We start from the raw sequence: 144,179 nt of genomic DNA, 5'->3' as shown, positions 1-144,179 counted from the left end.
GCTATTACACAGAGCAATACCAATTGTACACATTTAAAGTAATGCCCAAAAGTAGTGCCTGGAAGTTTTCCTTTAAGGTTACATATACAGTACCGTCAAAAACCTTCACTCAAAAAATATGCTGCCTGAATATAGCTTGAGGCAAAACCCAGGTTACTAATGTGAGTAACCAACGTTTGTATAAACTCAGATCTCTCATTTGAGTCAGTGTGAAAATCCACCTGGAACTATCAAAGTGATGAAAGCAATCTGACAACCACCCAGGCTTTCACTGCATTCGACATTTTTTTCTGGCTGCTGTGGGTTTGCCAGACAAATGATTTATTATACATTTGAAATAAATCAAATGTCATCATTGCACTCTAATAATCAAGATATGGTCTTTCCAGTTTGCGTGCAGGCAATGCGACCTCACAACTGTATTTACATTTGTCATGCATTGATAGGTATAGCCTACTACATATTGTTAGTTTAATTGTTCTAATCATGGTTGGCTGTTGGCTCTCACTATTTTCCTCGGTGTCTCTGTGTCTCTGTGTCTCGATGTCTCTGTGTCTCGATGTCTCGTTGTCTCAGTGGCTCAGTGTCTCAGTTAGGGCTGTGCAATTAATCATATTTTAATCGCAATTACGATTTTGGCCTGCCACAATTACGAAAACAACATAATCGAAAAAAACGATTATTTTGCTTTGCTTGGTTGCGTGACAGTGCACTGCAACATATTTGATCTAATTTATTTGAGTCTAATTTATTTGTATTTATCATATTTACATATGTTTAGTAGCTTGTTGAAGTGCGCTCCAAAAATATTTGTTGATCTTGTTTATTGGTATTTATAATTTTGATATTATTTAATTAAATGTAAATATAAATGTATCATTTATTTTTGTATTGGTTTTTCAATTGAATGTTCAGGGTAATCAACAGTTAAAAAGATACTGTTGAAATTATTATTTTTATTTGTTTTAAAGTTCAATAAATGGATGTTTTCAAAGTCAATGAATAATCGTATTTAATAATCGTGATATCAATTATTGACCAAAAATAATCGTGATTATGATTTTTGCCATAATCGCACAGCCCTAGTCTCAGTGTCTCACGGCCCCTACACACGGCGTCGTGCGTTGCCGCTTGGCGGTGGGCGTGTCTTGAGCTTGGGGAGTCAACGCGAGCAACGCGACCAACAACCAACCACATGAATGTCCCGCCCCGGACATACAAAGCAAAGCATTCATGCTACATCCATGCTGGCTAAATATACTGTCTATGCTTGCTAGCTGTCCATTCAAACGAAGTACACTGGATATAAACTCCCCAAACAAGCGAAAACCTACCAGTTTCCCCCACTGTCTCTGCAACCTCCCCCCATGCCTGGCTCCTCCAGGTTTGTATCCCTGTAGGTAAACAGGGACTGGTCATAGAGTACCGGGTCATTCCCTACCGCCACGATCATTTTCTCCTCCCTTTTTTGACATATGGGAAATAACTGCGGTCTGGCTCTCCCAACATACACGCGGTTTGATTGGCTAGTGCTTGTACTGTCAGATTTACATACGCGGGATTTGATTGGCTGACGCCTCCGCTCCGTTGCAGCGAGCACAGCGAGAGAAGCTACGCTTTGCTCCCACAATGCAGTTCGGCGAATCGTGACGTCACCCCATTCAAAGTGAATGGGCAGAAGCGTTGAAGAGTCAACGCACGCCGCCGTGTGTAGGGGCCGTCGTGTCTCAGTGTCTCAGTGTCTCAGTGTCTCAGTGTCTCAGTGTCTCAGTGGCTCAGTGTCTCAGTGTCTCAGTGGCTCAGTGTCTCAGTGGCTCAGTGGCTCAGTGTCTCAGTGGCTCAGTGGCTCAGTGTCTCAGTGGCTCAGTGGCTCAGTGGCTCAGTGTCTCAGTGGCTCAGTGTCTCAGTGGCTCAGTGGCTCAGTGTCTCAGTGTCTCAGTGGCTCAGTGTCTCAGTGTCTCAGTGGCTCAGTGTCTCAGTGGGTCAGTGGCTCAGTGTCTCAGTGGCTCAGTGTCTCAGTGTCTCAGTGGCTCAGTGGCTCAGTGGCTCAGTGGCTCAGTGGCTCAGTGGCAGTTGAGTGAGTGGATGCTCCTTCTCCTGTTTGCACCCGATGGATTTGCCTATCAGTATCAGCACATGTTCTCCTGTTCAAAAACAACAAGCTATCTAAGACCACATGTGTCTGTCAGGGGGGGCGTACGACCGCACTGCTTTACTGAACACTCTGCATGAGTGTGTGTGTGTGTGTGTGTGTGTGTGTGTGTGTGTGTGTGTGTGTGTGTGTGTGTGTGTGTGTGTGTGTGTGTGTGTGTGTGTGTGTGTGTGTGTGTGTGTGTGTGTGTGTGTGTGTGTTTATATCTCTGCCTCTTTTTCACTTCTCCATTTTGTATTACCGAGAAGCCAATTTCACAACAATGATAGACAGACTTGATTAGCATGCACATATTGTCACACACACACACACACACACACACACACACACACACACACACACACACACACACACACACACACACACACACACACACACACACACACACACACACACACACACACACACACACACACACACACACACACACGTTTCAACTCAACATTTATATTTAATTTTCTATTTGGTGGTGTGGGATGAAACATGGGGGTCCTAAAGGCAGTTCATTTAATTGTTCTCAAAAATAGAATATTGATAATCTTCAAAATCTTCATGTCAACTTTGACTGCTCTCTGATAGATGTTATAGGCATGATGACACTTCCCCACAAATAAATAGATTGTTGTCTTAAAATTACAGCTTAAATGTTTCTCTTCTCAAACATTTGGACCCTGCATCTATGAATATTCTAAACATATCTGTCTGTGAATAAAATATGCAGTCATTGACAATAGTCTAGGTGGGAAAACTAGAATCTGTTTGATTACATTAGCAGAATATGCTTTGAAATTCAATCAGATGGAGGTTGGATAACATTATAAAAGAGCCACTGTTTTGGTCCACACGTGCATACGATTGCTGTGTTCAGATGTGCCCCAACAAGTCTAACGGTCCCATTATTAAACATTGTAGTTTAAAGAAATCCTTTAAAAAACGTCCTGATTTCCTTGGTTTGTGCCACTGCTGGACTAGGGTTCTAAAAGACAGGAAATTAAGATGAAAACATTTGCAAATATATAGCTTGTGGAGTGTGCCTTCAGTGCTGTCTGAGATGTGGGTCTAACAGCAGCACCAGCAGGTCTGCAGGGCCTGGGTTAGACCCCTCGGTGCTGTTGTCTTATTTCTGCCACTTCGATTTTAATCCAAAAACTAAATGTAATCATAGCTGCACTAAAAAGTGGTGCGGGAATGAGTCCTAAACCTGGAAATGAGTCTGCAACTGATTTATCAGCAGAAATAGAAAACTCAGTTTGAACTGCTTAAATCTAATGGCCTTGGATTTAATAGCAGTATTAGGAGTATAGCAGGATGGTGTTAGTGCAGAGAGTATTCCAGGAACAACAAGTCCTCCAACTCATACGACCAAATGGGTCGATTGTTTAAGCCCTTATTACGACCAAATATGTCGTTTGTTCAAGCGCTTAATACGACCTATAATTACGTTTTAAAGTGTCCGCCCTCTAGTGCTCCCGTTGAATGCTAACGTTACAGATGGTCGTTTATTCACAAATAACCCTCTCTGTAAAATCTTAAATCGTAGGATAGTTTGGCCATTAAAACGCTTTTTGATTAGATTTCTAGCGAGAAGTGTATATTGTACTTTTAGAATCCACGTCCAGGCGATATGAAGGATCTATAGTTTGATAGATATTACGAAGATGATTTGAGGTATGCGGCAGCCTCCATGTAAAGTTACGGGTTGAAAACAGTATTTCCGGTCTCGACGTTTTCATAAGAAGTCATCACATAGCGGCATTGTGATACACGGTTCGGCTGCATTAAATATTACATATCTGCCGTAGATATTTATTTATAGAGCCCTGATCAGAAGACCTTTGGAAAAACTGTAAGAAATGCCGCCAAAACTGACGAGGTTAACCTCTGAATTGTAGTGGAGTAGAACAAAGTAGTATGCTGCTGTAACAAAAATATTTCCCAACTTGGGATCAATAAAGTATATCTTATCTTATCTTATCTTAAGATGATCGATGGCTACTGACATATTTGCAAAATGTGCCTCTGAACCTTGACAAGTGCATGTTTCAGGCTTATCAATGAACAACAGGAGGGGTCACAGACATAAGACCAGCTGTTAAATAAAGCTCTTCTGACCTTAGCTGTCATGTGGGTATATTAATTCACACATTTATTAAGTATATGTTTTAAATGTGATAACACCACTGTGTTTCATATCCCCTAAACCAGGGCTTCTCAAACTCCGGACCAAACTGCAAATCAATCCGGACCGAACCCTGTGTCCCATTATAAAAAAATAAAATAAAGAAATAAATAAAAATTATATAAAAAAATAAATAAATTGAAGTGGACCTATTATGCTATATTGGAAAAATATATTGTATATATACCTATACAAAACATGTCTGTGAAATGTTTGCATAGTTCACCCATTGTAGCCATGCCTCATACTGCTCATACCATACGTCCATGGCTCATACCCCTCTTTTGCAGCCCTGCTAGAGAAATGCGGATTTTGGGTCCTTAGCTTTAAAAAATAAAAAGAGGAGGTGGAGCTAATGCCTGATCAGAATTCTACCGGAGATAAAGTTAAATTCTCCTGTGATAAAACGCTATCCTGTTCTAAACCACATCAAAGATTATTTCTGAAATAGTATGGAGCTCAAATGCTTTTTCTCTTGCGGGTTTATCATAAGGTGATTTATTTCCTGCTTTTTTAAACACATGTGCTCTACAGTACAGGTTAGCTCTGAGTGTTAGCGAGGCTTGCTAATGTAAACAAAGACGAGATTACGTCCAAAACACGTCAGGCATTGTTTCTGATAGCAATGTTCTGTGTGTCCGCTGCCGATTTGACATCAGATCGGCAGCAAATCTGTATCCGCTCGTTGTACCCCTGTTTATAAAAGATTTGGGTACAGAGGAAAAGAGAGTTATTTTACTTTACTGGCATTGATCCGGACCATTGACCTTGTATAAAATTCACAAGTGGACCTAAACCTCCAGGGTGTACACAGTTTAACGTCCCGTCTACACAGCGGCGTGTGTTGAAAGCTTCACCATTCACTTTGAATGGGGTGACGTCACTTTTCGCCGAACTGCATTGTGGGAAGCGACGCGGAGCTTTGCTGGCGTGGCTCGCTGCAAAAGTTGAGCAATGTTCAACTTTTGAAGCCTCGGCAGAAGCGTCAGCCAATCGAATCATATACCAGTACAAGCTCTAGCCAATCAAACCGCTGCTTGTGTGTCAGGGGCGGGAGATTCATGTGATTGGTTGTTGGTCGAGTTTCAGACACGCCCGCCGGCAAGCTTCAACGCACGCCGCTGTGGAGACGGGCCGTACTACTGGCAACCTCTAATTGTGGGAAATACGAAAACATGCTCCGCACCCCCTGCCTGCCGCTAGGGGGTGCTGCAGCGCCCTCAGCACCCCCCTTCCCGTGCCCATGCATACACGTTATCCTGGCGAGACCTCAAATTATCTTCGTAATATCTATCAAACTATAGATCCTAAACATCCACTGGACGTGGATTCTAAGAGTACAATATACACTTCTCGCCAGAAATCAAATCAAAAAGCATTTTAATGGCCAAACTATTCCACAATTTAGGATTTTCCAGAGAGGGTTATTTGTGAATAAACATCCCTCCGGAGCGTTTGCAATGAACGGGCCGGGAGCATGTTGTTTCTTACACGACCACTAGAGCACGTGTAAGAAACAACATGCACTTTAAAACGTGTCTCTGGGTCGTAATAAGGGCATGAACAATCGGCCTATATGGTCGTTTTTTGTAGGAGGACAGGCTGTCCAGGAATGAGTCCTAAACCCAGAAATGGGTTAGCCATTTAGCACTTCTGGGCTCCCTTGTCTCAAAGTTAAAAAAACATTTGAAAGTGTTTGTGGCTAGATTACTGAATTCAAGTCTGTGGTTAAAACCAACTGAAACGTTTTCAATCTTTTGTTTGACGATTTAAAACATGTCAGTAAATATCCCACTGGTGAATATCACAAGCCTCTATGTGTCTTAATAACGGTGACTGCTATTGATTGTCTAAATGAGACGGAACATCAGTCCGCCTTTAGCTTAGCTTTGTGGACATGAGTCATGCGACTGTGATGTAGTTCATTTCAATCATTTCCTGATTTAAAGACTCATTCCTGTCAGCCATCAGTCAGGGAAGCACTCCTTCCTCTGGGCGGAGGGCAGACTGAACGTTAGCTTGCAAATGCTAGTAGATATATCAATACATAGACGTATTTGACATAATGTCACCATTACTTCTTCACATTACCAAATGTAAATTCGAACCATACCTTATGCATTGCACCTGCCATTTGAGAGAGCATATTGTCTGTATAACCTCTAACCTCTAACCTCTGATAATATCTTTACCTGCAACTTCAACTTGAGCCTACAGACGGAGACCATTACCTTTGTTCGACTTCCTCTTCTTAGTGTTTGATAAATCTGCGTGGCAGGATGATCTTGACCTCTTCATTCAGAGAGAGTCCATAGCGGAGCAGACAGAAGGACAACTCTGCAAATGCTCCAGGTCTGCAGACTGCTGCACTCAGAGGACACGCTCGGTGCTTCTTTAAGACGGTGTTCATCACTTACACACATTTAGCCTGCGTGAGAAAAATGCACAGTCCTTGGAACCTTGGGACTTCCTATATATTTAGTAAAGTTTAATAAAGTTTCAAATGAACAATATAAAACAAAAAAAGACAAATCTAATTCCATTTGAGATATAATCCAGTAAATGGAAATGGGGAAAATGAACAAAGAGGGAAAGAGAGAGGCGTTGATAAAGTATCTGTGTACACATGTTAACATTCCTCCCACTTCCTATCCACTTGAAGGAGACAGGAGAGACAACTGACAGCCTCTGAGAGGTTAATGTCTGCTGAACAATGATCATGCATGTCTGTGTGTGTGTGAGTGTTATATGTGTGTGAGTGGGTCAGTGTAAGTGGTGAATCTGGCTGAGTAAACTAAACACTGAGAGAGACACTCAAAGAGCCATCAGAGCTTTTTGTCCTGCTGACAAGAGCTCTTCGTGGAGACAGACATCCATCCAGAACAACCTTTACAAAGCCAAGCAGTTACCCCTCCAACAGCAGACATCTGCAGCGCCGTTCAAAACAAACTGCGTTCACATGCGTTAAAGCTGCATTTCCACATTGAGATCACTTGTAATCTCCCAACTGAACATTGCTTCCCCTTCACTGGGTGCTCTTTAGGAAGCCATAAGCAGACGCCTTTTTTATAAGCACGTTTCTTACACAGGGATAAGCGTATACAGAGAGGTTTACATGTTAACAACACACTAAAAGGTGCAAATTAATATGAAGTTAAAACAATATTATTCAAATTCAAGCAAATAAAGGTTGAATGACAAAAAAGGGGTAGATCTAAATAGAACGAGCATCCTCTGTATTGAGTTTGTAACGCGCTGGAAAAAGGTCAGAATTGAGATTTATATATAAAATATATATTTCTGAAAGCTGAAGATCACATTTAAAAATATATATATAAGTATACTTTGCATATAATATTACATCTTCGATCGTAACGTTTTATAACAGCAGGAGTGGACCTGGTACCAGATGCCTGGGCGTCATATTGAACCATTAGAATCCTTCATGGAAGGGGCCTTCATCAGGACTCTGTGCGAATCTAAATGTGAAACAGGAAGAACATGAATATTGGATTGCTGATGGACATGCTCATTCTCTGCTTGTCCTATACTTTACATTTGGAACATGTCATGAACATAAATGTACCTCTCTAGACTCTGATTAAATGTTTAACACATGTTTAACTTTATGATTAAAAGATCAATATTGACTTGAATTTTTACTTGACAAGGCAAACTGTTTTGATCCTGATCAAGAGAGAAATAATGATGTTGATGAATAATAGTAGATAGTGATTTAAAGAAGTGTTGATTGTGAAGCAATGGTGAGGAGAGAAGCAGCATCTGGGTAGTTGATTACACGTATTTGATTCATGTATTCTGTCAAAAAGGAACACATGTACTTACATTTGTTTGGACATGGACATAACAATAACATATGGGAGATGACATTATGTCATACAATAAGTGTGAGAGCACTCATTAGACAAAAACAGAAGAACAAAACAAGACAACAAATAAATACATAAATAGAAATAGAAACAACAGTCAATAGGATCGCTTCAACATTGCATTGGTCGACAGCCCAATACAACCGCAAACCCCACACATAACATACATGTGTATTGTTCCTTATAATCCCACTCCTCGTTAGAGCGGATTGTTTTCCATACTATGGTGTGTTGAGCTACTCTTTGATTTTTTTGTGGCAATAATCTTTTCCAAAAGAAACTGTATTTTTAATCTACTTTTCAAACACCATACATTCTGATTTCTCCTTGATTCAGTTTAAAAATAAGTATGTTAACATGTACTTATTTGGTGCCCTCTGCAGGGCAGCAGGCGTCAGTGCTCGAGACACAATAATGAAAACTTGAAACTTGAATCAAGTTGTTGACTGGTCCCACTGATAGATTTGTAACATTTTCACACAACACACAGTATTTGATTGATGGAAAACATTCATATTAAAAATACTGAACTTCAACTTGACAACGTCATCCATAAAAACACTAAATGAATGTTACAAAGACTACAGTAAAACCATTTTGAACATTACGGAAAATCTGAGACAAACATAGCAAACCAACTGAAACACAACAAGGAAAGATATCTCATCTCATCTCTCACCACCTCTCTCAAACCTGTATACACTCACATCTCCTTCAGACCCTTACACTGGACTTCATATTCCAATAGAACATGGGGAAAAGGCTTCATAATCCAAAGCAGTAATCATTCCAGAACAAAGCGTGTAATTACATCCTCTGCATATCTAGGAATACTAACATAAGTATAAAGAGTACAAGCTCATTTACAGAAAACACATCTCAGCACAAAATGCACATAATGGGATTCATGGGATCAGACATGTAGTCAATTTAGGTAACATATCTGTATGTATGTGCTTATTTACAAACTGAATAGAATAATACAACTAAACCAAACCCATCCTGCAAAGCCACATGCGACCCCTGTGACTTGTCTGCAAATTCTTGAATAAGTGTAAAAAAAGAAAATAGAATAACACACCATGGAGCCAATATAGGGCAATCTCTAAGATAGGCGTATTATCCCTGCTGCCAGTCTTTGTTGCTAAGCGAATCACACCCTGGAGGCCATTTTCCATGAGATTTGCAGGCAAATTGTGTATTTCCCAAAATGTCAAACTGATACTTAACACATTGTAGTGGGAGCCTGGCCCTGCCTGAAACATCTGGACAACCTCTGTGGCTGTAGCAGGGGAGCGTCTCCATCCAGGATGTCCTTCAGGGGGATTTGTTAGCAGTGTAACTTACAATGGAGGTCAGCAGTTGTATAGCAGCCTGTGGCCCGGACACACAGGGGCGCTGGCAGGAAGCTGGCAGAGCATGCAGAGGAAGAGCTCTCGGAGAGAAGAATAGCAGAGGGACAGTCCAGAGCCCTCGCTGCAGTGACCCATCCTCTTTCAAAGGGGACACAATCATGATTATCATCAGACAATCATAAGGGTTAGCGTTTGGTGATATGAAACACTAACAGACCTGCAATAAACACGGCTAAGTGAAACAAATTGTCAACATCAGTCACATCTGTCAGAGGCGGAATAAGACCTTGTACTTTAGTAAAAGCCACTACACCAGAGTAGGAATAACCTGCTACAAGTAAAAGTCCTGCATTCAAAATGTCAAGTAAAAGTAAAAAAATGTAGCATCATAATATACTTAAAGTACCAAAAGTAAAAGTACTTATTATGCATAGTGTCTGAAAACACTAAATTGAGTGCAGAGTGCATGCATTGCAAGGGCTCCCTGGAGTAAAAGCAATGGGATTTTTCACGGTTGCCTGACTTCACGTCACCACTGTGAAGCTAAGCTAATGTTCGGGGTGATAACGTTTAGTAGTCTCATTTAGTCATGGATGTTTGACAATAACTTAAATTGTCTTACTGTAAAAAAAAAGGACTAAAACATACTGCCCAAAACACGGGTATGAGATTATTGTATAAATAGGCAATTGGTGAATATCCAAATAAGATATTAAACTTTTGTATCTCTTATTCATGCGAGTAAAATACACATCACAAACTGGAAGTAAAGAATGTATGCCACACCAGTCCTTACGGGTTTTAGTATTGTCCAAGACCCTGTATTGTATATATCGAAATGGGGTCCGTGGTGGGCTAGAGAAGGACAAGTATTTAAATGGTTACTGGTAAGAATACCTATGAAAATCTTGTGGATGTGCTTTTGGCTAACTCACAGGACGATAAATGAAATGCGTGGATGGATGGGCTGTTTCAAGGATAGGATTAGGCTAACAGCAGAATGTGATACCGATGCTCACACACATCTGCTCCTCTCTAATGTGTTTCTCTTCTTTAAATCCCTTACAGTGATGCAACAAGTTGACAGTTACTTATTTAGACAAGTGTTTTTACTTGACGATCTGGATTCACTCAACACATGTTCAATACAAATCACAATGATTTTACCTGTAGCCCTAACTATTACCAGGAAAACAATCTACATCTCACATTGGTTTGATCTAATAACGCAAACATTATCAATGGAAGGACTGCAGGATATCAGCACCCTAAACCCTCAAGTTTAGTAAAATATACAAAGGACATGACCTCAGTGTCCTCAATGTTAGCTTCATAGACCCTGACAGAAAGAACGAGAGAAAGCAATTCCTGAAGAAATTGCTAGTGGGAATGCTTTATGCTGAAAAGCTGACGCTGAACTGCTATGCTGAAATGTAATGTGTAAAAAGAAAGTGAAGAATTTAGATTGAAATGATACATGAACACTGGGGGCTTGAATGTTTGATGAGAGAAGAAAAGAAAGTAAAACGGCTTGGAAAAGCAGCAGAATATTTGAAGTGCAAACTTTTGAACTAATTTGATGGTGAATGATCTGTCGCCATGCCAACGGCATTTGATGACACCCCATAATACGCTTAGATGCGTTGATGGCTGCATCGTTACCAAACCTGTGAAGTTTTGGGCCGTTAGGAGCATTTTCACTGAAGTTATGAGAAAACCGTGTTTCATGGCGAGCATTGTGTTGCCATGGCAACGGCATTTGAAGGAATCTCAAAACAGTCCCGTAGATGTCTTCACGGCTGGACATGTGAATTTTGAGCACTTTTTGAACATTTTCATAGGAGTTCATGTAAAGCGACATCGTCTTTTATGGCGATATCCATGGAAACGGCATATGATGACACCCAATAATTGATGTAGGCAAGGCAAGGCAAGTTTATTTATATAGCACTTTTCAACACAAGGCAATTCAAAGTGCTTTACAAAAAATGAAAGACATTAAGAAAATGGCATTTAAAATCAGTCATTAAAAAGAAAAGCTAATAAAATAAACATTAAAAGAAAAAATACATGGATAAAAGTTACAGTGGAGTTTAAGATATGAATAGTGACGGAGAGCTGTTGAGGGCAGAACCATTAACCATTATTACGGCTTACTGATGTCCATGTAGAGACGCAGTCAGTGTGTTTTACAGAAGCCTCAGTTCGATAAGAGATTATTTTCTGAGTTCTTTAACTTAGGTACTCTCTCTCAAAATGGTAATGTGCATTATGTTTTAATTATACTTCTTATCATTCAGAAGCTTTTTGTGTGTGTTTATGTTTTACTGAGTGCTTATAGGCAATTTCTATCCCAGTATTCAGTTAACTATTTATTTTCTGTGCACATTACATAGACTAGCTAATATTCTACCTACTGCTTGGGGCTTTGAGTCTTCAAAATATCCAATGTCACAGACTGGGACTTACTTTAGAGTCAGTTGTATTTACATTCAGTATGACTTGTTATGATTCAATGTGAAAGAGTATACTGCTCAATAAATAATGATCACTGCAGGGGTAGACATTAAGGGTAAAAAGCCACTGGCCTCCGATGAACTGCGTAAAGTCTTTGATCACGCTACACCCGGAAGAGAGGTTGCTCGGGGACTGTTTAACCTGGCGCAAGGAGGGAGATCTGTGTCCGAACGTAACGCGTAACGCGTACCATTTGGTGAGAATCAAGGAGGGGGGCGAGTGGAAGACGGGATTTAACACTCCTAGTGGACATTATGAGTATCTAGTCATGCCTTTTGGACTCACCAATGCACCTGCAGTCTTCCAGGGGTTAGTGAATGATGTTCTGCGGGATCTTCTCAATATCTGTGTTTTTGTATACCTGGATGACATTTTGATTTTTTCCAAGTCAAAACAGGAGCATGTGGTCCATGTTCGCCTAGTCCTCCAGAGGCTCTTGGAGAACCACCTCTTTGTCAAAGCTGAGAAGTGTGTGTTCCACACCACAGAAGTCCCTTTCCTGGGATTTGTGGTCTCCACCGGAAACATCAATATGGATCCTGACAAGACCAAGGCGGTGACTGACTGGCCACGCCCTTCAACACGCAAGGAGCTCCAACGCTTTCTGGGTTTTGCCAACTTCTACCGGAGGTTCATTCGAAACTACAGTTTGGTGGCAGCCCCTCTCACAGCTCTCACCTCTCAGAACATTCCCTTCCGGTGGTCCTCTGTGGCAGAAGGGGCTTTTGGTGAGTTAAAGTCACGCTTCACTTCTGCTCCTATTTAGATTTTTCCAGACTCTACTCGGCAGTTTACTGTAGAGTTAGATGCGTCGGACACTGGAGTTGGGGCAGTTCTTTCTCAACGGTCGGCCGAGGATCAGAAGATGCACCCGTGTGCCTTCTTCTCTCGGAAGCTGTCCCCAGCAGAAAGAAATTATGACATTGGAAATCGAGAACTGTTGGCAGTGAAACTTGCCCTGGAAGAATGGAGACACTGGTTGGAGGGAGCAGAGCGGCCTTTTGTGGTCTGGACTGACCACAAAAATGTGGAGTACATCCGTTCAGCTAAGCGGCTGAACTCTCGTCAAGCCAGGTGGGCTCTGTTTTTCACGTGCTTTGATTTTTCTCTTTCATACAGACCTGGTTCTAAGAACATCAAACCTGACGCCCTGTCTCGCCAGTTCCAGCCAGAGAGCTCTCCATCTCATTCTGAGAATATCATCGCTTCTACATGTGTCATTGGTCTGGTGACCTGGGAGGTGGAGGATAAGGTCAAGCGCTCTCATGCTGAACACCCAGCCCCAAGTGCCTGTCCTGTTAACCGTCTGTTTGTTCCTGCCACTCTCCGTACCCAGGTTCTCCAGTGGGGTCATAACTCTCGCCTGGCTTGTCACTCAGGAGTGTCCTACGGTGTTAAAAAAAAATACAGATTCTAATGGTCAGATATATAGATATACAGATACTACAGATACTAGAGATAGGCAGGTACTTGCTTTCAAGCAGAACACGGGGGAAAACAAACTTAGCTGGAGTGTTTACGTGTTCGGCGTAATGACGTACAACGGCCTCGACAATTTCTGTAGTCCTATTCAGCCACTCGGTAACAACCATCGTTTTTCAGACACGTAAACTCTTCAAAAATCACCAGTGGGGTCACTGCTGATGTATTTAATGTCGTAGAACAAAACGTGATTTATCTCTTAAATTTGTGTCAACCACAGACCTTATTTCGAGCTATTGTCCAAAACCCTATGGAGAAAATGCATTGCGTTTTTGACGAAGGAACCGGAAGTGCTAAAAATGCTAACTTACTTCCGGGTTTTAGGACGCGTCACTGCGGTTCTCTATTAGCGCATGAAGATAAAATGGTCCAACTTTTGAGAGAGCGAAGCGTCACAGATTACCCGGCATGCCTGAGAAGTACCCCTATGTGCGCTCATAGCGCATGCGCAACTTTAACCAACTTTAACCAAAATGCTATTTCACATCAAGCACGTCAATTAGCACGTAACAGCACCGCACGTTCATGACAGCATGGTAATGGTTTGTTGTTATCATGGATTTGATATTAACGAGGGGGCAGTTAGCAGCTAGCGGCTAGCTAGTAATGATGCTAATGTACACATCAATCGTTATGTACTTATATTACGTTGTAACAGGATCTAGTGATATCCAAGCAACAGAGCTTCATTTAGCCTGAAATAATTATCGCACTGTATATATATATATATACACAGTGCAATAAGCTTCTTAGTGCAATAAGAAGCTACAGGGACGTTAATCTAACGTCGGTAATATTAACTTTATTTAATACAACATTTACGGTACAAGATTTAATCATACAGCCCATGTAGTATACTATTTTACAAATGATGAATTACAGCAAACATGTGCAATATATCCATTATTACAGCTCCGTGGGATGGCAGTAAGGCGATGTGGGTCCGTTGTTATTGTGCATCCATGGGTAAAGATAAACGCATAGTGCTGAACACGTAACATGAACGTGCAGGGCGGCGCGGTCCCGTGGGTTAGATGCGCGTTCATAATGCAGAGGGAAATAACTCTCAGAATAACGTTATTAGCACATTTTTACAACTTGAGGAACGAATGTTTTTAATAAGGGCTATACAAGTGTTCATACTGGGTAGTATATTTAGTTAAAAAAAAATTATCCATCGATTTACAGACCACTCTTTCCCCATGTAAGTCAATGGGAAAAAGTGTTTCCGGGCCTGGCAACTAAACGGATGTGGAGTACCGCCGTCTGGCCACCACGAATATTTTCATCTGAGTCCGGCGCACTTCCTGGGGGCTTGATTGGGATGAGGCTAACGGACCGTCCACACAGCGGCGTGCGTTGACGCTTGGCGGTGGGCGTGTCTGAAGCTTGGGGAGTCAACGTGACCAACAACCAATCACATGAATCTCCCGCCCCCGACATAGCAAAAAAGGAAAAGCCCGGTTCTTCTCCACTATTGCCAAAATGGATGCCGGTTTTGTAGCAAGGGTAGCACGGGCAAGTGTAGTAGCAAGGGTGACTTTAGTGTATGCAATGTCTCGCAGGAGGCCATGTAGTGTGCGTCGCTGTTGGGTACATCCGATACTCAGAAAACGTCTGCAATGGGGGGAATACCACGTTCTGGTCCAAGAGCTCCGCCTGAATGATGTACTGTTTCAGCAGTACTTCAGGATGAGCAAAGACGTGTTCGACGAGTTGCTCGGAAAAGTGGGTCCACTGATTTCAAAGGCAGACACCCATATGCGTTTGTCAATCGGACCCGCCGAGCGACTCGCCATCTGCCTACGGTACGTTTTGTGTATTTCTACTTCTTTAACCTGACTCTGTATATAAAGAGAGAGAATGCATGCCAAGGATGAATGATGAATGAAGTCTGTGATTTAGTTCAGATGGATGACATTAATTAAGATAGCAAGGTAAATACAGTATTGCTCCCCTGTGTACATGGTGTGTGTGTGTGTGTGTGTGTGTGTGTGTGTGTGTGTGTGTGTGTGTGTGTGTGTGTGTGTGTGTGTGTGTGTGTGTGTGTGTGTGTGTGTGTGTGTGTGTGTGTGTGTGTGTGTGTGTGTGTGTCATGAAGTCCAGGGCACCTGCTATGGTCAGCAGAAAAGGAGGGAGCAACAGGATAAAGAAACCTTGTGATTCTCTGGACTTTGAAACCAACAAAACTAACTTCTGCTCCCTGTTTGTACATTTGTCACATTTGTTTATTTGATACACCTTTAAATAGTCCATGAAGAAGCCTGAGCTGTTTGCCACTGCAGAATAAAACAAAGTCAGACCAGAGATAAGTAAGTAAATAAGTAAATGAGTAAATAAATGAATCATAAACAAGAGGAGCAAAATGGAATGGAAATGATATGTGATATTCTGGTAACAAAGAAAGTGAAAGCATCAATATCAAAGAGTGATTTTTAAAGGAACTTCTCTGGTGTTGCAGAAGTATAAACATTATTATTAATTTGTTTTTGTTTATAAAACCATGTGCATGGAACTGTTGCATTTTGTGAGACACATGTATTTAAGTAAGCAGGATGGAAGTATAAGTAAGAGCAAGAAGCCACAGAAAGGTTACCACATCTTCTGAAACAGTCTTTTGAGTAAGGCAGAAGGTCGTGAGCAACTTACTCAACAACTTTCTATTTCCTGCCTCTTCTCCAAATGCATTGGCCCATTAAGCGTGTGGAAGTAGTCGTTGGCAATAAGCTCTTTTCCACCAAAAACAAGAAGTGGTCACACACACACACACACACACACACACACACACACACACACACACACACACACACACACACACACACACACACACACACACACACACACACACACACACACACACACACACACACACACACACACACACACACACACACACACACACACACACACACACACACACACACACACACACACACACACACACACACACACACACACACACAGTAGTAGTTTTGCTTTAGTGCAGCTACAATAAAACATGCCAATTAACACCACACATTTGCTCTAGATGGTAAACTCTTTATTTGATTGTAATCTGACATTACTTCAAACATTTTAGCACAGCTAAAACACAAGTATTTGTTTGTATTAATTACATTCTTTGTCTCTTGAGTTACCATGTCCATTGGGGGAGGTTACTTCCTGGTTCAGCAAAGGGCGTGGCCGAGCGCTGAGGGCTCATAAATACTGCAAGGAGCCAATTGGGACAGATTGGGACAAACCACCTGCTTCCATGTCAAAGGGGGGATTTGGGTTTTGTCAGTGTCCTTTGTGTATTATGTGACTATTAATTATTCCTTGGGTTCAACTTGGTTTGGCCAAGCCACTATATAGGTTCCTTGGTTTTTCATTGAAGGAGGTCCGTTTGTTGAGTTAACACCTGTTATGTTTCTTTGAGGTATTTTCTGTTGACCTCTTTTATAGGCCTTGCTATTATATGATGTTTTGTGGATTTTTGGGTAAATAAAAACCCTAGTTTATTTAAACCACGCCTGTGTCCTGTTGTCTTACTGCTTGGTCCCTGACACAGGGGCAGACGCACAGATGATGCTTGACAATGGGAAAAAAAAGAGGCCAACTGTTTTCAAAGATATAAGAGGACAGATGAATGGAAAATGAATATATGATTATATACATATCTTTCCTTCTCCTTTACAAATACACCAAGAGCATTGATATTGTGTGCTCCTCCACAGAAGTCAACAGTGCCAACAATTCTCCCCTCTTTTTTTTAACTAGCACATGGCAACAACAGTTTGGAACAATTGTGGTTATTGGAAAAACATATGGTTTAGGGTTGGTCAAATAAAGGTTTGAATACAGAAAGTTTTGTTAAAACGTAAAACTTTAATCTATCCGCTTACTTTCCTGAAACTTGCTTCCTGTGTTGGCCTTTAATACAAATCCCCTACTATAGATATCATTCCAGACAGAGGGAGACTCCTATGCCTCTGATTCAGTGGGAGTGCTGACACAGCATTCCCACTGTCTGTTATGCTACGCACAACATTCTTTATTATTCCGCCGGGTTATTTTGCGCCTCTTCTTCTCCCGCATTGAACATCGTAGAAACTCCGTTCAAACATCAAAACGTTCAGCTCGGTCGGGAATCGATGGCTATTACCATTCATAACTTTCATAACTCCAGAGATACATCCCATAATTCATCCCATTTTTAACATGGAAGTCAATGGAGAAAATCTTCAGACTTCAACAATCTTCATGCAACTTCAACTGCTAACTGCTCCTTCTTCAACTGCTAACTGCTCCTTCATACTTTCACTCAGAAACATCATTCCAACTTTAAAATGTCACACATCTTTCTGACATTATTCGTGTAACACAGCTTTTAAATCTAATTCGTACTTTTAGAGATATTAAACATTGTTCAGACCATGGTAAAGAGGCCTTCTTCAGCTAGAGTGGAGGACAGATATAATTTATGCCATTCAAGCCAAAATTAAATAAATAAATACATAAATAATTAAATAAATACATATATATATATAAATATGCCTATGAAATACATTCTGAAATAAATAAATGAGGCAATAAATATGTATACATGTACATTTAAATACACATTTATTTATTTCATGGGACTTTTATTTCATAATGACACATTTATTTATTTCAAGAGACTTGTATTTCATAATGACACATTTATTTATTTCAGGGGACTTGTATTTCATAATGACACATTTCCATTCCTTATATGCAAATGAACGGGGCGTGGTTAGCTCACACATTCAGACCAGAGCCCTAGGGCCCTTCTCACTTCTCTTATTTTTAATTTCCTCGCTCCTCGGTCTCACCAGAAGTTGATTTGTCTCCGCCATCTTGAGTAGCGTCCCAATGGCCTTATTTTTGCCGGAGGAGCGAGGAGCGATAATGGAGGAGCTATAACCGAGGAACCACCAGACCATCCTTCGATGAAATCCTCAGCCACTCGCCCCGCCCCCTTACTGTGTATCGCTCACTGATTGGACGATGCAGTGCATGCACTGATCTGATGCTTCTTGACATGAGAGCAGTTTCCCAGCGGAGTGAAGAAAATACATGAACCTCACGGGACTCACTCCTCAGTGTTTTGTTTCAATTAATGTATCATTTAGTTACACATGTGATATATCTGAACAACAAAGTGGTCAAAAATCATTTTCTTCATTTATTGGAAACATTTTCATGATCGCTTTTTTCGTTTATACATTTTAAGAATGGCGTTTATCTTTTTTGAGAATGAGTTCTTATTTTATTTAATGTGTTTGGGTCTACAACAGATTATACACATGTTTGTGTCAGTAAATGTGTACTAACAGAGGCGGGGGTGTGTGTGGAAATAACAGGGACAGAGCTGGCAATGACAAATATTCTCATGAATATTAAACAACAACCTCTGGACATTACAAATATTCGCCTCAATTCAACCTGGAACCTCTCTCATACAATACAAATGGGGTGTGTGTGTGTGTGTGTGTGTGTGTGTGTGTGTGTGTGTGTGTGTGTGTGTGTGGTGTGTGTGTGTGTGTGTGTGGTGTGGGGTGTGTGGGTGTGTGTGTGTGTGTGTGTGTGTGTGTGTGTGTGTGTGTGTGTGTGTGGGTGTGTGGGTGTGTGTGTGTGTGTGTGTGTGTGTGTGTGTGTGTGTGTGTGTGTGTGTGTGTGTGTGTGGGTGTGTGGGTGTGTGTGTGTGTGTGTGTGTGTGTGTGTGTGTGTGTGTGTGTGTGTGTGTGTGTGTGTGTGTGTGTGTGTGTGTGTGTGTGTTGGATCGTTGGAGCTTTGTGCAACTCAAGGCATATGCTCGAACGGGAGCTGCCTGGACGCTGCAATCATGAGTGTGCTGACTTCTCCTCCAATGTCCCGCTGTCTGCTTCCTGCATAAAGTCAAGTGCTCGGCGCAGTTGTGGCGAAATGTCGCTCCTCTGTTTTCATTTAAACAGCTCCTTATATCCGTTAGCGCAGCTAGCTAGCACCAGATGCTAACAACAGCAACAATGCACGTAAGGTCTCTCTCTTGCTCGCTCGGGCCACATTACACACACCCTCCCGGTCCTCCCGATGGCCAGTCGGTGCCTGCCGGTGAGCGTTGAAGTGTGGTCTGCTGCAAGCGGGCGGCAGGAGCGAGGCTGTCAGCAGATGGTATTTTAAACTTGATGCACTCTGAAACTACGGGGCAGCCGAGGAAAAAAAATACACATGCGTTAATCGCGTTAAAATAATTAGTGGCGTTAATTTTTTTATTTTATTAACGCGTTAACTTGACAGCCCTAATATATATATATTGCTCGCATAAAACCCCCGGGGTTTTTTGCTTTGTATGTCGGGGGCGGGAGATTCATGTGATTGGTTGTTGGTCGTGTTGCTTGAATAAAATCCCCAAGCTCCAGACAGTAGTGTAGTAGTGTGGACGCTCCGTTACGGCCCGTCCACACAGCAGCGTGCGTTGAAGCTTCCAACGCTTCTGCCCATTCACTTTGAATAGGGTGATGTCACTTTTAGCCGAACTGTATTTTGGGAAGCGACGTGGAGCGTTGCTGGCGTCAAAAGTTGAGCAATGTTCAACTTTTGACGCCTCGACGGAGGCGTCAGCCAATGAAATCCCGTTTATGCAAATCTGCCAGTACAAGCGCTAGCCAATCAAACCGTGTGTATGCTGGGAGAGACTACGCAGGTCTTTTCCTCATATTCCAAAAAATGGAGGAGAAATTAATTATAGCGGTAGTGAATCACCCGGTGTTATATGATCAGTCTCTGTTCATTTACCGGGATACAAACCGGAGGAGCCAGGCATGGAGGGAGGTGGCAGAGACAGTGGGTGGAACTGGTAGGTTTTCGCCAGTTTATATTATATATGATATTCTGAACAAACTGTGCTGTTATTAGCTGTAACGTGTCTCTACTGTAGGCTAGTTTTATTATATGTACAGCACTTTGGCTCGACCAAAAATAGTTTATAAATGTTTATAAATGTGCTATATAAATAAAACTTGATTTGATATATCCAGTGTACTTAATTTTAACATTGAATGGACAGCTTGCAGGCATAGACAGTATATTTAGCCAGCATGGAATGTAGCATAAAATAGCACCATAGACATTAATGTCATAAATGTTCATCATATAAAGTGTGAATGTAAAACCTTTTATGCAAATGACAGTGATAAAGGGATTTGCTTTTCATTAATGTAGGAATAATTTAGTCAATTCTTCAAGTAGTTCAACAAATTAACTTTATTATTTCATTTCATTAGAGGAATTGTGCAGGACAAGGTGGAAGTCTCTGAGGGACAGGTTCCGGAAGGAGAAAGCTAGGGAGAAGGAGGCAAAAAGAAGCGGGCAGGGTCGTCAGGGGGATATAAGCCCTGACGTTTCACGGCAGTGATGGGTTTTTTAACCCCATTTCTCATTGACCGTGAGACGTCCAGCAATATCCCCCGGCAAACCCTGCCTCCACCCCCCTGTACTACTCCTGACCCCAGCCAGGTGCCAGAGGATGAGAGCCAAAGCCAGCTAGATGAAAGCCTTGGTGAGACTCACCAAGCCAGCAGCCAGCAAGCTGAGGCAGGGCAGACAGGAGAGGAGGAGGATAATGTTGAGGGCCGGGGAAAAAGGAGAAGGGAGATGTCCGCCTTTGAGAAAGGGTTGCTGTCAGCCATCGCTCCTGTTCTCTCCATGCCACTACCTCCTCAACCTCGTCCAGTGGTGGAGGAGGACGAGGACGAGTTGTTTCTCCGGGGCCTCTTGCCTTCATTGCGAAGGATGTCCATAGCAAAGAAGATAAGGCTGACATTTGCCATTCATAAGGCATTTTTTGAAGCAGAGCAGGAGGAAGACTGATTAATCACATTTTTTTGTTATTTACAGCCATACTGATCCACACTACATGTTTTACACTCATCACTGCACACACTTCACTCACAATATTACATATACATTATTATAAATAAAAGCTCTGTTATGGCAACACATCCTCACTCCCAGGTCGGCCTATGTTGACGTTATGTCAAGTCCCCTGCCGGCTTTTTCCAACGCAAGGGGGGGGGGGGGCCTGAGAGTCCATTTTCAACGCAAGGGGGGGGCCCTTAGCGTCCATTTTCAGCTTTCCGGGATGTCCATATGCTTCTATGGACGCTCATGGAAGCACGGCATTCGTTTGTGTCGACTGCCCTCAAAGGCAATGTGAGCGTCCATTCTCATTGGATAACGGAGAATTGTACACCCGGAAGTAAGTATTCCCCTTACTGACGATTGATTTTACAGTGATATCTGCACTACTCATCGACTAAAAAACACCAGATTATCCTTGTTAATTACACAACATTGATTGGTTTAAATTGTGTGCAATGCTTTTGTATTTTTCCCCTTCGATTCGGAGAAACAAATATTTTTTCGGAGTAAAGGGTGGCAGAAGACACTATACTACCCAGAATCCCCAGCTATCGTTTGGACTACACCATAAGCTCTGTTTGACGTCACGTGATCTTCAAATTTCTCCCTGCAGAAAAAAAACATGGCCGAACTTCATTTTATTCTCGGTGGAAAATGCCTATTTTAAAGTTAGTTTGGCCATTAAAATGCGTTTTGATGTCATTTGATGCGAGAAATATGAGTTGTTATTTCAGATGATGTGTGCAGTGGATGTACATGATCTTTAGTTTGCTAGTTATTACGAAGATTACTTCAGGAAATTGCATCCAACATTTTCATTGTTACCAAGGTGGTTGCTAGGGACGCTGCTATCGATATTATTTCTGTTATGTTGTGTAACTGTTTAATGGTGTTATCTTTATTGCTACCCCCTTCCCCGTCAATGTATCGTGTTGGTCCACAGCGCAAACATATTAGTTTAACAAAATCCGCATCTAAAGATACGTTATTTTCCCCTGTGCAATTCCAGTCTCACATCTCAGAGCACATCGTCATTAACAAATACCGGAAACAGACCGAAAACATTTTTAAAAAATAAAATAATACCTTATTCCGAGTGTGCTTGCTTTTCTCTTTGAAAGTCATCATATACCGGCATTGTAATACACGGTTCGGCTGCATTAAATATTACATATCTGCCGTAGTTCTGTATTTATAGAGCCCTGATGAGAAGACCTCTAGACAAACATGAGGAACTGAAAACGTGACGTGGATCATAAATATATCAGCCATTAAACAACATCTTACATTTCTTTTCACACAATACGTCTCCTTGCAGTATCAACACTAATTCGGCTGACTTTTATATTTGATTCAATTGGTAGATAGGCTGTATTTACACCATAAAGGTGCACAGCTGATATAAAGGGACACCTAGTGGTTAAAGCATGTTATTGAATTTCATTATTTTTATTATTAGATATTAATAGGATCCTTGTAAAGTATATTCATTACTCGTTATTCTCTACTAATAGTTAATTAAAGACTGTATATAATGACTATTTTGCACATCCTGTTCAAGATTTTCTAAGGTTTATTGACATATCATATAGGCCTACACAACTATGGTGTAGTTATGCATTGAATGAAAAACTTGGGTTGCAGGTTCCTCAACAGTGCATTACAAGACATCTATCAATATGTGTGCATACCTCCAGCAATGTTAACTATGTTGAAGCACTTATTTTAACTGATATTATACATAATGTATTATACTCTTATAAGATGTATGCAGATATTTCATCTCCGGCCTTGTCAGGTATTGAACAATCAATAAATAAAGAACACAGAATTGTTAAATATTTGTGTGATTATACTAAATGATTTACAAATAAACACCACTGCATATTTACAACTGTTACACATGCTGATGTAACGCAAATGTTCCAACTTGGGATCAATAAAGTATATCTTATCTTAAGCTGATCGATGGCTACTGCCATATTTGCAAAATGTGCCTCTGAACCTTGACAAGTGCATGTTTCAGGCTTATCAATTAATGTAATGTAATGTAATGTTATCAATGAACAAGAGGAGGGGTCACAAACATAAGACCAGCTGTTAAATAAAGCTCTTCTGACCTTAGCTGGCATGTGTATATATATATTAATTCTGCCCATTATGGGCACGAGAAATTTTCACCCATTTATTAATTATATGTTAAATGTAAGTGTTTCCTATCCCCTAAACCTCCAGGGATGTACACAGTTTAATACTGGCAACTTCTTATTATGGGAAATACGAAAACGTCTTTTAAAACTACAACTCCCACGTGCCATAGATAGAAAACATGTTGCGAAACAGAATAGCCAGCATGTGTAGTTCTGGGGACAGGGTGGGGGAGGGGGGGGACGCGGTGGACCCGTTCAAATCCAGTTTTGGACAGTCTGCCGTGGTTCCATCCCATTTCAAGTGCTGTTCGAGGCTCGGTAACCCTCGGAGCACACTCTCCAATCACAGAGCTTGAGGACTATCACGGGGTTTGTCAAACAGAGCACATGGTGTAGTCCAAACGATAGCTGGGGATTCTGGGTAGTGTCTTCTGCCATCCTTTACTCCGAAAAAAGATTTGTTTCTCCGAATCGAAGGGGAAAAATACAAAAGCATTGCACACAATTTAAACCAATCAATGTTGTGTAATTAACAAGGATAATCTGGTGTTTTTAGTCGATGAGTAGTGCATATATCACTGTAAAATCAATCGACAGTAAGGGGAATACTTACTTCCGGGTGTACAATTCTCCGTTATCCAATGAGAATGGACGCTCTCTCGACATAGAAGCATATGGACATCCCGGAAAGCTGAAAATGGATGCTAAGGCCCCCCCCCCTTGCATTAGAAAAAGCCGGCAGGGGACTTGACATAACGTCAACATAGGCCGACCTGGGAGTGAGGATGTGTTGGTTATGGCTATACTGTGTCTTCACTTGTTCATGTCGTTTGTCAGTTACAACATACGGAAGATACAGAAGCTTCATGTATGTCGATGTAAACAGGGCTGAAGGAAAAAGGTTGTTAGCAATGCATAATATCAATTTAAGAAACATGTTTATTAGGAATGTTTGTTTTTAAAATGGCTCATTTGGAATATTTGCTTTTTAAAGAAAATATGGGTAGCTCTTAAAAGAGCTTTTGGTTTGGAGGCTCTTAAAAGAGCCATGGTGACCCTACACCACGTTATGCTGCCATGGCACTGCACCCTCCTCATTGAAATAGCTACAGAAGGTGTCCCGCAGTTGGATGGATCTGCGTGTGGCGTTGTTGGAGCCCATCCTCGGTGCATCACGCAGGGTTGGAGTAGCTGGATCTTCATCCGTGGACTCTGCGATAGGTGTGCGTGATGGTCTTCCTATCGTCTTCCTGTGGAGGAAGTTGTGCAACACACAGGTGGCCTTCACACAAAACTCTGCTACCTCCGGGCTGGTGGTGATGACACGCCGGAACATTCTCCACTGGGATGAGAGGATGCCAAACGCACATTCAACCACCAACCTGGCCCGGCTGAGGTGGTAGTTGAACATCCTCTTTTCGCGTGTGAGGTGACGTCCAGGGAACGGACGCAGCAGGTTGTCCAGCAGCGGAAAAGCCTCATCTCCAACGAACACATGGGGAAGAAGGCCGAGCCGCTCTGCTCCTGGGATGACGGTGTCAGGTGGTAGCTGCAGACTGCCATCTCTGAGGCTCTCTCCAAATGCAGAATTCCGCAGGCTCCCACCGTCGCTGCTCCTTCCAAAACCTCCGACATCCACTACCCTGAAGAGGTACTGGGCATCCACGACAGCCAGTAGTACCAAGGAGTGGGTGGACTTATAGTTGAAGTACAGGGACCCAGAATGTGCCGGAGCCTGGATCACCACGTGCTTCCCATCAATGGCATGAACGCAATTCGGAAGGTTCCAGCGCTCCTGGAACCCAGCAGCGATGGCTCTCCAGTCCTCGGTCTGTGGTACCGGCATGGTCTCCTCAACCAGGGCGGTCCAGATGGCACCCGCAACCTCCCTGACAATGACAGCCACGGTTGCATGCCCGACCCGATAGCTGAATGCTATGGTCCTGTATGAGTCACAGGTACCTGAGAAAAAAATAATATACATGATTAAAAAAAAGTATATATCCCCACACACACAGACCAAAGACACACACACACAGACCCCCCCCCCCACACACACACACACACACACAGACACACACACACACACACACACACACACACACACACACACACACACACACACACACACGGACCCCACACACAGACCACAGACACACAGACCCCCCACACACACAGACCACAGAGACACACACCCGACACACACAGACCCCCCCCCAACACACACAGACCACAGACACACAGACCCCCCCCCACACACACCCCACACACACAGACCCCCCCAGACCACACCCCAACACACACAGACCACAGACACACAGACCACAGAGACACACACACACACACACACACACACACACACACACACACACACACACACACACACACACACACACACACACACACACACACACACACACACACACAGACCACAGACACACAGACCCCCCACACACACAGACCACAGAGACACACACCCCACACACACAGACCCCCCCAGACCACCCCCCAACACACACAGACCACACACACACACAGACCCCCCCCACACACACACGCCATGTACACAGGGGAGCAATACTGTATTTACCTAGCTATCTTAATTAATGTCATCCATCTGAACTAAATCACAGACTTCATTCATCATTCATCCATGGCATGCATTCTCTCTCTTTATATACAGAGTCAGGTTAAAGAAGTAGAAATACACAAAACGTACCGTAGGCAGATGGCGAGTCGCTCGGCGGGTCCGATTGACAAACGCATATGGGTGTCTGCCTTTGAAATCAGTGGACCCACTTTTCCGAGCAACTCGTCGAACACGTCTTTGCTCATCCTGAAGTACTGCTGAAACAGTACATCATTCAGGCGGAGCTCTTGGACCAGAACGTGGTATTCCCCCCATTGCAGACGTTTTCTGAGTATCGGATGTACCCAACAGCGACGCACACTACATGGCCTCCTGCGAGACATTGCATACACTAAAGTCACCCTTGCTACTACACTTGCCCGTGCTACCCTTGCTACAAAACCGGCATCCATTTTGGCAATAGTGGAGAAGAACCGGGCTTTTCCTTTTTTGCTATGTCGGGGGCGGGAGATTCATGTGATTGGTTGTTGGTCACGTTGACTCCCCAAGCTTCAGACACGCCCACCGACAAGCGTCAACGCACGCCGCTGTGTGGACGGTCCGTTAGCCTCATCCCAACCAAGCCCCCAGGAAGTGCGCCGGACTCAGATGAAAATATTCGTGGTGGCCAAACGGCGGTACTCCACATCCGTTTAGTTGCCAGGCCCGGAAACACTTTTTCCCATTGACTTACATGGGGAAAGAGTGGTCTGTAAATCGATGGATAATTTTTTTTTAACTAAATATACTACCCAGTATGAACACTTGTATAGCCCTTATTAAAAACATTCGTTCCTCAAGTTGTAAAAATGTGCTAATAACGTTATTCTGAGAGTTATTTCCCTCTGCATTATGAACGTGCATCTAACCCACGGGACCGCGCCCCCCTGCACGTTCATGTTACGTGTTCAGCACTACATGCGTTTATCTTTACCCATGGATGCACAATAACAACGGACCCATATCGCCTTACTGCCAGCCCATGGAGCTGTAATAATGGATATATTGCACATGTTTGCTGTAATTCATCATTTGTAAAATAGTATACTACATGGGCTGTATGATTAAATCTTGTACCGTAAATGTTGTATTAAATAAAGTTAATATTACCGACATTAGATTAACGTCCCTGTAGCTTCTTATTGCACTAAGAAGCTTATTGCACTGTGTATATATATATATACAGTGCGATAATTATTTCAGGCTAAATGAAGCTCTGTTGCTTGGATATCACTAGATCCTGTTACAACGTAATATAAGTACATAACGATTGATGTGTACATTAGCATCATTACTAGCTAGCCGCTAGCTGCTAACTGCCGCCTCGTTAATATCAAATCCATGATAACAACAATCCATTACCATGCTGTCATGAACGTGCGGTGCTGTTACGTGCTAATTGACGTGCTTGATGTGAAATAGCATTTTGGTTAAAGTTGGTTAAAGTTGCGCATGCGCTATGAGCGCACATAGGGGTACTTCTCAGGCATGCCGGGTAATCTGTGACGCTTCGCTCTCTCAAAAGTTGGACCATTTTATCTTCATGCGCTAATAGAGAACCGCAGTGACGCGTCCTAAAACCCGGAAGTAAGTTAGCATTTTTAGCACTTCCGGTTCCTTCGTCAAAAAAGCAATGCATTTTCTCCATAGGGTTTTGGAAAATAGCTCGAAATAAGGTCTGTGGTTGACACAAATTTAAGAGATAAATCACGTTTTGTTCTACGACATTAAATACACCAGCAGTGACCCCACTGGTGATTTTTGAAGAGTTTACGTGTCTGAAAAACGATGGTTGTTACCGAGTGGCTGAATAGGACTACAGAAATTGTCGAGGCCGTTGTACGTCATTACGCCGAACACGTAAACACTCCAGCTAAGTTTGTTTCCCCCCGTGTTCTGCTTGAAAGCAAGTACCTGCCTATCTCTAGTATCTGTAGTATCTGTATATCTATATATCTGACCATTAGAATCTGTATTTTTTTTGACACTCCTGAGTGACAAGCCAGGCGAGAGTTATGACCCCACTGGAGAACCTGGGTACGGAGAGTGGCAGGAACAAACAGACGGTTAACAGGACAGGCACTTGGGGCTGGGTGTTCAGCATGAGAGCGCTTGACCTTATCCTCCACCTCCCAGGTCACCAGACCAATGGCACATGTAGAAGCGATGATATTCTCAGTATGAGATGGAGAGCTCTCTGGCTGGAACTGGCGAGACAGGGCGTCAGGTTTGATGTTCTTAGAACCAGGTCTGTATGAAAGAGAAAAATCAAAGCACGTGAAAAACAGAGCCCACCTGGCTTGACGAGAGTTCAGCCGCTTAGTTGAACGGATGTACTCCACATTTTTGTGGAGTACATCCAGTGTCCGACGCATCTAACTCTACAGTAAACTGCCGAGTAGAATCTGGAAAAATCGAAATAGGAGCAGAAGTGAAGCGTGACTTTAACTCACCAAAAGCCCCTTCTGCCACAGAGGACCACCGGAAGGGAATGTTCTGAGAGGTGAGAGCTGTGAGAGGGGCTGCCATCAAACTGTAGTTTCGAATGAACCTCCGGTAGAAGTTGGCAAAACCCAGAAAGCGTTGGAGCTCCTTGCGTGTTGAAGGGCGTGGCCAGTCAGTCACCGACTTGGTCTTGTCAGGATCCATATTGATGTTTCCAGTGGAGACCACAAATCCCAGGAAAGGGACTTCTGTGGTGTGGAACACACACTTCTCAGCTTTGACAAAGAGGTGGTTCTCCAAGAGCCTCTGGAGGACTAGGCGAACATGGACCACATGCTCCTGTTTTGACTTGGAAAAAATCAAAATGTCATCCAGGTATACAAAAACACAGATATTGAGAAGATCCCTCAGAACATCATTCACCAACCCCTGGGAGACTGCAGGTGCATTGGTGAGTCCAAAAGGCATGACTAGATACTCATAATGTCCACTAGGAGTGTTAAATCCCGTCTTCCACTCGCCCCCCTCCTTGATTCTCACCAAATGGTACGCGTTACGTAGGTCCAGCTTGGTAAAAATAGTAGCACCTTGTAACAGTTCAAATGCAGAGGAAACAAGTAGAAGGGGGTAACTGTTCTTGACAGTGATGTTATTGAGTCCTCTGTAGTCAATGTATGGGCGCAGAGTCTTATCCTTCTTACCCACGAAGAAAAAACCTGCACCAGCAGGAGATGATGAAGGCCGGATAAACCCTGCATCCAAAGAGTCATTGATATACTTCTCCATTGACTTAGTTTCAGGAGCCGATAAAGAAAAAAGTCGACCTCTAGGAGGAGAAGTACCAGGTAACAGGTCAATAGGACAGTCATTAGCACGATGAGGCGGGAGTGAGGTGGCCCGAACCTTGTTAAAGGCCTCTTTAAGGTCCCAGTAATCCTTGGGAACACCGGAAATGTCTTGACACTCAGAGATAATCGGCTGACTGGAATCAATTGAGGAACTAGATCTTAAGCAGACAGCATGAGCACTCCACTCTCTAATAGTCCCTGAAGCCCGATCTATATGAGGATTATGCCTCCTTAACCAAGGAAACCCCAAAATGACAGGCTGATGTGGTGCATGGATAAGGTGAAAAGAGAGTGTTTCGCTGTGATTACCTGACATGCTCATTTGAACTGGAGTTGAACGGTATGTCACTCTGCAGAGAAGACGACCATCTAGAGCTGTAGCATTGATGGGCTTCTCCAAAATCTCCCTGCCAAGTCCCACCTGAAAGGCCAGTGTTATGTCCAAAAGACTGGCATCAGCCATGAGTCAATAAGAACTGCCACAGTGTGCATTTTCCCGAGCAGTTTAGCTGAGCATGGATTAGGGGTCGAGAGGCATTTCTAAATTCATAATTCGGCTCACCAGCGCCCTCTGGATGACTGGTGAGCCCTGCCTTTTACAGGACAAGAGAAGGCAAGATGACCCTCATGGCCGCAGTGAAGACAGCAGTTGTCCCGCAGGCGGCGCTGTCGTTCTGCCTCGGAGAGCCGGGTCCGCCCCAGCTGCATTGGTTCAGATTCAGAAGAGTTCGAAAATCCTCCTCTCACCTGTTCAGTAGCATGCGCTGACGGGAGAGGCGGAGCCTGAGGGGCGACGGAGAAAACCCTCTCTCTCCTCCGCTCCCGCAGACGGCAGTCAATGCGGATGGAGAGAGCCACCAGCTCATCTAAATCAGCAGGAAGGTCCCTAGCTGCCAGCTCGTCTTTAAGGCGATCCGACAGACCGTTGTAGAAGGCATCGAGAAGTGAAGAAGCATTCCAGTTACTCTCGGCGGCTATGGTACGAAACTCGATGGAGTAATCGGACACAGATCTCCCTCCTTGCGCCAGGTTAAACAGTCCCCGAGCAACCTCTCTTCCGGGTGTAGCGTGATCAAAGACTTTACGCAGTTCATCGGAGGCCAGTGGCTTTTTACCCTTAATGTCTACCCCTGCAGTGATCATTATTTATTGAGCAGTATACTCTTTCACATTGAATCATAACAAGTCATAATGAATGTAAATACAACTGACTCTAAAGTAAGTCCCAGTCTGTGACATTGGATATTTTGAAGACTCAAAGCCCCAAGCAGTAGGTAGAATATTAGCTAGTCTATGTAATGTGCACAGAAAATAAATAGTTAACTGAATACTGGGATAGAAATTGCCTATAAGCACTCAGTAAAACATAAACACACACAAAAAGCTTCTGAATGATAAGAAGTATAATTAAAACATAATGCACATTACCATTTTGAGAGAGAGTAAAGAACTCAGAAAATAGTCTCTCATCGAAATGAGGCTCCAGTATAAAACACACTGACTGCGTCTCTACATGGACATCAGTAAGCCGTTTATGAGTATTATCCCTGTTATGATCATATTGGGGATATGGTGTTTACATGAGCACAGAGAGATCGGGTTATTCATGTTCCCTGTTTACATGATAAATACTAGCAACCTGGCATTTTGATGCCTTTTCTCATCTAAACTATTCAGTATTTGTATCTCTCTATCATGACATAAAGACGAAACTCCTCTCCAGAAGTGAGACGCTTTTGCCGCCGCCATCACTGTTAACTTAACTTCTTTGAAAACAAATGTTCTTATGTCCATGTTGTCTGGGGGAGAAAACATATCAAACCAAGAGATCGTCAGCTTTGATTTTCACTGTATTAACCATTTCCTGAACATTTGGTGTGTGTGCCTTACCTCCGCTACCGGCATCGCTTCATACAACAGATCTGAGCTGTCCAACTATGGCAACACTCTTTGAACATGCGCGCTATGTGAGAATCTGCCTTAGTACAAAGTAGCAGTGGTACGGAGTTTCATTGATTTGGGCATTCTCTCAATAAGCAAGTGGAATGGATTCGATAATGAAGCACTGACACAGCGCTCTACAAAGTGCGGCAAGTGGATAGACCGATTCACGGACTTTCCACATGGTAAAAGTGGGGGGTCTAAACCAATCATTTGAAAAAGTGGGGGGGACTTGTCCCACCCTCATATGATGGCTGCGACGCCCATGCCTCTCACTGATCACCATGGAAACCTTTGATCTCTGCACACCTCGTTAGCTGAAATATAAACACTTGTGTCATGGAACACAATGATGTCATCACTCCAACTGACATGCTCAGAGCAGCAGACTTCAGATAATGGTGAATGGTTCTGCCCTCAACAGCTCTAGGTCACTATTCATATCTTAAACTCCACTGTAACTTTTATCCATGTATTTTTTCTTTTAATGTTTATTTTATTAGCTTTTCTTTTTAATGACTGATTTTAAATGCCATTTTCTTAATGTCTTTCATTTTTTGTAAAGCACTTTGAATGGCCTTGTGTTGAAAAGTGCTATATAAATAAACTTGCCTTACCTGTTGTCAATTATTGGGTGTCATCATATGCCGTTTCCATGGATATCGCCATAAAAGACGATGTCGCTTTACATGAACTCCTATGAAAATGTTCAAAAAGTGCTCAAACTTCACATGTCCAGCCGTGAAGACATCTACGGGACTGTTATGAGATTCCTTCAAATGCCGTTGCCATGGCAACACAATGCTCGCCATGAAACACGGTTTTCTTATAACTTCAGTGAAAATGCTCCTAACGGCCCAACACTTCACAGGTTTGGTAACGATGCAGCCATCAACGCATCTAAGCGTATTATGGGGTGTCATCAAATGCCGTTGGCATGGCGACAGATCATTCACCATCAAGTTAGTTCAAAAGTTTGCACTTCAAATATTCTGCTGCTTTTCCAAGCCGTTTTACTTTCTTTTCTTCGCTCATCAAACATTCAAGCCCCCAGTGTTCATGTATCATTTCAATCTAAATTCTTCACTTTCTTTTTACACATTACATTTCAGCATAGCAGTTCAGCGTCAGCTTTTCAGCATAAAGCATTCCCACTAGCAATTTCTTCAGGAATTGCTTTCTCTCGTTCTTTCTGTCAGGGTTTATGAAGCTAACATTGAGGACACTGAGGTCATGTCCTTTGTATATTTTACTAAACTTGAGGGTTTAGGGTGCTGATATCCTGCAGTCCTTCCATTGATAATTTTTGCATTATTACATCAAACCAATGTGAGATGTAGATTGTTTTCCTGGTAATAGTTAGGGCTACAGGTAAAATCATTGTGATTTGTATTGAACATGTGTTGAGTGAATCCAGATCGTCAAGTAAAAACACTTGTCTAAATAAGTAACTGTCAACTTGTTGCATCACTGTAAGGGATTTAAAGAAGAGAAACACATTAGAGAGGAGCAGATGTGTGTGAGCATCGGTATCACATTCTGCTGTTAGCCTAATCCTATCCTTGAAACAGCCCATCCATCCACGCATTTCATTTATCGTCCTGTGAGTTAGCCAAAAGCACATCCACAAGATTTTCATAGGTATTCTTACCAGTAACCATTTAAATACTTGTCCTTCTCTAGCCCACCACGGACCCCATTTCGATATATACAATACAGGGTCTTGGACAATACTAAAACCCGTAAGGACTGGTGTGGCATACATTCTTTACTTCCAGTTTGTGATGTGTATTTTACTCGCATGAATAAGAGATACAAAAGTTTAATATCTTATTTGGATATTCACCAATTGCCTATTTATACAATAATCTCATACCCGTGTTTTGGGCAGCATGTTTTAGTCCCTTTTTTTTTTACAGAAAGACAATTTAAGTTATTGTCAAACATCCATGACTAAATGAGACTACTAAACGTTATCACCCCGAACATTAGCTTAGCTTCACAGTGGCCATTCCATTTTGCTCTTGTTGTTTATGATTCATTTATTTACTCATTTACTTACTTATCTCTGGTCTGACTTTGTTTTATTATGCAGTGGCAAACAGCTCAGGCTTCTTCATGGACTTTTTAAAGGTTTATCAAATAAACAAATGTGACAAATGTACAAACAGGGAGCAGAAGTTAGTTTTGTTGGTTTCAAAGTCCAGAGAATCACAAGGTTTCTTTATCCTGTTGCTCCCTCTTTTTCTGCTGACCATAGCAGGTGCCCTGGACTTCATGACACACACACACACACACACACACACACACACACACACACACACACACACACACACACACACACACACACACACACACACACACACACACACACACGCACGCACGCACGCACGCACGCACGCACGCACGCACGCACGCACGCACACACACACACACACACACACACACACACACACACTTTTTAGCTTCCTTCTCTTTCACACATGCAGATTTGTATTCCTCATTCGAATAATCTGCAGAAGATAAATGGCCAGTAACAGGGTCCACGCTGCTTTGCCTGACCCTCCCGGTGCGAGTGAAGAGGAGAACAAAGAAGAAGAGAAGGTTTTTGGGAATATATTTGCTGAGTTAGAATCTGTGGACCTGCCCCTAGGAACCACCTTAAGGTAACATCATGCAATATTCAACGCACTCTTTCTACTTCCATTTGATACCGTTGATGGAAAACTCGATAACCTGAGTAACATATCAAATTATTTAAAATTCTAATTGGAATTAACATATCAAGAGATGCCATCAACCAAGAAAACCATACATACATTTTGATGTACTCAAAATGCTAAAAGTGCAATTGTACTTTTAGTGCAATGCGCTCTTAAACCACTTTAAATATAGAAAGAATTTAGCTTGAAAATGGAATGAGTGCTTATTTCCAGCCTTTCATTTTGCCCCAAGTATTGCTTGTCAGGTGGTTGAGATCGACCATCTGCAGCCTGGTACAAAAAACAACGTATTTAGGCATGAATGCATTTTTTTCAATCTGTATTTTCATTCACATGTGAAGTGTAAATATATAACATTTCTTAAAATGTAATATCAATCAAGGACAAAACAATAGAGCTCCCACTTTTGTATGTTAGATGCTTATACAATATTATCTATCATAGTATCAAATCTCTTTTAACTAAACTTAATGTGATGTTGAGCAATTTAAACAAACTTTCCTCATAACACTTTACAACCTGCCCTGTATGACCATAATGCACTTTCATTAGAATAGCACTTCCAAATTAACATGTACATTAAAGATAGCCATAATTATTCTTGTCTGAAAAATGTCATTATTTAATTATAATATGTATTTATATACAGCTCTGAAAAACCCCCAATTCACATTTCTTTTAAATCTCAATGTCTACACGTATGGCATCCATTACATTCCAGTGTCTGTTGAACTGAGAAATGTAGTATAGAATAAAATATTTGTTGTTTAATTTTACTCAAACACATACCTAATAGTAAAAGCAGAGAAACTGATCATGCTGCAGCTTTCCAGGTTGAATTAAATTAGAGTCAACAGTGTGCAGTAGTGCGCCCCCCACAGGCCAGAGCCCGCGCTGCGCGCTGTAGCTGCAGTGTTAGCTGAGTGTTGGCCTCACACACACATAACAGTCATGGCGGAGAATGAGACCCAGGAGTGTATAACGGAGCACGAGCGGATTTTGCAGGAAATTGAGAGCACCGACACGGCTTGTGTTGGTCCCACTCTTCGGTAAGAATATACGGCTTAATGAAAAGTCCCTCCCAATACAAATGTCCGTGTATGTTGAATGTCCTACGTTATCAGAGCTTTGTTCCTTAGCTAGGTTAGCTATCCTAGTCAGCAGGCTAACATTAGCTGACAGGCTATATGGTTTTGAAATGAAGCGTGAGCCTAGCTGGCTTGCTAGCTAACATTGACCACTATTTCAGTTATTTGAATGTACTGTAGGTATAGTAAAGACGCGTGTGTGTGTATTTCCAGACTCAGTCTATTGTTGGACATCTGGTGACCTGTCACAATGTAAACACAGTTGTGGGTGTGGCTGTGGGACTCCTCATTTTATCATTATGAAGCTGATTTTAGCTAATAGCTAACTACTTCGGCTAGTTGTTAAGCAGACATTTCACATGTACGCTACTGTCATCCTGATATAAGTAACCCTGAATGGGGTGAGTCATCTTGAAAGCCTGGTAGCGGTAACATTGGATGTGAAATTGCTTAAGCTAACGTTCTAACACACTGCATAGGTTATGTTAGGTAGCTACCAAGCTAGCCTCCAAGGCCATAATGATTGACATTAGTTTGAAAAGCCAATGTTTATAAACTGACTGCAGCCTCAGCTGAATGTTTCCGCCTCTCACACACACCTGTCCCGTAGACATGCCTGTAGGCTATGGTTGTCTCTCTCTCATACATGGGGAAACCAGTGAATATATGCCCTAAAGGTAACATTAAATACAGACCTCAGTTTCAGTGATTATTACTATATGTTTTTATAACACTGTCATTGTATTTACAGATGAGCTTGACAGTCTAGATTAGTTGTTACAAAATGACTGTCAATTGTTCTTTTAAATATTAGTATAGAATGATACATTTTTGTTTTAGTTTTTTCCAGCATTTGCCTACTTTGTCATATCTTTAAGTAAGATATGACATCATTTATGCTAGCTGCTTTACTTGTCTGTTGCCTGCTTTAACACCCATTTAGAATTACTAGATGATGTGTATTGGCACTAATCTCAATTGATGTTCTATAATTATGGCGCCTGTATGATCTACAAGTTTCAATAGCAGACTATTTGCAAATAGAAATAATGTCAAAATCACAGATTATATTGGCTAATTTGACTTGTAACATGTTTGTAACTTTACCTCTACAGTCAGGTACTTGTATGTATTTGTAAATGTATTTACATTATTTGTACCTGTTTTTTAACAACAGGAATTGACTTGATGGCAGTTTTAGGGACCGGACTTGGGTAAAGCATTATAGCTTGTTGAACCTCCGGCCACTCTGACTCCAGCCTTTTCTTAGGATGTTTTACATTTGCATACATTTCACTGTTTGAATGTGCTTTTCTTATTCACCTCGGTGCAAGTGTTTACTTACCAGCTGGAGTCTGGACTGTTTTAGTGAGTGTCGCCTGACAGTTGCGTGTACCACCTTCTGGGATTAATTAAACATTCATTTACAAAGTTTTGCCTTAAACATCTCTTTAGGGCTGAGTGGTTTTACTAACTATCTGACTGACTTTTCCTAACATGATAAGAGAAATGCTTGATAACACTTCATTGATGTTTAATCTTTTGATTCACTTCTATTAAGGCCCTCGTAAACACAAATGAAAAACAAAACATGTTCAACTTATTCTGGCTTTCTTTGAGATGTCTGGCAGGATAATGTCGGAAAATGGCTTGAAATCATAAAGTATATGGGGACATTTTCCTAACGTTGTTGTGTCTTCTGGTGTATAGCTCTGCTATGAGGAACTACAAAAGTACTGAAGCATATCGGCCCACTCAGTCAGCATACACACAATAAGCCAGACAGGCTGGACTCTTTAAGAAAGCACACATTGACATTGTAATAACTTTCATGGCGTGGACAAAGGTCCGCACAGACTGTTCATTTTTATAATAATTACTTTATCTAGAGCAGGGCTCGACATTAAGGACTACCCGATGGCCCGGGGCCATCTAGTATTTAGCTCGGGCAATGAAGCCTCACCTGCTGGTTGCCCGATCGGGCAATCTATTATACCAGTATCATGCAGCTCGCGGATCCAGTAATGAGTGACCCGACAGTCAAACTAAACATATCTATAACTAGTTACGGTAGGTTGAGAGGTAATTATAAATGTGTGATATTCTAACCTGAAGTGTGTGTTTTGTTCCGCTCACCGCTGCATGTGGTTATGCAGAGCTGCGTGTCGAGTCTCGACTCGTCAGCAGCAGCTGATCTCTCTCTCCCGTCAGATTAGACTTCACTCACGTTAATGTCCATATCGATCAGATCCAGCTAGTTCTAGCTAATGATAGGACTACCTGCTTATTAAAAGACACCTAAACAATAAGTGTCGCTATGCAACTGGGTGAGGCCACAAAGTATAGCGCAGCATTATGCATTTGTTTACATGCCCACCGGAACCCCGAGGCATTACCAACAGATCAACGCACAATCAACCCATACAGGACATCTTTCTCCACATTAAGTGTTAGACATTAGAGTTGACTATTCATGTCTGTCACATACTCTTCTTGTCTGTCACATAAGTGGCGTAACTGAAGCGGTATTGCTCTAAAGGGAAATGATTTTGACCGAAGATATTTAGATTTGCCGGATCACGGGAACTTTGACGTCGCCATTTTGTGTGCTTCGCGGATGCGCTCGGCTCCTCGGGTCTGCTCGGTCAGTTTACGGATAAGGAGGCATTCGTTCGACCAACTTACAGTAGATAACATTACAAACATTTTTAACAGGGGCCATAATAGTGTAAATAATGTTTGTTTTGGCAGTTATAACTGAATGTAATGTTTTCTACTTTTTTCCATCTGAGAAGGCATTTGCCTTCATCAGATGGAAAGTGTCTTGACCAACAACTTAAGTATTTATTAGGGTATGCAAGCGAGCAAACACAAACAAGAACAAACAAACAAACAAGTGAAATGAAGAATAAAATTGAAATTGTACAATACAATATTGTGGTGGTTCATCTTATAATTCAGTCTAGAGAATGCACCAGACAGCATCTAAGACCTGCACAAATCGAAATGTTCTAGGGGGAGGCCCCCCAAACCCTTCGTGCGTCATTTCGTCCGTGCGCATTTTGCAGGGCAATCTCTATTGGGCTCAGGGCCATCTGTAAATTAGCTTTGATGGCCCACAGGGCCATCTCCCAAAATCCTTAATGTTATGCACTGTAGAGATTGATTAAATCAAGCTTTCTCTGTACTTTTTTAGTTATTAACAGTAGGGATGCACGATATTGCGTTTTTGAAACAGATACCGATAACTTCCTGCTTCTCAATACCGATACCGATACCGATAACCGATAATAAAAAAAGATTTACGCCACTAACTATTTTAACGCGATTAGCGCATGTGTATTTTTTGTCCTCGGCCGCCCCGTAGTTTCAGAGCGCATCGAGTTTAAAATACCATCTACAAGCTGATGCTGACAGCCCCGCTCCTGCCGCCCGCTTGCGGCAGACCACACTTCCACGCTCACCGGCAGGCACCGACTGGCCATCGGGAGGACCGGGAGGGTGTGTGTAATGTGGCCCGAGCGAGCGAGAGAGAGACCTTACGTGCATTGTTGTTGTTAGCATCTGGTGCTAGCTAGCTGCGCTAACGGATATAAGGAGCTGTTTAAATGAAAACAGAGGAGCGACATTTCGCCACAACTGCGCCGAGCACTTGACTTTATGCAGGAAGCAGACAGTGGGACATTGTACGAAAAGTCAGCACACTCAGCTCGGATAGTGCAACATGATTGCAGCGTCCAGTCAGCTCCGGTTCGAGCATATGCCTTGAGTTGCACATAGCTCCAGCGCGCGCACGCACGCACGCACGCACGCACGCGCGCACACACACACACACACACACACACACACACACACACACACACACACACACACACACACACACACACACACACACACACACACACACACACACACACACACACACACACACACACACACACACACACACACACACACACACACACACACACACACACACACACACACACACACACACCACACACACACACACACCACACACACACACACACACACACACACACACACACACACACACACACACACACACACACACACAAGGTCTCATGAACTTCCCCACTCAATCTATCAAGACCCGAGCAGTTCTACCAGAAGTCCACGGTTAAAGGCACAGGCCGGCGCATGCCGCTCATGGAACCCCTTATCATATGCACTCTGACCCCCCAGTGTACCAGTGAAGAGACACATGTGTCAGCTCCTTTTTAGAATAGTATTTCTTCTCTTCTCTGAGAAACCAGGGTATGAAAAGACCAGCCAGAAACAGAGGAAGAGAGGCACAACGAAACTACGTAAATGCACTCCTAAATATTAAACGAGTAAGAGGTGAAGAAACACAATGCCAGACATTGAAAAGAAAAGGCACCATTGTGCTTCCCCTTGGAATAGGGTGGAAATTATGAAGAGGGGACATGGGATACTAGTGAAGAGGGATAACAGTGAAAAGGCCCAACCTACTCAACGTAGTGGCACTCTCCAAAGAGACAGAAAATCAAAGTATACGCCGAGAGGCACAACGAGACTACGTAAATGCACTCCCCCGTTTAAATTAGTACCAAGGAACAGGGGTGAAAAACTAAACCAATCACAAGAAGGCAGTGGGGAGGCCTAGATACCCTCTCCTAGATTAAGTTTAAAGGAAAGAACTGGGGAACAAAAGAGTACAGGAGGAAAGGCCCAACGAGTCAACGTCAACACACTCTCCTAGAATAGTTCAAGGTAAACGGGGTAGGAAGAATATAGTAGGAAACAGAGCTGAACAGGCGTCCAAGAACGCTTTCCCTCTAGTCCAGGGTGAAATTGTAGGATAAGAACCAGAGTATACCACAGTACTGGCAAAACGGGAGGAGCCGAGTGAAAAACAAGCGCCCCTCATCCCAATCCACCCACACCGCAGAATTTTTTTCTTTTTTTTAACCCAAAAAATATATTGTATATTATCGGGGCTATTAATACTGGTATCGGGTTTATCGGGATGACGTCATAATTCCTAATATCGTGCATCCCTAATTAACAGTCATTTTAAAAAGTGTTATTTAATACCCTGCAGTGCAGACCTGTGACTACCCTTCTGGCCTGTGAGAGTAAACCTTACCATGTTTTTGCCAACCAGACACTTTCACACAGCTAACAGTTGCTCATAACTCCAAAGAAGTTCACATACATGTATGCGTTATCTGCCCAAACTTGAAACATATTGGGAATCGAACAGGTTATTTTTATGCCAGAAAAAGTAATAACCCCTTTTTTAAGGCTAAGAAACATATTCTTGGAGCACAATAAAGCTTTTAACGCTAAGTAAAGTAATTGCACTTCTGCTCTTAAACGTTAATAAGAACACAAAAGTAGGTAATGTGGAAGCAAAGTAGCCGAAGTGAGTGTAGGGTGAATATGTTTTACCTGAAACACTTCCAGTTTAATATTGTGCTCCTTTGCTCTCTGTTTCCATCAACCATATCTATTTCTTTAACCAAATTATTACTAAAGCAATGGGTACAGAATATTTGGATCTTTCCCACTACGTGTCTTGATAAAGGAAATCCAGAAATAACATACCAGTTGAGTTAAAACTGTGAGAATGTCCCATCCCTGTTATCAGTCTGTTATCTGGCAACAGTAGCAGTTAGAGCTGGAAAACACACCCTGCATTGACACACACATTTAGTGAAAGTCTAAGATTACAAAGTGGTTGTTACATTCATTTTTGTTGTGTGTCTCTGTAATTATCTGAATAACAATTTGAAAGGTAGAATGACAAAGCATAGTGTTTGTAACACAGAGGCCACTTAGCGATAAGTTAGCTTCCTGCCATGGCAGGAAACAGGAAAACAGTGACAGTATTCTTTACAGCTCCCACCTGCTTTCAATTATTAATAACAGGAAAGAGGAACCTTGTATGGCAGCATGCAGACTGATGATTATTGGACTGCATTAGCATGCACGTTTCCAGTTTGCATGTGCTGTGCTGTTTTATACATCAGGCCGTGTTCCTAGCTTTATTTGAATGGTAATCATTCATCAAGAACACCAAACATTAGCCAGTGCCTTCTTCCAATTGTAAGAATTGTTTCCTTGTTTCTGTGTCATATTCATTTCAAATAAATGCCTTTTTTAAATTGGTAATAGTGTTAATTTCGTTGACTAAAACTATGACGAAAAAAAGCGAATGCATTGTTTCATCAGAAGGGAAGCAATGCGGCCATAACACAGCTGGTAAAAACACCACAAACCAGATACTCTCTGCAAAGCTTCTTAATCATTCAACCTGTGTTTTTCATCAAATAAGGTCAAGATATAATCCTATTTATTTATATATACTAAAATGACAAATGATTGGTTAGCAAACAAAAAGTAGCAATTAATTCAAAAAATTAATTACCGCCGTTAACGCGATAATTTTGACAGCATTAATGTATGCTATATGCTATATATATATATATATTAGTGCTGTCAAAATTATCGCGTTAACGGCGGTAATTAATTTTTTGAATTAATTGCGTTAAAATATTTAACGCATTTAACGCATGTGCAGAATGGCCCGCCCCATACGTGCCACCAGTGGCAGCGCCAGGGTATGGCTGGGGTAGGCTACACCCATACCAACAAATGGCTTAGCCCCAGCATGAAAAATGATGTTAAAGTAAGCAAAATAAAGTCTGCCAACTCGCGCGGAGTATATTGCACAGACAGCAGTTGGTAAGATTGATTTCAGTAGCCACGGTTTTGAAAACTTTTGTCACGTAGTGATCGTCTTCTCAATAGAACATCTTTGATAACGGCGTGGCAGAGCCATATAATAGTAATAATATGGCTCTGGTACAGGGGTGCACATAACTGGTACGCAGGTTATATGCGTAATCTGAAATGCGTACCGTCACTTGTGTCACAAAGCGCATTTGCGTACCGACGTACTTGTGAAGCTTTTCCAGAAGGCGGTTAGATCACCGGGCGACAGAGTCGGTCTCCGTGTGCACAGACAGGGCTGCTGTTAACGTCGGTCTGTACAACGGACTTGTGCCAAAACTACGCCAACCGGCTGCGGAGGGAGACCCCCCCCCCCTTCACTGGAGAACTGCGCTAAAACAGCTGATCACAACGTTCACACTGTGGTCACGAAGTACTCCACTAGCCCCCCCCCCCCTCTATCGACTTTCCTGAAGTACTCCCCCGTTGATGGAAATCAACACGTAATGAATTAAGACCCCACGGTTTGATGATTGATAGGTGTGTGGGTTGTCTTTCATTTTGACATGCAGAAAAATGTTATAATAAACATAGATACTAGGGGTGTAACGGTACACGTACCCGTACCGAAATTATTCGGTACGGGCCCTTCGGTTCGTGTACCGAACGCATATAACGTTAAACGTAAAAAATTGAGAACGTGAACAACTTCTTGGAAGTAATCTCCGGTGCTGCGTCGCAGCATTCAGAGTAATTTGCACCCATTGTGTTCCACGCGTCATAGAGCGAGCAAGTCATTTCATTGGACGAGCTGGTCAGAGGGATGCGTTCAAATGTAATCAGTAATTTGAGGAACTGTCGAAATGGCGAACGCAGATAAAGTTGAGCTCGAAAATCCTCCAGCATCATTGAAGTCTCCGGTTTGGGAACATTTTGGTTTCGCAGTTACGTACAAGGATGACGGACAAAGACAGGTGGACCGAACCAAAGCTGTTTGTCGGCATTGTTCAACTAAAATTGGTTACGCGGCTGGCAATACATCAAACTTGCACACTCATTTGAAAAGGCATCACCCGAACGTGAATATCACCGGTACCAAAAGACTGAAGTGCAAACCCAACTCCCGCTAGCATGTAAGCCTCCACCGCTCGCAGAGAGTTCAGACCGAGCCAAAGCTATTACAAACGGCAAATATCCTTATGTTGCCATGTTAGCAAAGCGCTACCTGGCTGTATCTGCTACCTCTGTCCCTAGAGAGGGTGTTCTCCACAGCAGGAGACATTGCTAGTGCCAGCTGATCTGCCCTTTCGGCAAGCAATGTGGACAAGTACATTTTTCTTTAAAAAAACATGAAAATACAATGACCAGCAAGTCATAATGTCAAACTGGCTGCTTAGGTACTAGTACAGTACAGTTCAAATACAGATAATTTCAGTTCATCGAAAAGCTGCACCTTAATGTTCATTTGATTATATTTTATATTTATTTGAGTGAATATTCATAGTTTAATAATAATTAAAAACCCTAAACTAATAGTTTATGTTTTGTGAGTACTAGTACAGTAAAGTTCAAATACAGATTATTTCAGTTTATCGAAATGCTGCACCTTAATGTTTATTTTATTATATTTTGTATTTATTTGAGTGAATACATTATTCACAGTTTAATAATAATTAAAAAAAAAATATGTTATGTTTTGTGATAATTTTTTCTGCTGTACCGGAAACGTACCGAACCGAACCGTGACCTAAAAACCGAGGTACGTACCGAACCGAAATGTTTGTGAACCGTTACACCCCTAATAGATACTGTATGTTAAATGGATATATCCGCCTTCTTTCATTTATCTTTCCATTCCCACAACAATATACATAAATAAATGGCATATTTTGGACATAGTTCGAATGGTATATCATTTCTTTATGTATATTGTTGTGGGAATGGAAAGATAAATGAAAGAAGGCGGATATATCCATTTAACATACAGTATATGTTTATTATAAAAAAAATCTGCTTGTCAAAATGAAAGACAGCCCAGACACCTATCAATCATCAAACCGTGGGGTCTTAATTCATTACGTGTTGATTTCTATCAACGGGGGAGTACTTCAGGAAAGTCGACAGGGGGGGGGGCTAGTGGAGTACTTCGTGACCACAGAGTGTGAACGTTGTTATCAGCTGTTTTAGCGCAGTTCTCCAGTGAAGGGGGGGGAGTCTCCCTCCGTTTTGGCCCAATTCCGTTGTACAGACTAGTGTTGTCACGATACCAACATTTTGGTTTCGATACCGATACCAAGTCAAGAATTGCGATTCCGATTCTTTTTCGATACTTTTCTTAAAAAAAGGGAAACGCGGAATATCGGCTTTAAAATTAGGAATAACAGATGATTTTAGCAGTCAGAACAACTAAAGCAGCAGTGTTACTAAGAACAGAAACGCCAAAGAGTCACATCTAATATAAATATATATAAAAGCATTTATTTTAATTGTGTAGCAGTGAGTTTAACATTTTGGCAGCACTGTTGAGCATTTTGAAAATGTATTTTCATGCCTCTGTGCAAGGCTTAGTCTTTCTATCTTTATAGCCACTGGTGTAAAGTAACTAAATTCATAAACTCAAGTACTACTTGGGTACAATTTTGAGATACTTGTACTTTATTTAAGTATTTCAATGTTGCTTTTGCTACTTTGTACTTCTAATCCACTACAGTTCAGAAATAATGGTGTACTTTTCCTCGCCTACATCTATTTAATCCCTTTAGTTACTTCACAGATCTGGATGAATGATGTGAAATATAATCAAGTGTTAAATCAGACTTTAGTTCCACCTGGAGTAAATCCTCAAGCTACCTTGCAGTATACAAAGTCATTCAAACTAGCTGCACATTTACCAGCTTTGAGAACACTTTCATGATCAATCATTATAAAACATAACATATATATTATTCTGAAATGGACCAATCTGCACAATGACTACTTTTACTGTCGCTACTTTAATACTTTTACTAGAGGAACATTTTGAATGCAGTACTTTTACTGTAACAGAGTATTCCTACACTCTGGTGCTTCTAGTACAAGACCTGAGCACTTCTACTTTTACTGTCGCTACTTTAACTATATTTTGATGATAATACTTTTGTACTTTTATTTGAGGAACATTTTGATTGCAGGATTGTTCCTACATTCTGGTACTTCTACTTTAACTCAAGTACAAGACCTGGGTACTTCTACTTTTACTCAAGTACAAGATATTAGGGATCGACCGATATGGCTTTTTCAAGGCCGATACCGATTATTAGTAATCAAGGAGACCGATAACCGATATTTGGAACCGATATACATTTGCAGTAAAATCAGAAAATCTTGGTGTCAAAATGTAGAATAACACAAACTCCAACACAACTCAACTTCTTTGAAATGCATTTAAGCATATATTATGTTTAATGAACCTTTAAACATCTTACAACTGGTTTCCTCTCTGTGCCCTTTTCTTTAGTGCAGGCATCTGCTATGAGTTAGAGAGAGACAAGAAGTGGGGCTGCAGGCTGACATGCTTAACCAACAATAATGCTTAATTTATTATATCTGTCTGTCTAGCATACAATCCCAATAAGCTGCTAGCAACTGCAAAACACTAGTGCTAGCTAATGTTTTGCAAACTATTAAAAGTGAGGCTATTACAGTAGACCTAACGTTAGTCTCGTAGCCTCACTTCTAATATTTTGCTAAACATTTGCTAAATACATGTTGGCTAGCGAATGAGCTTCACATATCAACCTGAAAAACTGCGAGGCTCCACTCGCAGCACCCCCCCCCCACACCACAGTTACTCCGCTGCGAGACGCTGCACGCACCCCCAACTCTGACTGACTTCCCGCGTCCCTGTGTAACTGGGAAGCTGATAGAATTGGATCAATAGATCGTGGTGTTTTTGCAACTTCAGCTGAGGGGATGGGGATGTTTATTGAACTTCGGCTTTCAACTGATTTACCTTCGAAACACATGTGTGGCTCTGCCGCTCAGCGCTGCTGCTTGTCTGTGTCTGCGTTCTTCGCACCTGCCTGTAATCTGAGAAGGTCCCGCCTCTATGTCTGGCTCCCTCCCGGAAAATCTTCAGTGTTGATAATAGCCTATCAGATAATGCTGTGGGCGGGACATTGCTTGTGTACAGAGAGTGGTGACTGCAGCCAGAGAAACGGCCGCATCAGAGCCAAAGTGTTATCGGCAATATTATAAAAAAAAGGCCGATACCGATAATCGGTCAAATGCGGAATATCGGCCCCGATAATCGGCCAGGCCGATAATCGGTCGACCCCTACAAGATATATACTTATACCACCGCCGTTTATAGCCTATGAAAAAAACTAATAGAAAACGAAGGCTAAAGCTAACGTTAGCAGATAGTGATGCTAGTTTGCTAGTTAAGTTTGCTCAACGATAATATTGCGACAGAAAAAATGTTCAGTGCACATCACGCTCTGCCGCTCCGACAGGGAGCTCTGCTCTGAACACCTGAATGGCCCGTTCACAGACTTCTGGCGTCTTTTTTGTCAACAAGCCGAGGCACAGCGGCAGTTGCACTCCCACTTGCAGCCATGCTTCTCGTTTTCTCACATGCTCTGGCAGCTAGCGCGTGGCCGCGTGCACGAGAGAGGGGAGGGACTTAGAACGTGCTTGAGAGGAGCGGGACTGCAGGCACGGCTGCAGTGCAGAGAGTGGAAGCAGAGCGCTGAACACACACGACTCTTATTAAAACGGCGCTTTTTCACGGGAGTACTTTTCCCCGTCATTCTTAAAGTACCGATACTAATGAAACGGAGGAATCGTACCGTTTTTAACGGCAGGGTATCGCGGTACCTTTCAAGTATCGGTACACCGTGCAACACTAGTACAGACCGACGTTAACAGCAGCCCTGTCTGTGCACACGGAGACCGACTCTGTCGTCCGGTGATCCAACCGCCTTCTGGAAAAGCTTCACAAGTACGTCGGTAGGCAAATGCGCTTTGTGACACAAGTGACGGTACGCATTTCAGATTACGCACATAACCTGCGTACCAGTTATGGTACATATATATTATATGATAATAACGCGTTAACGCAAAAAAATGAATGCCACTAATTATTTTAACGCGATCAACGCATGTGTATTTTTTTTCTCGGCCGCCCCGTAGTTTCCGAGCGCATCGAGTTTAAAATACCATCTACAAACTGATGGTGACAGCCCCGCTCCTGCCGTCCGCTTGCGGCAGCAGACCACACTTCCACGCTCACCGGCAGGCACCGACTGGCCATCGGGAGGACCGGGAGGGTGTGTCTCTGGCTCGAGCGAGAGAGAGACCTTACGTGCATTGTTGTTGTTAGCATCTGGTGCTAGCTAGCTGCGCTAACGGATATAAGGAGCTGTTTCAATGAAAACAGAGGAGCGACTGATGAAGCCATATCTAGGAGCTTATATTATTTAATAGTTACGCACGCTGCGGAGAACAGCGTTATGGATTAACGCAGAGGCAATCTGATCAAAGGGATTGAATACAATTAAAAGCAACTCTCAAGTAAAAATGACTGAACCTAAAACTGCGATGGAGGCAGAGGATCTTTTAAAATCCCTCACAGCCACACGCAGAGGGACACTTGGCGTGTGCACAAGAACACTAAATGAAACTAAAGCCCTGCTCACTGACGGTGGAAATGTTGATGATGTTGATGATTGCATGGATATGTTTAAAACGGCTATGGATGAATTCAATAAAGTGCATAATGCTCTCCAACAACTCTTATCTGAAGAGGAAAAGGACATTGATGTAACAGACGGGTATGAACCCAGAATGATGAACTTTAATTACTTTGCAAAGGAAGTTAAAGCATGGAGAAGAGACCGTATTGCACAACTACAAGTTGATCCACTTGACAGTATCTCCAATGCCTCCAGAAGGACGACAACATCAAGGACCTCATCTGCTGCCAAGTTAGCATCAGCAGAAAGGGCAGCTCTGAAGGCTAAGTCTGCTGCTTTAAAGGACATGCATGCACTGCGACTGGAGGAAACAATTCTCAAATCAAAAATGGAAAAGGTGGAGATGGAATCACAGATTGCAGCAGCAGATGCCAACATGAGGGTACTTCTCAGCCCAACTGAGGATGATCATCTTGGGGATGCTATGAACGCTTATTTAGATGAAGGTGCATTGGACAAGGTGGAGCAAACGTATACAGACACTTCTGTCTTGGAATTTATTGAAGTAGCTGCTGTACCTAAAACTCCACTACATAGAACAATTGTGGATTTCCATAAAAGATCTCGGCAAGCAAATGGTGCATCAAGCCCACAACTGGAAAATCCTGCAATCAACATTTTTACTCAGGAAAACCTCAACACCCTGGCACAGAGACAAAAGGACATAGCTGATCTCATGATAATGCAACCAAATCTATCCCTGCTACCTAAGAGAGAGGTGCCCGTGTTTAATGGTGACCCACTCTCTTATCAACCTTTCATGCATGCATTCAGATACCTAATCGAAGAGAAAACTAGTAACTGCCAGGACAGGCTCTACTTTCTTGAACAGTTTACATCAGGTCAAGCCAGAGATCTGGTCCGTAGCTGTCTTCACACGGATGCACAAAGAGGATATTCAGAGGCCATGCAACTTTTAAAGAGACATTATGGAAATAAAATGAAAATGGCAAATGCTTACCTGGATAAGGCACTCAACTGGACAGCTATCAAGCCAGATGATGGACAATCTCTTCATGCCTACACACTATACCTAAGAGAATGCCTTAACGCCATGCAGGACTTGGAGTACATGGATGAGCTAGACGTCACATCAACGTTAAGACTAATTGTATCCAAGCTACCATATAAGCTCAGGGAAAGATGGCACACTACAGCGTACGAAGAATTTCAAAAGAAAAACATCAGAGCTAGATTCAAACATCTGGTCGAATTCACCGAAAAGCATTCTGACATATTATTACACCCAGTGTTTGGAGAAATTAAAGACTCAAATCCCACTAAAAGGATAATCACCAACAATAGGACAACTGACCTCAGAACACCTAAAAGGAGCAGTAGCTTTGCCACGGATGTCGCCGCAACTGAACATTATGACACCAGGCTACAGGCATTTAAGGTGCAGCAACCCACCTACATCAAAGCTGCCCCTGCACCCCTATGTAGTTTCTGTCAAGGCAGGCATGCAGTAGTGGACTGCTTAAAACTAAAATTAGAGCCCCACGACCAAAAGGTTAATTATCTAAAGACAAATGGTTACTGTTTTGGTTGCCTTAAGAAGGGTCACATGAGCAAAGACTGTACATTGAAGCTAAACTGTCTTACATGCCAAAGGAAACATCCAACACTGCTGCATATTGATGAATTAAATTCAAAACATGTCACCCTGCAAAACAGTAGAACAGAACCAAAGCGAGCGTCCATCAACAGTGCGAAGGTATCAGCTGATCAGTCAACAGGGGCAGGTGAGGATTGTGCCCTTGCTATTGTTCCGGTGCAAGTTAAAGCAGCAAAAGGAAGCAAGTATATTCAAACCTACGCCTTTCTTGACCCTGGGAGCACGGCCACACTCTGTACTGAAAACCTAATGATCCAACTGAATACTAAAGGACGAAAGACTGAAATTCTACTCCGCACAATGGGACAAAAAAGGAATACAAAAAGCTATGAAATCACAGGTCTGGAAATAGGAAACATAGATGGAGGACAATTTATCAACTTGCCCAAAGTGTATACACAAACTAAGATTCCTGTCTCAAAGGAAAACCTTCTCACACACTCCGATCTTGAAAAATGGCCTCATCTCAGTCAGATCCAAATCAAGGAAATTGATGCAGACATAGAAATGCTGATAGGGATGAATATTCCCAAAGCCTTGGAACTCTGGGAAATAATCCACAGTCAGGGAAATGGACCATATGCAGTGAAGACAATGTTTGGATTAGGGGTGCAACAACTAATCGACTTAATCGATTAAAATCGATTACCAAATTAGTTGCCAACTAATTCAGTCGTCGATTCGTTGGTGACGTCATCACGTGTGTTTTACGCCCCGTTAAGCTCTAACTTTATTGGTCTTTGTATCGGTACTGGAGACATTTAAAAAATATATGTCATGTATTATTGCTACAAAGACATTATATCGCAGTCTTAGTGTCGCCAACTCGTTTCTAATATGCAAAAAGACAAACAAATGCGTCTATGATGTATTTTCGATCTTTCTCTCCCCCGCCTGCTTGCGAGGGGGCGGGGCAGTTTACACACGGGCAGCTGCAACATGCAGCAACACACACACGTGGGAGATGGCGGAGAGAACGCGCTCCGAGGTGGTTAAACTTTACCCGTCTCGATGTGGAGAATGCTCGTTACCAAAAGTGGAATAAGAGTTTAGCATGTAAGGGCGGTAACGCAAGCTATTTGTCTAAACATTTATCAAAAGTGCTCCACATCCAGACGGAGGAATGCACCGGGTTCGACTGTCTTTCTAGTAGCTCTGTAGCCCCGTCCACGAGTAACGTTTTCACGTCAGGTGTTATGTATGCTAGCAGCAACACACGGAGCTAACTACATTATACAAACATAATGATTAGAGGTAACAGAGTTATTTGCGGACTTTTGGTGACAGAGCCTTCAGTGTGGCATCCCCCCCCCTCTGGAACTCTCTCCCCCCCGAAATCCGCAGCGCCCCAACCCTGGACATTTTCAAAAAAGCCCTCAAAACGCACCTTCTTACCAAGGCTTTCCCCACTGTATAGTTAGTTTAATAGGTTTATTTGTCCGCTACTTCCCCCCCCCACCCCTTAACCTATCTGCCTTTTTTCCCCTACTCCTCCCCCTACCCGACTTGTAAAGCGACCTTGGGTTTCCTGAAAGGCGCTATAAAAATATTATATATTATTATTATTATTATTTAGTTTGTTAAAGTTTCAGATATTCTGTTTACAGTTCTGTCATCAGATTATTTAATACGATTTGTTAAAACACTGTCGTTTCTTTTGATGTGAAATATTATTTATTTAATTTGAATAAAAAACAATGTTAGTTTTGTTCACAATTTAAGTTATTTCAATAATATATGTATTTTGGAATCAAGTATTCATCTTTATTGTCTTCATTGTTAGTTTCCACATGCCTAAAACAACCTCAAGCTAAATCTAAAAGTTGATGGCTAAATAAGAGCGTTTGAGAAATTGTGCAAGGCATACAGTAATAGTCCGAATAGTCGATTAATCGTTTCATTAATCGATAGATTAATCGATTATCAAATTAGTCGTTTGTTGCAGCCCTAGTTTGGATGGGTGGTCAATGGGCCCCTCAAATCTCACACTGCTATAGATACTTCGGAAACAATGTCAGCAACCGTCAATAGAATTTCACTGGATAATCTGAGGGACCAGCTAGTCTCACAGTATAACCAGGATTTCCCTGAAAAGGAATATGAGGAAAAAAGAGATGTCATGTGAGGACAGGAAATTCATGGACTTGGCTGAAAGTTCAATAATCATCAAAAACGGACATTACAACTTACCTCTACCCTTCCGTGATAAGGACTTGGCCCTGCCTAACAATTACAACATGGCACTACATCGCACAGCCAACCTTGCTGGGAAATTCAAGAGGGATTCAGTTTACGCTGAAGAATATAAAGCCTTCATGGCAAAGGTACTGGACAAGGGCTATGCCGAAAAGGTTCCACAAGATCAACTTCAAAAAGATCAGACGGCAGGCTCTGGTACATACCGCATCATGGGGTTTACCATAAAAGAAAGAAGAAACTCAGGGTTGTATTTGACTGTTCATCTTCATTTAAAGGAAAGTCCCTTAATGCTGAACTCCTCCAAGGTCCGGACTTGACTAATCCCCTTCTAGGCATCTTGCTTCGTTTCCGTCAGGAGAAAATTGCATTGATGGCTGACATTGAAGCAATGTACTACCAAGTACAAGTACAGGAAGACCACCGTGACTATCTCAGGTTTTTGCGGTGGCCTCAAGGAGACATCAGCAAACGACAGGAGGTCTATCGGATGAATGTGCATCTCTTTGGTGCAGTACCATCCCCAAGCATAGCCAGCTTTGCCTTACAACAAGTGTCAAGAGACAATACCAGTAAATACAGCATGGAAGTACTGGAAGCCATTCAGCGCAGCTTTTATGTGGATGATTGTCTCAAATCTGTGGCTTCTACAACTCAAGCTATCGACCTTACCAAGGATCTAATGAAGGCATGTGCCGAAGGAGGATTTACTCTTACCAAATGGGTGAGTAACAGCCAAGACGTGCTTAGAACTAGGGCTGTGCATCTTCACTGGTCTCACGATTCGATTCGATTACGATTATCCTGTCTTCGATTCGGTTCGATATCCCGGTGCATCACGGTGCATCACGATTCATACCAATGCGTTGCATCATCAATTTTCTATATTACTGCACATGGCTTATTTTCCATCAATGCATACATGCAGTAAATACATATGAACTCTCTTTCTATTATTTAGAAAGTGCTTCAGAAATCAATTACATAAATGTCTTGACATTAATTTATAAACCAAAATAAATGGATTGTATAGGTCTAGCCTCCGTGTGTGAAGTTGTTCCATCCTCAAAAACAAAAAGCTAATGCTCCTGCAGTCTAGCTGCAGCTTCTAGCAACGGTCTTCTGTTAAAAAAGGACACTGAATGTCCTGAATGAGGCATCACACACAGGACTTGAGTCTGAACACAGCAGACAGTATTTACAACAGCATATACAAACTAAAATACTGCATGTGGGTGCACACTTACATTCTCTGTCTTACTGTTACATGAATCCCATGAATGTATGAGATTAAATTAGCTTCATTATATCTCAGTGATTAAGTGAATAATAAAGTTTCTATCGGGTCACTATCAGCCTGTCACTCATTATTTTCAGGGAGGGGGCGGGGCTTGGAGGAACGGAGAGGAGACGGTGATCGCGGAAGCTTTTTTCCTCCTGCCTTCACAATCTTTACACACGTATATATCGTCTGAAAATAGCTAGAGGACATTCATACTCTGCAATCCAAGACTTAATTAAATCCACCAAAAACCTGACATGATTGTAACGCGATTATTTTTGAAAAACATAAATCCCTTTGTGTCTGAGCCGCAGCGACACGGAGTGATTCAGAGCGGGTCCTTCTGCTGCTGGTTCTGGACTGGTGTTCTTGTGTTGGTGGATAAAGCAGACTGCTCTGTGTTGCTGTGTTGCTGTGCCGCTGTCACGTATGTTCCCTGATCTCTGCGTCACCGACCGATTTGATATTAAAGTGACAGAAAAAACGTTATAGTAAAGCCGCGGCCGGAAAATCAGGAAGCAACGTTACTACTCTATAACCGATTATCTTCTGTCACTGCATCGAGACCGAATCGTCCACGTCCGCATCGCAATGCATCGTAGAAACGATTATTTTCAACACCCCTACTTAGAACCATCCCTGAAGTGCACAGAGCTAAACCATTTGAGCAACTAGATCTGGACAAAGACAAAACACCTCTAGAAAGAGTTCTAGGCATCCAGTGGAATATCGTGAGAGATAATTTTACCTTCACTGCTGCCATCGAACACAGAGTTCCTACAAGAAGAACAGTTCTTTCTATTGTCAGTTCTATTCAAGACCCCCTCGGTTTCCTTTCACCATTCATCCTCAAGGCGAAGCAAATCCTTAGAGGACTCTGCATTGAGAAGTGTGGATGGGATGAAGTTATCCCAGAACACCCTTCAAAGTCATGGCAAAGATGAATAGCAGAACTAGATCAGCTGGGCAGATTTGAAGTGAACAGGTGCATGAAGCCTGAACATCTTGGATTCATAAGGACTGCTGAGCTGCATCACTTCTGTTATGCGAGTGAAACAGGGCATGGCACTGCAAGCTACATTAGATTCACGAACCACAAAGGAGATACTCATGTGTCATTCATTTTCGGGAAGTCCAGAGTCAATCCTCTGAAGCAAATCACCATTCCCAGACTGGAGCTTGCAGTTGCTACACTTGCTGTAAACGTTGACAGGATGTTACAGAAGGAACTAAACATGAAACTACAGAAATCAACCTTCTGGACAGATAGTACATCAGTACTAAAATACATCCACAACCAAACAAAAAGATTCCATACCTATGTTGCTAATAGGATAGCAGTGATTCACAACTTGTCCCAAGAAAGCTAATGGAGGCATGTAAGTTCCAAGGACAATCCAGTAGACTTTGCATCACGTGGATTGAATATTGAACTATTCTTGGAGTCCAGAAGATGGTTGAATGGCCCTGACTTCCTTTCAAAGGAGGAAAGTGAATGGCCCGAAGAGCCAAAGGATCTTGGACACATCCTCCTTAATGATCCAGAGATTAAAAAGGACATCTCTGTTAACGGCTTGAAAATAAATAACTGTGCAACCACCGACCTCATTGAACACTACTCCTCTTGGAAAAAACTACAGAGAGCAGTTGGTTGGTTGTTGAAACTCAAAAGACTGCTTCAATCCAAAAGAGCTAAAGCACCAGTGACCCGCTCCAAAACAGCAGAATGACAACCAGGACTATCTGTGGAGGATTTGGAGGAAGCAGAGAAATCCATCATTCACTATGAACAAGAGCGCTACTTTGAATCTGAGCTGATGCTGCTAAGGAAAAGAAAATATGTTAAAGCTGACAGCCCCTTACGCAAAGTTGATCCTATTCTGAATGAAGGTATCCTACGGATTGGAGGACGCATAAGTAAATCTGCTATGCCAGTACATTTGAGAAACCCGATAATCCTTCCAAAAAAACTCCCACATATCCAAACTGATTCTACGCGACATTCATCAGCAGGTCGGACACTCTGGGAGGAACCACATGCTCTCCAGACTAGGCCAGAAATTCTGGTTACCCTCTGCCAACTCTTCTGCAAGGAAAATAATAAAGGCTTGTGTTTTTTGTAGACGCATGCAAGCTAGAGTTGGAGAACAAAAAATGGCTGACCTACCTGAAGATCGTGTGGCTCCAGACCTTCCACCTTTCTCTCATGTGGGAATTGACTATTTCGGACCCATCGTGGTTAAAAGAGGTCGAGGCCAGGTGAAGCGGTGGGGGGTAATATTCACCTGCCTTGTGAGTCGAGCTATTCATCTGGAGGTGGCGAGTACCTTGGATACTAACTCCTGCATCAACGCCATAAGGCGGTTTTCATGTCGAAGAGGACCAATTCTAACAATCAGGGCAGATCGTGGGACCAACTTTGTAGGCGCTCAGAAAGAACTGGAGACTGCTCTAAACCAGCTTGATCACAAAAGGATCCAGGATTCCCTGCTCTCTGAGCAAGTCAGGTGGCTGTTCAATCCCCCATCAGGAGCACACTTTGGAGGAGTGTGGGAAAGACTGATCAGGCTGGTGAAAAAAGTACTCTTTTCAGTTCTTCAACATCAGGTCATGGATGATGAAATGCTACAAACTGCCTTTTGTGAAGTTGAATCTATTCTCAATGACAGACCAATCACAACTGTGTCTGCTGATCCTAATGATCTAGAACCCCTCACACCAAACCACCTGCTGCAGCTGAAAACAAAACCACTCCTACCACCTGGACTCTTCTGCAAAGATGACCTCTACATCAGAAAGAGATGGAGACAAGTGTAATACATTGCAGACCTCTTCTGGCAGAGGTGGGATAAAGAATATCTGCCACTCATGCAGCAAAGGCAAAAGTGGGTGAACACTAGAAGGAATCTTCAACCCAACGATATTGTGGTCATCGTCGATGAAACAGCACCAAGGAACTCATGGCCCCTCGGCCGTGTGGTTAAAACCCTGCCCGGACCCAAAGGTCTGGTCAGAAGTGTGTTAGTTCAGACCAAGACTAACATCCTGCAAAGGCCCATTAGTAAGCTCTGTCTACTCCTGGAAGCCAACTGAGCCAAGAGCTAGCCAATGCCCTACCCCGTATCCCCTGCACACACACATACTATCTTTCTTACATCTTTCCATACACAAACCTCTCTATTTCAAACTACACTGATACCTTTTTGACTATTGTCTCCTGCCTCAAAAGACACTGATGCAGCATGAACTTTGGGGGGGATCTAAGTGGGGGCTAATTGAAATGACTTGTTGAATGTATATATGCATATTAGTAGATTTTATATGATAAACAAAAATGTAATTAGATATTTTGCGTAGTTTAAAATATTTAAAGGTGTTACCTGGCTCCATAGAATGTTTTGTTGTTATTGATTTGCTATTGCATCACAATTAGGGGCCGGTATGATGAAGCCATATCTAGGAGCCAGAGATGTTCACAAGTCTTTTTTTGTCCAAGTCAAGTCTCAAGTCTCTAAAAAAATAAAAGTCTCATGTCTCTTCTGGTTGTAATAAGCCTTCTATTGTCTGCTGCTATCCAGTCTGTTAAGAATACTGCACAGCTATATCTAAAAAATTCAAAGCATTTACTGTGTTATTATACACTGGGTCTCTAATGACATATTTTAAGTCTACTATTAATAAACATATTCCTCTATCCTCTCACTCAAAACCAGTGTAATGGTAACCTGATAAACCTGTAACATTAACGTTACGTGGTCAACAATAAACCTGTAACCTGCTTATAAACCGACAGATGTATTTATGTATGTAACTATGTATTTTTCCACGTTTAATGTTAGCCAGTAGATGGTGGCAGCGGAACGTAATGATTAACGTTACCGACCTTTTTTATGTCATGTCAAGAGTTGGATGTCAACGCCACTCAACTCAAACAAGTGTGACAAGCAATTCACTAATCTTTTCAAATATTCAGTTACAAAGCTAGTAGCAAGCTAAGTTAACATTACACAGCTGATGCTGAGCTAAACATGTTTGCTAACCGTCCATATGCGTTAATGTGACTAACCTCTCCGGGTGAGTTTTCAAGTGCCTGATGAAATTCGACGTTGTTGCGCCAGCATCCTTGATTTTGATATTTTAGACTTTGCAGTGTGCGCTCCTTTTGTTGGTGCCGCCGGCGTTTTGTTCGAAGTTTTTGTAGTTGAACCTAATTACAAGCGGTACAGCCGCAGGTGTGCCGCCGGTCGCCATTGTGTTACTACGAGGTAGTAACAGAGGCACGCATGTCTGCGTAATGAGCCTGGCTAAAATAACTGGATGGCCTACCTGCCTGTCAGCCTTCCATCTGAGTATCTGGGCACAAATGTATCTCGTGCCCTCATTGGTCATGTGCGCGTTCGTGTGTAGCTCTAGCCCCCCCCATCCACGAGTAACGTTTCCACGTCAGGTGTTGTGTATGCTAGCAGCAACACACAGAGTTAACTCAATTATACAAACATGGGTTAATGATTAGAGGTAACTGAGTTACTCTTTATTTTGTTAAAGTTTCAGCTATTCTGTTTACAGTTCTGTCATCAGATTATTTAATACAATTTGTTAAAACATTGTTGTTTCTTTTGATGTGAAATATTATTTATTTAATTTAAATAAAAAGCAATGTTAATTTTTTTCACAATTTGTTAAGTTAATTTAATAATATATGTATTTTTGAATCAAGTATTCATCTTTATTGTCTTCATTGTTAGTTTCCACATGCCGAAAACAACCTCAAGCTAAATCTAAAAGTTGATGGCTTAATAAGAGCGTTTGAGAAATTGTGCAAGGCATACAGTAATAGTCGATTAGTCGTTTCATTAATCGATAGATTAATCGATTATCAAATGAGTCGTTTGTTGCAGCCCTATTGTAGTTATCCCATGTATAAATAAAACGTGTTATTCAGCAACCCTTGCGATTTGGGATTTTATTTTTGGTTGGTAGACCTCGGTGAGCTGGTCATTTCAAAAGTAGCTCACCAGCCAAAAAAGTGTGGGCACCCCTGCAGTAAGAGTAGTAGTCATATTTCGTGAACCCTTTGAAAAGTACTGTCACCGGTGTGATCATTCTATAATACACAATTTATGCCCGGGGGAGAAATGCTAATGCTAGCATCGGCGATCGTCGATCTTTTCTACTTCATGCTTTCTGCACAAATGGTTGACATTAAACATTAAAAAGACCAGGCAGTTCAGAGAGAATCAAAGGAATGCAGGCAGGCAGCTTTGCATGACATTCTTCTGGACGTGTTTCCTTGTGGTGATAGTGAGGGTAGTCAATCGTTTTGTTGACAAGGCAAGGAAAGGCAAGGCAAGTTTATTTATATAGCACTTTTCAACACAAGGCAATTCAAAGTGCTTTACAAAAAACGAAAGACATTAAGAAAATGGCATTTAAAATCAGTCATTACAAATAAAAGCTAATAAAATAAACATAAAAAGAAAAAATACATGGATAAAAGTTACAGTGTAGTCTAATATATGAATAGTTCAATTAAAAGCAACGACAAAAAGAAAAGTCTTCTTGCTGGATTTAAAAGTAGTCAGAGTTGCAGCCGACCTGCAGGTTTCTGGGAGTTTGTTCCAGATATTTGGAGCAAAATAACTGAACGCTGCTTCTCCATGTTTAGTTCTGACTCTGGGGACAGAAAGCTGACCAGTCCCTGAAGACCTGAGAGATCTGGATGGTTCATAATTTAGCAGGAGGTCAGAAATGTCTTTTGGGCCTAAACCATTCAGTGCTTTATAAACCAGCAGCAGTATTTTGAAATCTATTCTTTGACACACAGGAAGCCAGTGTAAAGACTTCAGAACAGGAGTGATGTGGTCCACTTTCTTAGTGTTAGTGAGGACTCGAGCAGCGGCGTTCTGAATCAGCTGCAGCTTTCTAATAGATCTTTTAGTGAGACCTGTGAAGACGCCATTACAGTAGTCGAGTCTACTGAAGATAAAAGCATGGACAAGTTTTTCCAGATCCTGCTGTGACATTAGTCTTTTAATCCTAGATATGTTCTTTAGGTGATAGTAGGCTGATTTAGTAACTGTTTTAATGTGACTGTTGAAACTCAGGTCCGAGTCCATGACTACACCTAGATTTCTGGCTGTATCTGTTGGTTTGAACATTGCAGGCTGATGCTCAGCGCTAACTTTTATACGTTCTGCCTTGGCTCCAAAAACCATTACCTCAGTTTTATCTTTGTTTAATTGGAGAAAGTTCTGACACATCCAGTCATTGATTTGTTCAATGCACTTACTCAGTGTTTGAATTGGAGCATAGTCTCCTAGACAGTAGTGACGGCCATCTTGGTGACGTGTGTTGTTCTGCGAGACCAGAGATGTAGTTCATTGAGCGTTTCACACAAACAAATGTGTTACTTCACAGTTTTACGAAAACATTTTTTTTTTGTAATTCGTGGCACAATTCAAACGGGATCGAAAGACAATCTTTCTCTCTCCATTGACTTCAATATAGGGCTGCACGATATTGAAAAAAACTGACATCGCGATTTCCCCCCCCCCCCCTGCGGTATATATTGCGTTTTTTTTAACCTGTTAAGCCCCAAAGTCCCGGCGGGTACTTTACTTTTTTTTTCACGACACTGTGTCTCAGGAGATCTTAATATTTAAGAACCTATTAATGTGTTATACCAGATTAACGGAAATAATCTTAGCTAACTGACGATACAACATTTTTTACCAAAACAAAACACAAGTCTCATAAGAAGCATCTAAATGACCCCTGAGCGAAAAATGCTAACGCACTTTGGCACAGAACTCAAGATAAAAGTACCCTTATTACTTATCATAGCTGCACATACAAGATATCCAATTAAAGATGAGGTTCCACAGATTATTTAGGTATATAGTATCATCACTGAGTGATCCGAACTCGGACAGGGGAAGCAAACACAGACATCACAACACGTACCTTTACGTAGCTTCTAGGGGAGATGTCTCACCGTAGCTGTCAATCTGATCAAAAGACGTGTTCATTAAAACGAGAAAAAACGCGGCTGAATCGGTTAATCCATAGGTTGATAATGTATCTGTGGCTTTGAAGCAATTGTTTATAATCCATAATTCCATTTTTATGTAAAAATCGCAGAGCAAAAGTTAGCTGCTAATGGTAGCCACCAGAGTGGCTGCTGCTTCCGGTCTTGGCTATGCGGCAGTCCAGCGCAGTATAACCATGGATGTATAATAAGAACAGGTGTTCATACTGGGTTGTTTATTTAGTTTAAAAAAAATTACTGTTACAGACCACTCTTTCTCCATGTAAGTCAATGGGAAAAAGTGTTTACGGGCCCAGCAACCTAAAGGAAGTGTAGTACCGCCGTTTGGCCACAACGAATATTCTCATCAGACTCCGGCGCACTTCCTGGGGGCTTGAGTATAACACACACACACATGACCAAATAAGGAGTGAGAGTGACGCGTAGCCAAAACCGGAAGCTGCATACACTCTAGTGGCTACCATTAGCAGCTAACTGTATTTTTACATAAAAATGGAATTATGGATTATAAACAAATTGCTTCAAAGCCACAGATACATTATTAACCTATGGATCAACCGATTCAGCCGCGTTTTTCTCGTTTTAATGCCATTGAACACGTCTTTTGATCAGATTGACAGCTACGGTGAGACGATCTCCCGTAAAAGCTCCGTAAAAAGGTACGTGTTGTGATGTCTGTGTTTGCTTCCCCTGTTGCGAGATCGGATCGCTTAGATACTATACTTAAATAATCTGTGGAGTCTCAGCTTTAATCTGAATATTTGGAAACAAACCAATATACACTATATAGCAGTGATAGCAAATGAGTCGCTTTTCGGCGCCTCCCGCTTTTTTAACACTGATTTGGGTGACTTGTTGTGATTCGTGGAGAACCGAAGAGTTGTTCGTTTTGGGGAAACGCCGCTCTAGCTCTTCAAATATTGCAGTACCCATACACATGCCACAGTGTTTGCGTGGCCGTGTCTTTAGTTGTAAGCACCAGTGGCGATCTGTTGTTATTAGCATCTGGTTAGCTAGCTATGCTAACAAATTTAAAGAGCTTTCCTACAACCAGGTGGAAGAGAGTCTCTCTCCTGACATGCTCAAATAACCTCAGTTCAGTCAGTGAGGAGGTTAAGGCACACCTTGATATGATCATTATAGTTATTAATGAGACATTAGAGACTAAATGAAAAACAGGTATAAAATACTATATGACAGTAACAAAAAAGTTTAAAGCGGAGTGATTTGTAAAATATTGAAAAAAGAAATCTGCTTACAGTTTCTGTTTCATACAGGTGTTGAAAGATTTACCCATAGATTCTTCATTTTGCTCTCTAAGTGCAACCAGATTGATGCTTTTAACTTCAATATTTTTTTTTAAATATTGGAGAAAAAAAAAAATCTTCCCGGGGCGCATGCCCCCAGGCCCCCCTAGGTTAAGTCCCCCCCCCCCCACTTAAATCACGTTCACATGGATAGGATACTAAATACATTTGCACTAAGGATGGGAACGATTAATCGAATATTCGAAATTATTCAGGTATCGAATAATTATTCAGGTGTTCGAATATGAGTTATTAATTTTATTTTTATTTTTTTGGGAGGGATGTCTAAGTTGATTGCATATTGTAGCGACCCTGTATAGGATGCTGGAGGTGTCACTCAGGCATCTCCCCGTCTCTCTGCCAATCATAGAGCTGCGGGCCTGTGGTTGGGGGAGCAGACGGGGGAGGGCGGGAATGTTGTGTATTATTATAAATTGTATAATTCGAGTATACGACAGTGCCATAGCTAAATGTGTTAGGTGACGTCGAAAGAAGGTTGTGTTTGCTCCGCTCACCGGTCCCTCACCAGCGGGCAGGAGCGCAGGTACTGATCTCTCTCTCTCGTGTCCGTTATACTTCACTCGCGTTTATGTCCAAATCCATCAGATCTAGCTGGTTCTAGCCAATGATATGGCTGCTGCCCCTCCCTACACGCAGATCACGCAGACTCAAACCTCATCTTATGCCCAAATGTGGCGCAAATGCGCTCCGCAGCCGTTGCGAAGTTCCGGCGCTGCGACCGCGCTGCGACCGCGCCGCGACCGTGCCGCGACCGCGCTGTGTGAGTGATGGTGTAAAACATATGTAAATAAGTAGCCCAGGTGCTCCAGGCCGCACCTGTGTTTTTGTGGATTTCCACCAGCGCTTATCAGCAATGACCCACAGTTCCAGATAAAATACCCTTCAGCAAATGCTATTCATGTTTTTGTCCTTATCCTTCAACAGGATAAAGGTACAGCAGAAAACGACAACCTCATCTAAAAATCTTCTTTGAACAGCAGAAGGGAACACTCCCCTTCAAAAAACCAACATTTATACGACACACACCTCCACATGTAATATGTGCCAGTTATAGAAAGGAAAGGGGGAGACAGTTAAAGGCAGACGAGCAGTAAATCATTGATTTGCTTATGTTATCTGACCATCACATAGTTCGGCCAGTGTGGGGTGATTTAACACGAGAACCTTTGTCTTCAGCTTTGGCACATTTGACTGTACACAGACTTTGTTGTATAAATAATCTAATGTAGTGTTTTGTTATGAAAAGGCTGCATGTAAATGACGTGTAATAAACAGTGCTTTTGGAACAAACAGTTACTGATGTGAACAGAACTGGGGTAATCACTACTCAACTTTGACATCAACTCTGTTCTGACTGCATTAGTTAAAATGTGTGTGATATGCTGTTCTGGTTTATGACTGCAACGGACGTACAAAGTATGTTGCTTGAATTGTGACGTATCGCCTCTGCTCTTTTTCTTTAAAGGTTTCAATACATTAACAAACTAATGCCCCCAATACTTGTTAGACGCTTTTATCCAAAGCGACTTCCATACTAAATACTGGGGCAATCCCCACAGGAGCAGTTTGGGGTGAAGTGTCTCAGGGACACAACGACATGCTGACTGCAGTGGGGTTTGAACCTGTGACCCCCTGATCCCAACACCAACGCACTAATCCACTGCGCCACGCGCTACCCTCCCTTTTGACAATGCACTATCAATTTCAGCCTTTTGGGTTGCTAGACAGAGTAAGGTGATGAAGCTTGATGGTGTGGACCAGGATCATTTTATGCAGCTAATAATACTGTTTTAAATTACAATATGGCTTGCAAAAGTTTACCTAACTTGTCAAAATGACACAATGTTACACAGTATATAATAATAATAATCCTTATATTTATTATAGCGCTTTATCAAAGACTCTCAAAGCGCTTTACAAATACACATTACATTACATATACAGATCATACATGTAATGGTCATCTACTGTGGACAATACCCACATATATATGAGTGTAAAGATATGTTTACTTGTTATTGTTTTCCTGCACATAACACTACGGTACCATAGTTAGTTGAATGTTGAACCTGTACTTCTAAACACAAAGAAGGTGGTGTGTTTAGCTCGTTATTGTCAGACACAACAACTAACATGTTAAACAGTTTTTTCAAATTGTTAATTTCAAAAGTATCATCCCAAAGGCCTAACTTCAAAAGTATTCATTTGATTTGTGCTTTCCAAGAAAATTCAAACCTTCTTCTTAAATCTGGATCCATTTTCTACTTTTAAAAAGAACGTCATGAACATATTTAATTTTATAGTTTTCTTTTTAATTATTGAAATTCAATTCAATATTTGCTACAGATCTATAAAGCAAGTCAGCAGATGTGTGTGACTCCATATCATTGTATTATTCAATACTTTGGAAGTCACGAATAGCCTGCCTTGCCCCCCCCACCCTCCTCCTCATCGGTATGTTCTTGAAATCGCTAAAAGGCACATGGGACCTGTGGTCATTTTTTCCCGGATAACATCTACATCTGTGACGGATGTTTACACAAAAGCACTGATCATTCCTAATATAATATTATTTATGATCAGTTCATGAATGTAGCACTCATTCCAGTTTCACTAGATGGCGCTGTTACTCCAGAACAAAGAAAGGGTCATTATCGGGAGTTAAGGCTGAGGGCTCAAAGACTGTGTCTGATGGATTCTGATTCATCAACCCTTCTAAATCAAAAGCATTCTGACTTAAAGGCCATATATGTATGTGTATGTATATTCATGTTTTTATTCTGTATCCATTTGTTTGGCTCTAGAATGAGTTGTTTTAACATACTTTGCGCCAAAGTATTAGGTTAGAAGGCTATTTAAACATTTCAGGGCTTTTTTATTTTACAATCAAAGCCAAAATATATTGTGGTTGATATAATGAAGAAAGTTGTAAGCCATGTTTGTAAGTTTAACACTGGAAAACGAATTTTAGAGAAGGAAAAGTTTTTTATTGTCATGAAAGTGAGAGAAAAAAATATGCAATTTCAACTAGTTTAATGTAGATTTACTCGACTTAAAGCTAAGGTATTCTCTCTTTAACAATTAGTATTTATAAAAGGGCGATTAAAGCTTATCAACATTGTTACGAAATACGCCTTCATTGCTTATATACATAATAATACAATCTGCCACAATGTAAATACTACATATCCACACACTATAACACACACTGATAACTGCACATGCAACAATATAGTGTCCGCTCAACAGTTCTGACAGTTTTCTCTTTTTCTCCATCTCTCCCTTCCCACCTTACCCCCTTCTTCTTCATTCTCCGCTCCTGTTTCCTCATCTCGCGTGTCTCTCTCAGATCTATTTACGATGACCAGCCCAACGCCCACAAGCGCTTCATGGAAAAGCTGGATGCCAGGATAAGGAACCATGACCGTGAGATTGAAAAGATGTGCAATTTCCACCACCAAGGCTTCGTAGACGCCATCACAGAGCTGCTGAAAGTCCGCGCTGACGCTGAGAAGCTGATGGTAAGAGAGCTCGCTGTCAAGAGGACTGAGGCCAGGAGCTCATAGCGCTCTGCAAGACACCATCCACTCACAATACACAGGCCACATGTTCTTACAAACTAGATTGCTAAAGAACAAATAAAATATGTTTTTCCATTATTAAGTCTGAAACTGTTTTATGCATTTTAACTTAAATAACTTTAAATAATCCACTACATTTTTTAAGGTAGTTATTGTGAAAGATTAATTCCAATACCCACCATAAATGTTTCTAATAGTCTTCTGTTCGTAGGCTTTAATGTTTCAGACACATTCAGAGGGCTTTATGTTGCAATAAACATTATTGCAACATACACATATATTACATTATTATTAGTTGCAATTGTCGCAATTAAAGTATGCACGCTCCCATAATGTTCAAAAGGTTCATTATCATCTTTACTTACTTTACTTCACTGTGCCACATTTCTCCCAGAGGTGGAAGAAGTACTGATTTACTTAAGTAAATAAGCAATACTACACTGTAAAAGTACTCTGTTAGAAGTAAAAGTCCTGCATTCAAAATTGTACTCATGTAAAAGTACAAAAGTATTGGCAACAAAATATACTTAAAGGTCCCATGTCATGCTTCTCTGGTTATTACCCATCCCCTTGTTGTTATGAAGGTTTTCCTGCATGTGAACGGTCTGCAGAGTCAAAACCCTCAAAGTACACCGTGTAGTGAGTAAAACTCTGACACAGAGAAGACGTGTCTGTGCTGCCCCAGAACGCCTCCTTGAACATTTTTCGTTTTCCATTTTTTTCTTCCTGAGTATGGTGACGTAACCATACCCAGGTCCAAATGGACCATTCCGTGGAGCTCCACACACACACACACACACACACACACACACACACACACACACACACACACACACACACACACACACACCACACACACACACACACACACACACACACACACACACACACACACACACACACACACACACACACGTACACACGCACACACGCACACACACATTTGAATACTTTATTTGGTTCCACGAATTATATTACATAGGACAGGGAATCAAATATATCAGGGCTAAGCAGCACAGAACACTTAGGGGAACACATAGCCACTCCTTCTCCACACGCTAAGCAGCACAGAACAACTTAGGGGAACACATAGCACCTCCTCTCCACACGGCTAAGCTAGCACAGAACACTTAGGGGAACACATAGCACCTCCTCTCCACACGGCAAAGCAGCACAGAACACTTAGGGGAACACATAGCACCTCCTCTCCACACGGCTAAGCAGCACAGAACACTTAGGGGAACACATAGCACCTCCTTCTCCACACGGCTAAGCAGCACAGAACACTTAGGGGAACACATAGCACCTCCTTCTCCACACGGCTAAGCAGCACAGACACTAGGGAACACCATAGCACTCTCTCCACACGGCTAAGCAGTCACAGAACACTTAGGGGAACACATAGCACCTCCTTCTCCACACGGCTAAGCAGCACAGAACACTTAGGGGAAACACATAGCACCTCCTCTCCACACGGCTAAGCAGCACAGAACACTTAGGGGAACACATAGCACCTCCTTCTCCACACGGCTAAGCAGCACAGAACACTTAGGGGAACACATAGCACCTCCTTCTCCACACGGCTAAGCAGCACAGAACACTTAGGGGAACACATAGCACCTCCTTCTCCACACGGCTAAGCAGCACAGAACACTTAGGGGAACACATAGCACCTCCTTCTCCACACGGCTAAGCAGCACAGAACACTTAGGGGAACACATAGCACCTCCTTCTCCACACGGCTAAGCAGTACAGAACACTTAGGGGAACACATAGCACCTCCTTCTCCACACGGCTAAGCTGCACAGAACACTTAGGGGAACACATAGCACCTCCTTCTCCACACGGCTAAGCTGCACAGAACACTTAGGGGAACACATAGCACCTCCTTCTCCACACGGCTAAGCTGCACAGAACACTTAGGGGAACACATAGCACCTCCTCTCCACACGGCTAAGCAGCACAGAACACTTAGGGGAACACATAGCACCTCCTTCTCCACACGGCTAAGCAGTACAGAACACTTAGGGGAACACATAGCACCTCCTTCTCCACACGGCTAAGCAGCACAGAACACTTAGGGGAACACATAGCACCTCCTTCTCCACACGGCTAAGCTGCACAGAAACACTTCAGGGGAACACATAGGCAACACTCCTCTCCCCTACCTTCTCCACACGGCTAAGCAGCACAGAACACTTAGGGGAACACATAGCACCTCCTTCTCCACACGGCTAAGCAGCACAGAACACTCAGGGGAACACATAGCACCTCCTTCTCCACACGGCTAAGCAGCACAGAACACTTAGGGGAACACATAGCACCTCCTTCTCCACACGGCTAAGCAGCACAGAACACTTAGGGGAACACATAGCACCTCCTTCTCCACACGGCTAAGCAGCAACAGAACACTTAGGGGAACACATAGCACCTCCTTCTCCACACGGCTAAGCAGCACAGAACACTTAGGGGAACACATAGCACCTCCTCTCCACACGGCTAAGCTGCACAGAACACTTAGGGGAACACATAGCACCTCCTCTCCACACGGCTAAGCAGCACAGAACACTTAGGGGAACACATAGCACCTCCTTCTCCACACGGCTAAGGCAGCACAGAACACTTAGGGGAACACATAGCACCCTCCTTCTCCACACGGCTAAAGCAGCACAGAACACTTAGGGGAACACATAGCAACCTCCTCTCACACGGCTAAGCAGCACGACACTTATGTGAACACATAGCCACCTCCTTCTCCACACGCTAAGCAGCACAGAACACTCGGGAACACAATATCACCTCATTCTCCACACGGCAAAGCAGCAACAGACCTTCGGGGAACACATAGCACCCCTTCTTCCACACGGCTAAGCAGCACGAACACTTAGGGAACACATAGCACCTTCCTTCTCCACCGGCTAAGCAGCACAGAACACTTAGGGGAACACATAGCAACCTCCTTCTCCACACGGCTAAGCAGCAGCACAGAACACTAGGTGAACACATATCATAGCACCTCACTTCTCCACAGCACGGCTAAGCATGCACAGAACCACATTAGGGGAACACATAGCACCTCCTTCTCCACACGGCTAAAGTGTACAGAACAATTAGGGGAACACATAGCACCTCCCTTCTCCACACGGCTAAGCCTGCACAGAACACTTAGGGGAACACATAGCACCTCCCTCTCACACGGCTAAGCAGCACAGAACACTTAGGGGAACACATAGCACACCTCCTTCTCCACACGGCTAAGCAGTACAGAACACTTAGGGGAACACATAGCACCTCCTTCTCCACACGGCTAAGCAGCACAGAACACTTAGGGGAACACATAGCACCTCCTTCTCCACACGGCTAAGCTGCACAGAACACTTAGGGGAACACATAGGCACCTCCTCTCCACACGTGCTAAGCAAGCACAGAACACTTAGGGGGAACACATAGCACCTCCATTCTCCACACGGCTAAGCAGCACAGAACACTCAGGGGAAACACATAGCACCTCCTTCTCCACACGGCTAAGCAGCACAGAAACACTTAGGGGAACACATAGCACCTCCTTCTCCACACGGCTAAGCAGCACAGAACACTTAGGGGAACACATAGCACCTCCTCTCCACACGGCTAAGCAGCACAGAACACTTAGGGGAACACATAGCACCTCCTTCTCCACACGGCTAAGCAGCACAGAACACTTAGGGGAACACATAGCACCCTCCTTCTCCACACGGCTAAAGCAGCACAGAACACTTAGGGGAACACATAGCACCTCCTTCTCCACACGGCTAAGCAGCACAGAACACTTAGGGGAACACATAGCACCTCCTTCTCCACACGGCTAAGCAGTACAAGAACACTTAGGGGAACACATAGCACCTCCTTCTCCACACGGCTAAGCAGCACAGAACACTTAGGGGAACACATAGCACCTCCTTCTCCACACGGCTAAGCAGTACAGAACACTTAGGGGAACACATAGCACCTCCTTCTCCACACGGCTAAGCTAGCACAGAACACTTAGGGGAACACATAGCACCTCCTTCTCCACACGGCTAAGCAGCACAGAACACTTAGGGGAACACATAGCACCTCCTCTCCACACGGCTAAGCAGCACAGAACACTTAGGGAACACATAGCACCTCCTTCTCCACACGGCTAAGCAGTACAGAACACTTAGGGGAACACATAGCACCTCCTTCTCCACACGGCTAAGCAGCACAGAACACTTAGGGGAACACATAGCACCTCCTTCTCCACACGGCTAAGCATGCACAGAACACTTAGGGGAACACATAGCACCTCCTTCTCCACACGGCTAAGCAGCACAGAACACTTAGGGGAACACATAGCACCTCCTTCTCCACACGGCTAAGCAGCACAGAACACTTAGGGGAACACATAGCACCTCCTTCTCCACACGGCTAAGCAGCACAGAACACTTAGGGGAACACATAGCACCTCCTTCTCCACACGGCTAAGCAGCACAGAACACTTAGGGGAACACATAGCACCTCCTCTCCACACGGCTAGCCAGCACAGAACACTTAGGGGACTAGCACCTAGCACCTCCTTCTCCACACGGCTAAAAGCAGCACAGAACACTTTAGGGAACACATAGCACATACCCTTCTCCACACCGCTAAGCAGCACAGAACACTTAGGGAACCACATAGCACCTCCTTCTCCAAACGGCTAAGCAGCACAGAAACACTTAGGGGAACACATAGGGGGGGCACTCATTCTCCACACGGCTAAAGCAGCACAGAAACCTCAGGGGAACACATAGCACCCTCCTCTCCACACGGCTAAGCGCACAGAACACTTAGGGGAACACATAAGCACCTCCGTCTCCACACAGGCTAGCAGCTACAGAACACTCAGGGGAACAGCAATAGCACCTCTCCTTCCCACACGGCCTAAGCAGCACAGAACACTTAGGGGAACACATAGCACCTCCTTCTCCACACGGCTAAGCAGCACAGAACACTTAGGGGAACACATAGCACCTCCTTCTCCACACGGCTAAGCAGCCAATAGCAGCTGAAACAGAGCAATTTTTGGCAATTTGTTTGGCTGTTCTCTTTGACATTCCAGCAATCCTCAGACCAATCATGGTGCATTTATATACATGGCCAAGACTTCCGAATATAAGTATGCTATATCTACACTTGTACCCAAAGCTGGTTATCACATCGAGCAGTGGTTGGTATTTGATATACACACACACACACGCACACGCACACACTCAGCCTTAACTTTTCTCAGCCGCAGCTCTGCGGATTTCTCAGCCTGAACTCAGCCTGAGACCCCACGCAGCAACCAGGAAATGACCAGCAATCCAGCTCACACTGTCCGCTCCTCGAGCCTCAAAGGGCGGAGCAGCGAGCCCCGCAACGTCCCGCCAACACGGCCCCCAGACCCCACGCAGCATTCTCATCTGTTTGTCCTTACTGGTGTCATGTAGGCCTGTTATACTGAGTGATATATATTATACACACTGCTCTGCTTTCTGCACGGACCTCACAGCTGTTCTCACTGTAAACATTGGGTCGCGATGAAAGCAGTTACTAAAATGCAGAGCTGTCATTGGCTGAGATAAGTCCGGCCGTGCGTCACGACTCTTTTAAACATCACTGTTGCCGGAAATCCATCCACGGAGGACCCATCAGTGTCTCCTCGGTTAGAGCTCCTCCAGAGAGCCTCCTCTCTCCTCTCTCCTCGGTTAGAGCTCCTCCAGAGAGCCTCCTCTCTCCTCTCTCCTCGGTTAGAGCTCCTCCAGAGAGCCTCCTCGATGCTCGATGCTCGGTCCTCGATGTGCATTTAGAGAAAGGAGATGTCCTTCAACATGGCGCGCTGAAATCCATTTCCAGGTCACTACCGGAGGACCGAGGATTCGAGGAGTCGAGGAGGGGAAATTAGAGAAATAAGAAAGGCCCCCGGACTTGTATCGGAGCAGCGGAGGAGTGATGAAGTATCTAGAGATCTGAGCTTGTGTTCCTGTTCATCAGGACATCATATGACCAGCAGATCCAGTGTGAACGCACTACGTTAGTCAGTGGACGTCCGACAACATGCACACTAACTTATTTTGCAGCTATAGGCTATACTTTGGTTTACATTGCGTGAATAAACTAGCTAGAGAGCTACAGTTAATTACATTCATCCAATGTCAGAAGGATTACCTTTTAACAAACGTTGTAATGCTTTTCTTTCATTTCAATTTGAGTAAAACATTGAAGATATAACATTGTATTGTTTTCTTTTTACACTGACTCAGATATAATGAAATAACTACGTCAGTCGAAGCTCAGTGTTGGTAAGGAAGAGACAGGACAGGCAGAGAGAGAGAGAGAAAGTGATGGAAGTCAGGGAGGAACTGCAGGTACAGTCACACAAAAGAATGCAGGCTTAATAACCCCATCCATCCATCCATCCATCCATCTATCTATCTATCCATCTATCTATCTGTCTGTCTGTCTGTCTGTCTGTCCGTCCGTCCGTCTATCTATCCATCTATCTATCTGTTTGTCTGTCTGTCTGTCTGTCCGTCTGTCCGTCCGTCCGTCCGTCCGTCCGTCCGTCTATCTATCCATCTATCTATCTGTTTGTCTGTCTGTCTGTCTGTCCGTCCGTCCGTCCGTCCGTCCGTCCGTCCGTCCGTCCGTCCGTCCGTCTGTCCGTCCGTCCGTCCGTCTATCTATCCATCTATCTATCTATCTGTCTGTCTGTCCGTCTGTCTGTCTGTCCGTCCGTCCGTCCGTCTGTCTGTCTGTCTGTCTGTCCGTCCGTCTGTCTGTCTATCTGTCTGTAACAATAGTCTTCATTTACAATACAGACAATAGGCATCATTTTTAAAACAGCATACATCTATTGCAGTTATCATGTCATAATAACATACAATTGTATAAAACACCATTTGCTTACATCTTTGTTCTCTTTTGAGAATCAAACAAAACAGATTTAAATAAAAATAAATAATGCAAACAAACAAGTGAAATGAACTAAAATGGCTGAATTGCTTTTAATTCAATGGCAGGAGCGACAAGTGAGGAGGAGACAGTGAGTGAGGGAGCAAACAGTGAACAACGAGGGAGAGATTGAACAAAGAGAAAGAGTAGAGGACAGAGAGAGTAGTGAACAGGAAGAAGACAGAGAGACTAAAGAAGATGGAAGAGAGGCTGCAGGTTATGGAAAGGAGAGAGACATGGAAAGTGAATGTTGACAATGTTTTGTGATCATTTTAGCCTCTTCTGCATGTTCAGATCATTAATAGTAACTCTTAACTGATACTTATGCATTACACTTTCAGAAATAATTTATGCTGTAGCACACTGACATGGTTTGAAATATATTATCCAATGTGTGACCCCCCACAGGACTTAAAAAGCACCTAACTAGATCATGAAAATCCCAAAAATCTCGGGGGGGGGGCAAACATGCTACCCCCCCTAGCATGTTTGGACCTCTGTATTTAGGAAATCCTGGATACGGCCCTGCTTGGTATGTAAAAGTTGTTCATGCGTTATTAAGTGAATATGGCATTAAAACACCTATGCTTTTTGACTGTCCCATTTTTATATTTCAGCATTGCATCACTAATTTAAGTTCTATGTTTTGCTTGTTAAGCAGTCTGTAACCCTACACACCTAACATATAACTTTTGATGTATTTTTGTATAAAGGTTTCCTTTAGCTTAGCTTCTTAGCCTGAGCTAGCTCTGGAACTTCCAGCTCGGTGGCAGCAGGTCCCGCCTCTTTGCCCTTATTTGGATCAGGCTGGAGCAGTCGGCAGTTACGGAGCGTCCACACTACAGCTTCAAAAAAAAGCTTGGAGCTGGGCGTGTCTGAAGCTTGGGGATTTTATTCAAGCAACGCGACCAACAACCAATAACATGAATCTCCCGCCCCCGACATACAAATCAAAAACCCCCGGGGATTTTATGCGAGCAATATATATATAAACTCCCCAAACAGGCGAAAACCTACCAATTTCACCCACTGTCTCTGCCACCTCCCTCCATACCTGGTTCCTCCGGTTTGTATCCCGGTAGGTGAAGAGGGTCTGGTCATACAAAACCGGGTGATTTGCTACGGCGATAGTTAGTTTCTCCTCCATCTTTTTTTGAAATATAGAAATGAATGGCGATATAACTCTCCCAGCCTAGACGCGGTTTGATTGGCTACGGCTTGAGCTGTCAGATTTTCCGAAACTAGATTTGATTGGCTGGCGCTGGCTACTCCGGCGTCTCCGGAGACGGACCGCTATGCTACCCACAATTCAGTTCGGCGAAAAAGCGAGGCAACGTGACGTCACCCCATTCAAAGTGAATGGGCAGATTGAAGCTGTCGACGCTGTCGTGTGGACGAGCCGTTACGGTACGTCCACACAGCAGCTTCAGAAGAATCTTCCACCGCTTCCAACGCTTCTCTGCCCATTGACTTTGAATGGGGATGACGTCACTTTTGCCTTTGAAATGTCATTGGTTCTACTTCCTGGTAGCTGACCAGTGCAACATTATGCTGTATTAGATAACAGTCTTGGGTAAGTTTCTAGAAACATCAATTATCTCTTTGCTCTCGAGCACTTCTGCTGTGGTGCTGCGTGCCTGAATAGGGAAAAAAGAAGCATTGATTATTTGGTCGGTCCCCCCTCGTTTGGAAGCTTCACTGTTGAAAGGATTGTCATCAGAAAGCCGACTGGTCAATTGGGTCACTGCTCTCAGCCGTGTGACAAGAGCCGAGAGTTCAAAAATCCTCATCCAGAATCGAGAAGTTTGTCACTGAATCTGTGAGAAAGAGCCTGTCACAAGTCATTAAACCCCATGAAAGGCCCAGTGCACCGGCGATGGGTTCAGGTCCTCGCTGCCTGGTTAATCTGAATTTGCCAGCCTTTGTCCTTCCCCCTTCATGGACAATGAGCTGATTACAAGGCTGAGCAGCTGCAGTGAGGGAGGTAGAGAGGGAAACGAGAGGGCATGAAGAGGGGGAGCAGACAGGGAGGAAGGACGGATAGACATTCTAATTGGTTTTGTTAACATGGAGCCATTCAAGAATGTCAATAAACCAGTATTTGTGTTTTAGGGTCTTTAAGATATGTGATGAGTCACAGAAACCTGAACGCCTCATTATGAATACATATTTTCACCACCTTTACCTTAATATCAATGAGAGGAAGACCCCTTATTTATAGATGAAACATTGCAAGATATCCTCATGATAAGCTTTCAAATTAAACCTCAGCCATGTTTTTGTTTTCTACATGCAGCAACTTTTAAAATATATGGCTGGTTTTTATGACATTTTCCCCCTTTAAGTCACACATATAATGTAAGGACAAAATCCAACAATGTATAAGTCGGTCAATGTCTATGGAGTTCAGTCACCCAAGCCCATTGAATACTACTAAAAACCCAAATCTTAAATATTGTGTATATTCAATATATATTTAAGTAAATACTGTAACAGCTAAATGCTGTATTTTGTAGCAAATGTTGCTCCAACCGGAGGAAGCGGTGCATTTGTCTGGGATTATTTTCTGCTGCAGATTAATATATATTTAGTGTTGTAGCGAATCGTTATGGCATCAGGCAGCTTTCTCTACACTGTGTGTTCATTGCAGAGTGTTCGCCGGTCAACATGTCCGTTAAAGTTTAAATCTTCCGGACAAAATGTGAAAAGTGCCGGTCAAAGGTCTTTGTTATTTATTGAGCTTTAAAACTAATTAATATGATTCGATATTAAACAAACTAATCAGGCCTATAGTAGATTAACATTATTCAAAAGTGTACAGTAATTTATAATAACAACCGGACTAATAACAAGGGAATATAAACGGAGCGCACTCTCCCTCTCCTGACAGCCCGTCAGTATCATGCAGCTCGCGGATCCAGTAATGAGTGACCCGACAGTAAAACTAAACATATCTATAACTAGTTTAGGTAGTTTTAGAGGTAATTAAAATAGCTACGTGTCGATATTCTAACCTGAAGTGTGTGTTTTGTCCGCTCACCGCTGCAGGTGATCATGCAGAGCTGCGTGTCGAGTCTCGACTCGTCAGCAGCAGCTGATCTCTCTCTCCCGTCAGATTAGACTTTACTCACGTTTATGTCCATATCGATCAGATCTAGCTAGTTCTAGCTAATGATGAGTACCTGCTTATCAAGACACCTCAATAATAAGCGTTGCTATGCAACCAGGTGAGGCCGCAAAGTATAGCGCAGCATTATGCATTTGTTTACATGCCCACCCAACCCAGTCTCATGGCATTTCGTGTTCACCAACACGATTTTAATCTATTGATTCGTTTTCACCAACACGATTTTCCCCTTTTTTCGTGTTGTTCTTCGCTGGCCTGGGAGCGCCTTGGGATCCCCCAGTCAGAGCTGGTTGATGTCGCCAGGGAAAGGAAAGTTTGGGGCTCTCTGCTGGAACTGCTACCCCCGCGACCCGACCACGGATAAGCGGGAGAAGATGGATGGATGGATGGTTATTCTCTACTAATAGTTAATTAAAGACTGTATATTACCACATTGCTCCCCGGGCGCCGTTCAAAATGGCAGCACACTGCTCCTAACACTAGGATGGGTCAAATGCAGAGAAATAATTTCCCCATGAGGGATTAATAAAAGTTCATCTTAAAATCTTATTATGGCTATTTTGCACATCCCTTTCAAGATTTCAAGATTTTCAAAGGTTTATTGACATATCATATACAACTACGGTGTAGTTATGCAATGAATGAAAAACTTGGGTCACAGGTTCCTCAACAGCGAGACATATATCAATATGTGTGTACCTCCACCATTAAACTGTCATATTCTGCACATTTCTTATTCTATCTACATACATAAGAGTATAATTAATGTGTATAATATCAGTTAAAATAAGTGCTTCAATATAGTTAACATTGCAGGAAAAGCAATATATTAGACGTTAAGTACTTTGTCAGGCTTCATATTTATCTGTAGATAGATACCCCCAAAGTTTTTTTCCTATTTAAAAGAAGACCTTATCTAATTATATTTAATGTTTAAATAACGGTTAATTCGTTTTTCTGTTTTGCACCTCCTCCTATTAATATCTTTGTACATCCTGCACTAAAACTGTTTTATTGTAGAGATCACTTATAGTATCTTCTTGATTTTTTATATTCTATATTTCTATATTTATACTTTCCCCCTATGAAAGTAATGTACTCTTAATATTTTTGTAATCAAATATAACACATAAAAACAATAATTCATAACGTGCTTTAAACCACTAGTGGTGCACACAAGGTACACACAGCCATAATAACTTTGTATTACCACCCCCTAATCCCACCAGGAGCGTCTGCGCTGCACCGTTTTTAGCGATTGCGGCCACTCTAGGCAATGGGTGCTATTCCAAATTTCTAAAATATAGGATGAATCCTATTTTTGACGCGGCGCAGCGCAGGCAGGAAGTGGAACGTTCATCCAACAACTGCGAGGCTGCACACACGACGCTCCGCTTCCGCAACGTTTTGAAACGCGCCTGGTGGGTTATGACGCAGGAGGAGGTCGCAGCACGGCGCAGACGCTTCCGGTGGGTTCAGGGGGTTAGTGTAGGATACTTATACACTTATATGTACAACATCTGAAGATGTGTAGCTTTATTCATGCTTTCACATAATTTACAGCATATTGCTATACTATTTAAGACTCAGTATTTACATTCTTATATTCAGAGAAAATCAGTAATATCTTTAAAAACTACAAGTCCTTTTATATCAGCTGTGCACCGTTATGGTGTAAATTAAATATAACCTATCTATGAATTAGATGAGGAGGAACAATGCGGATTCCGTCCTGGTCGTGGAACGACGGATCAGCTTTTTACTCTCGCAAGGATCCTGGAGGGGGCCTGGGAGTACGCTTATCCGGTCTACATTAGGGCTGCAACAAACGACTAATTTGATAATCGATTAATCTATCTATTAATGAAACGATTAATCGACTATTCGGACTATTACTGTATGCCTTGCACAATTTCTCAAACGCTCTTATTTAGCCATCAACTTTTAGATTTAGCTTGAGGTTGTTTTAGGCATGTGGAAACTAACAATGAAGACAATAAAGATGAATACTTGATTCCAAAATAAATATATTATTGAAATAACTTAAATTGTGAACAAAACTAACATTGCTTTTTATTCAAATTAAATAAATAATATTCACATCAAAGAAACAACAGTGTTTTAACAAATCGTATTAAATAATCTGATGACACAACTGTAAATATAAGAATAGCTGAAACTTTAACAAACTAAATAATAATAATATATAATATTTTTATAGCGCCTTTCAGGAAACCCAAGGTCGCTTTACAAGTCGGGTAGGGGGGGGGAGTAGGGGAAAAAAGGCAGACAGGTTAAGGGGGTGGGGGGGGGGAAGTAGCGGACAATAAACCTATTAAACCTAACTATACAGTGGGGAAAGCCTTGGTAAGAAGGTGCGTTTTGAGGGCTTTTTTGAAAATGTCGGATTTTCGGGGGGAGGAGAGAGTTCCAGAGGGTGGGGGGTGCCACACTGAAGGCTCTGTCACCAAAGTCCGCAAATAACTCTGTTACCTCTAATCATTATGTTTGTATAATGTAGTTAGCCTCCGTGTGTTGCTGCTAGCATACATAACACCTGACGTGGAGACGTTCCTCTGGACGGGGCTTACAGAGCTGCTAGAAGACAGTCGAACCCGGTGCATTCCTCCGTCTGGATGTGGAGCACTTTTGATAAATGTTTAGACAAATAGCTCGTGTTACCGCCCTTACATGCTAAACTCTTATTCCACTTTTGGTAACGAGCATTCTCCACATCGAGGTCGGGTAAAGTTTAACCACCTCGGAGCGCGTTCTCTCCGCCATCTCCCACGTGTGTGTGTTGCTGCATGTTGCAGCTGCCCGTGGTAAACTGCCCCCGCCCCCACGCAAGCAGGCGGGGGAGGAGAAAGATCGAAAATACATCATAGACGCATTGTTTGTCTTTTTGCATATTAGAAACGAGTTGGCGACACTAAGACGCGATATAATGTCTTTTTAGCAATAATACATGACATAATCTTTTTTAAATGTCTCCAGTACCGATACAAAGACCAATTAAAGTTAGAGCTTAACGGGGTGTAAAACACACGTGATGACGTCACCAACGAATCGACGACTGAATTAGTTGGCAACTAATTTGGTAATCGATTAAGTCGATTAGTTGTTGCACCCCTAGTCTACATGTGTTTTGTAGACTTGGAGAAGGCGTATGACCGAGTTCCCAGGGAGTTACTGTGGGAGGTGCTGCGGGAGTATGGGGAGAGGGGGTCTCTACTCAGGGCCATCCAATCTCTGTACTCCCAAAGCGAGAGCTGTGTCCGGGTCCTCGGCAGTAAGTCGGACCCATTTCCGGTGAGGGTTGGCCTCCGCCAGGGCTGCGCTTTGTCACCAATCCTGTTTGTAATATACATGGATCGGATTTCGAGGCGTAGTCGTGGGGGGGGGGGTCTGCAGTTCGGTGGACTAAGGCTTGCACCACTGCTTTTTGCAGATGATGTGGTTCTAATGGCTTCATCGGTCTGCGACCTTCAGCACTCACTGGATCGGTTCGCAACCGAGTGTGAAGCGGCTGGGATGAGGATCAGCACCTCCAAATCTCAGGCCATGGTTCTCAGCAGGAAACCGATGGACTGTCCACTCCAAGTAGGGAATGAGTCCTTACCCCAAGTGAAGGAGTTCAAGTATCTCGGGGTCTTGTTCTCGAGTGAGGGAACAATGGAGCGTGAGATGGGCCGGAGAATCGGAGCAGCGGGAGCGGTACTGCAGTCGCTTTACCGCACCGTTGTGATGAAAAGGGAGCTGAGCCAGAAGGCAAAGCTCTCTGTCTACCGGGCCATTTTTGTTCCTACCCTCAGCTATGGTCATGAAGGATGGGTCATGACCGAAAGAACGAGATTGCGGATACAAGCGGCCGAGATGGGTTTTCTCCGCAGGGTGGCTGGTGTCTCCCTTAGGGATAAGGTGAGAAGTTCAGTCATCAGGGAGGGACTCGGAGTTGAGCCGCTCCTCCTTCGCGTCGAAAGGAGCCAGTTGAGGTGGTTCGGGCACCTAGTTAGGATGCCACCTGGGCGCCTCCCTAGGGAGGTGTTCCAGGCACGTCCAGCTGGGAAGAGACCAAGGGGTAGACCTAGGACCAGGTGGAGGGATTATATCTCTTCGCTGGCCTGGGAGCGCCTTGGGACCCCCCAGTCAGAGCTGGTTGATGTCGCCAGGGAAAAGAAAGTTTGGGGCTCTCTGCTGGAACTGCTACCCCCGCGACCCGACCACGGATAAGCGGGAGAAGATGGACGGATGGATATGAATTAGATCAAATGTAAAAGTCAGCCGAATTAGTGTTGATACTGCAAGGAGACGTATTGTGTGAAGAAAAATTGAAGATGTTGTTTAATTGTTGATATATTTATGATCCATGTCAAGTATTCAGTTTCGGCGGCATTTCTTCAAGTTTTTCCAAAGGTCTTCTCATCAGGGCTCTCTAAATAAGGAACCACGGCAGATGTGTAATATGTAATGCAGCTGAACCGTGTATTACAATGCCGGTATGTGATGCCTTTCAAAGAGAAAAGCAAGAACACTCGGAATTAAGTATTCTTTTATTCTTTTAAAATGTTTTCCGGATTTCATATAATATAAACACCAAATCCCAGCATGCATTGCGGCTAACACATCCAATCAGCGAGCTTAAACCATAGCTGAGGATCTTGGGTAATCGCTCGAAATGCCTACGTCTGTTTCCGGTTATTTTTATTTTGAAATTCAGTTCCTGACGGACGCCAAAAAAGCCAGAGATTATGGAATTAAACCAATAAATACAATTAAGGATAATTGTGTGTTATTGGTGAGTAAATAACAGTGTGTTATTTTGAAAAGAATAACAAATTAGAAGGAAAAAAAGATTTGAAAAATACAGATTTCAGTATCCTGAGGCTCTGAGCCCCATTTATTTTCCTCTCAGACGGCAACAAAAGTCCGAAATTATACGATTTAAAATAAAAGCAATAACTGTGGCTTGATATTGAGTAAGAACATGTTTTTATGAACCACACAGCTTCCGGTCTTCCTCGACCCGACCGGAGAAAAAGACGTGCTGCAGCCTGCAGGCACGAAACACATTACCAGTAGAAATACATTGCTTTTAAAATCGTGCTGTGCAACACGAAAAAAAGGGAAAAATCGTGTTGGTGAACACGAAATGCCGTGAGACTGGGTTGGCCCACTGGAGGCATTACCAACAGATCAAATCAAATCAAGTTTTATTTATATAGCACATTTATAAACGATTTTTGGTCGAGCCAAAGTGCTGTACATATAATAAAATTAGCCTACAGTAGAGACACGTTACAGAAAATACAACAACACAGATTGTTCAGAATATCAGTATGAGAAAAAAAAAAAAGATCAAAGCACAATCAACCCATACAGGACATCTCTTTCTCCACATTAAATGTTAGACATTAGAATTGACTATTCTTGTCTGTTACATAAGTGGCGCAACTGATGCGGTATTGTGCTAAAGGGAAATTATTTTGACCGGACATTTTGACCGGAGAGATTTAGATTTGCGGTAATTACCAGCTAACGGAAACTCTGGTTCATTGTTGTTGTTTTTATAGGATAGTTCTATAGCATATAGCAGAGGAAAAACACAATATATGTTTTGACATTAAACGTATAGTTTACGAAAGTTGTAGGAACCAAAGGCGGAGCAAAGACAAAATAAATGTAGAGATTCTGAGTCTACATTTAAACTGTCTGTGTTTGTTTTTAAAGGGTCAGGTGACGGACACTAATCGAAGGCTACAGGAGTCGGGGAGGGAGGTAAGTCCACTTATGAGTGTATGCATAAATGTGCTGAGGACAACAAGTGTGCTTTTTGTTGTGCAAAGACAGTTGTGCATTACACATGACCGTTCTTTAACCCAGTGGTGAACAGTGGAGGCCTCTCTCTCATTGTTTCCTTCCATTGTGTGTTCCTGCACTCAGGTGACGTGTCAGACAGAAGAGGTGATTCGCTGCCGCATCCAGCAGAGGAACATGGCCACCACTGTGGAGAAGCTGCAGCTCTGTATACCAGGTACCACTGCTGCATGTGTGTCAAGATGATGGGCCTCACCTGTCATACTCCAATGTACGGAAAAACAACTAAAGAAAAACTAAATAGTAATAATAATAAAATATCTCCACTGATCTGTGTTGTAAGTGTGATTTATGTACGATTCCAATCGCTTCTTATAGTCAAAATCAGCAAATTTGCAGAGCTCCGCTACAACTACGGGTAGCAATGAGAAGTGAGGCAGGGACGAGCTCTGCCTCTCATTTTTGCACACATTCACAGTAAATATTTATTCAGTATGATAGCTGTCTAACAGAAGTTAAATCCATTTCTCACTTATTCTGACAATGTACTTAACCCCAAATAAAAGAGTTGTTAAATAATAGTGAAGTCATGTTGTAATAACAATAACTCATCTCTCTCGAGTTTTCTTTTTGAGCTTTGCTAAAAGCCACTGTGTCAAGTGTCCATCTTGGGTTGCCGTCCGGAGTTGTCCAATATGGCGGACCATCTCGCACATGCGCAGTACCGATCGGGCAGGGGGTCGGATCAGGTAGTGACATGGGGTAAGGTGAGGCACAGATGAAATCTGTGGCCCATTCCCAAACCGCCCCCTACACCCTACCCCTCCGTTTGCGCGTTCACGCGGAAGGTCCGCCACATTAAGGGCTGTTCCAAAGCAACGAGTGTGGAGCGGTGTGGAGGGGGAGTGGGCTATCAAGCCCTCAAACAGCGAGTCTGCATCGGTGCTGACCATGGATGTATAATAAGAACTGGATACAGCGTGGGAGGCGGGGCCTCATTCATTCCTATGAGAGCTGCTCATTGGCGCATGATGATAAAATGGCCCAACTTTTGAGAGAGTGAAACGTCACAGATTACCCGGCATGCCTGAGAAGTACCCGTATGTGCGCTCATAGCGCATGCGCAACTTTAACCAAAATGCTCGTTCACATCAAGTGTGTGTGTATGTGTGGCACGAGCGAGCGAGAGAGACCTTACGTGTATTGTTGTTGTTAGCATCTGGTGCTAGCTAGCAGCGCTAACGGATATAATGTGTGTTTAAATGAAAACAGAGGAGCGATATTTCGCCGACAACTGCGCCGAGCACTTGACTTTATGCAGGAAGCCAGACAGTGGGAATTGTACGAAAAGTCAGCACACTCAGCACGGATAGTGCGCGCAACATAATTGCAGCGTCCAGGCAGCTCCCGTTCGAGCATATGCCTTGAGTTGCACATAGCTCCAATGATCTCTCTCACACACACACATGCACACACACACACACACACACACACACACACACACACACACACACACACACACACACACACACACACACACACACACACACACACACACACACACACACATTGTATTGTATGAGAGGTTCCAGGTTGAATTGAGGCGAATATTTGTAATGTTCAGGTTGTTGTGTTTAATATTCATGAGAATATTTGTCATTGTTCAAATGATAATAAACATTTGCATAAAGCATATTTGTCCACTCATATGTTGATAAGAGTATTAAAAACTTGAAAAATATTCCTCTAAGGTACATTTAGAACAGATAAAAAATGTGCGATTAATTTGCGATTAATCACGATTAACTATGGACAATCATGCGATTAATCTCGATTAAATATTTTAATCGACTGACAGCCCTAATATATATATATATATATATATATATATACAGTGCAATAAGATTCTTAGTGCAATAATAAGCTACAGGGACGTTAATCTAACGTCAGTAATATTAACTTTATTTAACTTTATTTAATACAAGATTTACATCATAAAGCCCATGTAGTATAATATTTGACAAATGATGAATTACAGCAAACATGTGCAATATATCCATTATTACAGCTCCGTGGGGTGGCAGTAAGACGATATGGGTCCGTTCTTATTGTGCATCCATGGGTAAAGAGAAACACAACTCACATTGGTTTCTCAAACAGCATCTCTGTAAACTACGTGTATTCACTGAATTTCACTTTCTGCCTTTAACGGCTCGTTGTAGCTCCAATAGCTCCAGCCCCCACCCTCCCTGTGAGCACAGTGTGCTCTGATTGGTCGGGACCATGCTGAACACGTAACCTGAACGTGCCGGGCGGCGCGGTCCCGTGGGTTAGATGCGCGTTCATAATGCCGAGGGAAATAACTCTCAGAATAACGTTATTAGCACATTATTACAACTTGAGGAACGAATGTTTTTAATAAGGGCTATACAAGTGTTCATACTGGGTAGTATATTTAGTTTTTAAAAAATTATCCAACGATTTACAGACCACTCTTTCCCCATGTAAGTCAATGGGAAAAAGTGTTTCTGGGCCTGGCAACCAACCGGAAGTGTAGTACAGCCGTTTGGCCAGCACGAATATTTTCATCTGAGTCCGGCGCACTTCCTGGGGGCTTGGTCTCTACCTGATCGGTCTCAACGCTGTGTGTGTCCGTCAGGAAACACGCTGTTAGTAGTTCCAGCAAACATCCGCTGATAAACTGCGATGTTAACAACCTCATGATAACCTCATATGTTTTTAACTTAGGATCAAACCTGTGTTTAGTCTAGAAAAAGGTAACGGAGCGTCCACACTACAGCTCCAAAAATAGCTTGGAGCTGGGCGTGTCTGGAGCTTGGGGATTTTATTCAAGCAACACGACCAACAACCAATCACATGAATCTCCCGCCCCCGACATACAAAGCAAAAACCCCCAGGGATTTTATGCGAGCAATATATATATAAACTCCCCAAACAGGCGAAAACCTACCAGTTTCCCCCACTGTCTCTGCTCCTCCCTCCATGCCTGGTTCCTCCGGTTTGTATCCCGGGAGGTGAAGAGGGTCTGGTCATACAAAACCGGGTGATTTGCTACGGCGATAGTTAGTTTCTCCTCCGACTTTTTTTGAAATATAGAAATGAACGATATGTAATGAAGATATCTCTCCCAGCTTAGACGCGGTTTGATTGGCTACGGCTTCAGCTGTCAGATTTTGGGAAACGGGATTTGATTGGCTGGCGCTGGCTACTCCGGCGTCTCAGGCGACAGAAGTTGAACATTGTTCAACTTCTGTCGCCTGAGACGCCTGAGACGCCTCGCTCTGCTACCCACAATTCAGTTCGGCGAAAAAGCGCGGCTACGTGACGTCACCCCATTGAAAGTGAATGGGCAGATTGGAGCTTTCGACGCTGTCGACGCTGTAGTGTAGACGGGCCGTAAATGTGTGCATTTTATTATAAAGTTGTGTATATTTACAGACCTTTGCAAAAACTAAGAGGCTTATAAACATCAGGTTTAAAACTAAAAGAGCTTTGAAACACAATGAAAGATGTTTGGAGTTTTATTTGAGTTATTCATTTAAACTTTTCGTCTAAGAGATGCTGATTTGAAACCGTTGTTACATACAGTTACGGCACTTCCTGTTTCTGCCGGAGAGAGGGGAGACCGTCCCAAAGCTTGCTGCTGTGTTTACTCCCTCCATCTGACAGGAGGAGCCTCGTAGAGCTGCGAGTGTGGCTACAGACGGAGTTCACTCCGTCACGGAGGGGTAGGGTCGAGGGAGTGGTTTGGGATTGGGCCTGCCTCACCTCAGAATGCGTCACCCCACAGAAACTGTCTGGAAAGCGCGCCCTAAGCGCCATACTTGCCAACCCTCCCGATTTTCGCGGGAGACTCCCGATGTCATTGCCCTCTCCCGGTTTCCTCCCAGGGTCATATTTCTCCCGCATTTCTCCCGATTTCTGACAAAATCAGATTTACTCAGGACTGTTTCCACTCTGACTTTAATACAGCTACACCATTGTTTGGTTTCCATGGTAGCGCGTCTCTTTAGTAGCGTGCGCAACTGACAGTCTGAGAGGGAGAGGAAGAGAGTCACAGTAAACTGAACAAGAATCGACAACTCTACCCTCTGCTCACTCCTTTCCTTACTACAGTCCGCAAGACAGTGCACTAACAACTACAATAAGCATGTTAATGTTAAGCTAATACAGCTCCGGCGATCCACCCCCCCCCCCCCCCCCCGCGGTGGTTTTGAAATGCTCCCCATTTCTGAGGTCTCAAGGTTGGCAAGTATGCTCAGCGCATGCCTGCAACATCTTACTGTCTGTCACCAATGTAATGTTTGTAGATCCCTTTATTACTTTTATCCTCGCCATCCATAGTCAATAAATAACTTATTTCACGTATCGATGATATTTAGGCTCGCTGGTCTCATCATACAACGGCAATGAAAAAAGCACCAGGGCCATAACCTCTGCCGCACTGAAGGGGGCGCAAGTGAGCCCACATGTTCTTGTTGCTACTGTTATTCTACGCAGAGATCGTAGACGCAAACAACAAGCTAGACTTTTGAAACTAGAGGAAGATAAGGAGGACTTTTACAAAGAAGTCATAGAGATTGTTGTTCTGAAAGAGTCAGCGCCTCACCAGCCATGAACCTCACCGCACGTCACTGGAGTCCATGTATGTGTGCAGGGAGGAATGTCTAGTATTTAGTGGAAATGGAGGATTTGAAATGAATTATTTTCGAATCAACCCTGCATTCTCAGTTAGTCCCTGCATACAACACATCCCAGTATTTGGAGCAGTGTGAAACTATTACAAGGCACCAGGGGAGCGGTGTGGATGTCTGGTGCCTTGCAGATGTATTGCCAGACAGACAACCCTCCTGTTACGGTAGACTTGTTAGTTAGCCACTGTTTTGAGTTAATAGTAAAGTATAAACTTTAATATAACTTCCTGTCTTGGGTTGGTCAGACACTTTGGTCTAGCATGTGTTATCTTGTATGCACAGTACATGAGTAAAGTGAATGGCTTCAAGTACCGACCCTGTTGCTGATCCTGTTTCCCGTCTTCTCTTCCTTTTCAGTGCTAGAAATGTACAGCAAACTAAAGGAGCAGCTGGAGTCCAAAAGGTATCCATAACTAAGCATTTCATCACGATGTGACTCATGAACACTAATATTAAAACAACTTCAGAAGTGTAATACTCTTAACGTTCCCAGACTACGTCATACTATCTATAATCTTGCTTGCCAAGTATCAATTATTGGTAACAGCACCCCTTTCCCATCAGTGCTATAGCACTATAGTGCCATGCTACTACCCAGCTCGGCACACTTACAAGTACATGAGATCAACTGAGGTGTAGCATGGTACTATATATCAATATATATGTATATATAATGACTATATATACAAATGTACTAGTATACTAAATATACTTTGAAAAAGCATGTTGTTGCCAAAGGTTCAACAGAGTTTTCCCTTTCAAAAATGTAGGACCTGAAAGAATGAAAATAACAAATTAAAACAATGATGAAAATCAAATTTCACACAGCCTGAGAAGTACAACACAATATACATTTAAACAAACATGAACCAAAGTAAAACTCAAAATGAATGGTTTACCATACGAGTTAAAACCTTGTAAACGTGATTCAGTCCATGAAGAGGTAGTTTGTCATCCATATAAAGTAAAGAATGAGTAGATATATTTAGTAAATGGAACAAATATTATCAAAAAAGTATTACATTTGAGCCCCAGCCTTAAATGTACGAGTATAAGTGAGGCTGGCTGTGGTCAGAGTTTAAACTTTGAACCACAGCAGGCAGTCATATATTGCTTACTAATCTGGTATTAAATGACTGAAGTAACTAAGTAAATGGAGATGTAAATCTAAATAGCAAACTATATACATGTTTCCGTTTCCATTCTAAACAACTGCTTTAGCAAAGCGCTAACAGAATAGTCAAACATCCTAACTTCATGCTTGGTCGTAGATACATCAGGAGGAGAGTTCACTGTGGACAGGAGGAGAAGGACCCTTCCTTGTTCATGACTGTGTACCAAAGGAAAGGCCCTCAGTGCGGGGCCCTTGTTCACAACAAGGGCCCCGCACTGCAGCCCTGTCACGACCCTCAGCCAATCCAAGGCAATTAGACCATGCTGACCACCTTGTGGGATCTGTGTTTGTGTGTGGAGGGTATTTGAAGCACTAATGACATGGCCTACACACTTGGGACACATTGGGATGAGTTTGTATATTCCAAATGCACATTATTTCCTGTGCGGTATGTGCCAATGCCCAGGTCACATGCTGTCCAATGCCCAGGTCACATGCTGTCCAATGCCCAGGTCACATGCTGTCCAATGCCCAGGTCACATGCTGTCCAATGCCCAGGTCACATGCTGTCCAATGCCCAGGTCACATGCTGTCCAATGCCCAGGTCACATTCTGTCCAATGCCCAGGTCACATGCTGTCCAATGCCCAGGTCACATGCTGTCCAATGCCCAGGTCACATGCTGTCCAATGCCCAGGTCACATTCTGTCCAATGCCCAGGTCACATTCTGTCCAATGCCCAGGTCACATTCTGTCCAATGCCCAGGTCACATTCTGTCCAATGCCCAGGTCACATGCTGTCCAATGCCCAGGTCACATGCTGTCCAATGCCCAGGTCACATGCTGTCCAATGCCCAGGTCACATGCTGTCCAATGCCCAGGTCACATGCTGTCCAATGCCCAGGTCACATTCTGTCCAATGCCCAGGTCACATTCTGTCCAATGCCCAGGTCACATGCTGTCCAATGCCCAGGTCACATTCTGTCCAATGCCCAGGTCACATGCTGTCCAATGCCCAGGTCACATTCTGTCCAATGCCCAGGTCACATGCTGTCCAATGCCCAGCCACTTCCATCCTGGAGCTCGGCACTCTTGACAGACCTTTTCACTGTACACTTTATGAGGCTGTCTTCTGTTCATGTGTATACAACACGTTTTACACTCACTGACCGACCAATTAGATCCCTTCCCAGCCTGCCTATCAGACTAATGATGGGAGCCCAGCACACTGACCCGAGGCTGAACCCTGGTGATGTGTGCACACTATGAAAGAGCACAGCATCTCTGTAGCACAGGTGGCCCGATGAATGAAATACAACACGTGCAATGTATTAGACGTGCATGTGGCTTTATGATTGGCTTGCTGTGCACAGGCCCATTACAAGAGGATCTAAATGAGACGGCACTAACCCAATCTATTTTTAGACTATACAATTTGAATACATTAGTCTTATATCCTTTGGGTGTTCTCTCAGAACATTGTCATGGACTATCCCGTTTGACATGTTTCTGCTGTTAATGTGTTTAAAAACCTGGTTCATATATAATCGGGCCGCCTCCTGCTCAGCGAACCAAACACAAAGGGATAGGTTCATATGTGTCCATGTCTGTCTTAAAACATGTGTCAGGTTTCCTGTCCCGTACAATTCATTTGTGTCCATGTCGGCCATTTAAAGGAGCACTCAAGTGAATTAAAATGGCCCTCACAACACAGTTGGAATCATGACGGACCATTACAAGACATTTTAGTGTGAATTATAAGAAATGCAATATGAAATTCCCTTTCAGGGGTTTCCCAGACAGTGCTTATTTCTAAACTTCAATGAAGGAAGAGTTATTTATTTGACTTTATCAGAGGGTGGAGGCTCAAATCCTCTTCGAGTGAATGTTGGAATGTGTCCATAGCTGTGATGCATCCTAACTGCAGCTCTACGGCTTCCCTCTGCAGATACTACGCTGCGCTGAAAACCATGGAGCAGCTGGAGAAGGTCTTCATCCCCAGGTAGGGTCATTGCATGAAACCGCTGTAGTGTTGGTGGCTTAGACCATCTTTGGTGATTCATAGTTCTGCAAAGTCACGTGTTGCAATCTTAGAGATCTCTCACACGGCAGCATGAGTCACTTTGCTGCTGATGCTCACTGCGTCCCAAACGGATTGATCAGAGCTGCTGCTCGAGACGAGGTGGATATAGAGTAAGGACAAAGCAAACTAACCCATATAGTAGAAACGCTACCATTAAACCTAAGTAAGGATCTAAAAGAGACAGTTCTGTAGAGACGAGGGACCTTCAAAGTGTGTGATCATATTCTGTGACAGAGTTCACGTTACACATGGTGAACAATCATTGTGTATGTCAGATATTGATTAGTGCAGCTTTAATTTAGATTCCTTCTTCCGCCTTAACAAGCTGTTGCAGCAGGAATTCAAATCTAATGAACAAATCCATTATGCCATTTTATGGGGAGTTTGAATTAGTCTTTGAACATTCTTTTCACATGTAATAGAAATAAGATGAATGCTTTTTATTGCATTATTTTACATATCAAATGATACAATGCTGGTTAGATTAGATAGTATGTTATAAAGTGGACCCAACTGGACTGGTTCTGCTGTCTCCTGCAGGGTGAGTCAGTACCGGTTCTGTCAGATCATGGCTGAAAACCTGCCCAGACTGAGAGAAGAGATCAAGGAGATCTCCATGTCGGACCTCAAGGACTTCCTGGAGAGCATCAGGAAACACTCGGACAAGGTCGGAGAGACCGCCATGAGACAGGTACGAGAGGTCGTGTGTCAATACGTCCCCCGATAGAAGTGAACATGTACTGTTCAGCTCTCTGATCTGTGTGTGTGTGTGTGTGTGTGTGTGTGTGTGTGTGTGTGTGTGTGTGTGTGTGTGTGTGTGTGTGTGTGTGTGTGTGTGTGTGTGTGTGTGTGTGTGTGTGTGTGTGTGTGTGTGTGTGTGTGTGTGTGTGTGTGTGTGTGTGTGTGTGTGTGTGTGTGTGTGTGTGTGTGTGTGTGTGTGTGTGTGTGCAGGCCCAGCAGCACAGGACCTTTAACAGCGCAGTAGCCAAGCAGGCCAGTACGGGCCACTACAACAAGCCTGTGTACACCCTCAACGGACAAACACACACTCACAACGGCCTGATGATGGATGAGGACACAGGAGACGAGGATGAAGGAGATGAAGAGGTGAGGAAACCTTCTGTGTAGTTGTGTGAGACAGAGAGTGATCAAACTATAATGACCCTTGCACCTGTGTGTGTGTATGAGTTTCCATTATCTTGCTACTTCACAATTGGGTACCTATTTTCATTGGTTGCTGTTTTTTTAAAATAATTTGTAGATCATATAAATGTATTGGAAATGTTAAATATATATATATTTGTTTCTCATGTTGTCTTACAGATTCTTACTGCTCAGGACCTCGTGGACTTCTCGCCTGTCTACAGGTGTTTACACATTTACACAGTGCTGGTAGGTGTCTCTCTGGTCACACACACACACACACACACACACACACACACACACACACACACACACACACACACACACACACACACACACACACACACTCATCCATAAAAAGGATCATAGAAACGGTTTTGTGTAGAAGATTATTCCAGATGTTATTCCAGACTTGAACATGATGGTTAGACGACCTCCTTGCGTACCTCTGCACACTGCACTGATGACTTCACCTCAGACACTGAAAGGATGTGTGACATGCTGGAGGACTCAAGTCAACAAAAGAAAAGAAATCCAAGTCCATAACAGCAGAACACACATTTGATCCAAGCCCTATTCACACTCAAAACAAAATGTATGAATAGGCCAAGTAGCTCAACCAACATTAGATATATAACACTATACTTTATTTTACTTTTCAATAACAAAGACTGTATTATTTCATTTTCAAATATAGATGCTTAAATGTTTATCTTTCACTTTCTCCTCTATGATTTTCAAATGTACCCACTATGCTCAAATATCCATATTTCCTCCGCCATCATTTTTTGATTTTAATATTTATTTCTTTGTCATTGTCAGTAAAGTTCGAAGATGTACTAAATAAAACGTTTGTATTTCTCTGCAGGGTGACCGAGAAACATTTGAGAACTACTACAGGAAGCAGAGGAAAAAACAGGCCCGGCTCGTCCTGCAGCCACAGGCTAACATGGTGAGCCACAACACATGCAGGTTGAAGCACCCATACTGCATGTTCATCAATACACTGTATTTATATTCCTGTGTGTGTGTGTGTGTGTGTGTGTGTGTGTGTGTGTGTGTGTGTGTGTGTGTGTGTGTGTGTGTGTGTGTGTGTGTGTGTGTGTGTGTGTGTGTGGTGTGTGTGTGTGTGTGTGTGTGTGTGTGTGTGTGTGTGTGTGTGTGTGTGTGTGTGTGTGTGTGTGTGTGTGTGTGTGTGTGTGTAGCATGAGACAGTGGAAGGCTACAGGAGATACTTCAATCAGATTGTGGGGTAAGACGTTCCTCCCTTTTTCTCTTCATTGTCACAGAACAACATTTGATGTTAACATTACGATCTGTCTGTCGAGTGTATCAGTCGGTCAGCCGCATGTGAACACACATATACATCCTGATGTGTGTTTTCTGTGTGTGTCAGGTTCTTCGTCGTGGAGGACCATATCCTTCATGCCACGCAGGGGCTGGTGACCAGAGCTTTCACTGATGAAGTGTGGAACATGGCCCTGTCCAAGATCATCGCCGTGCTACGCACACACTCTGTATGCACACACACACACACACACGCACACACACACGCATGACACACACAGTAACAGCAGGGAGTGGACAGTGAATGAGAAGGGGACTGTTCAGAGTTAATAGAGATAATAGAGCCTGCTGTGGATCTATTTATCCTGCAAGAACCTCCATTCACGTGCTGATACACACACACACATGACACTGTGGAGGTCAGCGCACCCACACACACACTAATGATGTCACTCTCAAGAGAAAAGGTCAACACACATATACGCATGCTGCCAAAGAGGGGGTCATGGGGCCTTAACGAGAGACAGATTGCAACAATAACAGCAGATTGAGCAGCATATTCCTGACCGCGGGGCTGCAGTCGGCTGCAAAGGACCCCGAGGATTATGCTAACAGGCAGAGAATGGGCCGCACAGCGTGGGTTGAGCAGACTAACAAAGGCCCTGGTCTCCCCCGGGGCCTCCAGGGCCACGACACCGCCAGGGTCCGACCTTACTACCACGGCATGGTCAGCCCACAGGCAGAAGAAATGGTTGTTCACAAACCTGTCCATGCAACGGTCCCCTTCTAGTTCACCGTCAAATGTCAACGGTTTTAATGCACATAGCAACAGCTGTTCATACTGTTAGCTCTCACACTATTGGAATACACAAGTTCTCACAATTCCATTTATTTTGTTCGCAAACTGTTAGAAAATACAATTATAAGACATAATGGAGATATGTGAAATGGGACAGCTTGCTAAACTATTTCAAACTAGGATTAGGGGCTCCGACACTAAACTAAAAGTATTTACAATATAAATGACTAATAAATGTAGAATATAAAAGAGTTCATGTATTATACAGAGACATTCACAAGCTAAAAAAACAAACCCTAAAACTAACCAAATGCCCTGAAAACTAATAATCAATTATATAATTATAATAAAATAATCTAACCCTAAATACTACATTCATTAAAACAAGAAATTGAAGAATGCACTTTGAATGAATACCAACGTCATGTCATATTCACATGTAGCATGGATGAGAGCATCATACCAGAGACTCATGGAGCTGTCCAACGGGTGGTGTACATCAGTACCACTGCTGTGATGGCTGCTGTGTGTGTGTGTGTGTGTGTGTGTGTGTGTGTGTGTGTGTGTGTGTGTGTGTGTGTGTGTGTGTGTGTGTGTGTGTGTGTGTGTGTGTGTGTGTGTGTGTGTGTGTGTGTGTGTGTGTGTGTGTGTGTGTGTGTGTGTGTGTGTGTGTGTGTGTGTGTGTGTGTGTGTGTGTGTGTGTGTGTGTGTGTGTGTGTGTGTGTAAACAACAGGCAGCCGGCCGCTGCTTTAAGTCAAACCTCAGGCTGTGTTCATTTACTCTGGTGATTTACACACTCCTGTGCTTGGCAGGATCCTTGTTAGTGTGAGGGGACTCAACTGTGCTGCTTTCAGGGTCGTAAATCACTCTGCACGTAGGGAAAATGGAGACACCTTGTTGTTCTTGATTGACCCTTAGCTTAGCCCCTCCCCTATTACTGTTGCTACGCCTGTCACGCTTTCTATTCTAACACTATGTACACAGTTTACAGGGATAGCTGTGGAGGACGTGTCTCAGATTCATGTGTGTAGCATTGGAGCTGTGGGTACATCACCACTGAATGCACCTTGGATAGCATCGTGTATAACTATGTGTGGATGGTTAGATGAGGGCATGCAGTGTAACAGCTCTTAGTCGCTGAAGGACTAGCAAGGCACCATTTGAAATGCAAGTCCTCCTCCCACTCACATGATCATACATACAGAGCTTCGACCATCATCTCCTGCATACAACTTGTTTCATTATCAATTGTAATTCCTATTATTTTTGTTATTGTATTAAGTTATTTTTTATAATATATAAGAAGTCAGTACATTTAGATCTATCTATTTATTTGTTGCATTTAGTTTGACAGAGTTAGGAAAGCAATGTTAAGTCAAGCTTGATGATGCCTCCCAGTCTATGCATCCCAGTGAGACGTCCAGCTTCTTAACGAAACACTGAGAACACGTAGCGGGACGAGTGCACCCTGAACATACATGTGATGCACTATAACACCAACACGGAGGTTAGAGTGGTGTGTTGTTAACAATAACAACAACTGCTGTTTTTCCTGTTGTTTGCTGATTATGATGTGTGCTATTCCCAGTCGTACTGTGATGACCCAGACCTGGTCCTGGAGCTGAAGAACCTCATAGTCATCTTTGCTGACACACTACAGGTTGGTTCACAATGTGCTGTGCTCCATGTGGACATCTCCCTAAGCATGCAGAGCATGTGATGCACACACATGATGTCTGCGTGTGTTCAGGGCTATGGATTCCCCGTGAGCCGGCTGTTTGACCTGCTGTTCGAGGTCAGAGACCAGTACAATGAGACTCTGCTGAAGAAGTGGGCTCTGGTGTTCAGGTGAGCTTCCATCATGGTTTGTCTACAACTGTGTTCTGTTCTTCATTCCACATGCTGCATTCCAACATTAAACCCAGCTGTGAGACATTTCTTGCAAAGATAAAGAGTTCCTTTAGACATTTTCCTCTCAGATGATTTGTAAAGCGTTGTTTTCTGGCTCATCGTAAGCTGCATGGAGAAGAGTGAGTTTCACACTCAGACAACACTTAATTAAGAACAGCAACACGTCGCAGAGAGAGAGATTGGCAGAGCTCCAACACTAACTAAATGTAAATGTGCACACACATTCAATTGTGTTTCTTTCCCACAGGGAGATCTTTGAGCTGGACAACTACAGTCCCATCCCCGTGGAGACAGAGGAGGAGTACATACTGGTTGTCAGCCGCTTCCCCTTCCATGATGCTGAGATAGAGAAGGTAACAAGTGCAAGTGCTTCCCCTGACCGACCTGTGCAGCACAGTTCCAGAGCACGTTTCTTTCAACTCGCTCAATCAAATCAAGCAGATCACAATTGTACTGCCACAAAGTGCCTTTACTTTCCCCTTTGGAGGTCTTTAGGTTCATTCTCATGTTTAATCTTTGGTTAAGACGATGAATGTAAACAAAGCCCCCCTTCAACCTGCCCTCCCTTACTTTCCACTGCAATTAGATTTATAGAACCATACATAAAACGTGACACTTTAAAACGGAGTGTATAATAGATAATGAGTCAATTAATACTGTCCTTCTCTGTGTGTTGTTCACGTGCGTGTAAGCAGCAGGACTTTCCAAAGAAGCTGCCAATGTCCCAGTCCGTCCCTCAGATCTACACGCAGGTCAAAGAGTTAATCTACGCAAGCCTCAAGTTCTCCGAGTCTCTCCACCGCAGGTTGGTCCACACAATATTAACATGGGTGTACTTTAGTATTTCAGAGCACATTCTAGAGCACTTCTACAGTGCTAGTTAGGGGTGGGTACCGAGCCCCGGTGTTAAACGGGCCCCGGGCTGAATTATTAAAGACCGCGGTACCGTTAAGCTCCGACGTTATCGGTCTTTTTATCGGTACTGGAGACATGTAAAAAATATGTCATATGTATTATTGCTACATAGTTTCGCCAACTCCGTTTCTAATACGCAAAAAGACTGCAAAATGCGTCTATTTTTTCTATTTTCGATCTTTCCAATCCAGACGAGAGATCTCTCCCCCGCCTGCTTGCGAGGGGGCGGGGCAGTTTACACACACACACCTGCTACATGCAGCAACACACACACACGGCGGAGGTGGCGGAGAGAACACGCTCCGAGGTGTGGCTACACTTTACCCGTCTCGATGTGGACGATGCTCGTTGCCAAAAGTGCAATAAGAGTTTAGCATGTAAGGGCGGTAACACGAGCTATTTGTCTAAACATTTAGCAAAAGTGCTCCACATCCAGACGGAGGAATGCACCGGGTTCCACTGTCTTTCTAGCAGCTCTGTAGCCCCCCCCCCCCCCCCGTCCACGAGTAACGTCTCCACGGCAGGTGTTATGTATGCTAGCAGCAACACACGGAGCTAACTACATTATACAAACATGGGTTAATGATAAGAGGAAACTGAGTTATTTAGTTTGTTAAAGTTTCAGCTATTTTGTTTACTATTCTGTCATCAGATTATTTAATACGATGTGTGTTGTTTCTTTTGATGTGAAATATTATTTATTTAATTGAAATAAAAAGCAATGTTAGTTTTGTTCACAATTTGTTTAGTTAGTCTTTTTTTCTCCAAAAGAACCGATAAGAGTACCGTTAAAAGACCGGACCGATAAGCGGTATCGATAAAAGTAGTAGTACCGATAAAACCTTATCGATACCCATCCCTAGTGCTAATATTTGTATTTATTTGTGTACAACTAAATATCTAAAATTAATAGACAGAACATTTGTTTGTGTGTCCAGTTCAACAGAGATCGATGACATGTTGCGGAAATCCACCAACCTGCTGCTGACGAGAACACTCAGCAGCTGTCTGCAGAACCTCATCAAGAAACCTCACATAGGACTGACCGAGGTCTGAACCACTACTGTCACAGAGCACACTCACACACACTGTTATTAAGCCTGAAGCTGTTACCGTGTTTCTCCAGCTGGTGCAGATCATCATTAACACCACCCACCTGGAGCAGGCCTGCAAGTATCTGGAGGAGTTTATAACGAACATCACCAACGTCTCCCCTGAAACCGTTCACACCACAAGACTCTACGGCTTGTCCACGTTCAAGGTGAATGTGGGTTTGGATTGTTCTTTGTCAATTATTGAGTTTTCATTGTTTCTGCTTGTCTATATTTTCACAAGTGTTGAGATGAGGGATGAGAGAATGCACTTTGGTTTCCAACCTGGTGACAGGCTGTTCTGCTCCTACAAATAGACCTGCAGTATATTCGGTTTTTCAGAAAGAAATGTGATTCTACCCACACCAGAGATGGACTCGAATACCGATTTTCGGGACTCGTGACTCGACTCGGACTCGGGCACTGATTGACGCGACTCGGACTCGTGAATTCTGGCGTATGATGACTTGGACTCGGACTCGTGAATTCTCGCATACGATGACTTGGACTCGGACTCGTGAATTCTCGCGTACGATGACTTGGACTCGGACTCGTGAATTCTGGCGTATGATGACTTGGACTCGGACTTGTGAATTCTGACGTACGATGACTTGGACTCGGACTTGTGAATTATCGCGTACGATGACTTGGACTCGGACTCGTGAATTCTCGCGTACGATGACTTGGACTCGGACTCGTGAATTCTCGCGTACGATGACTCGGACTCGTGAATTCTGGCGTATGATGACTTGGACTCGGACTTGTGAATTCTCACGTATGATGACTTGGACTCGGACTCGTGAATACTGGCGTATGATGACTTGGACTCGGACTCGTGAATTCTGGCGTATGATGACTTGGACTCGGACTCGTGAATTCTCGCGTACGATGACTTGGACTCGGACTCGTGAATTCTGGCGTATGATGACTTGGACTCGGACTCGTGAATTCTGGCGTACGATGACTTGGACTCGGACTCGTGAATTCTCGCGTATGATGACTTGGACTCGGACTCGAGCAAGTTTTCTCTGGATTCTGATGTCCTGGCGTGTGCACCTGCGAGGCGAGTTCACGTACTGGGTCCCGCTATTCCAGTCTAGAGATGTCTAGAGACACACCCCGCATCATGCTGTATGCTTTCACACATTCTGCTTCCACATTGGAAAAGAGCAGCGCAAAATGCTCGTTATGTGGAAACAATATTGAAGAGAAGGCTCCGTAACACATTACTCTAAGGATCGAGTTCAGACATATAGGCTGTCTTGAACACTATCATCAGAGTAACGTGATCTAATCAATAAATAAAGATTCAGCCATAACACGAAAGCACATGGCTACTTAACATGCAGAATGAGGTCATTTAGCATGCTAAGCAGCCATGTGCTTTCTGGGGATTTATCTTTATTGATAGAATTTAAACATTCACTATAATAATTGTAGCGTCCCCGGCTGAATGGTGGTCAGACTTTCCAACTGATGGTATCTGTTTATTGATCACCCTTGCTTGTATACAATCATGACCAACGTAAGAGCTTGTGTCCGTATCTGCCCGGTGCTAAAAACCCAATGCAACTATTTAGTATATGTAAATGTGTTCGTCATCTATCCGTCACTATACATGTGTGTTTACACTGCTCTGTTGTCCATTGACTTCCGGTAAAAGTTCCTTCAAAATAAGAGTCCCGATCTTATTACTATCAAAATAAAAGTGTAAAACTAAAACTTTACCATAAAAAAATATTGGCATACAAATATAATCACTTCTCTAAAAGGTAACTCATTTTAAATATAGTTATACATATTAAAGGTCATTTACAATAATAATAATAATATTAATATTAGTAATAAGCTTTATATTTGTATAGCACCTATTACAAGAATTGTATCCAAACTGGCTTCACAGCAGTTCAATAGACAGATTAGTATAACATGACAGGATGAAAGCAATGTAGAGGAGCAGCTACATTTCAACACATATATCCACGAAGATTAATACATGAAGACTTGTGACTCGGACTTGACTTGGACTCTTCTTAGGTGACTCGGACTTGACTTGGACTCTTCTTAGGTGACTCGGACTTGACTTGGACTCTTCTTAGGTGACTCGGACTTGGACTCGGACTCTTCTTAGGTGACTCGGACTTGACTTGGACTCTTCTTAGGTGACTCGGACTTGGACTCGGACTCTTCTTAGGTGACTCGGACTTGACTTGGACTCTTCTTAGGTGACTCGGACTTGACTTGGACTCTTCTTAGGTGACTGGGACTTGGACTCGAACACAGGTAATGATGACTCGGACTCGACTCGGACACTCCTTGGGTGACTCGGACTTGGACTCGAACACAGGTAATGATGACTCGGACTCGACTCGGACACTCCTTGGGTGACTCGGACTTGGACTCGGACTCGAAGAGTGGTGACTCGAGAGTGACTTGGAATCGTGAATTGGTGACTTGACTACAACACTGACCCACACCAAATGATTGCAAAGTCTCTTTTGATCTCAACTGAAAGTCAAAACATTGATCAGTTCAGCTCTGAACATATGTTGTTCTCAGTACTGGCAGAAGACTGTCCAACACTGTAACCATACTCTGTTTTATAAAAAAACTGAGAAAAATGTCATTAATATGGACTGAAGTGCATACTAGCTAGCGGTACACTTCTCAGGTTTGCGTTTCGCCAAGTTGTCTCTATATTCCTTATACAGTTATGATATACAGTATAACTGTATTGAAATATGTATTAAGTCCTATCAGTCTGGTAATGGTAGCTTATAAAATCAATTCCAGGATGCTCGTCATGCTGCAGAGGGAGAGATTTATACCAAACTCAACCAGAAGATCGATGAGTTCATCCAGCTGGCGGACTATGAATGGGGGATGGCTGAGTCTGACGGGCGAGCCTCAGGATACCTCATGGACCTGATCAACTTCTTGCGCTCCACCTTTCAGGTCTTCACACACCTCCCGGTGAGTCTGATCCACCAATCGTTGACACACTGATTGTCTTTGAACTGTCGGTACAATGTCTCTTTAGTTTTTGATCACATCTTATCAAGTCTGATGGTGGTTTCCATTGTGTCTTGTTGTTAGTAGGGATGTGATTTTATTTGATTTACATTTTCCCGTAACCCCACCTGTGTTTCTGGTGTTTTGCTACATGTCCATCACATCCTTAATACAAATGTGTGTAGAGTTTTCCATTGTCAATAAGGGTGTTTGGTGATGTGTCTGTATGCATGGTTCGTGTGCTGTTACTGACTGCTTTTGCACACACTGCCATTATGTTCAACAAGACATATTTAGTGTTATCAAAGGGTTAAAGGTCAGTTCATGTGTTTTAATAGCACACATACAGCTTGTTGAGTTCCACTCCTGCATTTCTCTCCAACGTCTCTTTTCCTGTCTTGAATACATTCTAGATTATTTCTATAAGAATGTCTGCTTTCCCCATTAACCCCCCTTCTAATAAGCAGCACTGTTACTAATCTGTTTTCCTAGCAGTTTTATTCCTTGATTAATTTGACTTACCAAGCATGAAAGCTATCTCTAGTTGAATTTACCTCCTCCTGTCCATTTATTGTTGCCACATTTCTTTTCCTGTCCTTTCCCCCTTTTCTTCCCCTCCTCCATTTTTGGTTGGTTTTGGGGTGTCTGCTCAGAATAACAACAATGACCATGCATCGATGTCGGTGAGTATTCCTGCCTGGCTGTTATAACACTATGCTGCCATACACAGGCAGAGGGGAGATGTGAAGCATGCTAGTGTTTGACTGTAGACTCCACTACTTTAGTCTAGTTGATCTTTAGGACACCTGTGGTAACCCTTCACGCCACGCGGATGTGCGCGGTGTTCCATTCATAACACACACACACGCGTGGGTTTGGAGTTCCATGCATGTGCATTTACTGATCCACACTGCATTATGTCTAATTCCATTTATCATTGTATTTCTTAAAATGACATTTAGATGAATCTTGGTAACGTCCATAACGGTAAATCTCCCCACACACCTGTCTACCTCTATAAAACATCACTTAGTTTTTCATCTGTTACTTGTTTTATGCCATTAACATGCTAGTGGTGCATCCACCACCAACTGGCTGGGTTATTTCAACAACATCTTCTGTGCAAACGCCTAATCATTTTGTACAGTTTAAAGATTACAGTCAATGCAGTCACACATGTTGGGCTGCGTGCAGTCCCACATGTTGGGCTGCGTGCAGTCACACATGTTGGGCTGCGTGCAGTCCCACATGTTGGGCTGCGTGCAGTCACACATGTTGGGCTGCGTGCAGTCCCACATGTTGGGCTGCGTGCAGTCCCACATGTTGGGCTGCGAGCAGTCACACATGTTGGGCTGCGAGCAGTCACACATGTTGGGCTGCGTGCAGTCCCACATGTTGGGCTGCGTGCAGTCACACATGTTGGGCTGCGAGCAGTCACACATGTTGGGCTGCGAGCAGTCACACATGTTGGGCTGCGAGCAGTCACACATGTTGGGCTGCGTGCAGTCACACATGTTGGGCTGCGAGCAGTCACACATGTTGGGCTGCGAGCAGTCACACATGTTGGGCTGCGAGCAGTCACACATGTTGGGCTGCGTGCAGTCACACATGTTGGGCTGCGAGCAGTCACACATGTTGGGCTGCGTGCAGTCACACATGTTGGGCTGCGTGCAGTCACACATGTTGGGCTGCGTGCAGTCACACATGTTGGGCTGCGTGCAGTCACACATGTTGGGCTGCGAGCAGTCACACATGTTGGGCTGCGAGCAGTCACACATGTTGGGCTGCGAGCAGTCACACATGTTGGGCTGCGAGCAGTCACACATGTTGGGCTGCGAGCAGTCACACATGTTGGGCTGCGAGCGATGATGTATTTGCATCCCAAGGCACACGGTGGACCGATGCAGAAGATATGAATTTGCTTTTGCACATCATTTCCACATGGGCATAGTTGGTGCTGTCATTATTTCATCTTGGGTTATATTAGAGTGTTGACTGTTGAAGAGAATGTACAGCATCTGGCCAAGGAACCACAACGTAAGGCATCCGGTGCACTCTTTTGCCCTCATACGATGTCATGAGACAACTTTCTATCCAAACGGAAAAAGACACTGGTACAAGTGAATTCAATTCTTCAATAAATAAAAGTGTTTAAGCGTAAATGATAGTCAGTGAGACTAAACACCTAAAGACCAAAATGGCTGTGACAAGAACTGGCTCCTCCTCGCAGCTTGCTAGGAGGGCACCGAGACTAATTCATCCATTCAGTTTTACATCTTGAAGATGGCTGTAAATGTAAGACAACTTTAGCCTTTTCAGGTTGTTTGTGTAAAGTTCTTTGTCCACATCACATTGGATACAACGGCTAATCTCTCTTATCATGCATCGAAGCCATCCTCAAACCACTGTTTTTATTATCATCATCATCATCATCATCATCATCATCATCATCATCATCATCATCAAACAGATAAACATAAATACAGTTAAATGGTAGCATCTGTGCTGCTTGATTTGGTGAACTGACATGTCATGTAGATCATCTTCCTAATGTTACAGCTACACCTACCATAACGGTGTCTTAGTGTTAATGCATGGCCAACACAGTTCTCTCAATGCAGCAGGCCTAGTGTGGAAGTATACAGATACTTCCGTCAGCGGCCCTGCATGGAGTGAAGTATTGTCAGTGTGCCACATCTGTGTGTGAATGCTCTCTGAGTTAGCGAGCTGTCTACGCAGCAACTCTTATAGCACATGGACAGACCTTAGTATTCCTGCCACACCGTGTCCCTGCTCTCGGTCTGCCGGTACCGGTCAGCATGCAGGATGTTAAAGGGATGTTTTGGAGCTCAAAGAAAGGAAAGCCGCAGATGATTCTATTGGTTTTGTAACTAAAACCCGTGTGTGAAGGTGCCATCAGGGATTCCTGTTTTACTAGCAAACCATTTCTTAAAGAATCACTGATTGTCTCTTCAGTGTGCTCGGGTTTCTTCATGTAACTGTACATCAACAACATCACTGGCTGTGCATTCTCCTTGACATTGAGCTTACCACATCACCCCTGGGTCTTAGAGTTGTTGCATGAGTGTCTGTTGAGCTGCTGTTCTGTTTCTGGGTAGCACAGACACACACACACACACACACACACACACAGACACACACACACACACACACACACACACACACACACACACACACACACACACAGAAGCATTCACATCACTGTTAGTGTTTCTCACACTTGAGGAAAGGTTTAGCTGATGCAATGTGGATCATGTGCTTAAACACCTCAAGTGGTGGAAACGCTCACAATTCCTATTTACTTTGAAGTTGTAAACATGCCGTGGAGTTATGTGGAGTGTTCTGCATGCGTTAGTCTGTCTGTGTTTGTTGTCAAATGTGTGATGTTTTCCAAAGAACAACGTTTGTCAAATGAAAAGCATTGTATTGGCATTAAACCTTTTAAGTAACACATTGCATCATAATGGCCTGTTTCAGAAGATATCCACGGTAAGGTGGGAGTTGATGCCCTGTATAATGGATAAGTGCTGTGTGGGGCTTCCCATTCCAAAGTAGCTCTTTATCTGGCTTCATAGAGGCTTGGAAACATAGAACATAACTCAACAACACGCAAACCCGTCAGCTTGTATACCTTTTTGTCAAAGATTCTTTGTATGCACTTATTAATGCAATGACTTGTGGTAACAAACTATTCTTGACTTTAACTATAATCCACGACTGTTCTGTTAGAAATACACAAAACACATCCAATAAGAGAGACTAGATAATGGGTGTTTCTCAAGTTAAAGATGCTTCCTTGGTAGGATGGGTCCTGACATTCCTCTAGAAGAATTCAGTATCAAAGTACTAAAGTTGCAATGGCATTCAACAAGAAACCGTTACCACGTGTAGCACCAAACACACACATGCTCTGTCTTGGTGCTTTTGGGTCAATTATCCATCGTCATTGACTGTTGCACTTCTTCTCAACATAATGCAGAATCTTGAGAGGAACAACTGCTTTTAGGCTTCATGCATCCTTCTGTGTGCACTGAAGTATACATTAGGACACCCGGTGCAGAGACATGAGGGGTTTGCCTTCAGTGTTCAGTCTTGCTCTCAAGACAGACTGCGTATGATACAGTATTAGACTCTTTTCTTCTGAAGCCTTTACCATCAAACGTGTACTCATTATCTGTGCTTCTCATCCTAATATTACCCACCTCTCCATCTCCCCCTCCTCTCTTTCATCCTCCCATCCTCTGTCACCTTCCTTCTCCTCCTTCCTCCTGTGCATCTCCAGGGTAAAGTGGCCCAGACGGCGTGTATGTCAGCCTGCAAACATCTGTCCACGTCCCTGATGCAGATGCTGCTGGACACAGAACTCAAACAGATCAGCATGGGGGCCATTCAGCAATTCAACCTGGATGTCATCCAGTGTGAATGTAAGTATATGATCTAACATGAAATCCTTCAAAGTTGAATTAAGATCTTTTTTCACCATGGAAAAGTGAAACACACAGACAAACAAATATAGACACAATCTCATTTATATGCAAAATAAAACAATTCTGAAACGATTCAGTAAACCAACAGCTTCTCTTACATTTCAAATTCTACAATTCTTTTCATTAAGACTTTAGAGGACAAGGGAATACATAACTAATCAATCCTGGTCTTTATTGTTCACGGAACATATCACTTTTATCATTCATTTATTATTTTATTTTAAACTATTAATAATCATAAGTGGTATTGGCCTTGAAAGAACATGTGTTGGTCAGACTATATATATATTATCAAATCAATGCTTTCATTAGGGGAACGCTTCAATGTGTGGAAGAAACCTGTGGCATCCCATCGTCTATGTTATTACTTATTGTCCATCACAATGAAAGTGAAAGTTAGTCTGTTTTTTATCCCTTTTTTTATCTCGTGTTTTGTTGATGTGATTATATGTGGTCCCATCAATATAAAGCGTTCTTGTGTAGCACTGATTATCTGTAATCTGTGAAAGGTATTTGATATTTCTGCTTCCTCCAAGTGTTTGCCAGCTCAGAGCCGGTTCCTGGTTTTCAAGGCGACACGCTGCAGCTGGCCTTCATCGACCTGCGACAGGTAAACTATACACTGAGCTGGATTGAATTCATTCACTTATGATGTTTCTCTGTAGGAAGACAAAGCTTCATTTACTGCACCAACTATGATTTCATGGTAGTCATTTCATCAATGTGTGGATTTTCTCTGATTGGAGTAATAACAACCCTGGTGTTTGTTGCCATCTGTGTTGCGCTCAGTCTGCCGTCCTCAGGCTATATCCACTCGCATACGTTTCATTTTCAAAGGTGTAGCTAACTCCTAGCCTCTACACTACTCTGATACAGGACGTTTTAGTCTTCACCACTTAACAATGATGTTATGAGTGTTATAGTTAAAGGATTCCAGAACTGCCAGAAGAAGAACAGTTTTTTATATTTACTTAAAGTTTTACACCTCACGTTTTAACTCTCAGCTGTCCCGCATCTTACCTTTTACACCTCTCATCAACAATGTTGGGTTCAACGGGCCGTCTGTGTGTAACCTTTTCAACTTCCACATGTCCCTAAGTTCACCCGCTCAGGAAACATTCCTATAGCAACACACACGCACTCACCCCTGCCTGCCTTCTTGTTGTAAACACCAGTGGTATGTAAAGTGTTGCCGGCTCTCATTACCTCGTGTCTTCGCTGACCGGTTAATCTGAGCCTGAGGTGGAGGCTTGGTTCTGAATCCAGTCCAGGTCACCGCAGTACTCAAGACAAGAGAAGATAAACCAACCTTTCACATTAAAACATTAAGGCAATTCTGTTGTGCATTTCCCCAGCCTGCATCAGTTTGAAATCCTTACACAGGTTAGACACCGAGCGTTAGATGCATTTTAGGCATAAAGAGGAAGGTCTTAATCAGCCTAGTTAGAGCTCAGGCAAAGAGCCTCGACTGACGAGAAGGCGAGATCTGGATATGGAGTGCAATGTATGTTATAGTAAAGGCTTCTATTATGATGCAGCAAGTAGAGGACTAAGACATATCTTTGACTCTTCTTAATCTCTCAAGACATGAGTTTTGTCGAAACAATGCAACAGTTGTAAACTTATTAAAAGCTGTTATTAAAACAGTGAGCTGTAGATGTTCTATTTCTAATTCCTGCATATGAAGTAACGTTGTTTGGATTCTTTAGTGATCCCAGCCGTTCCCAGTGACCTGCTCTGTGTTGGGTCATGGGGCCTTTTCTACATTTATGCAACATCCATTTATGTTTCCAACCATACATCTGAGACTGTTACTAAAGTCGCTGATCCATCTTTGCAATATGTAAATCAAATATTGTCATTTTTTTCCGCAGCTTTTTGAACACAGATGAAACCCCATCATTTTGTTTGTCTTTGTATTGTATAGAAGATAACAGGTTCTAGGGTACACACTCCAATAAACACCACAAGATGGATCAACAAAAGCAACACAAATGGAAACACAAAGTGTCTTGTGCAACGTTACGATCTAATTCAGAAGTCCTTCATTCGTCCCACAGCGGGACATTTACATTGGTACACAAATGGGGACAGTGCAGATAAAAACACTAACTTATTAAATAAAGAAGCAAGCACATGTTAATACAATAACACATGTATAAGTACACATCCGATAGTAAAGATAACTTGCAGCATTATAAAAGTAATGAACATATAAAAGGAATGATCTAACAGTCCGTAACTAACAGCACCAAATGGTCAAAAGTCAATATTGTTGCTAAACCTCTACATATTTTCATAACCTGAAGTTAAAGTAAACTACAACTATAGTTTAATATTTGATTTTTATATTTGTTTTTTATTTGCATGTACAGCACTTTGGCTCGACCAAAAATCGTTTTTAAAATGTGCTATATAAATAAAAGCTGATCTGATTCGATACACTCGGGTTTTACTGAAGCAGTAAAGAGTGTGCTAAGAAACAAGACGTGCTTCTCAACTCCACTGGTTCCTCCGATGCAGCTCATGAGACGAGATGTGGCCATGTTCCTTTTATTCAGGCTGCTGGCTGACATGTTAATCCTAGCCCTAGGTGACGGCTTTGGAGGCTTCCACAGGCGGGTGACTCCGAGGTCAGCCTCTACTTTCCCTTTATCCCACGGCTCCTGATTCCATATCTATAACTGCTTTCAGATCCTTATCCTCCAGCCATTCAAGTGATTGAAAGTCAAACATGAGGGCGAGTGATGCTAAAAGGCTCGGCAAACAGATTTACGTGATAGTATTTGCTGTTGCCTGCAATATAGTTGATGTGCTTACTTAAAACAAATCTTATGAAGTATATTCAACACTTCAGTTATCAAATCACCTTTCATAAACAACATTACATTGCATGTCAAAAGTCTCGTCAACACAATGTGAAACTTATTTACACAGCATTTCCTTCAAGTGGCCACCTGTAACCTGTGCATGACCAATATCTGAGTTTGACTTCATGATATATAAAATCATTTTAGATGCTTTTTTAGGAAATTGAAATGCACTTCTATTATTATAATGCAGCTATTTACTTTGACCTGTACTTAATTGAACTTGTTTAATCTCAAATGCAATGTATAGAAAGGCAGTGAATGCAACTATACTGAGGGCTGGATGTTAAGATGATACCGTTATAGAGGCTAATGCGCTGCTGGTTGGGTATGTGCTTGTGATCAGGTGATCAGGTTAGCAAGGCTACAGTATGCATCATGTGCACAAAGCTGATTGAAAAGCATCTTATTGTCTGAGCGAAGGCTCTAACCAGCACGTACCTGCGCTCCTCTGGTCCTCAACAACACGTGAAGTAGCTAGGTCCAAGGGTTGGTGAGATGATACAAAGTCATATATTATATACACAGATAAAGAGATGTCTGTCCTTTTAGTTTGATCTCTATATGTGTGGTCATTGCGGAGACACACAGTACACTAATGCTTAATAACATATTGTTGTCAATAACATCAACAAGGACAACTATTAAGACAAGATACAAGGAAAACAGACATTTAACACGACATCACTGTCACTAAAGAGAAACATGCCCAAGACCCTCTAACATACATTTGATTTCTGATTTGAATCAGCCTGGATAACTTGTGACTTTGTGTTAAACGGGAAAATGTGACTTTAGTTGACTTTGTTGCTTTGGACAAAAATCATAGGAGGAGAATATATATATATATATATATATATATATATATATACATATATATATAATATATATACATATATATATATATATATACATATATGTATATATATATGTATATATCTGGTACATTCCCTTGTTCATAGCGTATCTCCTGAGGGTATAGGTCTGAATAAGTAGGAGTGCTGCTTGGCCCAATATCATGTAAATGGTTGGAGAAAGTTGTGAGTTACCTGTTTAACACACAATGCTTGCTAACAAGCTGGCAAGTGTTGACATTCCAACACGGACGAGCACACAGTGCCTCACACTGAGTGTGTTTGCATGCAGAGTCACACAGCAGCATGAATAGATGCAGACTTGACTCTAGGCAATGCAAAGTGTGGCGACGATGCCTTTGTGTGAGTGAAACGTGTTCCAGGCCTTTACAGATATCAACATAGAAATGTGATATATGAACTGATCTCTGTTGTTTGTTTTGGTTTTTATTGTGACCAACATCCACACTGAGCAGAATGTTTTACAGTGTACAAATCAGCTTGTCAGTACTCTCTGGTTGATATGTAATGGAGATATTTGTCTTTCTCTGCTTGCAAAGGCACACGCATACATGTACCGGGCAGTATGAGAGCAATCCAGCGGTCCATCGTTCCATTTATTTACAACCTCAATAACAACAAACCTATGTTTCCCCCCAATAAAAGGATAGTAGTCATATACTATAATAGTATGTCAATGTTGAAATGATGAAATCAAAAATGACTGTCTCTTACATGTCTGTTAGGGGCTGTGTTTACACTATTCACGGAGCTGCACACACGATACATATACATGCTTCTTAGTGTAAACATAGTGTAACAGTGATTTAGAGTGGTCTCACCTCTGGACTACCACTCTCTGATGACAATGTAATGGTGACAGAGATAATAGCATGTTCTACTTAACAATACTAGTCAATGAGACGATAGCATCTTATGGAACACATCCAAAGCCAAGCTTAATAAAGGGAAGGAAAGCAGAGAGGGATTTCTCCAATTTCAGAACGCCAACACTCATTGTTTGAAAGTCAAATGTGAAACCTGAGATTGTCCCAACAGTCAGTGTTCCTATCCTAATTGCTCATGCGACCTCTTCCAGTCATCGAGCAAAACGTAGATATGGACGACTGGCATCGCCACATGTCACCGTATTTGCCTATGGTTGTAAATAGGGCTAACATGCATCGGTGCATCCCTAATTTCAACCACTTGTGTCCGCAAGCCTCTTCATCCAAAGCTTAATGCAGATAGATATTGGGAGGGTGGATTCTGAATTTGAACATTCAACACCATGACCCTCAGTGATTTGTTTCCAGGAGAGGTCAACCTGTATGCAGTAAATGTGCACACACTCAGCCTTTCTCTTCATCTCTCTGATGCCAAAAGAATATGTCCCAGAAGTGTTTACTATATCAATGTTTTTATAACATGACCCAGCAGAATCTGGCGCATTTCCACTGCAGGGCCTCGCACGGTATAGTTAGGCCTCGGTAGGCCAGGCTCACTTTATGCTGCGTTACCATTACAGTTTAGTAGCTGGGGCAGTAACTATAGTAACGCAGTGTAGGCGGAGCCGTGACGTCATCTTCAATGCGAACCACAACATCAGCCGTTAGCTGACAAACTAGACAAAAGTTAAACAAGTACAAACCACAGACTGCCTGAGTCATGGTGAATACAGTCGCTGGCCGTTGTTGTGAGTGTGGACGGTCGGAGCATATACAACGTTAGCTTAGCCAATCTCCATTCAGAAAACACGCATTTTAAAAGGTTGTTCGCCTGCCGTCTGTCTGCAGACTTGTCAAAGCATTAATTCATGGTTTTTACTAACCGGTATCAGTATGTTGTTACTTCTGCATCATTTTGAAACGTGTATTACAATTAAATCACGGTCAAATATGTTCATCTTGTTGTAGTTGTAGCACCCTTGCCAGCGATTCTCTCTGACCATTCAGCAGTCGAGAGTGTTTACGTCACTAGTTTAGCATATTCAGCCCGGTTGTTGGCCCAGTAAGAACCTCGATTTTGGAGGGCCAGAAAAAAGGTGAAAAGGTAGCTCTGAGCCGGAACTACCCCTAGTGGAAAAGCAACACAAAAACGGGCCGGGTTTGGCACGGCACGCTTAACCCGTGCTACGCGCTGCAGAGGAAATGCGTAATTGAGTTTACACTGATTGTTGTCCTCACTGCATTTGAACTGCTCGTGCATGAGATCCCTAGTTGCTGTTGGATATTGAGGAACGGTTCTAAAGTGCAAACAGTAGTGTGCAGTGGGCTGCATTATGTCAACAACATCATTATTATCCAAGCATGAGTATGTCTGTAAGGTTTGCATTGATCTGGATGTAGTTCTAATGTAACATGACTTCAGCTCTTAGATCACTTATTCAGTTTGGTTTGGACATCTTTCTTTAACAGTTCTGATGATTCTTTGCAAAGTAAACAATCACATATCATTTGTTTACAAGACAACAGTTAATCCAGAAGATCTACACAAACTTTATTTGGACGTCAAACTGAAAGTGAGCATCATAATGCATCAGTCCTAGATGGGTACAGGCCCAGTAAATATAAAGACATTGGAGTAGAGGAATGCCGAGGTGTTGTTTTGTCAGAGCGTTAGTCTTGCACCCAAGATGTCTCCACCTCACTGCAGAATGTCCACAAAGCTCTCTTCATAGCGTGGTTGTAACCCATTGGAGTTTCCTTACCAATTAACATGACTTGTTGTGAGCTGTGGAGGGCTGAGTGAGATGGCTGCTGCTGCTGGCTCAGCACTTAGCTCCAGGTGAGAATAATGGCTTTGTTGCTAAGCCTCTCTCTGTGTGTCGCAGTCCGCTGCATAATGCTATTATCACTAAGCTGCTCTTTTAACGTGAGCCAACCACCCAGCTGCTTCACCCTATGACATTAGCATACACTGTGTGGGTGGGGCAGGGGGGGTCATCTCCATCAGGTTAACCAGGGGTCGTGGGGGGGTCATTTAAAATGTTCCTGTTTAGACTTAACACATCATTTTAAGCAGCAGAACCCCCTCCTCCCTTCTTCTCTCACTCTTCTGAGTGACGCAGTGACCCAAGATACGAAAGTGTTTGCCATCGTCACATTATCATCAGTGCATCACCGTGCCTCAAACGGCTAGAGTTAGCATACGTGTTGCTTTAGCAGAGCTCCTGTTCAGACTTCACAATTAGCTGATCGAGGAACTGTCAACCAAGGTTTAGACCTCTTCAATCCAACCTAGACTGCAGAGGGCCCAAATGAACACACTAACTCCAGCTGACCAATACTTATCAAGAATCACTAGCACTATGCTCTAGTGGACATGCAACACTGTGGGGACATGCAACACTGTGGGGACATGCAACACTGTGGGGACATGCAACACTGTGGGGACATGCAACACTGTGGGGACATGCAACACTGTGGGGACATGCGACACTGTGGGGACATGCGACACTGTGGGGACATGCAACACTGTGGGGACATGCAACACTGTGGGGACATCAACTGAATGGAGCTTTGAATCAGTGTATTCATAAAATGTTTTTGGTCAGATTGCCCTTTTTTGGAGATTGACCGTTTTGAAAGGGGAGATAAAGCGGAAGACTTGCTTAAGAGGAGCAGGTTGGATTCAAATGTGTGTCCGCTGCCGCAAAGAAAGAAAGAATAGAATAAAAATAACAGACGGTTCCAACGTTTTTTACGGTAGTGCAAATGCTATTTTTATGTTATGTAGAACTCACCATATTTGTCAATATTTGTATTATCTCTCATGGAGGGAGCATTTGACCACCTCCCAACAGTAATGGCTGAAACACTGAAGTCATTTATCCTGTATTCAAAAATGACTGATAACTTTCCGTTCAAACCGTCGCCCGCCACCAGCCTCAATCTGCTTCTGTTTCTGAAGTGGGCTTCTGTTCTGAGTGTTGTGTCTGCTTACAGCTCCTGGATCTGTTCATGGTGTGGGACTGGTCAACGTACCTGGCAGACTACGGCCAACCAACCTCCAAATATCTGAGAGTGAACCCAGCTACTGCCCTGGCTCTGCTGGAGAAGTGAGTCCACTCACTGCTGCCAACGTGTTTACACCATGGCAACACTTCTAAAAGGGCCCTTTCTAAGACCTTTGCTAAACACATGCAGATTTGAGATCAGAGGGATCAGAGGGATCTCCAGGAACAAGCATTGATTTATTGTAAAAACAGGTCCGAGATTATGAGTAGTATGGTTTTCTGGCTGCTCTCGTTGCTGAGGAAGCGTTCTGGTGTTCTCTTGGGGACATGTGATATACAGGCCTTTGGGAAAGAGCGATGGAGGAAACCAGTCTTGTGTTTTTCGGCTGAAACAAACCTCTCTAAGCATCGAGTGCTGTGTAACAGTCAGCATGCTCCACAAGGCTCAGTAAGGCTCAACCTACTGACCTTGCATCTTTTTCAAAGTAGATGGAAATAACGCTTTCTCAATATGAAACAACGTCATAGTTAAGCATAGCTGAGTAAATGTTAATTATCATTTCACCATGAATTTAAATATAATGAACTAAAAACCAATATGTACTCTAGCTTAATAGCTTGTTTTTCGTTTTTTTCACGTTTTGTCCATGAGTACAGTATTTGAGTAAATGTACTTTATTACTCTCCAACACTGTCAGAGGATACCAAATGTTCCTCTTGCTGCAGACCGCTGGAACGTTTTTCACTGACCGATGAAGAGAAGATGGAGCTTTATTCATCCCCGTAGGGAAATGCACGTCATAACAGCAACAGACCGAGAAGGAAACACATAACAAGAATTACAACAACAAAATAATAAGAAGAATAAACATGTATTCACATTATTTATAGAAATAACAAACATAATGTGAGTTAAACTGTGATCCAGTGAATGTAAATATATACAGAAATGTGAGCAGAACAGATATGTTGAATATATATATATATACACATTTAAGGTGCATACATAAACAATCCATATCATTTTTTTCCAAGCTATAGTAGACGTGATACAACTTCAGCGTTGTTAACATGGGGACGTCACCCAGAGCTACATTAATGCGGAAGTGGGCGTGGTTTAATCTAAACTGGGTTGGAAAAATGTAGTGAAAATTAAGTCAAACCAGCTTAACCAGAACATTTACTTATATAAGTTTGTTTTAGTGGGGGTGGTTATTGCCCTCTTTCCTTCAGATATGAAAAGGAAAAGATTAGGTGATGCGTTCCAGGCTTGCTTTTGGATGAATCCAAAACAGGTGTCATAGTTGTGATGTATGAGAACAGAAGGGAACAAAATCTACAAAATTGTTGGTATTCCTATTTTAAGGAGTGTTCAGTGAAAGTTGTTCCATTGTCTTTGATATGTTCAGCACTTCATTACAGTAATGCTTGCATGTCATTGATATGAATGTGCTTGAGATGTATTGGTGCTTTTCTGATCCTAAATATGTGTTCTCTGCTGTTTCTCTGCTGCTGCTCAGAGTCTACCGAGGGTAGGTGCCGCTTCCTCATGCTTTTCTTTGCTTGTCCCATGCATGCTCTGATCATCTCAACACTGTTTCCACCTCCTCCAGAATGAACTGTCTCCACTTTATAAACGCACAATAGTAGAGAGCTTTATTACGACTAAATGCCATTGATGAATATATAAGGCTCCTGATTGGGAGGAAACCCCACAACGACACGGTGACACACATGATTACAGAATGTTCTTTTATGAGTTACTCCACACCGGCACAGGCTGGGTAATCGCTCTCTAAAGAGTGAAGTTCAGCAGATGGATTTAATAACAGTTTAGCTTCTGAGTCCCCACTAAAGTCCTCAGCAGTCGTCCTGTGGTTCTAGTGCTCTGCTTCCACCGCTTGCTGCAGCCACACGAGGACGATAGCGGCCGCATCTGCTACAGTTCTCTATCAGATAGACGGTTCGGCCACACGAGGCCGACATGGAAATGCATAAAACGATAACGGGTCCCAAGGTGGTAGACCTGCGGACGAAGCGCTCTCGGGAGCCAAACGGCTCTGTGTCTATAACCATCATTTCCTGATAACGATGACGCAATAGCCCCGCCTCTCCTGCTCACCCCCGCGTCATTGCTGATGTTTTTTTCGAGCCAGGTCCCGGTATCTCTCAGGACAGTGCACCCAGCACGAGCTTCCAGCTAGATTTGACAGGACAGGAGACACGCAGCTCTGCATGACAACCTGCAGCTCTGCATGTCAACCTGCAGCTCTGCATGACAACCTGCAGCTCTGCATGTCAACCTGCAGCTCTGCATGACAACCTGCAGCTCTGCATGTCAACCTGCAGCTCTGCATGACAACCTGCAGCTCTGCATGTCAACCTGCAGCTCTGCATGACAACCTGCAGCTCTGCATGACAACCTGCAGCTCCGCATGTCAACCTGCAGCTCCGCATGTCAACCTGCAGCTCTGCATGACAACCTGCAGCTCCGCATGACAACCTGCAGCTCTGCATGACAACCTGCAGCTCTGCATGACAACCTGCAGCTCCGCATGTCAACCTGCAGCTCTGCATGACAACCTGCAGCTCCGCATGACAACCTGCAGCTCTGCATGACAACCTGCAGCTCTGCATGACAACCTGCAGCTCTGCATGACAACCTGCAGCTCTGCATGACAACCTGCAGCTCTGCATGACAACCTGCAGCTCTGCATGACAACCTGCAGCTCCGCCCGCTGTGATGGAGCGATGAGCGGAACAAAACACACACTTCAAGTTAAATCATCACCCTTAGCTATTTTAATGACCTCTCAAACTACCTAAACTAGTTGTAAACTAGTTTATTTTGACTGTCGGACCACTCATTACTGGATCAGCTGCTGCATGAGACCACGGACACTGACGGGCTGTCAGGAGAGGGGGAGGAAAAGAGAGGCTCCGTCCTCCGTCTATTATTCTTATATTATTATAGAGTCGTTATTCATTTGTTTTAAAGCTCAATAAATAACAAAGAAGACCTTTGACCTTTGGCACTTTTCTAATTTTGTCTGGAAGATTTAAACTTTAACGGACATGTTGACCAGCGAAACCCCACCTCTGCTGCTAAAGCCAGCGCGGAGAATAAACAGAAGGGCAACCATGGCAACCATGCATGCGGGAGAAGTCTTCTTCGCTGATTTTGGTGTATTTTGTGGCAGAAGTACAGCGCCACTTACAGGCCTGGCATATGTACTAGGCCTGACAGGCCTGCTAGAACTGTTTTAGGGAAGACAGCTTTTAGATGCGCAGCTCCTCTGTCTTGGAACAGTCTGCAAATTAAATGGAAACTGAGCAATCTGGTGCCACTACATGTTTTTAAAGCTCGGTCGGATGCTACTCAATCGGAAGCTGTTGGTACCTGCATGTGGATAGTTATTGTAAATTGTAATCCCTGTAATGATGCTGTAAGATGTCCCTTTTGTTGTTCTGTTTATGTTGTTATGTTTCATGTAGAACCTACTTGAGCAGGTCTCCCTTGAAAAAGAGATCAATGATCTCAATGGGATACACCTGGGTAAATAAAGGTTTGAAATGAAAACTACAGCGTCTCCTGCGGTGTCGAGCGGTCTCGTGTGGACGGACACGTTTCTGGTGCCTGTTGTGTGTGGACGAAAGATTTTGGCTCGTTTCCGTTATCGTCCTCGTGTGGCTGCAGCCTTAGTTTTTTCCCCAGTGTTTTGTCCACACTCGAATTTGACTGGCTACTTTCACACGTCCTAAACATCTGTCTGACTCGTCTCTTTGTCTTCCTCTCTGACAGGATGAAGGACACCAGTAAGAAGAACAACATCTTCTCTCAGTTCAGGAAGAACGACAGAGACAAACAGAAGCTGATAGAGACTGTGGTCAAACAGCTGAGGAGCCTGGTCAACGGCATGTCCTCCTAAACACACACACACACACACGAGTGACATGCATGCAGTCACATGCACACACTGAACTGCCAAGACACTCACTGAGGGAGGAGATGTTGGCACATGTAATGAAGTAATACCACACAACACACACATACAAACACACAAAAGGAACAGATAGACCGCTTACATACACACACTTTATGAAGGCCCAGCAGTACACACGCTGTACAAGGCATGCAGGGAACAGACTTTCAGCAAATACAGCACACACACACACACACACACACGCACGATCTCTCCTAACTGTTATACCTGACTGGATACTCAATGTAAATAACACACACACTACACATTTCACTGAACAGTAATATATGTAAATTGTTTGTAATGGCTATGATAAGACAAACTATGTTGTGTACCTTAATGAGAGAGAGATGATTGGAGCTGCAGATGGAGGCTCATAGAGGGAGGAAGTGACATCACAAAGTACTGGGACAATGAGCTGAAAGGGTCCACACCTTTCTCCACAAATGAGGGGATAAACGTTTCAGAAAGGTTTTCAGTCAACGTTCTCACACACATTCAGAATCACAACATGATTGTTAATCTACAGAAATCTGGATATCAGTAATATATATTTTATATATAAATAATATTCCCCTCATCCTCTACTCTTAGTATGGTAAACCACACTTACACTTTTTAACAATAAATAAATACAATACAAAAAAACACATAACTGCAGCGTGCGTGCGCGTGTGTGTGTGTGTGTGTGTGGAGCTCATGGATGGGTGGAGGAATGGATGATGACGTCTTGAGAGACTGATGTTCATGGAACGAGGGTAGTCATGGTGAACTCCTCGGTGGCTTTGCTTGTTTATCTGTCTTTAGACGTACTATAGACCATGTGAGCCAACGTCCTGACGCAGACACTGTGCTTGAACACAGCACATGGCAGAGAGCTGCAATGGGGCGGAAACATCTGGGTTTGGTCAGCAGAGGCTCCGAGGAGCTGGTATGGATGTTTGGTCATAGAATACACAATAGGGAGGGTTAGCATGCTGTGTTACCAACATCTGGGTTTACCATGCACTCAGTGTCTGCATGTGTTTGGTGTGAATGGAAAGCAAGGATGGGATTGGATCAGCCCGACATCATCTGAGAGTGTTGTCAGATCTCAGCCATGTGTCAACGGTCCTGGTAATAATACCAAATAAATCAGACGGCTAGCAAGCTTAAGTATTTAAGTGGCAGCTTTAATAAAGGAGTGGAGATGATGGCGTCCAACAATAAATAACATCCGCCGTCACATAATGACGTATCCTAAAGTCAGTGCATTGGTATACTCGTAGCACTGCGGTTGTCTTCTCCCAAGTCCTTTACATTCTCCTTTATATCTCTTATGACGTCATGCCATGTGTTGTCGTCAGAACACCACTCTTACCTTGTGTGTCAGAACTGTTCCTCAAGAGTCTTTCACGTTGTTTTCATTTGTTCCAGGTGTGAACACGTTTTATGGGACATCATGATCTACTTTCCTTTTGTTGAGGATTGTCCTGAGCTGAAGGAGATAATAAAGGAAACGTTGAAGCGTCTCTCATATCATCGAGATAATTCAATCAGCTCTTATCATGGCTGACCCTTTGGTTCTTCTGGGTTATCTCACTCCGGTAGCACCTTGCTAAGGGATAGGAACATGTTGTGTTGCAGGTGCACTTGCACAGGTCTCTGGTCAGATGTTGTCAGGTAGCACCTTGCTAAGGGATAGGAACATGTTGTGTTGCAGGTGCACTTGCACAGGTCTCTGGTCAGATGTTGTCAGGTAGCACCTTGCTAAGGGATAGGAACATGTTGTGTTGCAGGTGCACTTGCACAGGTCTCTGGTCAGATGTTGTCCAGACACAGAGCACATGTTACTACCAGCTGGAGATGAACATGTCAACGTCCTCCGACCGACTGCACCTCATGGTTGCATCTGATGAATGCGTCAGGTGACAGGGTGCCTCCCTCTGAGCGCTGATGGACTATATCTATGTTGTGTTGACTGCAGTTGTCTTACAACAAGCTCAAACTTCTTGAATCATGCTTACAAGAAAACAATATTATTGGTGATTTTATACAAAACATATTATATTTAACAGTTTTATTCTACATTCTTTCTTTTTGATCCTCAGGGTGAAATGAAATTTAAGAATCTCAAACCCACCGATATTCACAAAGCACAGCAATAAACAATTGGACGATGCTCATCTCAAACATGTTTATAATGAGACGGTTTATGTTTGGCTCTGTGCTCCACCTTCAGAAGGCGTGTTGCACTCAAACCGACTGAAGTGCTTTCTTTTTCTTTGCCTTTTTTAAAAGTTGCTTGTAAATGCCAATGTAAATATTGCATATTTTGTAAAGAAAAGATTAGGGCAGTCTGTCTGTCCGAACTGGAGGGTGACTGTGATGCAACGCCTACAGTACATATGTAATTAATAAGGGTTTGAATCTGCGTGTTCTGCTTCCATGGTGAACAGAGTGCCGTGTGAGGAGCTCAGTGACTTCTGTTGGTACCTTCTCTCCACATATGCATGGTTAAGATGTGAAAAATAAGATGATTTATTATGTTATATCTGTATAACATTTCATATTTAAATACAGCTAAAGATTTCTGCTCATGTTCTGATCATTATTTCCTCATTATCTGAGTAGGAAACTTCCAGGCAGCATAACTTTCCATACACAAACTGAGTTGTATATAAATGTAACAGGGCTGTACAAAGTGGTACAGTATGCTATGAGAATCAAGGAATTTAAATGAAAAGCCTGTTAATATAATGTATAAAGTGTCACCTAATCTCCTGTGAGAGAATACTGAAAGTGTCTGTGAATGTAATGGATTCAGATCCAACACACAACTCAATACTGAAAACATGCTTTGATCTGGAGCCTCTCTGCTATAATGGCACACACCAAGACTTTACAAAACACTGCTCGAATGCCAATGATTATTTCAATAGGAATATAAAATGTGCGATAGTTTTTCTTGCCTTCCACAGAAGTGGAGAGAGGGTGCATTTTGATATCCAAAGGAATCCTTGCTTTACCTTTGTCCTTGTTCTCAGTGAGGAGAGACAGAGTTTTCCTTCATGTGATGTTTTTATTTTGTGTGCTGTAATAAAAGGTGATTCAACAGGAACTCTGTGTGTGTCATTCCAGCAGTTGGTTACAAAGAGTAAACATCAGTTTAGGCTACATGACAGGAGAATAAAACAAATGCAGACCATTTCACTGTGTAGATAATGTTCCTTTCCTGTAGTGTGTTGTGTAGCTTGTTGTGCATGTTGTGTGTAAATGGTCTACAAAGGCTAAAATCCCTGTGTTCGCTTCAGAGGGAGTTTCTCTCACAAACATAGTGACAACACTATGTAACACTTGCACTCCTATTGGCTAGCGCTCCAACACATTGTACCTGACTGGCTAAGTAGCAGGACATCTCGAATGGCGCTTTTCCACTGCAGCAGTAGCACAGCTTTTCTTTGGCTCAGGGGCCTCATGTATAAAGCCTTGCTTAGGATTGACGTGGGAAGGTTGCTTACGTAGGACAAAGCAAATAAATACGCACAGACATTTTACGATTCATAAAAGACTGCGTACCGGTGCAGGACTTGCGTACAGCACATCCTATGCCGGTTTCCCTTTATAAATCACAATCAAGTCGAAATGCGGCGCAGCTTTTGTAACGCCCATATTTGCCTATAAATAGTCAAAGAAACGCCCATTCATTCATTCCTTCATTCTGACTGACTTTATGAAGAAGAGCAGGAAATGACAACAGAACAGCTAAAAAAGACGTCTCACACGTGTCAGATTTTGGTTCTTTTGGGGAGGTGGAGATAAATCATATTGTTTGGTGGATGCAGTTTGAACCAGAGTAGCAGCATGGAGGTCGGATCGTCACCAAAATAAATAAATAAGTGGTCCGAAAAAGGTTCATGACAAAAACATACACATAGCCTTCCTCAGGCAGTGTGTTTGTACCGGGGACAGGAGACTCCCCCTTGATGAGAAACTGTGGTGGTTTGTGTCCCAGCTGTCGATCAGCTGTGCGCTGCAACCTGTGCATCTCAACCCCCCCCCCCAGCAACCCTATATCCACCAGTTAAAGGAAATACAACTAATGTGTTATAGGGCTGCACGATTTTGGGGGAAAATCTAATTGTGATTTTTCTGACAAATATTGCGATTCGAATTGCGATATTTATTTTTAAGCGACCCAATGGAAGTTTATTGTAAAATGCGGCCATAACTCCGGCGAGGAAGGTCGTATCAACATACTCCTGTCTCTAGCACCCCCGCAGCCCGAGCTACGAGTGAAAGAACTAAACTTACATGAAACTTCCGTTGGGTTGCTTTAAAGTCAAGCTTCAGTTAAAGATTCACCCTTTTAGATGTAGAACATGTGATGGAGCATCACTGACCTGACTCAGATGGTTTGTTTCACCAAACTATCTAGGAAAGCTCCATTGGAAGCCATTTGGAAAGGGCAGGCACTTTCAAAAGCACTTGGCAGGTGATTGGATCAATCTGTCTATCACCTTCTATCATGGGCCACTTATGATTGATTAACAATGGCTGGTACATGTGGAGCACAGCACTTCTGATTGGTGTGGATGACTCACACAGGCATGAAAACGGGTCAGGGGTGAAAAAGGTGAGAAGGATATTATCCCTCTAGGGGGGTCCGGGGGCATGCTCCCCCGGGCATGCTCCCCCGGAAGAACATTTTGAATATTCCATATTTTAAAGCATCAATCTGATGCATTTTGAGATGCATTTTTTTGCCAACCTGGGGAGAGCTGGAGAAACTTAACTTCAGCCATGAGTCAAAAATATTATGGCCTCCTTATCAGGGATGCAAACTCATCAGGTATGGAAAAGGTGACAAGGACCCGAGCCCCCCGACCCCACGGAATATCGGCTTTAAAATGAGGAATAACAGAGGATTTTAGCAGTCAAAACAACTAAAGCAGCAGTGTTAATAATAACAGAAACGCTAAAGAGTCACATCTAATAAAAATATATAAAAGCATTTATTTTAATTGTGTAGCAGTCAGTTTATAATTTTGGCAGCACTGTTGAGCATTTTGAAAATCTATTGTCATGCCTCTGTGCAAGGCTTAGTCTTTCTATCTTTATGGCATCTGGTGTAAAGTAACTAAATTCATAAACTCAAGTACTATACCTGGGTACAATGTTGAGATACTTGTACTTTATTTAAGTATTTCAATGTTTTGCTACTTTGTTCTTCTTCTCCTCTACAGTTCAGAGGTAAATGGTGTACTTTGACTCCACTACATGTATTAATACCTTTAGTTACTTTACAGATGTGGATGAATGATGTGAAATATAATCAAGTCTTAAATCAGACTTTAGTTCCACCTGGAGTAAATCCACAAGCTACCCTGCAGAATACAAAGTCATTCAAACTAGCTGCACCTTTACCAGCTTTGAGAACACTTTCATGATCAATCATTATAAAACATATCATATATATTATTCTGAAATGGACCAATCTGCACAATGACTACTTTTACTGTCGCTACTTTCACTATATTTTGATGATAATACTTTTCTACTTTTACTTGAGGAACATTTTGAATGCAGGACTTTTACTGTGACAGAGTATTCCTACACTCTGGTACTTATACTTTTACTCAAGAACAAGATCTGAGTGGTTCTACTTTTACTCAAGTACAAGATCTGAGTATTTCTGCTTTTAATCAAGTACAATATCTGAGTACTTCTACTTTTAATCAAGTACAAGATCTGAGTACTTCTACTTGTACTCAAGTACAAGATCTGACTTTTACTCTAGTACAAGATCTGAGTGGTTCTACTTTTACTCAAGTACAAGATCTGAGTATTTCTGCTTTTAATCAAGTACAAGATCTGAGTACTTCTACTTTTAATCAAGTACAAGATCTGAGTACTTCTACTTTTACTCAAGTACAAGATCTGAGTACTTCTACTTTTACTCTAGTACAAGATCTGAGTGCTTCTACTTTTACTCTTTACCACCTCCGTTTATAGCCTATGAAAAAAAAACTATTAGAAAACGAAGGCTAAAGCTAACGTTAGCAGATAGTGACAATGTATGCTAGCTAGCTAGCTCAACGATAAAACTTTTCAGTGCACATCACGCTCTGCGCTCCGACAGGGAGCTCTGCTCTGAACACCTGAACGGCCCGTTCTAACAGCTGTTCACCAGCGGTCCAGTCTGTGCCACAGTGACTCCGGACCGCACAGTTAATATTAACGAACGCACCCGTAGGTAATGTGGCTGCTGAAGCTAGACCATCATCGCGGAGCAGCAGAGCCGACAGGCAGGAAGACTCGAGCACACAGCTTGCGCTGCATTATAATATATAAAAAAAGAACACCATGCGTGTCATGATGGCACATAACAGCTCGCGGCCGCAGATTACTCCGGGTCCCAGACCCATACCCCAAAAATATTTTTATTGCAGATCTACATGAATCACACAAACGACCTATTTTGGATTCAAAACGGCGAATTTCGCAGAAAGGTGAGTGATGTTCATGCCTGCACACAAGAAGAAAAAAAAAAAAAGTAAAAAAAAATCGCAGGCTTTGCGATTTGATAATCGCATCATCTCGAATCGCGATTTCGATTTAAAATCGATTAATTGTTCAGCCCTAATGTGTTCTGTACAATTGACCACATACGGTGTTCTTAGTTTCCATACCTCCTGTGTTTTACGAGCGACTTATCAAGTAGGCTATTGGCGAAAGGCATAAAACATGATTAAACATGATAGTATATAAAACCATGCTCGTATCTATACAACCTATAGGAATGCAAAACGGCGTCAGTTTAAAGTAATGCTGTCCTCCTGCTTACCGCATCATTTATGAGAATAGCCTACGCACTGAGCACAACAACGGGAGAGACAAGAAACTGCGACACTGTTGGCAGAAGGAAGAATGGAGAGAAATATGTGGAAATAATACCATAAATAAAATGTTACCTCTCATTTATCATATTATGAAGAATAAATGTTCACACATTGATTAAAGCCAATCTTAAAATGATTAAACAAACGCATGTTTGCGACTCCTCAGTGCACACAAAAACATAACTTGGAGAAATAAATAAATATGGAAATGTTATTGATCACCCCTCAATTTTGTTCTCTTGTTAAGAAATGTAGGCCTACGCAAGGGTTAGAGTTTGCGTGGAGGACCGCACATTTTCCCGTCAAGTTAGTATTTTATAAATCGCAAACAATGCGTAGTTCTGGCGTACGCCATCTTTTGAGCGTACGCACCGTTTATTAATGAGGCCCCTGGGCTACTTTTTCACATTTTTTCTGGCCCTCCAAAATCAAGGTTCTTACCGGGCCAACACCCGGAAAGAATATGCTAAACTAGTGATGTAAACACTCTCGACTTCTGAATGGTCAGAGAGAATCGCTGGCAAGGGGGCTACAACTACAACAAAATGAACATATTTGACCGTGATTGAATTGTAATACACGTTTCAAAATGATGCAAGTAACAACATACTGATACCGGTCTGCAGACAGACGGCAGGCGAAGAACCTTTTAAAATGTGTGTTTTCTGAATGGAGATCGGATCGATCAGGTTAAAGGAATGGTATGCTCATGACACTCATTTTTAAAAAATTATCATCCGATAAAACAGACCAGTCTCTGCCAGTCTCTCTTTTTTTTTTTTTAATCCGATGACATTATCAGTGATTTTAAACTGATTATATACCGAAATAACATCAACACTGTGGGCGCCGCCATTTCCCGGACGTGACGTAATCCATGCGTTTGGTTTTCGAAGACACGTTGATCTCCATGTTATTTACTGTAGTTTCTCTCTTCAAATATGCCTCACTGTATCGCGAAATATTGCCATAATTCGGATAGGAACAATCCACGGAATGCTCGGTTCCATCTGTTGCCAAAAGGTAAGCATAAGAAGTACATTCGGAGGCAGTGGCTAGCGAAATGTGGCCGGCCCGAACCGAGAGATTTACAGGCTCATGTATGCAGCGAACATTTCACATTTCCGGACGACTACTCTGAGAGTATGATCAAACATAACATGGGATTTAAAGAACAACCATTACTCAATTGAGATGCAGTACCATCGGTCTTTCTGGTGTCATCACCGACCAGGACACCAGTTCGGCCAGTAGAGAAATCGCCCTCTGCAAGTGTGAAGCGACGGAGGAGCAGAAGTAGTGCTCGGAGTAAGAATAAGGTATGTTATAGCGCATTTCCATTGCAGCGGCTAGCCCCGTTTTAACGTCCAGGCCAGGACAGTTTTTGGTGGCCTTTCCATATAGCGTAGTACCGACTAGTGTGTATTTCCCCCCAGTTTTTCCGGCCCCATAAAATCGTGATTCTATGGCCAGGGACAACGAAGCTGAGTATGCTAAACTATAGAGAGGGAATCGCTAGCAAGGGTGGTACTACATGCATACATATAGTATCTTATATCATCTTCCCATTATACACACATGCATTTCCAAACATTTGGACTACCTATGTTGCAAATGTATTATCTTTTCAATTTATACACGGCATCTATTGCACGTCTGTCCGTCCTGGGAGAGGGATCCCTCCTCTGTTGCTCTCCCTGAGGTTTCTCCCATGTTCCCTTTAAACTGGGGGTTTTCTTCGGAAGTTTTTCCTTGTACGATGTGAGGGTCTTAGGACAGAGGGTGTCGTATTGTCATACTGATATGTATGGCTGAATTCCCCCATCCAATCTCTTCACATTGGTCAAAACTTGTTCCTCTGCTGACGAGTCCGAACTGAAATACTCCACCATGTTTCCGTGTGTTGACAAAGTGAACGCATGGATGACGTCACGACCATCACGTGACTACTGAAAATGGCAAACATGGCGGCGGCCAGACGGAATATACAGGTCTTGATAAAAAAGAGCTATAAAATCATTATTTACCGGGGAATATCGCTGATTTCTTCAGGGTATGGTTTAAACATAACGTTTCACTAAATACTGAAGTTTTGATTAATTATCTAATGAGTGGACCATTCCTTTAAGCTAACGTTGTATATGCTCTGTCCACACTCACAACAACGGCCTACAGACATAAATAAACCAGCGACTGTATTGACCATGACACAGACAGTCTGTGGTTTGTACTTGTTTAACTTTTGTCTAGTTTCTGAACAGATATGAGGAGCTGTGAGCTCTGAGTGCTAAGAGCTAACAGCTAACGGCTGATGTTGTGGTTCTGTGGTTCTCATTTAAGATGACGTCACGGAAGTTTTACGCAGCATCGCTCCGCCTGCCGAACAGCCGATCGCCCCGCCTACACTGCGTTACTATAGTTACTGCCCCAGTTCATAAACTGTAATGTATATACGCAACATAAAGTGAGCCTGGCCTACCAAGGCCTAACCATACCATACTAAGCCGTGCTAGGTCCTGCAGTGGAAAAGCACCATAAGTGGTTGACCAATCACAACAGAGCCGGCCAGCTAACCAATCAGAGCAGACTGGGCTCTGGTTTTAGACAGAGGATGAAAAGAGGTGCTGCAGGACACGGCAGAGAGACTAAATACTGATATGAACCTGAAAATGAGCATTATCCAGCCTCTTTAAATGGTTCCTTATTGGTCATAATCGTTGCCACCAATAAAAACACAAATGTTGGTAACATATGACGCTGTTTGTCTGTGCATCTTGGAGCATGCAGCTGAACGAGGTGCTTCTCAGTTCGAGGACAGTAGACCTCTGGGGATCAGCGTGACTGCACCAATAACCATAAAACCGTACACCAGACTGGACATAGATACAGTATACAGTATCAATTAAAGCATTTCAATTGTAACTTAACCATCAGTGAGAAAGTATTTGTCCATTTCCACTCTGTTACGTGTTGTGTCTGTCGGTTTGCACAAATTGAGTGAGTCCATCAGTGTGCTCCAGTCCCATGTTTCCATTGGTCATGTTTTAATATTTCCGTACTGCTCCACAATTATAACAGAAGGCTGCATGTTCTACCACAGGGTTGCCCAACCGGTCGATCGCGGGGAGATTCCCAGTCGATCTCGAGATGTGTCCTGTGCCAGAATAATGCACTTGAACGCATCAAAGCTTTGTGATTGGCCGGCGTGACCCCATGTGTGGGGGCGTGGCTGGTGGGCAGTGGGCAGTGGGCACTATTCCGCTGACATTGTCCGTGTCAACACCAGGGGCCTCCTTTATAAAGGGATATACACTCAAAAAATGGCGTACGCCAGTTTCTACGCAATATTTGCGATTTTTATAAAATACTAACTTGACGGGAAAATGTGCGGTCCTCCACGCAAACTCTAACCCATGCGTACGCACTAAGCACAAAAACGAAGAATTCATTTTCAAACATTGATTAAAGCCAATCTTAAAATGATTTAATGAACGCCTGTTTGACACTCCTCAGTGCACACAAAAACATAACTTGGAGAAATAAATAAATACGGATATGTTATTTAAAACCACCTCGAAATGTTGTGTTAATGTTATGAAATGTTTTCTCATAAATGATGTGGTAAGCAGAAGGACAGAATTACATCTAAACTGACGCCGTTTTGAATTTCTATAGGTTGTAGATACGAGCATGGTTTTATATACTATCACGTTTAATCGTGTTTTATGCCGTTTGCCAAGACTTGATAAGTCGCTCGTAAAACACAGGAGGTATAGAAGCTAAGAACACCATATGTGGTCAATTGTACAGCTATTATAACACAACACATTAGTTGTATTTCCTTTAACTGGTGGATATAGAGTTGCTGCGGGGGGCGGGGGGGGGGGGGGGGGGGGGGGTTGAGACACACAGGCTGCAGTGGAGACAGCTGATCGACAGCTGGGACACAAACCACCAAATACAAAAACATAATTCAGATCCAGTCGTCATGACTCCACTCCGGAGGGATTCCCCGATCACTTCTTACAGTTTCTCATCAAGGGGGGGGGTCTCCTGTCCCCGGTACAAACACACTGCCTGAGGAAGGTTATAGGCTATGTGTATTTTTTTTTGTCATGAACCTTTTTCGGACCACTTATTTATTTATTTTGGTGACGATCCGACCTCCATGCTGCTACTCTGTTCAAACTGCATCCACCAAACAATAGGATTTATCTCCACCTCCCCAAAATAACCAAAATCTGACACGGTGTGAGACGTCTTCTTTAGCTGTTCTGTCCTCATTTCCTGCTCTTCTTCATAAAGTCAGTCAGGATGAATGAATGGGCGTTTCTTTGACTATTTATAGGCACATATGGGCGTTACGTGAAGCCCGCAAAAGCTGCACCGCATTTCGAGTCGATTGTGATTTATAAAGGGAAACCGGCGTAGGAAGTGCTGTACGCACTTTCCTCGCTGGTACGCAATGTTTGGTGAATCGTAAAATGTCGGAACATTTCTGTACCTATTTTTTACGTAAGCAACCTTCCCACGTGAATCCTACGCACAGCGTTATAAATGAGGCCCCAGGAGTGACAGTCCGCAATTATGGCAGAAGCAAAAAAAAACAAAATATGGTGGGAGTGGGAGGATGATTATTTCTGTATCTATTCCAATTCAAAGTCCATCTGTCTCGTCTGCAATGCGAGCGTGGCTTTATCGAAGAAGGGTAATTTAGGAGCGGCATTTCAAAACAGTGCACAAACGTTACGAGGCGGAATTCCCTCCTAATTCTGCCCTACGCTCCAAAAGGGGAGGGGCCTGAGAGGACAGCTAAATGCACAGCAGTGCATTTTCACTAGGCCCAACAACAAGAGCAAGGCTGCTCCAGAGCATCTTATCGTGTCAGTCACGTTCTTGAGAAACACATGAAGTCTTTCAAAGACGGTGAAGTTGTGAAAGAAGCATTCCTGGAGGTTGCGACGCGCTTTTTGGGGACAGTAAAAATAACAGAAGCATTTCAACAGGTTTTTGATATAATAAAAACTCAAGTTAGATACCGTTATTAATCAGCTGTAAGTTTTAGTTTGTTTGAACTTATTCATTATAATTATTGTACAAAATGGTATAAGAATGCAAACTTAAATTGATTATAGTCTATTATCAATTCAGGTTAAGAAACTAGTGTTGCTTGCATCCTATTTTAAAAGGCATTTATTTTTATAATCTACTAAAATGCAACAAAAAAGGGTTTGATTCTATTAATTTTGTCTTTTTTATTGCACTTTGGCAGCAGATTCCTGAGTAGCTTCAGATCTCAGTTGTCTTATTAGTAAGCCTCATTTATACTTTTGTAGCAACACTATTTTTATATAATGGCAAAGAAAGGGTTCAGAGTATTCATATGTGGCAGCACTGTTCAATGTTTCTTGAAAACATTACCCACTGTAGTGACGTGAGAATAAACTCCAACTCTGTATCAACAACACTGTTGTGTAACTTCAGTTAAATACTTGTATGTGTGTAGATTAGAAAGAGGTAAGATAAAGGATCTGCAGTATTTTATGAAGTATTAATCGTACAAAGGTCAGTTTTATACAAGTAGAAGTGTGTATTTACCTGGTAGTAGGCTGTCAGTAATGGCTACGCCTCTCTATTTGGACTGGCAACTTTAAAAGTAGCTCTCGGTTCAAAAAAGGTTGGGCACCCCTGGGCTACCATATGGTCAGTTTTTTTAAAAGGTCCAGTTTTCGACTTGAAATTAAACAGTGATTTACACTGTTGAGAGGTGGAGTTCTATACATCAGTGGTTCACCGGTTGCCATGGCACTGGGAGGGGCACAACAGACTTAACACTGCCCATGTGAAAGAACACCCAACAGATACACTTCTGTGACGCTCTCACATGTAGTGCAGCATGTTTGTTTTCCAGACACATATCCAACCTTTGATAAACAATGTTACCACAGTTGTTATCCAATCAGCTGGTTTCTACACAACCCAACCTGTTGTATAGCTTTGAGGTAAAGGAGATAACTGTTTCTTTAAAGCCACTGAGTGAAACAAATAAGAGATGTCAACATTCACTGTCTCCTTGCAGCTACTCTCCCCCCCCCCCCCTCTCTCTCACTCACACAAAGACAGTGGCGTGCGTCACTTGTCCTGTGAAGGTTTCCGTCACCTTGTCTTCCCCTCGCAGCTCGATGTGTCCCACCACACTCTAACTGGGAAACAGAGTGAACTTTGGCCCGGGTCAGCGCCTGAGGCGAGGATCCCTGTCGGGTAATGTTTTTTACCGCACTACATTTATGTATACAAATTATCAATGCTTATATTTTGTTACGTATGCACATTTTAATTATTATACTCATGTTTTAGAATTTTAAATACTGTACTTCTGTTTATAATTGAGTATTTGTACTGCTACTTCTCACCACTGCCCTTTAACCTTTTGCTTATACCCATGACGCCGACAGCTAAGAGAGTCTCCATGTTCATCACTAATAATCCAACTTGTCATCATGGTGTCAACCTCTCCCAGGAGGAGTCTTCTGATGCAGACATCGTGGGAAGCCTGAACCTGATTCATAATAAAGTTATAGCGTAAAGCACGTCAAGGATTCTCTTCAAAAGCAATGTATAGACTCTATATTGTTTTTGTATGAGTGTACACTTATGACCCACTAGAAGTGTGTGTCTGCAGTATAAAAACGAATTCAGGCGACCTTTCACCTCCACTTAATTAAATGCATGGTTGCAAGATAAAAATGTGAGTTAATTGATTTAGGTAAACATTTTAAGTTGCAAACATTAATTTATAAGTTGTGTTGACCTAATAATGTTGGTAATTACATCAACTTAATAGCGTGTGTAATTTGAACTGTTCTACACTTTGAGTTAAGGATTTCAAGTCTACTCCCACTTAACGTGCCGGGACAAGTTCCCACAGTTAAGACAAATAGAAATATACAAAGGACATTTTAAGGTGAGTGTCATATGAAGCTTAGCGCAAGTTCAGACAGGAAGACCTAACACTCCGTATTGCGCGTCATGGCAATACTTGCTCCCTGCATCTAAATGACAGGGAGCGCCTCTCCTCAGCTAAACCTATCACGCCCCTTCATTACAGGGCTAATCATCGCACCTGTTAACCCCTCTATATATGCTCTCCCCTGTTCTATCAGCTGTCTTCCAGGTGTCAACGCGCAAAGCTGGTAGTTTATACTCCTCTTACGCCTTTAAACACTGGATACAAAAAACAAAACAAACGCTCAAACATGCCTAATTCAGACTCTTCAGAGGACTTACCTTTTTCGAAGGATCTCGATCCCATCTCCGATACCCTTTCAGAGGCAGCATCCAACTCTGTAACTCATCGTCGCTCCAGCTCCCGTCTGAGCGCCCGCAGCGGCTCTCGCTCAGCAGAAGCAGAATTCCTCATCGCCCACCTCCAGAAGCAGGGCATCACCCCAGCCCCAGATCTCCTGCTGTCTCAGCTCCGTGATCTGGCGGACCAAGCCTCCGGCGCGGTCTCTCAACCCAGGCCAGCAGCCCCAGCCAGCCCCCCCGGAAGAGGGCGAGGGCGCGCTCGCGGCCGCGGGGGCAAAAGGCTTAAAAAAGCGAGTCCTCCAGGAGCTCGCCCGGCCAAAAAATCCCACACTCTCCAGGTTCACTCCAGCGGGGCTCAGCAGCCCAGCACCGCTCAGCCCGGGAGCTCCGGCACTCAGCCCCCGTTCGACAGTAGACTAGCCAATACGCTGCAATCTTTGGCAAGCTCCATGCTATTAATAGACGCTCGCCTCCAGTCCATGGAGAAAAATCAGGCCGGAGCTTCAACCTCTCTGGCGGCCCCGCCGGGCCAGGATTTTACAACCGGCGCGATAGCTCCCGTTTACACCCTGACTTCCGCCCTCCCGGCTCCTCTCTCAGGTAGGCCCTATATCCCCCAAGCCGCTAACATCTCCTCACGGCTCAGGGCAAAAATCCTTGACGGGAAAGACATCAATTTGGTCAGCCTCATCCTGCCTTCCCCGGAGTGCGACAAAGCCATCGCCACGGGAGGAAGCATTACTGCGGTATTTAAATCCGCAGACCCCCGGCTCCTCAAAGACCTTTCGATAGGACAATTTCTGGTAGCATTCAGCATTTTCCGCGATGTTCTCTGCACAGTTTACCCTGGAAGGAGAGCGGAATTAGACGCCTATTTGGCCATGATCGGAGATCTTCACTTAAAATATGGGAAACTAGTTTTCTATCAATACCACAAAAGCTTCTCCAGCAAAGCAGCGCTACACTTAGCTCATAGCAACATCCGCCTGGACTGGTCCGTGCTGGATACCGAGCTGCTCGTTATGGCTACCGGCGGGCAACAGGTAGTTTCATGCATTAGCTGTGGAGCGCAGGGCCACACCTCTCCGCTCTGCCCTTCAGTACCTCTCTCCGGGTCTAGCGTTTTCCCCACGCAGTATCCTGGGAACATCAAAACAAACCGTCAGTACGTGCAGGGAGGCCCACCCGAGGTCAGTCTGCCCCAGGCGCCGGCTCATTTTCCCGCGCCAGAATCAACGTGGTGGAAAAACCTTTTAAAACATCACCCATCGACTCCCATTAACACCACACATTTAGCAGCTGCACTTTCGACTCACCCAAATCCCGTGTTCGTTGACTATCTGCTGTCAGGGCTCTCTCAAGGGTTCAGGGTAGGGGTTCTCTCTCCCCCCTCAGTGACTCTAGTGGCAAAAAACATGCAGTCAGCCGCCAAAGAACCCACTATAGTCTCTCAGCTCATAAAAAAAGAGCTCAACAAAGGATATTTAATCGGTCCTTTCCAGTCCTCTCCGTTCCCGGTGTTCCGAACAAGCCCAATAGGGGTCGCTACACGCAAATATTCCGAGAAGAAAAGGCTCATCTTCGATCTGTCCGCTCCTCGCGCTGGGCCGTTCTGCAGCATCAATAGCCTTATTCCCCCCGAGTATTTTTCACTTCACTACGCTTCAGTCGATAATGCCATTAAGCTTATCAAATTTGCAGGGCAAGGAGCGTGGCTCTCCAAAGCGGATATCACGGACGCATTCAAAATAATTCCCATTCACCCATCTCAGTGGCACATGTTCGGTATCAGGTGGGAATCAAAATTCTACTTTGCTGTCCGCCTAACCTTCGGGTGCAGAAGTAGCCCCTGTATCTTTAATTCTTTTTCCGAAGCCCTCTGCTGGATCCTCCTGAACGTCGTTAGAATCCCCTCCGTTCTTCACTTATTGGACGACTTCCTCCTCATAGATCCCCCTCGGGACAACTCAGGCGACTCTTTAGCAAAACTCCAAACATGCTTTCAGGAGTTAGGTGTTCCCCTCTCAGTAGAGAAAACGCTAGGCCCCAACACACGCCTGGGCTTTTTAGGCATTACACTCGACTCCGTAGACATGGAAGCATCTCTCCCCACGGACAAACTGCAGCGCATTCGCGACATCTCAAAAGCCTTCTGCGAGCAACAAGTTATCACCAAGCAGCAGCTTCTCTCCTTGCTCGGGCACCTCAATTTCGCCATGCGTATCATCCCTCAGGGGCGCTCTTTTATCTCCCGGCTCCTGGATACAGCGTCGGCTGCAGAAAACCTCCATGACCACGTCTTCCTAGACGAAGGCTGCCGCTCTGACCTACGATTTTGGTCCCTCCTGCTCGCACACTGGAATGGCGTCACCTTCTTCTACGACGACCTCATGTACTCCTCCGACTCCATGAGATTCTTCACGGACGCTGCCCCATCCGTGGGTTTTGGGGGGTTTTTTCAGGGAGAGTGGTTCGCAGGCTCGTGGCCTCCGACATTTCCCAGCCATGCCTCTTCCTCCGCTCTGCATGAGATCTTTCCGATCGCTGTTGCCTGCCACGTGTGGGGGCACCTCTGGCCCCGGAAGCGGATCTCAGTACTCTGCGACAACCAATCAGTGGTCGGGATTATTAACAAAGCACGCTCCCCGTGCCGTGACATCATGCCGTTCATGAGAAGCATCACGTGGTCTTCCATCACCCACAATTTCCTCATCTCCGCACGTCACGTTCCCGGCCACCTTAACCCAGTGGCTGATTCCCTCTCTCGCTTCCAATTTCAGAAGTTCCGGAATCTCTGCCCAGGAGCCAGCGCTCAACCCGTCAAGATTCCTCCCCTGCACCTCCTCTCTCTCTCCTAGATAGTAGCCCCCTAGAAAGGCACCTCGAATCAGCCAGATTCTTCATGAGGAAAGGCTTAGCCACTTCCACCCTTAAAACATACGATTTCGCTTGGAGAACGTTTGCGATGTTTTGCTTTTCCTTAGGCATCACTCTTAAACCCGTTCTCATCTCCACCGTGTGTGCCTTCATGTGCTACTGCGCCACTGATCGCCACCTCAAACCTCAATACATCCGGGGCGGGAATCCAGTTTAACGTTCGCTGTTCCGATCCCGGCTTTCCCAGCCTGTTCACAAACCAGTCTGTCAAACTCGTCCTCAAAGGTCTCATTAAAACTTACCCCCCCGTTTCAGACCGGAGACGCCCTATTACACTCTCCACTTTACACCTCATGCTCTCCAAGCTTAGAAGCGGGGTATTCTCCCCTTATATCGATGCTCTACTCGACGCTCTATTTCTCCTAGCTTTTTATGCCTTTCTTAGACCAGGCGAATTTACCACCGCTTCCCTCACTTTCAATTCCAATAGAGACGTCAGCTTTTCTGACTTATCCTTTCACGCCAGCCATCTTAGTTTATATCTTAAACACTCCAAATGCGGCGGCGCCTGCTCCGTCATCGCCGCCCGCATCGATTCTCAATTCTGCCCTTATAAAGCCATGATCAAGTTTCTACGGCTTAGACCTACCTCGAACCCCCTCTCGCCATTATTCCTCATCTCAGGGAATTTTCCTTTAACACAAAGACAGTTCAACATCTATTTAAAACAAGTCCTCATTAAATCCGGGTTATCACCCCTTCTACACACGGGGCACTCCTTCAGAATAGGCGCAGCTACTTCCGCTGCCAATCAAGGCGTCTCGTCCTCATCCCTGCAACAACTCGGACGGTGGTCCTCCTCCGCTTTCTCATCCTACATCCGCCCTGACCTCAATGCCGTGCTGGCTATCCAAAGGTCTCTCCAACCTTAAACAAATTGGTACGTATGCATATAACTGGTGGTGGTTCTTAGCATGTCAGCACGTATGTTGCCCTACGGCTCATGTTCAATTCTGTTATTTAAACCTGCATGTCCAGGCTGTAAAACCTTCGGGTTGTATAATGTGTCCCTGCTAAAGCAGGTTGCCCCGCAAAAAATGTTCGGGAAGCCTCGCACGTTCCGGGCACCCGGGGCACTGGTCGGGTCGCTCGGTGCGTCCGGGTAGTCCCCGCTCACCCGGGATGCCCCGTACGTCCGGGACGCCCTGTACGGCCAGGATGCCCCCTCCGGGATGCCCCGTACGTCCGGGAAGCCCTGTGTGGATGCCCTGTACGATCCAGGATGCCCTGTACGGCCAGGAAGCCCCGTATGTCCGGGTTGCCCTGTATGTCCAGGATGCCCCGTTCTTCCGGGAAGCCCCGTATGTCCGGGTCGTGAAACCTCCGGTCCGTATTATGTTTCCCTGCTAAAGTCAGGTTACCCCGCACATTCGGGAAGCCTCGCACGTTCCTCGGTGCGTCCGGGTAGTCCCCGCTCACCCGGGATGCCCCGTACGTCCGGGACGCCCTGTACGGCCAGGATGCCCCCTCCGGGATGCCCCGTACTTCCGGGACGCCCTGTATGTCCAGGAAGCCCCCTCCGGGTTGCCCCGTCTGTCCGGGATGCCCCGTACGGCCGGGAAGCCCTGTACGTCCAGGAAGGATACCCGGGAGGCATCAGTCACTTATATCCTCACATGTATTAACCTCCTTTTCATCCATAGATTTCCGCCGCATCCCGCAAGGTAAGATTCACATTCAGTACTTCATCCTGCATTCTTTTGGGGGTTCATCGGAAATGGTTCTTCCCTTCCCGATTGATATCCTACTAAAACTTGGGCCTAATCGCCAAAACAACATTCATTCATTTGTGATGAACTGTCATCATTATGTTCCATTGATATAATGTGACCGATAATAAATATGTATTCCATACATCATGTCTCTCCTGATTGAAATGAAGCTTAGCGCAAGTTCAGACAGGAAGACCTAACACTCCGTATTGCGCGTCATGGCAATACTTGCTCCCTGCATCTAAATGACAGGGAGCGCCTCTCCTCAGCTAAACCTATCACGCCCCTTCATTACAGGGCTAATCATCGCACCTGTTAACCCCTCTATATATGCTCTCCCCTGTTCTATCAGCTGTCTTCCAGGTGTCAACGCGCAACCCTCCTCCACCCCTTCGCCTCCTGCTTCCAACTCAGGGCCAAGCTTAACCTTCTCCCTTCCAACCGGACCTAACCACTTATAACCACCACCAGTGTCTAGACCCAGGGGGGTTCATCGGAAATGGTTCTTCCCTTCCCGATTGATATCCTACTAAAACTTGGGCCTAATCGCCAAAACAACATTCATTCATTTGTGATGAACTGTCATCATTATGTTCCATTGATATAATGTGACCGATAATAAATATGTATTCCATACATCATGTCTCTCCTGATTGAACTGTTGTCATGTAAATACAGCAGATAGCCTTGTAGTTGCACTGTATGGCAAATTGCTGTTTGATCAACATTAGCAGCCTTTGAACTGTGAATAGTTCTGTGAGAGGATACAAAGTATAGAGGCTACTGTGAGAGTACAAATACTTTGGTTACTATTGTGATATCGCTTTTTATTCAAAATGAATCTCGGTGAAGCAGATCAAGGATGCTTCTTGAGGTAGGATCGTTATTTATATTCATTTAGGTCATTTCTCTTTTTTTCCTTTTTCAAAAATAGCACAATACAATTGAAGTACGCAGAGAACTATAGCCATCCGCTGCCTTGTCGTGTACCTTGGAGAAAAGGAAGAGGACCTTTTCAAGGAGTTTACCGACGTAATTAAAAATCTTGAAATAAAATAAAATCCACGGGCCCAGTGACATAGGACAAAAGCACTGCTCTCTGTCAGCTACACTTTGAAGCATATTGCACTTTTGGCCACACCCCAATCAATAATATCTTAGCAACATTCAGCATGGATAGGTGTTCACAGCAATGGCATGGGAAAAGGATTGTGTAACATTTGAAAAGTGGCTTCTGCTCTTCTGCTCCAGTTAAAATATTGTATGGAACCTGCTAAACAGATGAGAAGATACACTAACACTTGCACGGTTGTGATTGACAAAATCTGTCCACATGCATTCAAACATAGGCAATGTACTCAAAAGCACCTCTATGTGTCTTCAGGACCACATTGCCATGATGATGCTGTTGATATATTGTAATTTTAAAGGTGTCTATTACCATCTGGCCGGGGACAACAGCTGGAAATTAGCCATGTCGGCTAAAGCTGCTCCATTTACTGTTTTTGTGACAGTTCATCGATGGGGACTGTCCACAACACTATAAACTAAACATTATTACATTACATTGCATTTAGCTGACGCTTTTATCCAAAGCGACTTACAATAAGTACATTCGACCAGGAAGACACAACCTTGAGGAAAACAGAATCATATAAGAACATCAGGTTTCAAAGAGCCAATCGTTTCAAGTGCTACTCAACTGGCTTTAGATAAGCCAGTCCTTTATTAGTATATAAGTGCTCTGTTAGCAGTTCTTTGTTAGTCATTCTATCGCTCGAAGTGGAGTCGAAAGAGATGAGTTTTCAGTCTGCGCCGGAAGGTGTGTAAGCTTTCTGCGGTCCTGATTTCAATGGGGAGCTCATTCCACCATTTTGGAGCCAGGATAGCAAACCCACGTGTTTTTGCTGATGGGAACTTGGGTCCCCCTCGCAGCGAGGGTGCAGCGAGTCGTTTGGTTGATGCAGAGCGTAGTGCACGTGCTGGGGTGTACGGTTTAACCATGTCCTGGATGTGGGAAAATGTTGGAAGGTTGAAGACCAGACGAGCCGCTGCATTCTGGATGAGCTGCAGAGGTCGGATGGCACATGCAGGTAGACCAGCCAGGAGGGAGTTGCAGTAGTCTAGGCGTGAGGTGACGAGAGCCTGGACCAGAACCTGCGTCGATTTCTGGGTCAGCTGTGGGCGTATCTTCCTGATGTTGAAAAGCGTGTATCTGCAGCAGCGGGTTGTAGCAGCGATGTTTGCAGTAAACGACAGGTTGTTATCTAGGATAACACCCAGATTCCTTGCAGTCTGAGTCGGGGAAACAACAGAGGGGCCGATGTTGATAGTTAGGTCAAGAGAGGGACAATCTTTTCCCGGAAGGAAAAGCACTTCAGTTTTGTCAAGGTTGAGCTTGAGATGATGAGCGGACATCCACTGAGAGATGTCAGCTAAACAAGCAGAGATGCGTGCGACGACCTGGGTCTCTGAGCGGGGAAAGGACAGAATTAATTGGGTGTCGTCAGCGTAGCAGTGGTATGAAAAACCATGCGGGCTAATGACAGATCCGAGCGAGTTTGTGTACAGGGAGAAGAGGAGAGGACCAAGAACAGAGCCCTGAGGGACCCCTGTAGTTAATTGACAAGGGTCGGACTCAGACCCTCTCCAAGTAACCCTGTAGGTGCGGTCTTTGAGGTATGAGGTGAGGAGGGAAAGTGCAGAGCCTATTATTTAATGTGCTTCAAAAGGACATGCATATCGCCTTCATCAGTGACCGGTCCACCCCAGGATCTGACCACACGATGGCAGCCATCTTGGTCGAGGGAAACAAATGAAAGCGCATTCTGCGTTAAATGTGTTCATACTGTTTGAAATAATGACTGTCGGCAGTGTAAACATCTTTGTTACATCTTTTGTAAAATGGATGTGTGTGATGTGCAGACTGGTGGCCATTGAGAGTTTGTTTCTGTAGTTTTACAAAAACTTTACAGATTTTACATATTTGCCACTGGTTTTAAATATGCAAAGGCCTTTAACTTCGATATGATGGCAGCATTTATTTGCTGTGTCCCCATTTCCCTTGGTAATATGGCTAATGTGGTTATTTATTATTTGTGGGGCAATTTAAATTTGTGTTATTTATCTTTTTTTTCAAGATTTAAATGAAGCTCAGCGAAAGTTCTTTCAGGAAGAATGGGTGTATATACATTCACTCAGCAGCTGCATATAATCAGCTCATCACAGGCGTTCTCTTTAACCTATTACATTTCACCTCATTCTCCAGCAGCCAATCAACGTGCTGCAAACAAACTATAAAATGGTTCTCCTCTCTCCTGCAGTCAGCTGTGATTTCAGGTGTTCATGCAAGTAGTAGTACTAATGCCGCTTTTGTCTCATTAGTATGCATGCGAAAGTGACAGGTGGACACGCCCCCAATTATGCAAATGAGCTAAGTCCGCCTCCCATTGGCCAATGAGCTAAGTCCCGCCTCCCATTGTCCCGCCTCCAATTCTTTGATGTGTGTGTTATCAGATTGGAGTGAAAAGCCCCCCCCCGGCGTAGTTCTTTGATGTATTGATTAAGACAGTCTCTTTTGAAGTTAAGTTATTTGACCTCTGCCCCTCAGAGTTGAGTAATTAGCCTTGTAATCAGATAGGAGTGAAATGCCCCCCGGTGTAGTGCCTTTGTTGTACAGTTCTTTGATGTATTGATTAAGCCAGTCTCTCTGATCCCTGCCCCTCAGAGTTGAGTAATTAGCCTTGTGATCAGATTGGAGTGAAAAGCCCCAGGGCGTAGTGCCTTTGTTGTATAGTTCTTTGATGTATTGATTAAGCCAGTCTCTCTGACCCCTGCCCCTCAGAGTTGAGTAATTAGCCTTTGATGTTTGCCCTTTGATGTGATGTGTTATAACAGGCAGGTGTGATTTCACACTGGTGAAAGCCTTTGATGTTAATCTCTGTATATCTTATAATTTCAAAAAAAGTGCTTTTAAAGAAAATGTATTAAGATAAAGTATTTTATTTTCAGAAATGTTTTAAGGTTTTGCATACATAAAAAGTGTATCTTACAGTTCCTTTGTGAGAGAATTAGTGTCACTAAAAAGTTGTACACAGTGACCGACATTCTGTATGGGGGTTCACACCTGAGTTGCTGCAGGGGGAGGGCGTTGAAAAGGGGGTGAGTATGTTTGGCTCTCGGGGGGATGATGTGTTAAGAGTCAGATTCTTAACGAAATCTTTACACATAAATCTGTAAATCCGAGTGTCTGTAAAAAGTCTTAAAATCAAAAAACTTGCCTTTTTAGAGTCAGAATCCTAACGAAATCTCCTTAAACAGAGTACTTCATGGTAGTGGTCCGCTTTTATATACAAAAGTGTTTGGCAATGTACTTGTCCGAATAAATGTTTCACTTGTCCAGAATGGACACAAATCGGGGCCACTGGAATCTTCTTCTTCGCCATCGTATTTTACATTTTCCCACAGTTTTTATGACACCACTAACGTAAGTGAGCGGTAAGATTTGACTGCATCACACAAAGGGTTGGGTATCGTTTGGATTTTAACGATTCCGGTTCTGCTTTTCGATTCCGGTTATTTTCGGTTCCGGTTCTTTGAGAGGGTCAAAATAAGTCCTGTGACAAACTGGGAGAAAAATATATTTATGAAAACATTAAGTCAAATCTATATTCCTATTTACAAATCACTTCATACTGTTGAATTTCTTACGGTTATTGAACACAATTATATAAAAATAATCTCTGCATTGTTTAGTTAGTTCTAAGTGGTGCAGTTTGAGAATGTATGATTGGCCCAGTCTCCTCTGATGCTACACTGCAACCTGCCTGTGAGACACAGTCCAACCACACATGTCCAACACATAGGACATATAATAATAATACATTATATTTATAGCCTATAGGCCTAGTGCTTTTCTACAACTCAAAGATGCTTGCACGCATTTATTTACACCTGCTGCAGCTGCCCAGCTGCTCACTGTTTGTAAAAGTAAATAAATAGTATTTTCATTTCAATAATGTAGCTACTTTCTATACCCTGCTTCATAAACAATACTGATATCCCTGCTCCTCCGAGTCTGGGGGTCCGGGGATCTGAGGACATAGCGAGGACACAGACAGGGAGGCTGCTTCACTTCATAAAGGAAATGGCATCAATATTAACAACACAGGAGCTAAAACGCTTAATAACCTTCATTACGTGTTAGAGAAAGAAAGTTTGACAAAGATGAGGCTGTTAAACGGGCAGCGGATCTGCTGTGTGTAGAAAGAGAGAGAGAGAGAGAGAGAGAGAGAGAGAGAGAGAGAGAGAGAGAGAGAGAGAGAGAGAGAGAGACGCTGAGCTCCACCGTGCAGCGATCACGGAGCATAGAGAGAGAGAGAGAGAGAGAGAGAGAGAGAGAGACGCTGAGCTCCACCGTGCAGCGATCACGGAGCATAGAGAGAGAGAGCTGCGGTCCACGGGGCTCGGCCTCGCCTCCTGTCCTCACAACTCTTATTAATCCCGGTACCGGACAATTGTTATTTGTTCCTACTCGGAACCGAGTTTTGCTTCCCAACCCGGCCACTGTGCTACACTTCCCGCCCGCCCCGTCTAACTGTACAGAAAGCGGCGAGATGCATTTCCTTAGGAATCGACAAGCAGAACCGAAACTAACATTTCTAAACGAACAATGGCGGACACGTACAATTTGCGAATTAGTTCTGCCTTTTGTAAACTGAATGTATCAATAATTTGTCAATAAATCAGGGCCAAAAACGTCACTTGTCCGCCGGACAAGTCAATTGAAAGATCTACTTGTCCGATATTGTACACGTCCCGGACGGTGGGACGTGTACTTTTTCGCACACTGAACTGACATTAAGAGTCAGATGCTTGACGGAATCTACTAAAACAAAGTACTTCATTATCTAATTTTCAGCTTTTATACACTAAAGTGTATCTTTCAGTATCTTTTTGAGAGAATTAAGCATAAATCTGTCAAATGTTCAAAACTGCCTTGTTTCACTGAATTGGCCTCAAAATCACAAACTGCCATTAAGAGTCAGATGCTTTACGAAATCTAATAAAACATAGTACTTTCTACAGATGACTCCTCCCACTCAACGCAATAAGTCCCACCCCACTCAGCAAATCATATAAAACTAAGGACCCCACTAAGACGACCGTTGAAAACTAGCCATGGAACTGAGAAAAACCAAGTCTCTCCCCGAGAGTTGCAGCCTGGAGCAAACGCCCCATCCTCTAAAACAATCTGGACACCCGATCTCGACAGCGCTATGGCTGACATTGATATGGCTGACACTGATATGTATCAACCTCCATCTACTCCATCCGAGTCTCCAGGGGAATCAACAACTTGGTGTTCATTCGGTTCAATACGGCCATTCGGGACGCTCTACAACCAAGGCCTCATACGTCACATATGGTGACATAAGATATTTGCAGTAAAAAGCAAAGAAACACAGACAGCATGCGAGATCAAAGAAGAGTTTTCACCGCCGCCCCTCAATGTGGAGGAAGAAGGAGTTATTCCCCCGCTGCCAGAAGTGAGAAGAGTCCTGACAAGCACCGTCTGGGAAACTAAAAGCGGACCATCGGGGCGATGGTATTACCACGCAAGCCGTTTGGTGACGCTGGGGAAGGACCCCTCTGATGATTTTGTTTTAGAGTATTTCAACTCTACATGCGGGGTTTTTCAGACATCCTTGCGGGTGCCTCTGACTGCTTGGCTGAAAATGATTGATGGAAAAGCTACAAAGCTTAAAGAACTTTTTAAACAGAGTCAGACATCCATCGACATTATACTGGTGAAAAAGACTCACTTTTGCAGAGGACTCCGCCTCCCACTCAACATAACAAGTCACACCCTACTCACCAGAACTCTCAATTCTACAGATGGCTCCCCCCATTCAACGCAATAAGCCACACCATCCACTCAGCAAATCATCTAAAACGAAGGACCCCACTAAGAGGACAGTTGTAAACTAGCCATGGATCTGAGAAAAACCAAGACTCCCCCCGCGAGTTGCATCCAGGAACAGACTCTTGGACTACCATCAACACCACCATTTGGGACACCCGAATCTTGCAGTACTACTGCTGCTGATGCTACTCCTCGGGTCAAGACGTCTCTGTTTAGGGACACAGTGAAATCGGAGTTGTTTCATATTCTGGAGAGGGTGATGTATCGGTACAGAGAAGAAATCTGCAAAGGATGCCGAGGCAGTCACCCCTACCAGAGGCAACACAATTGTCGGAATGACATGCCTGATTTCTTCTTCAGAAACAATTACAAAGCGTTAATGAAAATACTTTGGCTCGCCAACTTCATTACAGTGATTGACCAGAGTCTTATTGAAAAAGGCATTTGCGAGGATGAACTGAGGATCGGACGCGCTTCGGAAGCTTTTCTGCACAAGCTTATAGAATGCAGATGCCTCAAGGAGAGACTTGAAAGATCCATGCCGAGTTGGATGGAGAAGAAGAAGACTAACAACCAGCAGTTGACTGAAGCCAGGGACTTGTTCAGTACAGTGACTTTTTTCTTTAAGTAAAATAAAAATGGGGAAACTACTTTGCAAAACGCTCTGTATATATTGATCATAATGTAGTCAATACCCTTGTAATAAGTGTGGTGATGAGGACGATTGAAAACAGAACAAGTAGTGACCCCTGTGTAAAAAGAATGGCTGAAGTTTGTAAACTGGAAGACATGCTGGATATCGTTCGTTCTGGCAGTACTATTTCGGGTCATTGGGAGACGATTGTAAACGAAACATTTAAAGTGGTCCTGGAATCTTCATTTTCCGAAAAATTCTGTAACATTATCTCAGAAATGAAACAAACATCAAAAGTGTATCATGTGCTCTCACTGTATGCTTTGTTTGTAGATGTAATGCATATTTGTGTCGAAAACAGCATACACATGAATATTTTGACTGAAGTGAAAAAACTCCATCACGATATTTCCAGTAATATGGGGAATTCTAAGTTGGAAACTGTCCTGGGGATGCTACAATCAGTATAACTATTGATTTTGTGTGTGAAAAATAAAAAAAGTGTTTTTTTACATTTAAAAACGGTTGTCTTCATTATAGCAAGGGGAGCGTGTTTGATACATGTGTATTACAGTCCTTCTTGTTGTGTTTTTCAGTGTTTTCTGTGTGTCTGTACACACAAAGCACAAATCATTTAAAACAAACCCTGAATCAAATTTAGAGAGGACCATTTAGAGTCAGATGCTTGACGAAATCTACTAAAACAAAGTACTTCATTATCTACTTTTCAGCTTGTATACACAAAGTGTATCTTTTCAGTAACTTTTCTCAGAGAATTTAAGCATAAATCTGTCAAATGTTCAAAAACAGCCTTGTTTCACTGAAATAGCCTCAAAATCACAAACTGCCATTAAGAGTCAGATGCTTGACGAAATCTAATAAAACAGAGTGCTTTCATGGTAGTGGTCAGCTTTTAAACATAAAAGTGTATCTTTTCAGTATCTTTCTGAGAGAATTAAGCATAAATCTGTCAAATGTTCAAAACTGCCTTGTTTCACTGAATTAGCCTCAAAATCACAAACTGCCATTAAGAGTCAGATTCTTTACGAAATCTAATAAAACAGAGTGCTTTCTACAGATGACTCCTCCCACTCAACGCAATAAGTCCCACCCCACTCAGAAAATCATATAAAACTAAGGACCCCACTAAGACGACCGTTGAAAACTAGCCATGGATCTGAGAAAAACCAAGTCTGATGTAGCCTCCCCTTATTATCACCAGGATAACGGATATGGGCTTAATGGCTGGATGTTACAAAGTAGGGGAGAGGATGTTCCCGAAGAAGAGCTCTCCTCTATATCATATCCATGTAAGGTCTTTAGGACAAAAGAGGACCATGATAACATGACATATGAAGAATATCTTTCTTTAAAAGATGGTATTATAGATAACCTTTATAGAAACAGTATATCTCATACCACTCGCCAAGATCGCAAATGACAATTAGCAGAAAAGAAAAGAAAAAGTAAAGAAAAACGAAGAAAAAGCAAAATGAAAAGGAGAAGAAAAATGAAAAGCAAACGCAGAATGTGAATGAAAAGAAAAGGGACCATAGGACGGAAAACGAAAAAGACAAAAAGAAGGAAGGTGAAAAGAAAAAGGAACAAAGTGAAGACATTTAAACTAGAGGATGGTGTTGTAGAGCCATTACCGGATCATAATAATCTTATAGATCATCTACCGCTAACCGACTGCTGCGAATGTGTTGAGCAAATACCAAAAGCAATGGCAGAGCTTTGCTTCAGTATAATGAGAGAAAAAGAGCGATACTATGGAATTGCCCAAATTGGCGACAGTGCCAGAACATGTATTAAAAGACTGTTGGAGGATCTCTATTCTAGTATCGGTTGTCATTACATTGAAGGATACGCCAAAACGTGTGACGACATAGACAAACCTTTTGAAGACAATTATATGGTACCTGTCCTTACAGCTAAGCAAATCCTACGCCAGGTATTCAACAGACCACAAGAAGCACAAGAAGCCCCAGAAAGGATTACATTCAGAGCTAATAATGGAGAAACCGAAGAAGAAGCAAAGCAGATTATAATCGTTGCGGGTGAAAGGATAGAGAATTTGCATGTGATGTTAATGCATTTATCTGATATAAAAAATGCATTCGTATACTTCCAAGAGACCCCTAAACATCTACTTGGGCAGTGTGAATTGAATGATAAACCGATCACTGTCAATGAAACGCGGAGAGAAGCAGCAGTGCAAATCGTTAAGTCTATTACCTTGTATGCACTACGACATTAACTTGGTAAAATGTAATGTGTTTTTTATGAAAAATGTTGTGTTTTTCAATTAAACAACCATTACAAAATGAAAATGTGTTTTATTTTTTGCTTTCATATATAGTAATAGTATTGTAAACGAAACATTTAAAGTGTATCATGTGCTCTCATTGTATGCTCTGTTTGTTTTTTTTGACACAGAAGATGCATTACATCTAAAAAACAGAGCATACAATGAGAGCACATGATACACTTTACATGTGATCTCTTGCGATCTTGGCGAGTGGTATGAGATATACTGTTTCTATAAAGGTTATCTATAATACCATCTTTTAAAGAAAGATATTCTTCATATGTCATGTTATCATGGTCCTCTTTTGTCCTAAAGACCTTACATGGATATGATATAGAGGAGAGCTCTTCTTCGGGAACATACTCTCCCCTACTTTGTAACATCCAGTCATTAAGCCCATATCCGTTATCCTGGTGATAATAAGGGGAGGCTACATCAGACTTGGTTTTTCTCAGATCCATGGCTAGTTTTCAACGGTCGTCTTAGTGGGGTCCTTA

At 43.1% G+C, this 144,179-nt stretch overlaps 1 protein-coding gene across 12 annotated transcripts; it reads left to right on the top strand.

Annotated features, from left to right (window-relative positions):
• The first annotated feature begins 33,947 nt into the window (after positions 1–33,947).
• Positions 33,948–118,074, top strand: exoc6 (exocyst complex component 6). Of its 12 annotated transcripts, none has more exons than XM_034108196.2 (25): positions 33,948–34,159; positions 64,581–64,752; positions 80,645–80,692; positions 80,858–80,948; positions 85,804–85,849; positions 88,508–88,561; positions 89,183–89,333; positions 89,594–89,749; positions 89,966–90,034; positions 90,654–90,737; positions 90,991–91,037; positions 91,182–91,302; positions 93,461–93,532; positions 93,623–93,720; positions 94,031–94,136; positions 94,479–94,588; positions 95,637–95,748; positions 95,825–95,959; positions 98,583–98,762; positions 99,455–99,484; positions 103,105–103,246; positions 103,846–103,919; positions 110,981–111,093; positions 112,512–112,523; positions 114,794–118,074. In XM_034108196.2, the coding sequence occupies exons 1-25, from the start codon at positions 34,020–34,022 to the stop codon at positions 114,918–114,920; spliced, it is 2,490 nt and encodes an 829-aa protein (XP_033964087.1). In that variant the 5' UTR covers positions 33,948–34,019; the 3' UTR covers positions 114,921–118,074. The 12 variants fall into 12 exon arrangements, with proteins under 12 accessions (XP_033964087.1, XP_033964086.1, XP_071062935.1 ...); XM_034108195.2 differs by having other exon boundaries at positions 94,476–94,588; XM_034108200.2 differs by lacking the exon at positions 33,948–34,159 and adding an exon at positions 35,148–35,265 and having other exon boundaries at positions 94,476–94,588.
• Positions 118,075–144,179: the final 26,105 nt, after the last annotated feature.

This window comes from Pseudochaenichthys georgianus, chromosome 19, assembly GCF_902827115.2.
Source record: "Pseudochaenichthys georgianus chromosome 19, fPseGeo1.2, whole genome shotgun sequence".
NCBI classification, from domain to species: Eukaryota; Metazoa; Chordata; class Actinopteri; order Perciformes; family Channichthyidae; genus Pseudochaenichthys; species Pseudochaenichthys georgianus.
The sequence above is the reverse complement of the archived record's forward strand: the minus strand, read 5'-3'. Positions and strand labels throughout refer to the sequence as shown.

Bases quoted from the DNA above. Each gene is read 5' to 3' on its own strand.
- exoc6 (XM_034108195.2), top strand. From the start codon at position 34,020: ATGGCCAGTAACAGGGTCCACGCTGCTTTGCCTGACCCTCCCGGTGCG. The intron at 85,850-88,507 runs GTATCCATAACT...TTCCCTCTGCAG, and splicing joins GAGCAGCTGGAGTCCAAAAG to ATACTACGCTGCGCTGAAAA. The intron at 91,303-93,460 runs GTATGCACACAC...TGCTATTCCCAG, and splicing joins CCGTGCTACGCACACACTCT to TCGTACTGTGATGACCCAGA.